The 144,179-nt window shown below is 38.2% G+C and overlaps 3 protein-coding genes across 4 annotated transcripts in view; 1 reads left to right on the top strand and 2 right to left on the bottom strand.

Moving 5' to 3' along the window:
* Window positions 1–16,998, bottom strand: part of RBL1 (RB transcriptional corepressor like 1) — a 68,956-nt gene extending 51,958 nt beyond the window's left edge. Inside the window, exons 1-2 of the mRNA XM_027867116.1 lie at window positions 16,804–16,998; window positions 12,880–13,013 (exon numbers count right to left, since the gene is read on the bottom strand). Of these exons, the coding sequence (XP_027722917.1) occupies window positions 12,880–13,013; window positions 16,804–16,959 (290 nt within the window). The 5' untranslated portion in view covers window positions 16,960–16,998. The remainder of the gene's footprint in view (window positions 1–12,879; window positions 13,014–16,803) is intronic.
* Window positions 16,999–26,330: 9,332 nt separating this feature from the next.
* Window positions 26,331–85,334, bottom strand: MROH8 (maestro heat like repeat family member 8). The gene is made up of 22 exons (XM_027867347.1): window positions 85,271–85,334; window positions 79,454–79,575; window positions 76,214–76,359; window positions 73,658–73,780; window positions 62,653–62,732; window positions 61,912–62,056; window positions 61,549–61,644; window positions 49,529–49,633; window positions 48,159–48,294; window positions 46,351–46,469; window positions 44,435–44,587; window positions 43,769–43,929; window positions 41,167–41,299; window positions 39,842–40,032; window positions 38,734–38,871; window positions 38,321–38,435; window positions 37,896–38,039; window positions 35,523–35,678; window positions 34,609–34,731; window positions 31,750–31,849; window positions 31,084–31,149; window positions 26,331–27,268 (listed from the first exon to the last, which is right to left on the bottom strand). The coding sequence occupies exons 2-22, from the start codon at window positions 79,554–79,556 to the stop codon at window positions 27,120–27,122; spliced, it is 2,682 nt and encodes an 893-aa protein (XP_027723148.1). The 5' UTR covers window positions 79,557–79,575; window positions 85,271–85,334; the 3' UTR covers window positions 26,331–27,119.
* On the top strand, window positions 85,093–140,815 carry RPN2 (ribophorin II). Of its 2 annotated transcripts, XM_027867349.1 has the most exons (18): window positions 85,093–85,359; window positions 91,166–91,356; window positions 102,584–102,679; window positions 103,302–103,477; window positions 107,105–107,180; window positions 109,546–109,680; window positions 112,357–112,533; window positions 114,812–114,930; window positions 117,330–117,435; window positions 121,992–122,083; window positions 125,180–125,294; window positions 128,451–128,645; window positions 130,217–130,303; window positions 131,685–131,780; window positions 134,049–134,124; window positions 135,117–135,246; window positions 137,162–137,209; window positions 138,733–138,964. In XM_027867349.1, the coding sequence occupies exons 1-18, from the start codon at window positions 85,347–85,349 to the stop codon at window positions 138,947–138,949; spliced, it is 2,145 nt and encodes a 714-aa protein (XP_027723150.1). In that variant the 5' UTR covers window positions 85,093–85,346; the 3' UTR covers window positions 138,950–138,964. The 2 variants fall into 2 exon arrangements, with proteins under 2 accessions (XP_027723150.1, XP_027723149.1); XM_027867348.1 differs by lacking the exons at window positions 137,162–137,209; window positions 138,733–138,964 and adding an exon at window positions 140,458–140,815 and having other exon boundaries at window positions 85,099–85,359.
* Window positions 140,816–144,179: the final 3,364 nt, after the last annotated feature.

The raw sequence follows: 144,179 nt of genomic DNA, 5'->3' as shown, positions 1-144,179 counted from the left end.
GATGGGGGTAGACTTTAAGCATGTTTGTCAGAACAAGGAATGCCCCAGTAGACAGGTTGAAGATCATAGATGGGGAATGAGGTTGGGAATCTGCCAAGAGACAGAGGAATGGACTCAGAGTATAAGCAGGATACAAGAATAGACTAACTGGCTTCACTGGCTTGCTATGCTGGTGGTATATTCTTAGTTTGTTTGTACATCCATGCTGTTTGCCTTAGATTGTAGAATATCCAGCACAGAATCATAAATGGATCAAGATATAATTTAACTGTTGTGGTATATTATTCTACAGAATACAATGCTTCTTCCTATATAGCAATACAATTCAATAAGATTCAGAACCTAAAGAGGAAAGAGGCAACACTCCATTTCCCTACAATGAAATGCAGCTCACAGTACACATGGACATCTTAGAGCTGTCTTGGATCACTGTATTGATTAGAGTAGCCTTTCACAGTCGATCATTGTTACAATATTGCTGTGCAATGGTGCACAATGATCTCCTGGTTCTTCTTACTTCACCTTGCATCAATTCATATAGGTCTTGCCATCATGCTTTTTCTGAAACCATACTCTTTGTCATTTTTCATAATACAATAATACTCCATCACAATCATATGCCACAACTTGTTCAGCCATTTCCTAAATAATGGGCATTTTCTCCATTTTCAATTCTTTGCCACCACAAGGAAAGCTGCTATAAATATTTTTGTACATACAGGTCCTTTTTAGAGCATTTTTTTCATTATGACTATAGACAGCTTTGATTTCTTCTTCTGAAAACTGCCTGTTCTTATCTTTTGACCATTTATCAATTGGGGAATGGCTCATATTTTTATAAATTTGACTACGTTTTCTACATATTTGAGAGATAAGGCTGTTATCAGAGAAACTTGCTGTAAAATTTTTTTATATCACTCCCTATGTACTTTATAGCAAAATGTAGTTCCCCTGATTATCTCTTTTATTTAGGCCTATTTTTGCTTTTGCTTTGTCTGAGATCATGATTGCTACCCCAGCCCTCTTTTACTTCAATTGAAGCATATTAGATTCTACTCCAGCCCTTTATTTTAACTCTGTGTGTGTGTTTCTGTTTCAAGTGCATCTCTTATAAACAATATATTGTTGGATTCTGGTTTTTAATCCATTCTGCTATCCATTTCCCATTCACAGTTATGACTACTATGTATTTCCCTCTATCTCATTTTCTTCTGTTTTTCCTTTTCTCTCTCTCTTTTTATCTTGTCCTCCTCAAAAATATGTTTTGCTTCTGACCACTACCTCCCTTAATCCATCCTCTTTTCATCAAGAACGCTTGAAAGTGCTCTGTTTCATTAAATAGCCATTTTCCACTCCAAAGGATTATACAGTACTCAGTTTTTCTGGGTAGGTTATTTATTCTTGGTTGTAATCCTAGCTCTTTTGCTTTCTGGAATATCATATTTCAAACCCTCTGCTCCTTTAACATGAAAGCTACTAAACCTTTTGTGGCTCCACAATATTTGAATGGTTTCTTTCCAGCTGCTTGCAGTCTTTTCTCTTTGACCTGGAAGCTCTGGAATTTGGCTATAATATTCCCAGGAGTTATCATTTTGGAAGCTACCAGTGGATTCTTTCCATTTCTGTTTTACCATCTGGATTTAAGATATTGGAGCAGTTTTCCTTGATAATTTCTTGAGATATGATGCCCAGACTTTTTTTTAATCATGGCTTTCAGGTAATCTAATAATTCTGAAGTTATTTCTCCTCAATCTATTTTCCAGGTCAGTTGTTTTTCTAATAAGATATATAACATTTTCTTCCATTTTTTCACTCTTTTGACTTTGTTTTATTGTTTCTTGATGTCTCATGGAGTTATTATCTTCCACCTGCCGAATTCAAATTTTAAGGAATTCTTTTCTTCAGTGACTTTTTTAAGTTTTAAAATTCAAACATAAGTACAAAATGAGAAAAGAAAAAAATGTCATATACACAGCAGAACATAAGATAGGATTCAATATAAAGCAATAAATTTCCATTTCAAGAAAACCTATATAATAAATACTACACACTGTTTTCAAAGCTTTCTAGCTTTTCTTTGCATCCTTATAGGTTTTCTTTTGTTCTCTACGGTGTACTTTTTACTTTATTTTTTCCTCTCCCCCTCCCAAAAAAGGCTACAATTAAGTGAAGATACACAAATACACATACACACATATATATACACACATAGACATCTATAAACATATACATATATACACATATACACTTGTACCCATATATTTAAGACCATACGATGCTTATTTCTACTTGTCATCTGTTTTTCTAAAGGTGGATAGAATCTTCTTTCATGTGTCCAAATCTTGCCATACTCTCCTAAATCAATCAGCTCATCATTTCCTACACCACAGCAATAATTCAACCCAATCCCGTTTATCTGAGAGAATGTCTACGAAAGTTTCCCCCTCCCCAATTTTCTGCATTCCTTCTATTCTTAGCTGCATACATTTTATTTATACAAGAAAATTTTAATTTGAAATAATCAAAATTATCCATTTTACACTTCAACAATGCTCTCACCTTGTAATATGGTTTAAAGTCTGATATTACTGGATCTGCTTCCTTTAGATCTTTTTTCCCCCTGGTGTCCTTGAAGCTCCTGACCTTTGGTCCTTGTAAATTAACTTTTTTGTTGCTCAGGTTCCTAAGAACCTGGCCAATATCTCAGAAATGTTCACGTTCCTTAACAGTCTGGCCAATATGGCAGATCTTTGATAAACCTTGTCTTTGGTTGAAAGAAGGCTTGGGCTGAATTCATTCGGGCAGAATCCATGTGTCGTGATTTTGGGGTCCCAGTACCCCTGAACCTCTATACCTCAACACTATTATTGTCCCCATTTAAGAGTTGAGAAAACTAAGGCAGACAGAGGTTAAGTGATTGCCCAGGGTTACACAGGTAGTAAGTATCTCAGGCTAGATTTGAATTGAGGTCTCCTGGACCCCAGGCCCAGTGTTCTGCCCTACTTTAGCTCTTATTAAACATACACAAAGTCCCCTGGGCAAGTCACTTAACCCCACTGCCTAACAGGAAAAACAAATAAACAAACAAAACATACACAAAGTCTTTCTAAAAGCTTTCAATTCTTTCCTAGGTTGTTGTTACTGTTTTTAAAATGCATTTTACAGCATTTCTAGGACTGTATCCCAAAGAGATCATAAAAATGGGAGAAGACCCACATGTACAAAAATATTTATAGCACCTCTTTATGCGGTGGTGAAGAACTGGAAATTGAGGGAATGCCTATCAATTGGGGAATGGCTGAACAAGTTGTGGTATATGAATGTAATGGAATACTATTGTGCTATAAGAAATGATGAGCAGGCAGATTTCAGAAAAACCTGGAAAGACTTACATGGACTGATGATGAGTGAAGTGAGCAGAACCAGGAGAACATTGACACAGTAACAGCCATGTTGTATGATGACTAACATTGACACACTTAGACCTTCTCAGCAATGCAAGAATCTAAGACATCTCCAAAGGTCTCATGATGGAAAATGCTATCCACATCCAAAGAAAGAATATGGAATTTGAATGCAGATCGAAGCATACTATTTGCTATTTTTTTTCTTCTGTTTTGTTCTGTTTTCTCTCTCTGGTGGTTCCTCCTATTGGTTCTAATTCTTTCTTACAACATGACTAATGTGAAAATATGTTTAATAGGAATGTATATGTATAGCCTATATCAGATTGCACCCCTCTTGGGGAGGGAGGGGGAGAAAAATTTAAAACTCAAAAGCTTATGGAATTGATTGCTGATAAATCAAAATAAATTTTAAAAATAAATTTTAATGCCCTCCCCCAATAAAAAAAAGAAAAAAATAAACTTTTTGTTTTTTCTAACTCAGTAAGATAATTTTTTAGTAATTTAATTGGATGGAATTACATAAATAGATAAGCTGGGTAAAACTGTCATTTTTTTGTTATATTGGCTTTACCTAACCATGAACAATAAATATTACTTTAGTTATTTAGATCTAATTTTATTTGCATAAAAAGTGTTTTATGTTTATATTCATATAGTCCCATGTCTGTTTTTGGCAGGTATACTCTCATGTATTTTATAATGTCTAGTTATTTTAAATGGTCTAAAACAATACTGAATAATATGGCTGACACATAGTATAGTTTCCCTATTTTTTTCCCTTTTGGGTAAATTTATTTTAGCTTTAACTTTGTCTGACATCATGATTACTACCTCTGCTTTTTTTATATAATAAATTCTACTCCTGACCTGTATTTTATGTTTGTATGTATCTCTCATTTATATTTTTATAGCATTTCCTGAAATCAACATATTGTTGAATTCAAAATTTTAATCTGCTGCTTCCATTTTATGGGTAAATTCATTCCATTCACATTCTAAGCTATAATTACTTGTTGCACATTTTCTTCCTATTTTCCTCACTATCCTTCTCATCCTAGTCCTATCTCTCTTCAGTCCTCTACTTTACTTCTACCCACTACCTTGCCCTCTTATTCCTTAACCTACCCACCCCTCCAATAATTCCTCCCTTATCCTCTCCCCTTACCTTATCCCTTTGCTCTCTTATTTCTTTCTTAATTTAGAAGACTTTTATACCCTTCTAGATATATATGTTGTTCCCTATTTAATGCCTTCCTGATGAGAATAAGGTTTCAGCACTATCTGCCCTCTTCCCCTACTAGCTTCTTCGGTATCAATTTTTCCTTTTTTGCCTCATTTGTATGAGAAAATTGCTCCTTTTTATCTCTCCTTAGTTTTTTTTTAGAAGCACCCCTTCATACTCAGAAGAAGTAAATGATTTGACCTTACTCAGTCCCTTTTAATTGGTCCTTAATGTTTACTTTATATTTCTCCTGGATGTTATATGTTGAATTTTCCCTTAAGTTCTGTTTTTGTCACAAATACCTGAAATTCTTTCAGTTGATTAAATGTCCTTTTATTTTTTTCATTCAGGATGATACTTAACTTTGCTGAGTAAGTTACCCTTGGTTGTAAACCCAGCTCTTTTGCTTCACTAGCCGCTAGGTCTTATGTAATCCTTATTGTAACTCCATGATATTTAAATTTTTTTTTCTTGTTGCTCTTAATATTTTCTCCTTAACCTGGGAGTTTTGAAACTTAGCTATGATATTCCTGGGTTCTCCTTCAGGTGGTAATTGGTGGATTTCTTCTATTTCTGCTTTGCCTTCTTGTTCTCAAACTTCATCAATTTTCCTTGATAATTTCTTGTAATATTATATCAATATTTTTTAATCAGAATTTTCATGCAGTCCAACAATTCTTATATTATTTCTCCTTGATCTGTTCTCCAGATAGGTTGTTTTCCTGATGAGATGTTTCCTATTCTCTTCTATTTTTTTCGTTCTTTTGACTTCTTCAGTGATTTTTGTACCTCCTTTTCCATTGGACCTATTCTGCTTTTAAAGGAGTTCTTTTCTTCATTGAATTTTTATACCTCTTTTACCATTTGGCCAATTCTGTTTTTTAAGGTATTATTTTCTTCAGTATTTTGTGTGTGTGTGTGTGTGTGTGTGTGTGTGGCTCTCTCTCTTTTTTTTTTAAGCTCAAGTTTTATTCAAGATCACATACAAAATATTTCCAGTCCCAAAAGGGTTTAATCCGACTCCTCTTCTTCTTGGTTGATCTGGAAGTACTTTGTAATTTGTAATTCTCCTTGCTATTGGCCACCAGCCAGAGCCAATCCTGAAGATTGTTCTTCTTTAACTATTTCTTTGTCAGATGCTTCAAATACTTTTTAGAAAATGGCACCTCTGACGTCACTGTTATCTTACTCTTGCTTCTCTCAATGGTTACAACTCCGCCACCAAGGTTGCCAGCCTTTCTGTTCACTTTGATTTGTTCTTGGTAAAAACTGCTTGAAATTAGCTGCATCTATAATTCCATCTTCCATAGGATGGGTACAATCCAGGGTAAATTTGAGACTTGCTTCTTTTTTTTACTGCCCTTCATCACAGATTTCTTTACATCATAGCAATCAAAGAGCCAGAAAGGCTTGTGTCTCTTTTACCAGGCTGTTAATTCTCTTTTCATAATTTTCCTGCATCACTCATTTCTTTTCCCAATTTTTCCTCTACTACTCTTATCTCTTTCTTTAACTCTTCCAGGAATTCTTGTTGGGCTTGGATCCATTAGCATTTTTCTCTGAGGCTTTGCTTTTAACTGTTTTCACACTGTTGTCTTCTGAGTTTATGTCTTGTTCTTCCCTGCCACTGTAGTAATTTTTTATGGTCAAATTCTTTTTTTGTTGTTGTCATTCGCAAATTTTTCCAGCCTATTTCTTGACTTTGAACTTTTTATTAAAGTTGGGCTCTGTTCACCAGAGAGTAAGGAGGCACTCTCCCAAGCTTCAGGCTTTTTCATACTGTTTTCACAGCTACTTCTGCAGGTCTGCAAGTTTTTAGTGCTTCCAAGGTGGTGTTGCCCAGGGAGAGGTGTGGTGACTGCTCTCCTAGTCTGTGATCTGGTCTTTACCCAGGAAGGGCCCCTGCTCCCTTGCAGTCACAGGTGCTAGTGCTCCTCTCTACCCTGGAACTGTGACCCAAAACTGCTTATGGTCAATAGAGCTGCCAATCAGTGCCAGCTGTATCCAGTATCAACCAAGGGTCACCTGTAATCTCTTTCCAACCAGTTATCTGACTCCTTTCCTGTCTCTTGGCTAAAAGCTCCCAAAGCAACTGCTGCTGCTGTCACCACTGTTACTGCGCCATGCTCCAGGCCAGCTCCCACCCCAGTGTCACAGACTTCTCCTGCCAACCTCCTAAGTTGTCTTAGGCTGGAAAAACGTCTCACTCTGACCTTTTGTTGTCTCTGCCACTCCAAAATCTGATCTGAGGAGTTATTTTAAAGTTGTTCGGAGGGTAATGTTGGGAGAGTTCAGCTGGGTTGCTGCCTATACACTGCCATCTTGGCTCTGCCCCTAACGGCATCATTTTCACTTACAAATTACAGATGTGTTAAAATGAATACACTATGATAAATTTAATTCCCAGGTATAGGGCCTAGAGAGGAAATTTTGCAAGTAAATTAAAAAACAACTGCAACAAAAGATGAAAAAAAAAAACACAGAAGGAAAAGATCAGAAAAAGAAATGGAAACAAATAATATTATTATTTTGTTAAAGTAAATATAATTTTTTTTTGGTGAGGCAGTTGGGGTTAAGTGACTTGCCCGGAGTCACACAGATAGTAAGTGTTATGTGTCTGAGGGCAAATTTGAACTCGGGTTCTCCTGACTCCAGGGCTGGTGCTCTATCCACTGCGCCACCTAGCTGCCCTTAAAGTGAATATAAAATTTTAAAAATAAATTGTAAATAATTTGTAGTTTAGAGTTTTTTGCTTCATTTTGCTTTATTTGAATGTTTATTTGGTTGAAGATTACTAAGTTTAGAATTTTTAAAAATGCTGGTGGGCTAGAAGACATTTGGCATCGTTGAATTATTCTGAATCTACTATTAGGGGAAGGTGTCATGCACATACCACTTCCACCCCCTTTTTCTAAGTGTCTAGATTTTTTGGCATGGTTTATTTGTTTGATGGGTGTAGTCTAGTTATGTACTTTTACATGGGCTACTTGGAATATCTGTAGTAAGAAACAATGAGAGGAATTCATAGGCTTATAGATTTAGAATTAGAAACGACCTCAGAGATCTTCTGCCCAGATTCCTTATTTTACACATGAGAAAGGTGATACTCAGAAAGGTGAAAAGTCTTGACCAAAATCACAGGTAATAAGTAGTAGAAATGGACTTCATATCCAGTGGTTCAAAAGAGGGAATAATCATTGAAAGCTGAGACATTTGGGGAAGCTTTCAGACTTCAGGTTTGACTTGAAACTGCTCTTAATTGCAAAGAAAGACTGAGATAAATTGAGAGGAAGAAGGAATTCCAGGCAGGAGAATGGCATAAACAAAAACCAGGAATACATAGGCATATCCATAGAGCAATGAGTAGACAGGCTAGTTTGTTTAGAATGAAAGTTTTCTATAGCAGAATATAAAATTGATGAAGTAGGTAGCAGTCAGCCTGCAGAAGCATTTAAATGTTAGGTAAAGGAGCTTGTGTTTTACCCTGTGAGTAGTAGGGAGCCTTACAGGATTTCAAAAAAAAAAAAAAAAGAGTTTTAAGGTGGGCTAGAAAGACTGATATGGCAAAAGTATGTAGGATGAATTGGAGACGGTGAGCTGAAATAGAAATCAATTGGTAGACTATCATAATCATCCAGGTGTGAGGCATTCGAACCTGGCTTAAGGTGGTGGCTAATAGAAGTGGGAATAAGAAGAAATTAATGAATTCAATAGACATTACATGGAAAGAATCAACAAGGCTTGATGACTGCCTAGACATAGATGAAAAAATTTGCAGGGTTGTCTCCTTGAGGTTTCAAGCCTCAGAGAGAAATAAGGAAGTCAGGAGGGATAGCTGATTTAGAGACAGATATTTGATGCAGTCGATTGTGTGCTAGGACTGCAATCTGGAAGGTCAAATCTGACCTCAGACACTTACTAGGTGTGTGAGCCTGAACAAGTCACTTACCCTGTCTGCCTCAGTTTACTTGCACAGGATTATGAGGAAAATGAGATAATATTTATAGAATCTTTAGCACAGTGCCTGGTACATAGTAGGTGCTTAATAAATACTTGTTTCCTTCCTGATTTTCAAAGAAAGATTTTTTCAGTGTTAGCAGAACAAAATTAACTTTGACAAGTTCAGTTAAAGCTTAGCTTTTCTTTTCTCTCCTACTCTATTGTATAACCACTACAAAACAGGTATTTTCCCCTAGAAAGTCAATGTTACATAAAGATCAAAGAGAGAATTAGTTACACATGACTATCATAGGACATTTTTGTAACTAGATCCAACCAACAACATTAAGTTGGTTATCAGTTACAATTTCACATTGCCTTTTTACATAAACTTTTCTTTTTAATGGTATGTCCTGCAATGGGATGTCATCTGTACAAGAAAGAATATCTATCCCTTGGTGTTAAAGAAGCAAACTGTTTGAAAACTCATCCTCTCCAACAGTTCCAAGGGGGGAAAAAACTTAGAACATAAATGAAGTAATAATTATTTTTAATGTTAGTAGTTGTGTGACCCTGGGCAAGTCACTTAACTCCATTGCCTAGCCAGAAAAAAAAAAAGAGTGAAAATTATCTATAAAAGTTTTTACTGGTTCTGGGTTTGACTAAATTTGAATAGGGAAAACTCCTGTCAATATATAGAGAGACAGATTTTGGGAATAGATCATAATATATATAAGTTTAGTTACACATAGTCTCCTTCAACTTTCTCCCTCCACTGGGAAATTTACATATGTTTATCATTTATAGTAATGGAAGAAAGTACTGACACAGATAATTTTTAAAATTTGAACACACATACTTTTAGGTACCTACAAAAAAAAAGTATGAAATTCTTCTAACAGTTAAGACATTGCAATAAGAAAACATTTAGGGCTAGGAAAGGGCTCTGGTCTTCAGTGTTGGGAAAAAAACATGCTTCCCTCCTTCTATCACCAAGTTACATACTTCCCTCTAGCTCCCTCGTCTCTACAAGATTCTATTTGATTGGTAACAGAAATTAAATAGAAGACTTTAATAAGGTTTATTTTTTCTCCTACACCAGAGTCAGGGACAATAAGCATGCACGAATCTAACAATATAACTAAGGTAATTAGGCCATATGGGAAGATATGGGATCAAAAATAAGTTAGAATGATTCTGTTAATCCTCAATAATTGGATAATAATAATCCTCTGGATAACCTCCTAATGGATAAATGGAACTATATAGCACTTTCTCAAATCTTAACTGTTCTTTCTCTTTTTTTATGTTATATTCTTATATTATTCCATGTGTTCATTCATTTATTCAATAAGCATTTGTAAATTGCCAGCAAGGTACAAAGTATTGCACCAGAAGAGATACTAAGACCTATGAAAAAGAGGGTCCTTGTTCTGATGGGGGCTGACAGGAAGAGGGATAATAAGAGATACAAAATAACTACAATACAATGTAGATGAAAGAAGGAACAATCATATATAATTTGGGTACAGAAGAATCAGGAAAGGCTTCATGGAAAGGTGATATTTGAATTGAGTGATGAAGAATAAGTAGGAGTTCAATAGACAGAGATGGGAGTTTTCAGGCCTGGAAAATAGCATGATCAAAAGTACAAAAGGGGGGCGGGGCAGCTAGGTGGCACAGTGGATAGAGCACTAGCCCTGGAGTCAGGAGGACCTGAGTTCAAATCCAGCCTCAGACACTTGACACTTACTAGCTGTGTGAGCCTGGGCAAGTCACTTAACCCCACTGCCTGACAACAACAACAACAACAACAACAAAGTACAAAAATGGAAAGACATATATAGAGGATAGCACATGGTAGGGATGAGCTTTGAAAGAACAGGTGGCTCAGGGTCAGACGGCTTGGCCTCAAATCCTACCTCTGGCACATGCCAGTTGTGTGACCCTGGATAGACTATTTAACCTACCTCTCTGTGCCTCTGTAACCTACCTAACTCTGTAAGATTATAAATTGCAAAGCAAGTGGCAGCCTGCAATGGTACTGGGAGCTGCACACCAGAAGCTTCTTAAACCAACTAAGACCAATCAAAAAAAAAAAAATCAGAAACTTGACACTTACTAACTGTGTGACCCTGGGCAAGTCACTTAACCTGGACTGCCTCAAAAAAACAAAAGGTCAAGCAGCAACAGCTTATGGAAGGTCTTAAATGCTAGGTTCAAGAGTTTGGGTTTTATTTAGGATGTAATAGGGAGTCTCTCCTCTCTTCAATCCATCCTCCACACAGCTACCAGAATCATCTGAGGCAAAAGGCTGACTGCATTGCTTCCTTATTCAAAAGCCTTCAGTGACTTCTTATTACCTCTACAATAAAATACAAAACTCCTTAGCCTGAGCTGTAAAGCCATCTATAACCTGTCTTTTCAGCTTTACTCCATACTACTTCCTCACAGAAGCAACAGAGTCCAGCCTTAATGGTTAGTCAGTTCCCAGACTCAACCCCCTCATCCCTCACCTCCACAAAGGCCACTCCTCCCCTCTCCCAGAATGTACTATCTCACACCCAGAATCCTTTGCTTCCTTCAAGTCTCACCTCACATCTGCTCTACCCTGTCAAGCTGAGCTCATCAATGCCCTACCCACCTCACAGCTGTTAATATGCTTTTGCTCCTCAAATTATCTTTCTATTTGTGGACATGTGTCTTCTAGTAGGACATAAACTGCTTGAGAGCAGGGGCTGGTTTCTTTTTTGTCTTTTTATCTCAGATACCTAGCACACAGTAACTGCTTAATAAATGTTGAATTGAATCCAAGGCTTTTGAGCAGGAGCGATACTAAATTTATGTATAAGAAAAATTAGTCTGGCAACTCTATAAAGTATGGATTGGAGGGAAGAGAGCCAAGCTACTACAACAGCCCAGGCAGGTGAAAATCAGGGCCTGTACTGGGTGGTGGTAAAGGGAATACAGAAAGAATAGATTCAAGAGATATTTCTGAAGTAGAGTCAACACCTGCTTAGGTATGGGAAAGAGAGAAGGAAAAGTCAAATGTTTCAAACATGTGATTACATGAATGATTAACAGAATCCAAAAGTATACATGTCAGGTTTTGGGAAAGGATAGAAAGTGTGATTTTGGATATGTTTGGTTTGAGTTACTAACAAGGTAGTTGGAAATGTCTCCCTGGCAGTTGGAAACGTGGGTTTGGGACTCAGAATAGAAATAAAGGTCAGACACAGAGATTTGTGAGTTGTCCATCCAAGAGGCAGCATGGAGTAATACACAGAATGCTGAAGTTGAAGTCAAGAAGATCTGAGTTCAAATCCTGATTCTAATACATAATAGCTGTGTGACCCTGGGAAAATCACTTAACCTCTCAGGGTCTCATTTTCCTCATATATAAAATGAGATGGTTGGATTAGATGGTCTATATGGTACCTTCCAGGTCAAAACCTGTGCTCCCCTGATACTAAGTAGATGTAATAGTTGATACTATGTGAGTGGATGATACTGATGAGGCAGAGACTTTAGAGACATAAGAAAAGAGGGCTGAGGTCAAAACCTTGGGAATAATACTCACTCTGAACAGTAAGGAAGAGGAACTAACAAAAAACCAAGGAGTCACTAGGAAGAGGGTGTGTGATGTCATGGTAGCCAAGAGAAGACTATCAAAGAGAAACAATTAATAGTATAGAAGTAAAAGAAGATGAAGACTAGAAAAAGCCATTAGTTTTAGAAAATGGGAGGTTACCAATAATCTTTGAGAGCTGTTTCAATAGAAAGATGAGGATGAATGATTGCAAGGAGTTGGAGAGTAGGTGGTGAGAAAATTCAGCAGCTACAGACTAATTTTTTTTCAAGTAGTTAGCAGGGAAGAGGAGGAAAGAGATAGTATGATAGAGATCAAGGGGTTAAAAGAAGTTCAGGTGGAGGACTGGTGAGACCTGAACATGTTCATAGTTAAATGAGAAGGCACCAGGGAAGAGAAAAGCTGAAGATACATGAGAGAAAGAGAAGGATTGATTAAGCAAGGTCCTGGAAGAAGTAGGAAGAAATGGGATCGAAGTTGAAGCTCATTAAACCTAAGGCTAGGAAAGTCTTAAGCTACGGGGCTGTGGGCTAAGTGAGGTCAGGAATCTGAGGACAAGAGAAGATGTGAACGCTGGCAAAAGAGTACAGAAAGTCTAGATTTTGGAGTAGAAACAAAGTTAGCATGTCTTGATTGGAACCAGGTGGTTTAAAGAAAATACAAATTCAATAGTAAGGTTAATACTTTTTTCAAAATGAAAAATCTAAAGGAAAATGTTTTACCTCAGTTTGGCTGAACGTAGTATTCTGGTCAGTGATACACAATTTCCTTCCATGATGCCCTTTCCAACTGTAGGAATAATACTTTTACGGCATGCAACATATAATGCACATGCCAACCAATGTACAACTTCTCCCTGTTAAGCAAGAGGCAAATAGTAAAATAGATATTTTTGCAGCTATGCTATTTTCAAAAGCACCATTCCATTATTTTATAAAAATTAAACCTCACAACCTACATAAATCATCAGTATTTCTATATATTACCCAACAAAACACTGTAGGAAGAGTTAGAAAGAGGAATTCCATTTAAAATAACTGCATATAATATAAAATACTTGAGAGTCTACAAGACAAAACAAACCCAGTAACTCAATGAACACAATTACAAAACACTTCATACAAATAAAGACAAATCTAAACAACTAGAAGAATATTAATTCTCATGGGCAGGCCAAGCCAATATAATAAAAATGACACTTCTACCTAACTTAAATTTATTCAGTGCCATACCAATCAAACTACCAAAGAATTCTTTTTTAGATCTAGAAAAAAATAATACAAAATTAATCTGGAAGAAAAAAAGGTCAAAAATATCAAGGGAACAAAAAAAAAGTGAAGGAAAGAGGCCTAGAAGGACCAGATTTCAAACTATATAAGCAGTAATTTTCAAAATAATCTGGTACTGGATAAGAAGTAGAGAGGTTGATCAAGGAATGGATTAGGTATACAATACATAGCAATAAATAACCGAGGTAATCTAGTGTTCAGTAAAATCAAAGATCCGAGCTTTGGGGGCAACAACTCACTATTTGTCAAAGACTTCTGGGAAAAAGGGAAAGCAGTTTGGCAGAAAATAGGCATAGACTGTTATCTCCCACCACGTACCAAGATAAGCTCAAAATGGATACATGATTTAGACATAAATATGTATATCATAAGCAGATTAGGGGAGCATGGAAAATTTTACCTGTCAAATCTATGGATATAGTAAGAGTTTATAACCAACAAGAGATAAAGTGGATCATAGAATGCAAAATGGATATTGTGATTACATGAAATTAAAAAAGTTTTGTACAGACAAAAACAATGTAGCCAAAATTTTAATTTATAAATTTACTCAAAGAATACAAGTTGCAAATTACAAACTGTTTGCCTCCCTTAAGTTGTGAAAATAAAATTTAATTTAAAAAAAAATAAGACAAAACCAACAACAAAACTATATCCCCTTAGTGATACCTTTATCTAGAAAATCTAGTGATGACAGGTTGGATACAGGCTCTGGGTAACTTTTTTCTCCCCACCTTCCTCCTTACCCAACACACACTCTGGGAAAAATAAGACAAAGGCAGATAGAGATGAGAACTAGAAAAGTCATGTTCCACAAGGAATAGATCTCTTAGTCTTTTTCTGTTTGGCAAAGGAATTATTCTGACAGGTTCAGGGAGAAGGTGGGAGGAGTTCATGTTGCTCACAGAACCACTGAGTGTGTAATAAGACACCTAGGTCATTTGGCTTCTGACGACTTCACAGCAGGCACTTAATAAATATTTGTTGATTGATTGATTAAAGAACATGAAAATATAACTCTCCAAGACATAATGTAGCCATGTACCTTTTTAGAAACATTCATCTAAAGATATATTATTATTGTTCCCTATACATTACAAACAACAACACAGTCTCAGATTTTCACAAGTGCCCTACTGCCACCACCAGCCATGCACATTCTCCCCAAGTTGTGCATAATATACAGACATAAGGGTATGTGGATTGCTGGAAGGAATACAGAGTGGGTGTGTGAATAAGCTAAGTGGCATAATGGATAGAATGCTGGACCTGGAGTCAGAAGACCTGAGTTCAAATCCTGCCTGAGACACTAGGTATGTGACTCTGGGTAGATCACTTAATTTCTATCTGTCTCAGTTTCTTCACATATAAAATGGGAATAAGAATAGCACCTACCTCACCTGATTGTTGTGAAAATCAAAGGAGATATTTGTAAAAGCACTTAATATAGTGCCTGGCATACAGACACTCAATAAACCTTTGTCCCCAAGCTACATATGGAAGAGAGTAGGAGCTGGTTGGGAAAGTTTAAGGATACAAAAAATGGAGAATGGTCTCTAAAAATACAGCCTTGTTATATAAAGTAATTCTCTACATGCTCAATGCTTCTTTCAGAGCATGTGACTTGGATTCCCTTCCAACCCAAGCACTTACTCAACTCCTCTACAGAAAATTGTTAGGCACTTTGAATTCAGAATACTGAGTTTACAGAGAAATTATTTGACATCCTTTCCTTCAGTATTAAGAGGGGAGTGAAAAACTACATCTCCCTTAAATTGTTGGCTAGTGCTTACAGCACCCCTGAGCCTCTACCCATAATAGCAATCAGTAAAGGCTACACCAGGAAATTTTCCTTTCTAATATACCAGGAAATCATCTAGTAACTGTCTAGTCAGCACTGTCCTCTGCTAAATAGAGAACATGGACATAGGGCATTAATATCTTTCATAAGTTCCTCTGTACTGACTTTGCATGTTCTTTCTGAATTAAATGTGCATTCTTGAAACATGTATGTATGTATATAAATTTTCTCTGGACTTAAAATTTTTTAAATGTCTTTGGTCAGTAAACAAATATGTCACTGAATGGGAATAGTATGTACAGTACCACAAACAAGCAGGCATTCAATAAGAGAAAACCACAGGACTTAAAGTCCACAACAAACTGAAACATAAGTTTCCAATAACTCACTCTTGCTTTTTAAAAAGAAGGTATTCACCAGTCCCCCCCAAAAGAATTTCATAAAATCATGGAAACTCATAGCTGAAAGGAACCTCGGGTCATTTGGTCAAACCTCTCACTTTGCAGTGTGATGTGGCAACCAGGAACACTAATGCCATAAGTTATAAACATAGTGATCCGAGTGAGGGAGGTGAGTGAATTCCCCTGTATTCTAATCTGGTCCCATTACTTCTAGAGAACTGGGGATTACAACCTTGGAAAAAAGAGCTACCTGGCATAGTGGATAGAGCGCTAGACTTAGGAGTCAAGAAGACCTAGGTTCGAATCCCACCTCTGACACTCACTCGCTGTGTGGCCCTGGGCTAATCACTATACCTCTTTTGAGACTCGTTTTCTTATCTGTAAAAAGCACAGATGGACTAGATGTATCAGTAAAAATGAAGAGGACTAGATGGTCTTTAAGGACCCTTCCAGCCCTAAATCTATGTTCCTACGAAACTTGAGATAAATCGATTCGCGAGCATACTACTATGTGCCCACTAATATTAAACACCTACAATGTGCCCAGCACTGTGCTAAGCGCTAAGGATATAAAGACAAAAAAAAAACCAAAACCCAGCTCTCAAGGAGTTGGGAGTGGGGTGAGGAGCCGGAGGGAGACAACCCGCAAACAATTATGTACAAACAAGACAGATACGGAATAAACTGAGGGCGGTCTCAGAGGGAAGCCTAGGAAAGGTTTCTTGCAGCAGGTAGGACTTCAACCGAGTCTAGAAGGAAGCGGGGGGGGGGGGGGGGGCGGGGGCGGGGGGAGTCCTGAGCGAGAAACAGCCAGGAAGAGGGTCACTCAGCCAGGGTCACTCAGGAGGAGCTGACAGCACTGCGGAGGTTTGGGAGAAAAGAGGACTGGGCTGGGCGGGCCCTGACGCCCCGACTACAGCATTTAAAGGGCTGTCAATGGGACGGGGGGGGAGGGGGGTAAGGGGAGACAGTGCCCGGCCCCCCGGCAGGACCAAGGGCCCCAGGGCGATGACAGCGGTGGATTTCGACTCTCCAGCCCGAGTCCTTGCAGCCGGGCCAGCAGCTGCGAGCGGGGGCCCGCGGGCCCCGTGAGGGCTTGGGGGAGGGGGCGCGGGCGCCTCCCCCCCCACCCGGCCTCGGAGCCCTGGCTCTCACCTCCAGGCTGTAGGTGCTGCGGATGGCCATGAAGTCGCCCAGGGCTTCGGCCGCGCTGCCCTCGTCTAGGTTCAGCTCCTGACAAAGGGCCTGAAGCGCCTCCCGGGCGGCACCAGCCCCGGCCGCCCCCAGGCCGTAAAGCTCGTCCTGAAACATCGCGCCTGAGGCCCCGGGCTTTGGCTGCAGGCGCTCAGCGCCTACGCCGCCCGCATCTGCCTCGGGCTCTCCGGGGCCACGGCTTCCCACAACCCCCCGCGCCAAAGCGCGCGAAAACTCTGTCCCGGAAAGGGGCGGGGCCTTGCGGAGCAGTAGGGTAGCCCTGCCCTGCGTGGCCCTTCTCTCAGGAGCCAGCCCAGCTCCCGGACCCCTCCTGCCTCCTCGGAACGCGGCAGGGAAGGGGGTTTCGGTTTTGGAGGGATTGACTAGTCTGTCCGAAAAGTTCAGAAGTCTGTCCTAAACTGAGCCTTCTGCCCTAGCGCCTACTGGGAATTGTAGTCCGCATCCTGTCGTGGCGGACGGGAGGGGTAGGGAAGGAGGGGAATGTCCGGGCTGCCAGAGCCGGCTGAGCCAAACTCGGGAACCCGGGCCTTGTTGGCTCAGTTCTTCCCAGCCGCCTGAGTCCCTTCTACAGAGATCCTACTCCAGGGATGGGCTAAATTTAGCTCCAGAAGCTTATTGTTAAAGTCAGCGTGAGCGCTTACGTCGAGAATGGCAAACGCTACAAATATCAGGGCTTGATTTGCTGTTTGGTTGTGTTAGGAAAGTGATGGAGAAAATGTGAATAATGCAGATTAAACTTAAAAGTGAGTAGGTAGCCGGTTGTTAAACATTTGCCTCGCCATCCCTACTGCGTCACCCGTTATCCAGGGCTATCAGGCAGCTTCTTCTGTGCGCCCTGGGGCGAGGATGTCTATGGGCTCGAAAGGCAGAGCTGGCCCGGGGATCTTATCCTCTTCTGTGTCACCGACCCCGCTGGCAGACCCCTTCTCAGAACAGTGTTTTAAAGTAATTGGGAAAAAAAATCGTATTTCAGATTAAGAACTGCAGTCCTCCACTATCTTCCTCTAAGGATGGGAGAGAAGGGAACTGTCCAGAGAAAAATTAAGCACAGGATGACGTGGTAAAACTGAGTGTGGGGGTGGGGGTTGATTTCTCTCTCCCCCCCCCCCAGGGATTCACCGAATCACCTATTATCAGGAGCTGGAAAGGATCAAAGAAGGAATCTGGTCCAACCCTTACTAGAGCAGGAATTCCCTCTACATCATCCATCCTTACATTTAACCTCCACCTGGAGACTTCCAGGGACAGGGAACTCACCATCTCCCAGCGTAGACCATTCTATTGTTGGACAGCTCTAAATGGACATTCTTACTTACATTGAACCAAAATCTGCCTTCCAGCTTCTTTAGGTTGGTCCTGATTTCATTTTCCTTGTCCAAAAAAAAAAAAAAACACTGATCAAGCTCCTAATTTTTATTTTTCAAACTTTACATTATATTCTATATAATCATTATTCATTTTTTAAAATCCAAAGGCTCTGCAGCCAATGAAGGGTTGCTGAATAATAGGTAGCATTTACATAGCGCTTTAAGGTTTGCAAAACCGTAACTCATTTTATAGGTCTGTGTATGTATACATGTATACATATATGTGTATATGTGTGTATACATACATATATGTAAAGTGTGGCATATATCTAAAGGTTAACTCATTTGAGATAGGTGCTATTATCATTCCCATTGTACTGAGTCAGTTAACTAACGTTTATTAAGTGCCTCCTTTGTTCCAGGCGCTGTGCAAGTGCTGGAGAGCAGGAAGAAAAGCAAATAATAGTTCCTGGTCCCAAGAAGTTCACCAGGGAGGGGAACAGGTAACATGTAAACAACCATGTATGAATATAATATATGCAGGGTAAACTGACAATCTCAGAGAGAAGATCCTAAGATTAAGGAAGATTGGGAAAAACTTCTTGAAAAAGGTGGGATTTTAGCTGAGACCAGAAAGAAACTAAGGAAGCCAGGAGGCAAAGATAAATGAGGAAGGAGAGAGGTTCAGGAATGGTGAACAGTCAGTTAAAATGCTCAAGAGTAACAGAGTGTATATGGGGGGATGAGGTGTAAGAAGACTGGACAGGCAGGAAGAGGTGAAGTTATGGAGGCCTTTCATAAGAAAATGAAGAAAATGAGACCAAGAAAGGCTAAGTGACTTGCCCAGAGTCACTCAGCTAGTATCTGAAGCAGGCTTTGAATTCAGGTCAATCCTGTCTCTAAGTCTAGTGCTCTAGCTACTATACCACCTGGCTGCCTCCAAATCAACAATCATAGGATTTAGGGACCAAACCCTTCAGTTTGAGGCCTGGGGACCTGACATCAAAAAGTTTGTAAGCCACAGAGTTAGGGTGTGAAAACAGGACCTCTGATTCCAGGTAAGATTTTTCCCTTATCCCAGACTTTATCTTAGAGGAGTTGTTTAAAATGAGACAGAGCTACTTTAAAGGCTTATGGTAGCTGATTATCTTTACGCAGGATACAGTGAAGGTGGAACTAGGGAAAATCAAGTAGAAGATAAAAAGGAAGTATTTGACCAGCTCTTAGCAACTACTTCCAAATCACTGTCCCTAATTGAAAAACAGTTTGATCTTCCATACTCCATGGCATGTAGCTAGTGGTGAAGTGGATAGAGCACTGGGCTTAGAATCAGTAGGACTCATCCTTATGAGTTCAAATCTGGCATCAGACATTTACTAGCTGGGTGACCCTGGGTGAGTTACTTAACCACATTTACCTCAGTTTCCTCACATCTATAAAATGAGCTGGAGAAGGAAATGGCAAACCACTACAATATCTTTGCCAAGAAAACCCAATATGGGGTCACGGAGAGTTAGACACAACTGAAACAACTCAACAACACTCTGTGGTATAAAATAAAAAAGAAAAGGAACTGAAAAACAAAAAAAAATCAAAGGATACACTGCTAGAGCTGTCAACTAGAGGAATCATGGTATCCATTAGGGAAGAGACTAGCTGGAAGTAGGGAAATTCTTTGGAATTTCCATGGAGGTATCTTTCATGCTTTCATTTCATCTAGACTGCAACTACAGATATGGTTCTTGAAAATGAACCAATTTCAAAAGAAGCATTCCAAGCAAAGATCACAAATGTAACAGAGGAAATTAGAGATTTGTTGTGCTTGTTCTCTTCGGGACTGGGAGATTTATTAAACACATCCTATGTACAGAGAATTATGTTAGTCTTAGGAAAGATGCAACATTAGATAAGACAGTTCTAATGGACTTTAATAGTCTAGTACAGAAATGTGACACATGCACAAATAACCAAAGGACACAAAGCATGCTATAGCAAAAAAAAAAAAAATCCTAGCTGTGACTTAGCTCCCTCCCTAGAAGGAGGGAGGGTCTTACTGAATGGGAAAGTCAGGAAGTGTTTCTCAAAGAAGGTGGCACTCAATTTCGGCATTAAAAGACAGGTAGGGATGCAATAGGTAGAAAGAAAGAGTGAAGACGTCCTAAGCATGGGGGAAGCATGAACAAAAATAGGCAGGAAAGTGCAAAGCCTATACTGGAGGCAATGGTTGATTGAGTTTGATTGTAGCATGGACTATGTAAGTATAGGGAGGAGTATGAAATAAAGTGAAGAGGTCTAGTGGTGCCAGACTGCTGAAGTCTTTGGAACTGGTACATGACTAGGGACAAGTCAATAATAGCATGCTTACTCAATGAAATAGCTCTGTTTTTCTTATATGTTGTCTTAAATGTTACCTTTGACTCTCATTCACCCATTGCCCATTACTATTATCGGTTTGATTCCTTTGCTATGTCTCTGAAGTTTATCTACTCCACTGATCTCTGCTTTGACCATCACACAAGACCAAGAACTGGATATATGCTCTATGGTTTCTCCTACTCCATACTACTCACTAGTCTAGGAAAAAGACCCTCCAGCACTCTAGAGCTAAGCTATTCAGGCTTGGAATGAATACTATGTAGAACTGAGTTGGGCTGAACTAAACTGGCTGAGGGTGAGTACCTAAAATATGCCATATCCCTCTATAGCTAATGTGACCCCAGGTCTACATTTACCTTTGCCTTGACTATCAGGCAGGACCAAGAATCAGACACCTGCTCTACCTCAAGGGTATATACCCCCCCATCTTTTTGTCAAGGACTGATAATCGAATACATTACTACTATTGCCTCATGATTCAATATCTCTGTGTTTTAGTTGGGTGGGTAGGCTGAAGCTCCTTCTCTCACTATAATTCCATGCTTCCTCATATCCATCCATGGTAGTCCCAACCAAAACTCTCTGGGGTCATTAGTCTATTTTTTTCTACTCTTCTATTGTATCCAGGCAACTGTTGGTACAGCAAATACAGCACTGAGCCTGGTGTCTGGAAGATCTGTGTTCAAATCCAGCCTCAGACACTTACTAGCTGGGAAACCCTGGTTAAGTCACTCAACCTGTTTCCTCAATTGCAAAGTGGTGATAATAATGCTTACCTTGCAGAGTTGTTGCGAAGATAAAATGAGATAATAATTTTAAGAACACTTAGCATGGTGCCTGGTATATCATAGGCACCATATAAATACTTATTCATTTCTTCCCATTCCAGAACTCCTGTCTTATTGGTAACATTGTTCTTTATATTAGACCAATACCCCCCAATACCTAAAATTGCTTTGCATACCTTTTGCATTTATATGTGTATATATTATTTCTCTCCAAGAGGCAGGAACGGCTTAATTTTATCTCTGTAGTCCTCTTCCCTATCAGAATGCCTGGCCCGGTATAGGCCCTGTATGGCTTGTTAAATTAAACTGGATCAATCCTTTCTCTCCATTTCTACCCCCATGCCACTTGGTTCAATTCTCGTCATTTTTCCAGATTCTTGCAGCAGTCACCTCATTCACCTTTTTGCCTCTAGTCTTTTCCCTCTTCTAACAAAGTACATATCCTGATTTCAAGGTAATCATTCTCACCCTGCTTTTATCAGCATACTCCCTGTTCAGGAATCCAGCAGCTCCATTGTTAACCTTTCCAGATCAAGCTTAAACTTAGCCTAGCCTGGAGGCTCTTTGCTGTCTGACTTCATTTTTCAGTATTCATGTCATAGTGTCTAGGTTGTAGCCAGGCTGGTTTTTCCCTAAATATTACTCATACTTTTCCTTATGCCTAGAATGGCTTTTATACCACCTTAGTATTGGCTTTTGTCACTTCTTTGACTCACTTTTCAGAATAATTCCTTACCTTGTTTTGAGTTCCTTGATACATACAGGTATATTAAAATCCATTACCTTTATAATCTCTAGTTGATGGAGTTCTATCAGTCTTACCCTAACAGAACATAAGTTCCTTAAAGGCAGGATCTGTTTAACAGTCGCCTTTGTAAACCCAGTTCCCAGCATATACTAGGTACTTAATAAATGACTATGGATTGATTTTGGTTGCTGCCTAAATCTCTACTTGGCAAAGCTGCTTGACAGTAGGGATTCTGTTTTCTACATCATTATTATCCTTCTTTGGGACCCCTCCCCCCCAGCATGGAGTACAAGCCTAAATCTATGACACATATTTTAATAATCACATATAAAATGAAAGGGATTTTTCCATAAACACATCTTGCCTATTACCTTAGAGCTTTGCCCATTTTATCTAATATGAGAAGCCTAGGCTTTCTGAATAGAAAAGAATAGTGAAACGAATCTGCCCTTGCATTGACTCCTGGACCTAAATACAGACACCATTACTCATCATGTATATTGCTATATTTATTTAATCCCTCAAGGAGCATCTACTAGTGGAGTTACATAGTTACTGTTACCATATTTAATATTTCAGTGACACTTTAGAGCAAATGCAGCATTTCCCTTCAGAAAAATCCAAACACCTGACATTCCAGCATTCAAAAACGGGCAGTTGATCGTGGCAGGGGAGGGGCTAGCTCTGGGGACTCACCATTTTTGCTGGGAGGGGAAATCGGCGAGGTAGTTTTTGAGAGGACAAAACAGTGATGGGTTTCTACAATTGGCTTCTTGGCAGTTACAATTCTTGAATTCTGGATCAACTTTTATTTTCATAGTCTTTGAGCAGGAAAAAGATAAACTGAAAAGCACGTAGACTTAAAAACAATACAGTTACATTTTCTTAGGCCACTGCCCAACAAATCAAAGGTCATCTCCAGGGGATTCCTTCTGGCTGCTAAGATCTTGAAGCAGCTTCTAATAAACTTTTCCTCTAATAAATTATCTAGCCACAGAGGGCATAAAGAAGAAGATACTTCCAATTAGCATTTGCTGTGTTTAATTTCAAAATTAAGGAGGTAAACTTCCCTTACCAAAGCCTCAAACCCCAACTTTGCAGCAACAGCAGGAGTCACTTAGAGAATTAGATATCAGTCTGGTGTTTAAGTTCATTTAGGAATCATTCGAAAAGAGCAAAGAAATCAGTGTCTGAGAAGGAATGTCAAGCTTTAGGATACAACAAGCCAAATTATCCAAAAATTTCCCTTCACTTTCGAGTACTTCAAGACACCCCAATTAAGAGGAGCTTTGGAGTGTTTTAGGCTTTTAAAAAGGCTACATATATGTAACCTATTTCTTTCATTCTTTTCCTCCCATACTAGTTTAACAGCCAGCCAGCCAGCCAAGCTGCTTCCCACCCTAAACGATCTAGTTCATCCTCCTTTTTCACCACAGTTCTTTGACCTTTTCCTTTTGTTTTTTGGATGAAAGTGAAAAAAAAAATCTGCTGTATAGAAACTTTGTTAAATTGCTTGACTTTACTGGAATGATTAGAATTAGGCATAAAATTAAAAGTGGGCCATCCTACATAATGTATATGAAGCATTTATGTTTCAAGTATTTTATTGGCAAGCACAGTCAATGTAAAAATAGCACATGGAGCTTCAAATATTGCTATTATTTAATACACGAAGGCAGTCTCTTTTTGGCCCTTTTTAGGTGGTGAAAAATAACATCTTAAAATATAAATGTTCATATCTAAAAGCAAATTCATTTATCACTACATGCTAAGACACACACAAAAGGGATCACTGCCAGTTGGGTCATGGTATTAATATGAATGAGTTCTATTCTGTTCTTCCTTTAATACTGTACTTGAGTATTTTCACATATCTGGCAACTGATTATAGTGAACACTTCACAGTCTTTCAACAAACAAAAGAGTTTCTTCCTTGAGAGACCTTTCTCAGTCAGGTGCAGATATGGGTATTTTGAGGGTTTTTTCTTTTTGTTTTTTTTTAACATAAATTTTATTTTATATTCCACTGACAAATACATGTATACAAATACATGAACAAGAGCATAAAAAAATAGGAAGAACAAACATGAACGCAAAAGGAAATAAGAAAAGATTGTAAATGACTGCATTTGTCTGCAATTTGATCACTTACTGATCATTACCCCCATCCCAAAATGTCTCTATGGACTTTAACACAGTAGTACTAGCCACATAGTCCATCTTTTCTTGATCCTGTTTAATGTTGAGGCAGGGACTGTTGCCTGGCCTTGCAGATAGTAGAAGCTTTCTAAATGTTTATAAGAATAATCTTAAATCTTAAACAATGTTCAGTTAGGCATGATGCATTAGTATTTTGGTCTTGTGCACATGTGGTTTATTAGACTGCAAGCTCCTTGAGGGCAGGGAATTTTTGCCTTTCTTTGAATTTCCAAAGTTTAGCACAGTAGGTAGCTTAAATGCTTGTTGATCTGGTTTTTAGTTTAGACTAATGGACTTTGGAGATGCCTTCTCAGATGCCAGATGTATAATTACTGAGACACAACCATTTTAAAGCCCTTTGGGCTTTGGGAAAATTCTAATGGACACCAGTACCCTGGGATCCAAAGCAAAAAAGATTAAAGTCAAGAATATACCTTTTGTTCTTCCTCTCCTTTTAAAGGTATCTTTAACATAAATATTTATCAGCATCTTTTCTATTCATTCCCTACCTCAACTTTCCCTTTCTCCTCTCCCAATTTTTTCCCTTGTCCCTGTTTTTTTCCTCTCCCCATCTTCATCCCACTCACTATTTCTGTTAAAAAGATGACTGTTTTTATCTGAATGATCTTTAGTTTCCACAGAAACCATTTAAAATCAGGTTTGTCTACGCAGGAAGTCAGAGAATGCATTATAAGGGCTAAGGGAAGTGAAGAGAAAAATGAAGATATTCAATAAATCAATAAATTTAGTAGTAAAGCACTCAGAAGAGAGAGAAAAAAATGAGATGAGATGTCATTCCACCACTGGAAGGGCCTATTTTCACCCCTTTTTTGTTGCCTGAAGCATTCTAAGATGGGACTAAAATCAATCTTTTAATTTCTCTCAAGATAATTTGTTCTTTTCCCTCTCCTCTCCTTTCATCTCTTCTTCCCTTCCCTCTACTGCTTATCAGTATATAGGTGATTTAGGGTGAAAGGAAGTTGGCAAATTCTGGTGATGATTAAGGTTCGTTTCAGACACAGTTGGCTTTAGGAGTAGGCAGAGTAGGTACTTGTATATATGATGTTTCACAGACAGTAGAAAGCCCCCATGCAAAAAAGAATAAAAAACAAAGAAAACCCCAACTCCCGCCCCCCAAACTCTTCTTGGTTCAAGAATACTAGGAAATTCCTCAATTAAAGATTAATTCCTTTTACTTAGGGATTTACCTCTTATTAAAATGCAAATATGCCTTAAAGAGTTAACATATTAAACTCTATAACTATTCATTTTCATCTTAGGGGAAATGAGTTTATAATTCAAAGATTTGAGTTTGTCAATACTTTACCGAGAATAGATTTTTGTAGGAGAAAAGAAGAGAATGAAAAAGGGCACTGGGGTATGGAATGGGAACGAGTAAGGAAACTGAGGCTAGAAGTGCCAAAGACAAACTTTATCTATTTCATGGTTTTGCCTAAAGCCTGCCCTGATTACAGGGCAGGGTGATTGAGAGAGGCAGTCAGGGTAATAATGTTGGTGGGAAGAACAGTGCAGTTTTTGTCCAAGATATCCCAGTTTTTCTCTCTTTTCTCATAACTCTATTTCAACAACCTCCTAATTTGTCTCCCTGCCTTCAATACATCTTCCAGACATGATATTCCTACTGTATGGGTCTGATCATGACAAATACCCTACTCAAGAGCTACTGCCTCTAGGATAAAATACAAACTCTTCTATTGGTCATTTAAAGTCTTTTACAGTCTGGTTCCAAACTATCAATCCAGAAGGATACTACCAACCTGGGCTACTTGGTGTTCCTGTCTTAGGTGGATTTGTATCCATAATGTTTAGCACAATTCCTAGTACATAGTGGGTACTTAATAAATGTTTATTGCTTGCTTGTTTTTATCTTGCAATTATACAAAATAATTACTACTTATATAGAGATTACATTACAAAAGGGAGGGGAAAGCCTCACATAAAAGAAAAAACATGAGTTGACAAAAAGCTTATAAAGATATTTATTGTTTAAATATTTAATGTTGTGTTACAGTAATGGCAATGTGCAACATAATGTTTTAAGTTCAATACACTGAAGTTGAACAAAATGAAAATTCCAGAAATTTTTGTTTAGAGCACAGAGATTTCATAAGGGTTAAAAGCCAATTCTGGGAGAAAAAAACACAATCTATCTATAAAAATAATAAAAATTTTGAAGTGAACAGATCCTTCTGAAATCTCTAATGTAATTTTTATTGAGTACTTCCTCAACCTTTCTAAATAGCTGAAATACAGTAGTCCTAAGTGACATAAGTAAAAGCTTCTCTCAAGTAAACTACACAAAAATCATATATTGAGTTCTTTCCTCCCTGTTGGTGGTATAGCCTATGGAGAAAAAGGCAATAGTAAGTCTTGAGGCTTCAAAAGTGGCACCACACAAATATAAGCAGAGAGGTTCTCCTGTACTACAGAAAGCTACCCAACCCCTCCTCCCTGGACCAGGGCATCCCAAATTAACTAGACTGGAGTCGCTCATTATTGTAACAGTGTTTACCTGCTATGACGTATCTATCTGGATTTTCCAGCAAATCCAGCACAGGTCCAAAATGTAGCACTTTTTTCATTACTTCCTCAAACAGAATCTAAAGTTTGCCCTACCCTATACTACTATTCTAACTCCTCAGAGAATTTGCAAGAAAGATGTCCTATCATTTAAATAAAACAGTGGGTATCCCAGATCATTCACTGCTTTTGTTAAGTATGAAAAAGACAGGGGCGTCAAAGCTTCTATCTGTGGATAGAAGATACATGGATACATGGAGCTGGCTCTCACCTGATGTTTGTGGGTTCCAAGTATTTCTAATTATGGATATAGTTGAAAAGATTCCTGAGCCTACACATTACAGGTCTGGGTTCTGATTCTACACCTGCATTTTGTACTCTGCAAAGGGCCTGGGATGTGATGATACGCACAGAAGGCTCAGAGTCATGCAGCAGAGGTCTCAGAACTAAAGAAAGAGAGAAATGCTGATTAAAGGCTCAGTCAGACTTACATTCTTTGATTCAGACGTGGGACCACTGGTCCCTACATGGTATAGGAGAGAACACAGGACCCCACCAATTCCGAACACTCCATGTGGTTCACCTCCTACCTGGCAGTTTTATATCTTTCTGACTCATGAAACATACAGAGTCTAAAAAAGATTCCACCTTCTGCCAGTTTTATGTCTATATACACATAGATGTCTTGGTCAATCCCAAAGCAATTATTTGTATCCTCCATATGTGTCAAACATTTATTTAACACTTTATTCTGAGTAATAATTACATTTTCAAGTAACAATTATATTGCCAAATTATCTATTCATAGGAATGGTCTATTTATTAAATTATATTCTTAAATTTAGAAACACAATGCAGGTGGGATTGTAAATGAACATATTCATTCACTGTTGGTGGAATTGCCAACTAATAAAATATTTTTGCAGAGCAATCTGTCAACATATGGTAAAAGTTATAAAAATAATCATACACTCTACCTCAATAAAATTCCCAGGAGTTTCTGGGAATATATCTTGAAAGTTTTATAATAACCAAAAAAACCCACCTATCTGTTCCAAGATTTCATAGCAGCATTATATGTAACTGTAGAAACAAAAACAAACAAAAAACAACTGGAAACAACCTAAATGTCCAACAATAGAGGAATAGTTAAATAAATTGTGGTACATTAATATAATTGAATAGTATAGTACAATATTGACAAATATGAGGAATACAAAGAAATCCTCAAAGAACTCTATGAAATAATGCAAAGAAGAAAAAAAAGAACCAGGAGAATGAAATATATGATAATCTCAACCAAATAAGAAAGAAAGTGAATGAGAATGAATGGACAAGGAATCATGATAAAGACTTAGAAGAAGAGACCGAAAAGTTGTTATGATGCATTAATTTAAATGTAAATAAGTTCTAAGGAAATTTGTTGTATTCATATTCATTGTTAAGATTTTCATAAAACTTTTAAAAGACTACATCCTTAATGATTATCTTTGTGTCCCTAGACTAAGGACCTCTCTCAAATCTTAATTTTTTTGTCTATAATTTTTCCAGGTCTCAAGGCTGATAGAAGGAGTCAGTGATTAATGATTAGGGAGAATGATCCCAAGTGGATCTCGATGTTTACTTTTGAAAAGTTTGCTTCACAGAAATTATTTTAAGATGTTTTAATAAAAGAGTTGCATTTTTTATTTGTTCATCCCAAAGAAACGGAATGTTATGGTTCTAATCTGGTTCTCAGATAAGGCTAATAAAGCCAAGTATAGTCTGAACACTGAGATCATGATATCTAGTGGCAGCATATTCTAATTGCAAGAAAGGTACCCAAGATCAAAGGCTCTTGATTGCTGAAACTGCAAAACTATAAAATGACAACAAAACTTCACTCTAACAACTTAAGTGTATGGCTGCCCTTTACAGGTGCAAATTTCCCTATCTCCTTACTGGAAAATTACCATTGATTCACTAGATATAACTAAGTAGTCATTTAGGTTGTGAACCATTCTTTGGAAAGCCTCATCATTTTCGCAATAGGGTTCCTAAGTAATGCCTCACATCTAGCAGGCAGATTCTGGAAAATCTCTGAATCAGACAGCAGAATAGGTTTCCAGATATATTGACCATGCCTAAGTAATGAATGGTACCAAGACTAAGACAGCTTAAATCACTGAAATGGATAGCAGTGGATGATTCTTTGGCGATTTCATCTACTTTCCTGATCTCAATTATCACCTATGCTAATGATGCCCCCCCTCAAATTATATCTCCACTCTCATCTCCAGAGCTCTAGTACCATATTTCTAACTGCCCACTACATATTTTTACCTAGATCCCACCAATACCTCAAATTCAACACATCTAAAACTGAATTTATCTTCCCCTAAAATCTTCCCCTCCTTCTAACATTTGTATTTCTGCTGTTCACTCAGACTGGTAACCTTAATGTCATTTTTGATTCTTAACCTTCATTCGACCTCCCATATCCAACTGATTGCCAACTCCTATCAATTCTACCTTTGTAATCAAATCAGCCCACTCCTCTAACTGTCCAGGCCTCATCTCTTCTCATTTAGACAACTATAACTTCTTAATTGTATTGCTTCCTCCATCATATCCCCTCTACAATTCACTCTTAATATCACTGTCTGAAGAATATTCATATGAGATAATGCTTATAAAATGCTTTTTAAACCTTAAAGTGCTACATAAATGTCAGATGTTGTTATGATTAATGTTATTTTATTCTTCTCATATAGAAATGGTCCTGGGATAATTCATTATCTTGCTATATTAATTCTTGAATGTTCTACAGATGGATAAAATAACTGCATTTTGTAGTTGAATAAAAGTATTAGGATGCTAGCTCATTCTCTGAGGGTTCACTGACAACATCCTTGGTACAACTTGAATAGCAGACATGGCAACAGAGATAATATGTACCTCATTTTGTTTCCATGTGATTTTGATATGTCTGCTAGGTGACTATATTTTGAAAGCTATTGGTTCCATGAACCTTAGAGATTTGGTATGGTAATATGTATTAAAATGGCTCTTCTTAAGTTTTTATGGCTTAATGTTGTGTCGAGGCAACTGTGGGCAACGGGTTAATTTATGATAATGGTCTAGCCAGTCAGTCAATAAACATTTATTTTATGTTCCCATTCCAGTATAATTTACTGGTTGAGTTCTTCAGGATATTTTGAAGTCCGTATTTATTGTATAGGGATTTGTCATCTGTCCATCTGATGTATAATTCTAAGCCATCAGGTCCTTTTTCACTAGGTGTTTAAAAGGTGCTAAATCTTTATAGCTCATAATGAGATATTGCAGTTTCTACCATTCTCTTGAATACTCCAAATTGATTAATAAATCGGGGCTCCTTAAGGATAACACTACTGTAGTTTTGGATGGCAATGACTTACTTCTGAGTTGCCATCATAAGCTGATCCCTCTGTTACTACAAACAAATCTGCTGGACTCAACTTGTTGTGGTCACATTACCCCTCTACTAAAAAAACTTTCAGAGGCTCCCTATTGCCAAAGTATAAACTCCTGAGTCTGGCATCCAAGGTCCTCCATAATCCAGTTTCCACCTTGCCTTCTCAGTATTCTGTCATCCTTCTCCCCTCCACATATACTATGTTCCAGGCAAAATGGATCCTTTTCTATTCCCCATTCTTGTCCTATTCTCTCCTATGTCATGCCTTTACTTTTTCCCATTCCCTATTCCTAGAATGAGTTCCTTCTCTCCCCTACCACACTTTTATCTATTAAAGGTCCTCCCTTCAAGGACCAACTAAGGTACAATCTTCTCCATAAAGCCTTTCCCATGCTCCCAGTTGCATGTGATTTCTCCCTCAGTCCTCAAAACTTCTGACAGAACATTGCCTGGACCTTTCCTTTGTACTGACTACACTATCTTACATGACAGATATTTGTGTATATACTTTTTCTCCTTTATTAGACTCTAAACCCTTGAGAGCAGGGCTTATATCTATCTTTATATTCCCAGCATTTACCATGGTGCCATGCAATAGCAAGTACTTAATAACTGTTTATCGAATTGAATTGGAGGCTATCAAAATGCTGCAAACATGGTAAGACTCATGCTTTGGGGATCAAAGTTTCTCAGCCTTACCTTGCAGAAGATCTTCAGTAAATTAAAACAACTATGTATTTCCATCTAGTCTAGATTTCCCAGACATTGCCCCAGTCAGCTTCAGAAATATATATGAACTTCAAACTCTCAAGGGTTATCACCTACCATCCTCTATCCACTCAGTCCCCTTCATACGGAGTTCACTGTGGTCCATGTACTTAGCTAAGAGCCCTAGATTAGGAGAAAAACAAACAAAAAAAATCACTTATTTGACTTTGTGCTCTTGGAAGTAGATAGTAAAGCATTTCTCTCTTTTAAAAACTAAACAGTTTACAGATAATGAAACTAAGCAGTTTGACATAACTAAGCAGGTTCGTAGAACTGGTGTAAGATGCCAGGATCTGGTAGTTAGTCACAAAAAACCCAGCTTTCTTTCTCCCAGAAGTCTCTTCCATAGTAATTATCTTCAGGGATGGGAATAACAGAAAACACAGGGAAAGTTTAAGAAGATGCACTCTATCCTCATCTCTGCTTCTAAGAATGCCTTAGCTCAAGTGCCACCTCCTACAAGCCTCTCCTGATCCTCAGCATCAGTAGTACTCTCTTCCCTGAAAGCATTTTGTGTATATTTTATATTGACTTATTAGTCAAGTTTCCTTCCCCCCCCCAACAGAATGGAAACTCCTTGAAAGCAGGGGCTACCTCACTTGTCTTTGTATCCCAACACCTACCATAGTGTCACACATATAATGGATACTTAATAAATGCTTGTTGGATGAATGAATGAATGAAATTAACTATAGAAATAAAATAAAATTATTTTCTGGTCACCTGTAAAGAGAACTGCTGCCCTTCTTAAATGGACTTGATGGTTTTGGGTATACTTCATGGTCTGCATCATAATGTTATATTTTCCCCTACATTTTTGTTCCTGGGGGGCAAACGGGAGGGGAAGAAGAGGCATAATAAGCAGTGTCAATACAGATGCAATCTTTATAAACATCATTGCTGCTTCCCAAGGACACAGACTATGTTACATGTGTGGTTATAAAAATAAATAATAACAAATCCCTAAACACAAAATAACAGATCTCCACATCTTTGTTCATGATGCTCTGAAATGCTCTCTCCATTTTTCTCCACCTATCCTTGAAGGTCCAGCTAAAGTCTTTCCTCCTGTATTATAAAACTTTTCTTGATGGCTACAGCAATCTCTCCCTTCTCTGAACCTCTGCGATACTTTTTGTCTATCCCAGTTATTTGGCACTTAATCATTTATTTAACTTGACATTCATATTTAACTTTTTGTGAATATAGGCAGAATCTGTGTCTTGCACTTCTTTGTATCCCTCACAGCTGCCAGCACGGTGCCACTATAGTAAAATGAACTAATGAATGACTATAAATGAATGAACAAATCTCAGACTCTCCATATGCCATCCTGCAGAAGAGATTTAGGTAGGGCCTCTTGCATTTCTTAGCTATAGCTTGAATATAAGTATGAACAAGGCAAATCTTATCTGTACTCTGAGAATCTCAGGGATATCACTGATTAATTTCATTCATTTATTTTCATTTGCATTTATTGAGCAACACCAATTTTTTCTTTTTCTTTTTTCCCCCAAGTCTAGAGCTCTTTATTATTAAAGTATAATAACTAACATTTATATAGGTTTGCAAAGCATTTTACATATATCTCATTTTATCCTCACAACAACCCTGGGGAGGTGGGTGCTATTATAAATGAGACAAGCAGTTTAAGTGACTTTCCCAGAATTACAGAGCTAATAAGTAGAGACTTAATAAATCATTGATTGCTTGATCCTAGTTCTGCCATCCAGGTCCAAACAAAGTAAGGCTGTCTTCTATGTGCCAGCCCTTCAAGTATGTGAAGCCTTTAGGTTGCCTGGTGGATAGAACGCTAGACTTGGAATCACATATGTATAAATTCTTCACCAACATGAATCTTAATAAAGTAGATTATTCCAACAACCACTTGACTTTTAAATTCCATAATCTTAAAAACTGGAAACTTCCTATTTTCTTTCTCTTCAAGTTGTGTCTTTACCTTGTCCACATTCTGCTGCGTTTCAGCCGTGGCCAGTTTGGCAGTCAAAATTCTTCTGCACATCATCCTTGCAAGTTTAATGGTGGACACAGAGTAAGGGATGGAGGGATGGAAGTAGTGAGAACACTACCATTTTTTTCCCTAAACAAAATAATGTTCATTTTCTAATTCTTCCTCTTCTTCTTAGAATACTTTTCTGCTCAAGGTGGTATCCTTGAAAAGTCTTTTGCTTAGGGGCACTTTAAGTTTATGTCATAGACATGGGAGTTTATTAGAGTTTATCTAAGAGTTTACTTTCGAATTCACTTCCAAAGTTGGGATATAATTTAGAAATATATAATGTGTGAAAAGCTACATTCTACTTAAATAGAAAAAAGTACCAACTGACCTACATTAAGGGGTAGGAAATAGATCATACAAAGTAGACATTACATAGAAGACATGTTAACTGTCCTCTTGGAGCTTACAAATCAACCCAGATAAGACATTTAAACCAATTGTCTTGCACTTGCTACTATAAAAGTTGGTTCTCTGCTATATTTAGCATTGATATATTGTCATATTGACTTAGTAACAGGTCAAAAGTACAATATCCAAACAAAGTACCTAAGCCAGTAGACTTCACCCTAGCTTCTTGTGAATTTGTCTTAGGATATGCCCTATGGGGTCCCTCCAGCATTTAACTATGCTAAGTAGACTACACTGGGCCTACTTTAAGCAGTAATCTAGAGGATCCCTGGAGGAGGCTGGCTTAGATGAAGGAACTTCCTAGCAGGGTCAAACTAGCTCCAAGAACAGACCTCCTAGGATAATTCTGGGCAAGGCTGTAACTATCAATTTATGTATCTAGAGCAGAAGAGTTAGGGGGCAGGAAGAGAAAGAATAAAATGTGAAGGTTCTAAGCTGCTTTAAAGGGATACGGAAGCCCAGAGAAGGCCACTGCTACTACCATGTTACAGGTGTTACAGCAAAAAAAGGCACACATTTGGGATAGTGTTGTTAGTACCCTTTAAATTTTCCCAAGGGAACACCCCATATTATCCCACCCTTGTCATGGCTCTGAAGTGGGTTTCCTTAAGGCTATCCTGGGTCCAAACCTAGATCTGACAACAATCCTCAGAAGCTTTTTTAAGTTGGTGGAGAGAAGATAACACATCCCAGAATCAGGGCTGGAGGGATGTCGGCAGCAATAGTGATGTTCGTGTCAGGCTGAATAGGTTGAATGGTCTCACACTACCTTTGTGGCCCACACTGTTACAGCACCTTCTGTCAGCTGGTGAAACAATCCACTTCATTAGATCCAGGGAACAGTTTAGAGATGGTTTCAAAGCTAATATATCACATTTAATTCAAACCAACAAACAAGCACCTGTTGTGTGCTTAACAGTATAACCACTGAGATAAACTAGTAAAGTTAGAAATCTGTTCCATAGTCATTTTCTAAGGACAAGGGTAAATGGAAGGTGGAACTGAATTTAGTCACCCTGAAACTACAGATCAGAGATCTAATGATAACAACCAATGAAATAGAAAGGAGCAGGAAATGTTCAGTTATCCCATTCTCCTCCATTATGAAAAGTCATTACACCAAAGAATTCACCACGGCACTACTATTCACTTACAAAGAATTTGCAGACTACTCCTATTCCAGAAGGATTGCTGTGCCAAGGATCTTTATTGTACACTTCTCGTGGCAGCTTCCATTTTAAGAACTGGCAACATATAGTAAGAACCCTACAGCTCTCCTGTGAAGAGTTGAAATTGGGAACAAACATCTATTATAAAATAAACAGAAACTAAGACTTGGCAGCCCTACTGAAGCTACCATTGGTACCGAGATCAGCGTTCTGGGTGGGAAGGTCCTTTTCCCAAAAGTTGGTGTTCTCAAGAGCTACATCCTAGGTTAGGATGCATACCTTGGGCAGAAAATAAATGCCTAGTTGATCTGTTAATAAGCACACTTCTGACATGCTTATTATTGTGCACAAGTATGTGCTCTGAGTAGTCAATCTGCTCACCATTCTCCATTCCTTCCTGCCCTAAATGGCATATGTTTAAATTACAGTCCCTGCAACAAAACTGGGCAAATGGTCTTCCTCCCTACTAGCCCAATGGACCCAGAAAAGCCTTCATCATGCCTTCTACTCTTAAGGATTTCACCCCAACATCTTATGTCAGCTAGAATTTCTGGCTTCTGTCTCATCACCCATTTTATTCCTCATTTTTACTAATACTTTTTCCCCCAAGTTCCATTTCATCTCTTCTCCCAGTTCTGATGCCCAGATCTCTGCCATAGCCCTCCTCCCACTTTAGCAAATAGCCCTCCCCACCCAAAAAGGCTCATCCTTAATCCTTGATTTTCTGACAAATTAGTGGCAGGAGGTGATAGGACAGAAGCCAGTATAGAAATGGCAGATCTGGCCCCAAGGTTTAAGACAAGTTTCCAAACTGACAGCCTGACCTTAGGAAGAAATCCTCCATAAATCTCTATGATTTGCTTACTACATGGATGGGAGAAAATGGCAATGGCTCTTACCTCAGCAACAGCATCATCTTCATCTTGCAAATGGAGAAGCAGTGGAATCAAGCTCTCTAGAATTTGGCCCTCTATGTCCTTCTTATCCTTGCATTTCACCTTCTTAATGGAGTCTCCAAAGAGGTTCACAGCCAAAAGATGAATATTTGGTCTAGCCTAGGAAGGAGGTGCCCAAAAAGAGACTCAGTTAAACATAATCACTCTTGTATTGTAGCAATAATCTATTACCACTCTCTTGCTCAAACATCTTCAGTGGCTCCCTATTGCCTACTAAGTAAAGCTGAAAATACTCTATCTTATATTCAAGGACCTCCATTACTTGTGTCACTTTAAACTCTTGGACTTATTTTATAACACTTATTGTGTACTCTACACTCCAGCTAAACTAATCTACTTTCTGTCCCTTAAATGTGTCACATTTTCCTGTCTTTATTTCTTTACTCATACAATTCCTTAAATCTAGAATGCACTCCTTCCTATTCCTCTACTGAATTTCTACCCCATCTTTTATAAGCCAACTGAAATGCCACCTCCTCTATGAAGCCTTCCCTAAATTCTGCCCTCCTACACTCATTGGTAATGACCTCTCCCTTCAGACCTCACACAGCACTTTGCTTTGCATTTCTCTAATGTACCTGTCAGTGTTAATTTGTATTATTTATGTGTACGCTTCATTCTCCTACAAGGCAGTAAGCTCCATGACAGCAGGGATCCTATCTTATCTAAACTTTGTGTGTGTGTCTCCCTAGTACATTGCTCTGTACTAGGGACTTGAATTGGACTAAATTAGGTTGGATTAAACTGAACTCAGATAAATTGCTCACCTAGACAAATCATTCAATAATTCTGCATAATCATTATCTTGAAATTACTTGGCAGAAGAAAGCAAGTCTAAGATGTGTAAGGATCAATAAGACACAGGAGTTGAAAATATTTGGCTATCTGCCTGCATATGAGTAATGGAGCCCCTTCTATCTGTCACCTTATAACTGACATGGAATAACACTACACTTATACCCTATTCATGTTATCTTTCTGTAAGCCAAGCACTCAGCTTCAGCACATTCAAATTCACCAATTAGTTTTTGAAAGTAAAATCAATCTTCCTTTCAATATATCCTCCTTCCCCACCCTGTAAGGGAGCCTGTTGTTGAGAAAGAACACCAGACAAACGCCAGAAAAACTAGATTCTAGTCCTGGCTCTGCATACAACTTATTCTGTGACCCTGAGCAAGTCATTTGACCTTGTGGTGCCTCAATTTTCTCACATATAAAATGAAGATAATAATGCTTATCCTAACTAGCTCATATGTACATCTTTAGCATCAAATTAGACATGGATGCGAGAATGCTCTGAAAATGATAAAACATCTTACAAATGTAACAAATTAGCATTACTAACAACTCTAATCACCATATACATATATATGTATGCATACATAATATGTACATGTGTACATATATCCATGTGAGTATATATATATTCATATATGTGTGTGTATATATATGTGTATATATATATATATATATATATATATACACATATATATGTAAGTACTCCATACTTTGTAAAGTTTCCCTTCCCTTCTTTGTCTTACATCACTAAATAGGGAGAATAGGGCCTGCACAGTAGTTTTGAGTGTAGTAAAGTCCATGGAATCAAGGAGATTTCTGAGTATATTGATGGCCAATAAAACAATCCTTTCATCTGTTTCACTTAAACTGCTTAAGATGACTGGTATCATGCCCTTGATAGCTTCCTCCTGTATACCCCAAAAGAATTCAATTAGAACCTTATTTGCAAAAGTCAATATAATACATATTTCATCTCAGATTGCTTTAGCAAAAGTTATTTACCCTAGTCCTTCTTTAGTGCCTGGTGGTTTGATTCCCAACAGGAAACAATGCCAGGTATGGAGAAAGAGACAGAGACCAGGTTCCCAAGGCATCCTTCAAAGCCCCTAAGGCTATTCCTAACTCAATTCATTGTTTATGGCCAGGTCTGATCAGGATGGAATATATTTCTATGTCTCTGTCTCAATGACTTCTCTTAGATTGTAAGCTCCTGGAGGGTAGGAATAGTGTCTGTTTAATTTGTTTTATGAGCTTATAATAATGATATTTATGATGAGGATACTATTAGCACAGGTTTCATGATTTTAGGTATGTGAGACACTTGAGAGTATTCAATGGTTGTTTACTATACCTGGTAATAAGAGGTTGGGATATACTTTATATATGCTTTAAAATCAGTAATTCTATAGTTCTTTTTATTACAAGGGAAGGTTCTCTGGGGAAAATTGGGAAGTGACAGTGATATAAACACAATTTAAAAAAAAAAGGTTATCAGTAGTTCTGGGACCTCTCTCTCACCTTTTCTTGATGATGACAGAGAAGGTTGTCTATTCCTTTCAGGCTAAGAACTCTGAATTGTTGATTTTCATGGTGCAGCCATTCTTCTAATCGAGTGATGGTATATCTGCTAGGAAGCCTCTTGGCCAGTGGACTCTGAAAAAGCTACATGTTGAATGATAATAGCAAAATGATTGGAAAACTTGCTATTCACTGGAGAGAAAATACCACCCCCACCCCCACTCCCAATCATAGGCTTTGAGATTACAAGTCTATATGAAGCTCATGAAGCTTCTATTGGTAAATTACTAATTTTTTTCATCCTACCCCGGAATATCCAAGATAGAATGGAGAACTCACCCAGCATTATTTCTGGGGCACAGCCTGGAAGAGAACTTATTGTCTTATATCCCTTCTGTACCCTACTTCTAAAGAATGATTCTTACCTCAACAAAGAAGGCCGCAGATGTAAGTCTATGTTTCTCATTCCCTCGATTAAGTAAAGGAATTAGCAAGTACAAGACCTTATGAGCAAGGATATCATGTTTTTCCAATAAAGCACTGTAAAGAAGAGGATTGGGATGATAACCCTATGTCAGAATGGGATTTGCCCAGGAGGTAACTGGAGCCATTGCACAGGGGCCCGTCAGGTAATCTGAACTTTCTGCATGGGATAAAGGTCTAAGAAGGGTGTGACAGTGGCTTGAATTCCTGCAAAATCTGCCTGGTGGCCTAGAATTATCAGTATTTGCCCTGCCTGCTTTGTGGAGGTCTTCCCACAGGCCACATACTATTAATTTCTTTAGGAGGCTAGGCTAAGAAAAGTACCATGACTAATAATGAAACACTAATGTCTTACTGGGCAAGAAGAGACACTCCTTCAAGATGAAAATTTTCTCCTTCTAGAAGATTCCATCCTTTTTTCTTTTCCATGGCATCAAATTCGTACCAACATGCTGTTCTTAGGAGGAGGGTCTTGGTAGCTTGTATAGCAAAGCTGAATGAAAGCAATGCCAGAAATGAATGGATCCAATGTTTTCCTCACAGAAAAATCACATTTACACAACCTAAGCTCCATGCTCTGGTCTCACCACTGAGGGATGAGTACAAACCCTAACAATAATTGTGAACCAGAGAATATATAATTGTATTTCTCTTCATTCCAGCTCCATTAAAATTCCTGTAACACGCAAGAAACCCAAATGGGTAATGTTGCCTGGGAAGACCTTACACTCCTACTTCCTAGCATTTAGAAATCCAATTAATTTTCTTTTGGGGAGGTATGGGGAGAAGACGGGATTGGTGACTATAATATGGGTGCTCTGAAGGATGAACAATACCTACTGCTTTCTAAAACTGTTAAACTGTCCCACTTCTTATACTTATAATAAGGACTTAAAATAAAATATCAGATTTGGAAAGGATATGAGAAATCATCTAGTCCAAGAGGAGGTAACTGAGGCCCAGAGAGAAGAACTGGTTAGAGTGAGGTCACATTGCCAATAAGTGGGAAAGTCAGGACTAGAAGTCATGCTGAGTCTTTCTTAGTCAAATGTGAACTTTGCATTACCATGCTGCTTCCTCTCACAGCACCTTTCCTGAAAGAAGGCAAAATGATACACCAAGGATACCCAAAGGAATTCCCACCAGCCCCATATATAAAGGGTTGAAAAGTCATGAGGCAAAAATGAAATAAAGAACAGCACCATGGAAGTAATATTGTCTATGTCTCAGTGTTAACCTTAGGCACTTCTTTTTACCTACTAAGGTTGTCAAGGACAACCTGTTGGACATACTCTGATACTTCTCTTGTTGTCCCACTCTTTTGCAGGGAGTCTGCTTGGTACCTCTGGGTCAGGCCTAGCTACCAACAAAACGCTACAGGAAGCCAATACATGTGTCTAGTGACCCTCTTATTTTCTCTCTGTCTCATTAACTTTAAACGTGAGTATTATAACTAGTAGTACCTCAAAGGGGTAGAGGTGGAAGTCACTTCTTGCTTGGTATACACACCATTTGGGATAGTGATATCTGACATTGTAAGGCCAATGCTGTGATGAACCTGAATGAGGAGGGCCATGAGGAGTTGCGGGAAAAGTCGATACGTTGCTGCTTGGAGCTTATTTCCCACAAATACCTCATAAAGAGCATCAGTTGCCTGAAGGAAACAGAAAGATACACAACTGAGCATAATACCTGCCCACCCCGGTGCTGATTTCCCATTTCACTTTTCTTCATACCAGCATATCTTACCTTAACCCCTTGTCTTACTGGTATAAGAGAACCTCATCAATATAAGCAAAAGAAATGAGAAAATTGCTCTTTGGTGGACATGCCCTTGAACCCATGCTGTACTTTACTTATGATAGAATTTGTTAAACGTCAGAGCCAAGAGGGTCCTGAAATATGCCCTAGTCCAGCTCCTCCTTGCAGATGAGACAAAACCCATGGAGAAGAAGTGAACTGCTTAAGGTCACACAGTTCAATGATGGCAGAGCTGAGTCTAACCCCCAGGTCTCTTCATTTCCAATTCAGTGCTCTTTCTGCATGGCATTACCACAGGGAGCCTCCAAGAATCACTATCTGAGTTTAGTGTTGCTGAGCCTTGAGAGGAAGAGGGAAGAGGGAGAAGGGAAGATAAAGACAGAAATGACATCCCACCTAGCCACCTTTTTTTAAGGGTTGAGATCTATCCCAACACTTTTTAGTAACTTTAAAGCATCCCAGGTTAGTATTTGAATCCAGCTTTTCCTCTTCTCTTTTTCTTTTCCCTCCCATTTACACTGTATGTATCTTGTATATATGTGGTTGTTTACATGGTGTCTTAGAATATCAGCTTCTTAAGGGCAGGAATTCTGCTTTTACCTTTCTTTGTAACCCTGGCACTTAGTATAGTGCCTGTCAAATAATAAGAACTTAATAAATGCTTGTTGACTGACTGACTCACTTCTTCGGATCAGTAGAAATATATGTTAGGAAGCAGATATATTTGGCATGAGAATTAGAGACATAAGTTAGAAATGAAGATAGGACGAGAAGGTAGCTGTACCAAATTGGTGAGTCTTTTCCCAAGCCATTTACCTTCCTCCCTCCACTTCCTTCCCTGTTCCCCTTGTTCCTTTCCCCCACATAGCACTCAGTACAGCACAGTGGGCTCAATCCATGGGATATAAAAGTAGATAAGAGCTATAACAGGGGTACTCCCTCAGTCTTTGTGCCCTGCTTTCCAGACACCCATGTCTATAACAGAGAGAACTCTACTGAAGACGGGAAAGGACAGAAGATGGGTTACCGCCACAGCTACATAGTCCATCTTTTCCTGATGCACAATGTGACACTTCTGAAGCTTCCGCAGCAGTCTCCACAGAATCCAAGTAGTGCTGGGCAAGTCGACATCAAGAGTCCTCCACAACTCAGACAAATGCCTGAAAATATCCCAAAGACCTTAGACAGAGGGAAAACAATGATTCAAGGAGCTAAAAAAAAACCATCATGTTGTCTGCTGGGAAGCCTCATTATGGCAAAAGTCATTGGTCTCAGTTCAGTTCCCCAGGATATGAAAAAACCCACCTTGTTAGTACCTGTGAGCTATCTACCTCATTAGGCATAGAGATTGGAGTTACTCTCTTCATCCTTATATGGATCTCAGCAGATTTTCTTAATAGTAAGTCATATGGGTTGAACTTTCCCACCTCACCTGGACTGATATCTTTTTTTGCTTGTTTCTTTCTTCTTGAGTACCAGCACTGTTGACTCAAAAGTTGTGGAAGGTGGGGGAGGGGGAGGAAATCATGAACAGGGAGACATGGGAAGAGCCAAGGAGGAAATGGAAGAGCCACCTACGCAGTCATCTCGAAATCTCCTCTGTAAATATGTGGATATCTTTGGTTTCCTGGGCCCCCACTGTCCCCAAATTGTATTGTTCACTTGACAAACTTGATTAGTGCTAAAATTATAGTGTATTCCTTGCCTAAAAAAATATTCTAAGACATCTCAGACAGAATACTAAGCTAGACTACTAATGGGAAAATATGGAAGAGATATCTGAAAGTGTACATGGCAGGAAAAAAAATGCCACTTCTAGAATGAAATGAAGAAATCTCTCTGCTTATCATTATTAATTACCTACAATAAGTCAACTTCTCTGAATTCTTGAGTTATTTCTACAGAGAACAGATGAGGTGCTCTTAGAAAATGGATTAATTCGAGCCATAAGTAAGCGCTTTTTTTTTTTAGTCTGTGGCTTGCTTGTCAATTTGCTGAGAATGCTTCAGGAATAGAATGGGGGAATCTACTAAAACAGGGAAGCCTCCAGGGACTTGAGGAGGACAGACCTTTTAAAAAACATGTGGATTGAGAGATAGAATGGAATAAATTATCTCACATAAGACAGACAAGAAAAGGCTTTTACAGTGGAGGGGAAACGAGGGGGGGGGGGAAGGTGAGAGGGAATAAGTGAATCTTATTCTCATCGGATTTGGCTTAAGGAAGGAATAACATACACACTGAATTGGGTATAGAAATCTATCTTACCCTACAGAAAATGGGGGGGGAAGGGGACAAGAGAGCAAGAGGATGATAGAGTGGAGGGCAGATTGGGGGAGAGGGTAATCAGAAGCAAACACTTCTGAGGAGGGACAGGGTCAAAAGAGAGAATAAAATGATGGGGGGCGGGATAGGATGAAGGGAAATATACTTAGTTTTTCACAACATGACTACTATGGAAGTGTTTTGCATGACTACACATGTATAACCTGTATCGAGTTGCTTGCCTTCTCAATGAGGGTGGGTGGGGAAGGAGGAATGGAGAAAATTTGGAACCCCAATTTTAAAAACAAAAGTTAAAAAAATTGTTTTCACATGCAACTGGGAAATAAGATATATAGGAAATGGGGTACAGAAATCTATCCTGCCCTTGAGGAAAATTGAAGGGGAAGGGGATAAGAGAAGGGGGGGAGAGATAGAAGGAAGGGCAGATTAGGGGTATTTAGAATGCATGCCATTTTAGGGGGTGGGGGGAGGGATGAGATGGGGAGAAAATTTGGAACTCAAAATCTTGTGGAAGTGAATGTTGAAAACTAGAAATCAATTAATTAATTAAAAAAAAACCCATGTGAATTGGAGAGAGGACACAACAGATAGAGCTGCAGCTGCCAAAAGGGTTAGAGACAGAGCTTAGAACCAACTGCACTATAAAGAGAAACTGACCATTAGTAGAGGAGAGAAGCGCCCTACCATTCAGCTTACCAGCTGCTACCATAAACTTGAGGTACCTTGTGTAGTGAATGTGTACACATTACACATTACTCTAAGCCCAGACTGGTGAATTAGGCTTTCTGATGGGCTTGACATTGCCAAATAGTGTAGAGTTAGAGATAAAGACTAGACCTATGATTTCATATAAGGAATATAAAGAACTTATGGATGAGGAAACTCCTTCTACTAATAAATTTATAGTCTTAGAGAGTTGCCTAGAGTATTAAAAGATAAAGTGATCTGCTGAGGTCACATGGCCAGTATATATGAAGCAGGGTTTGAGCTAAGATCTTCCTGGTTCCAAAGCCAGTTCTTTATCTAATAACCAATGCTGCCTCTCATAAGAATATAGTATTTCTCCCTCCAAAATATAGCATTCAATACACAGACATGGTCAATACTGAAAACAGTTAAGAATATAGAGGAGCAGAATTCCAGAACTATCAATATACAAATTATTTAACAGTATATGTATATATGTATATTTTATACTATATATATGAATATGTGTATATAAAATTTGCCAAGAACACAGGAATGGCTAAGTTTCTTTACTAAATTGTTTCTACTCTTACCACCCCTCAAAGTCCTTATGTGATCCTAAGGATCAAGTAGAGGTCCTTGGAGAGCTCCTTTACCTGTCAAATGGAATTGGATGAAACAAAAGGTGGTTGAGCACCACATCTGTATACTTGGGCCTGGAGATGAACAGGCTCACAACGCTCAAGGCCTGCTGGCGGGCATTAGGTTGACTGATGACGGGCAGCCGGACGCAAATAGCTCCTATGATGTCCGATACCTGAGATGAAAACAGCAAGCTACTACAACCTTGCCACTGCGTGTGACTGGATTTTAGTGCCATTCTTGTGGCCTCTAGAACTAAGAGAGGAACTCTCTAAGGCAACAGAAGACAGAAAAATGGGATACTCCTCTATCCTATCTTTTATGCAAATATGTGATAACATGTGAGTTAATTTTTTTCTCCCAATGAGACTATAAATTACTGAAGGGTAAGGCCCTTGTCTTAAATCTCTTTTGTATTCCTCTCATTATGCACATAGTAAATACTCAGCTCAACAAATGCCTACTTACTAAATGAAATAAAGAAAGCTTGGACACTGGTACAGCCTGAGTGAAGTTCTGGGCCAGGGTCCCTCTAGCAGCTACACTGTATCCTCTAACATAAGGCTTAATAGCCTAGCTTCAAATGGGACCACAAGCTTTAAAATTGACCTAGGCAACTAAGCGACAGGTTTGTTCCTCACACTTCTGATACAGAAGCTTAGTTCCCATGAATCTCTCACCTTCTCAAATCGTGTTTCAGCACTTTTAACCAATGTCACCAGCAACTCTCCTGCTGATTGTTGAGTACAAGGATGTTTCAGATTTTTCAGTCCATCCAAGGTAGTCACTATAAACTGACCAAGTTCATTTGGACTGAGAAAAACTTCAAAGACCTGAAACACATGGAGAGAAATGAACTCTCAGAAGTAGGGTCTGGTATAAAAGAGCCCCAAACCAAGAGCCTGTATCCTGGGCCTCTAGCTCCATCTGTCTCTGCCATTAACAAGCTCTGCAAAGTTGGGCAAATCACTTATTCTCTCTGAACTTCAGATTCTTCATCTGTAAAAAATTGTTAAAGGTCTCAGTAATGTAGGCTCTAATTAATAAATAACAATAAGGAATTAATAGATGGGTTTAAGCAAAGATTCTTAACTTAGGATCCATGGACTTTTTAGGGATCCATGGATAGAGTAATATCTGCCCCACCTACCGTGCAGGTTTATTGTGAGGATCGAATGAGATGATGCATGTTTAAAGCATCTAAAGAAGCATAAAGTGTGATATAAATGAAGGTGATTCCTTCCTTGATTCCTACACTGCTATATAAGTTGTACAAACTGTTTCCATCACAAGGACCCTGGAGTAGGTGTATAAGCTTTATTATCTGCATTTATAAAGATGAGAAAACTAAGGAACAGAGATGAAGTGACCTGCTCAGGATCACATGTGTTTGACCTGAGACTCAAACTTGGATCTTCTGACTTTAAAACTAGTGGTCTTTACACCACACCCAGTTGTCTAACAAGGTGCAATTATTGATTTCCCAGAGGCTAGAAACATGACTTGAAGAAAAGAAGGCTTAGATTTAGACAAAGTACTTTATCAAATCCTTTTGTACCATCCCTGTGCCTCAAATCATTCAAGTCAAGTCATATTAAGTCAATCCAAAAACTTGAATCTTTGACCTGGGAAAAGATGAGAATATTTACAGGCAAAGTGGTGGAGGTAGGGAGAGAAGAGCTTCTATAATATTCAAATAATTCTTTCTTCAGACCAGGAGTTCCTAACCTTTTTTTGGGTCATGGACCCCTTTGGTTTTTTGGTGAAATCTATGGACCCTTTTCAGAATAATGTTTTCAAATAACTAGAGTAAATAGTAAATTTCAGTTAGATGGTAATGAAAACAAAGACGTAAATTTTTTTTCCCATCCAAGTTCTCAGATCCTCTAAAAAATATCCATGTATCCCTTCAAGGTCCAAGGGTCTTAGGTTAAGAATCTTGCTTTAGACCCATCTGTTAACTCTTTGTTATTAGCTTTTAGGTAAACATTTCCAAGACTTTCAACAATACATACTTTTTTTAGGAGAAGACTAATAGATCATGACTCTATTTAGGGTAATATCTGTAATCCATCATAATTATATAGTATTTATTCTCTAATACATAGCACTGTACAAAGAGAAACTACTGATCTTCATAAGGAAACATGATCTACTTTTGATCTAATTTCAGTACAATCTATTCTTAGGAAATACTTTTTTTCCCAGTAGCAAAGGCTGGATATTTAGGATTGCTTAGGAGGTATTTTTACTTAGGTACAAGTTGGCCTTGATGGCTTGTGAAGTCTCTCAGCTTTGAGACTTGGGGATTTGATGATTCTGTGATTGTACTATATTTTCTACATTCCGTCATCCATTCTAGACAGGGCCATGCTTTTGCCAATACAAATGACACACAATTGCTTGGGGTTAGGGGTGCAATCTGTGAGAGAAGAATTGCATGGTTCATTCCTATGCAGTCTTCCATGAGCAGGGATCCAACCTGCGATCTTGGCCTCTTTCACATCATCTTCTAACTAACCAAGCAGACTAGGCCAGATATATGAGGAGTGTTGAGAGAAACCAAGCACCTGTCTTCCAGAATCATATCAATTACCTGTGCAATTTTGAAGGGGTTGCTGTAGAACTGTTTTATGCTGCAAATTTCTAGGAATTCTTTACATTTTTTCATTGCTTCTTTTAAACTCTGGCGATTCCTTTTATCATTAGTGATACCTGAAAAATACATGGAATATGTTGCATACTTTCCCCTTTGCTTCTTTTCTCAAGATTTTATAAATTAATGTCCAGGGACTGAAAATCTTCATCTAATCCACAACTGAAGATTAGTATCTCCATGCCCACTTTACAGTGTTTTTAAAACTATGATTTTATTTTCGCCTGATAATACATACAATTGTCTGCCAGCTTCTCTGAGGCAGTCACAGATTGGCAACTGTTCACAGACAACTGGGCTACAGATTTTTACTTGTAGACTAAGACACAAACTATCTTAGCAGGTAGTCCTAAAGAGAAAAATATCAATAGGAAAGATGGAGGGATGTGTGTGCATGGGGTAGAAGGAGGTTGGTTTGGGACAAGAGAGGCATAAGATGACAATCTCATGGGAAGAGCAGGGATTCCAGACTGAAGACTAGCTCTAAACAGAACAGAGTGGATACTACCCTTTCTATTTGTTTCTATCCCAAGTTTGGCCAACACAATCATCCAGGTCAGTACCCTGCTGATTAGCAGACAGCCCCAGGATACTGTGGCTCCTGTTGCATTGCTGATGTGCACAGTGCACTGTGACCACATACATTCCAGTGATTTTACTATTGCCTCTCAGATAAAATACAAACTACTCCATTTGGCATTTAAAAACCCTCCATAATCTGGTTCCAAGATGTATGATTACACTGATTTCACATTTTACTCCCTCTCAAATACTCTCCATCCCAACCAAATGGATACACTTTTCTGGTCCCAAAATTCTACTTCCTGCATCTCTTCTTTTGCACAGACTCTCCCCCACGAGTGGTGTGCTCTCTCTTATGCCTCTTGGGTATACTCACTTCCTTCAAGGCACAGCTCAAATGTTACCTTCTACACTGAGCCCTTCTGGATCTCCACCTCCAACTCCACCCCAGGCACCAGTGCTTCTCCCTGCCCACAAAGGACTTTGAATTTCTTTTGTATAGAGTCCCTATTTACTTTTCTGTGTATATGTGGGTCTTCATTTCCTAAAACAAATAAGCTACTTAAGGGTGGGGGCTATTGATATTTGTTTTTTTATCCCCAGTGTCCAGCACAGACCTTGACAATCATTTGACAAATTAGCTTTTATTAAGTATCTACTATGTTTCTTGCAATGTGCTAGATGCTAGCGTACCCAAATATAACGAATGAAATAATCTATTTAAAAAGAGCTTATACACACAGTAGGTGCTTAATAAATACCTGCTGAATTGAATAATAGCAACCCATATTTCTAGAGCCTTCTAAGGTATATAAAACACTTTCCTTACAACAGCCTTGAGAAGCAGGTAAGAAAAATATTATTATAGGTGATTTTTGCCTAGGGTCACAAAGTACCTAGTGTTAAAGCTGGGATTCAAATACAGGTATTCTGACACTGAATCCAGCATTCTTTCTACTGTAGCATATTGTCATATAGATAAGTTTGACCCCTCAAACCATCCTGCTAGCTGGTATGTAGACTCTGGTGGCTTAGACTTTCTCAGCCTATGACTGCATTGCTTAGTCTCTACCCAGGGACTGTTTGACTTGCCTGTCCTCTTTTCTAGTTTTTTTTTTTTTTTTTTAAGCTTTCTGCAGTGGAAAGAATGAGGGTGGGGAGAAGTAGCTTGTTATTGCCTAGAGAAGAAACCACTGAGGTCCTGCTGGGTTTCGGTGTTTTCTTACACTTCAGCCTCAGGGTGATGTGCAGCAGGTAGTGGGTGCCCTCCGCAGCCTCTTGAGCCACTTCCTCCACTGGGTCCCCACAAAGCAGGGCCATCAGAGCCACCAGGTTCCCCAGTTTTTGAAACTGCAGAGGAGGCTAATGAGGAGGGAAAAGAGAAATGAATGAGTTAGCACCACCGGATCTCTTTGGACTTGGTCTCCTGGTACTGTACTTCAAACTTTACATTACAGTTGACATGATTACATCTTAATGAAGGGCGGGTTTTGTTAGCAGCCCGCTGACCTCTCTCTGTTTGACTATAATTAACAACTGTGGACCCAGAGTCACCCACACCCAGCAGGCAGTATGAAAACAAGGAACTCCTAACCTAAGATGAGCATTTCACTCTCTTATTAAAACATCACTCTTGCTAACCGCTTGGGCCTTGCTTGCTCCTTAGCTAAATTGCCTGGGTTTGACTGCCTGCTTTCTTAGAAGGTCAGGATTTTGGTCATGGGAATATTCATAGGATTTAGAGCTAGGAAGGACCTTAGAGATCATTGAGTCCAATCTCCCCACTTTCCAGATGAGGAAACTGAGATCTGGAGGAGCTGAGTAGCTTACACAGGGTCATACATCTAGTAAGCAGCAGATCTGGGATTCGAATGCAGATCCTCAAACTCCCAAGCAAGTGCTCTTTCCATTTCACCATGCTGTTTCTCACATCTGTCAGGTGTGCTTCAGGGGCTGTGACCCTATAGGCCATTCCCATGTCATTGCTTTCCACCCCTCAGAAAGGTAATACCTCACAGGGGCTCACATCCAGGGCCCTTTTTGGGGTGGTCATAGAAAAATGGGAAATATAGCTCTTTGGGGGCCAAGAGTAAAGAATCCAAAGCTTCACACTGAATCTACATTTTAGTCTAGTCCCTATGAGGCAAAGGTACTGAGCTGGGCTTCTAGTCTGTTTCCAAAATACTCCTTTGATAAGAAACTCTGAAGATTCCACTGAATGGAAAGGGATTAAATGGATGGGAAGAGTCTAAAGAAAGATCTGTCTTCCTTAAACTGCAGCCAAGATGAAAGGTAGAGAAGGCAGCTCTATTCAGAACAGTAAAATATCAATTTAGGAAAGGAGCTCAATTATTAGAGTCAGAAGAAATAGACCAGTCACTTGAGTCCAAAGGGTCACTTCTTTTTATGCTCTGGAATAGAAGAAAAAAGGAAGTGATACAGTTTGTGTATCACTTCAGTGGACAAATAAGGATACAGGATAGCTTGTTTATCTTTTCCGTGAGAAAAACAAAGAAGCTTGTACAATCCTGCTACATTTTCTCAGAGGTAGGATGGTTTCTGACCCACTTCACTCCCTAATTCAAGGGTGGCTTACTTGCAGGTTGAGATGTCTAGATAGGCATCCCAGCATTTGAGACATGCTGACTGTAGCTCTTTCACGTTCGTGGTCTTTTGCTGACTGTAACCATGGCTCCATGTGCTGGAGGAAAACGGGACAGCAAAGGCATTAATAAAATTCAATGGGACAGATAAGGGATTCCCCAAATTACCTTTACTCAAATCACATGAGAGTTAGGAGGCAGGACCCCCCCCCATGCTCTTCTGTAACTGTCATATTATTTTTTGAATATAGAAGTTATGCAATAGAGTTGGAACAGGAGATATAGTACAAAGAGCACAGGCCAGACGTCAAGAGGCCTGAATACTGCAGCTAACTAGCAGGATCACTTTGGGCAAATGACTAAATATTTGAGTGCCTCAATTTTATTACATATAAAATGGGGATAACAATAATTTCCTCACCTACTTCAAAGGGTTGTTGTGAGAATCAGCTGAGATAATAGATGTAAAACTTCTTTTTAAAAGTATTAAATGTTACATTAGCATAGCTTAGCATTACTGCTTTTTCTGGGGTGAGATCACCTGTTACACACTTCCTATATGGATAGGAGTCCAAGTATTCATATGATCCTTGGTGCCTAGGACACAGGGCCAAAATTTCTTCCTTTATCTTTCCCCCCCACTAATAATAATTTCATTTTCCACTTCACTGTAACTTCAAATTTAGCAATTTAAACTCACTTTCACCCTAATCACCTTGAGAGAGAAATGAAAGTTGGTTTACAGCTTGAATCATCTAATACTTTCTCTTTCACTTGAGATTTAGTCTCCAAATGTCTAGCAACTCATGGTAGGACTATGTTGTGAGGTTCTTTTGCCTATAACATATTGCATTCCTTGGTTTCCTTTCATTATTCCAGGCATAATTCCATACCATTTAAATAAGAAACCCCTAGTACCTAGGGCATCTTTACTTGGGGCTAAATTCATCTACCTCACAAGGAATGTTGGAAGACTAAGCTATGATGATATATGTAGATGATACAGGTACATTAGCCACATTGACCGATGAGGAACCTAAAGCTAATAACTGAGTAACCTGTCCAATGTCACAGAGCTAGTACACGGCTAAGCCACAAACACAGGTCTTTTGACTTCTTGTCCATTGCTCTTTCCAATATATTTTGTGCTGTACAAAAGCTCATTTTGGAAGGAAGGGCATCTTTGATCTTCTTTCCAGATCCTGGACCTTGATACACTGTAGCTACCGAGCAGCACTAAAACTGTCCCCAGGCTATATGGTTAAGACCTAGATGCTATCTCCTTTACTCTCTCTCTGTGGTAAAGTTCTACTAAGAGTTAAAAGGTGTGATCTGTTTTGTGACCATTATTATATTCATAATATATTGTCAGATTGCACTAGCCTCTGTTCACATCAACAATATATTCAAATATCTGTTTCTGCATAGAAACATAAACATCAAATTTCATAACTGTTTGCTATTTTTTCCCATTCTAGTTGAGTATAAAGTTTCCTTGATTTGAATTTCCCTGATTATTAGGGAATTTGAGCATCTCTCCACATGGTTATGCAGTTTATATTTTCTCCTTTGAAAACTGTCCCTTAATTTCCATTGACCATTGCTCCATTGTGGAATATACACATCACCAATTTTAAAGATATGTAATGATTTCATATGGATTCATATGGTCAGAACTTTAACAAATATTTTGACTGTAAATATCTCTCTAGTTCATTTATTTTCTTTTAATATTAGAGGTATTTCTTTTTGTTGTATGAAATCTTTTTTATTTGTGAATAATCAAACTCACTATGTCTCTTAATAATCCCTTCCCATTGTTTCAGTGATAAAAAATGTTTTTCCACTCCATATTTGGGACTTAATCTATTATTCCTTTTTCTCCTAGCTTTTTAAGTTGGAGAATTTGTTCCATTTACATAGCTTTACAATTGTTAGGGTTTTTTTCTTAATTATTCTATTGGAAGTGAATATACACTTTCTTACTCTTATCCTTTCTGTTATTAACCTAAGTAAACTTGACAAAACCATTCCAAAGGAAGCTCCAGCCAAATGGCTGAGTGTTTGTAACTAAGCAGCTTCTCTGTATCACCTTAAAACATGGGCAAAGATACCAAATAAAATAAAAGAACAGTGAAAAAAGATGGGACAGAAAGAAATTCTAAAAAGAAAAACTTCACAGTAAAACTAACAGAATGACTAAAGAAATGAATAAACAAAAAAGCTCTAATATAACAAATAAACAAATAAATATTATGGGGCAAAAGAAATGCAGGTATAAGCTCTGCAATGAAAGAGTAAGACTACAACAACTCTAGACTCTGGCTGGCGCAGAAATGTTAGAAGGCGGCAAAGCCCAACAACCCATATGGTGGTTTATATAAAGGAAGCTCTGGCATCTGTAAAACTGGCAATAAAACTGCTGAGAGAAGAATTCAGAAGACTGATGTGAGAACTAATGACACAGAAAAGAAAATGGAAAGTTTCAATGAAGCAGTAGACTCTGAGTGGAATGGCACAGGAAGAAAGAAAGAATTCATTGTCAAAAGAACAAATAGCGGAATATTTTTTATAAAAGGCAAAACTGGAAGAGACCTTCCGATCACTACAAGATAAAACAAGTACTAAAGGACAGAGCTCAGCAAGACTATCTGAGAATGATTGGTATTCCAGAAAAAAATTACAAAGTCTGAATACCATATTCTAGAAAACCTTACAAGAAAATTGCTCAGAAGTATTGAAAACACAAGGTAGCATGCAAATCAATATATGCTTTAGGATGTCAACAGAAAGGAATGAGAAATTTAAATCACCTAGAAATAGGGTCATGAAGTTCTAGAGCTTCCATGTGGAAGAACATTACAAGTAGCCAAGATGAAGCAATTCATGTGTAAGAACATACTAATTGCACATGTATAACCCTATATTTGATCACTTACCATCTCAGGGACAGGGGAGGGGAGGGGGGGAAGGAGGAATAGAATTTGGAACTCAAAACTTTAAAATAAAAACGTGAAAAAACTGGGAAAAAAAGAAAATACTATGAATTTCACAAGATGATTCAGCAATGATGAGAATGAAAAGGCTAGAATGTGAACTGTAATGTAATATAATAGATGTATGTATATATGTAATACATATATACTGTAATATATATAATGTATATAATGTAATAATGCAATAGAATGTAAACTGTAATGTAAACTGAAAAGTAAGAAAAACCAGTCTGACTTCCAATATTATAGATTCTTCTAAACTAAGCATATGCCATCCAGAGAAAAGCTGGTTCTGCCCCTCCTCTTCCTTGTTCTCTGGTGTTTCTATCATGAGCTTAGTCACCAGAGGGAATGACTGAAGTTACAAGGCACATGGAAAAGGCAACGAGCATTTTCTTTCAGCCTAAAAAAGCCTCAGTGGAAGATCCTAACTAAAAAGGAGGGGTATGGGGAATACTACGTGTACCCTGTGGTAGAGAAGAGGTAAATGAAATTGAATTTCTCTAAACATGGCAGGGAGTAAGAACTGGGGACCTTTGATTTAGAAGAGCAAGTTGGGTTTTGCTCACTTTAGCTAACCTTTTATGTGCCCATAAACAGTGCTATTGGTATAATTAAAAGTGTTTTAAATGTAGCCCCAAGGTATGTTGGCCTAGATAATTTCATTCTAAAAGAACTATAAGAGATGAAAACAATGTTTATTCTTGGTTTCAGAGAACTGATGATGAAATATGCATCTCGTTTTGATAAAGTAATACAGACGATATAGGTATAGAGTGTTGCAAATATAATTACTACATTGGCTTATTTTGTTTGACAATTCTTTGGCATAAGAGAGGATTCTGTTGGGGGAAGTGGGATTCTGTTATTGGAAAGTGATGGTGGTACAAAAAACAAAAAGCATCCAAAGAACATTTTTCAAAGAACTCCAACACTTGGTCCAGAGAGTGCATGGCAGGTATAGAGGTGGGGGCATAAAAGAGTAGCAGCAAATCATTGCAAGATAGCAAGTGATGCTAAACTTATTACAGGAAAGAAAAACCTTCTGGGGCAACTCAATTCAACTCAACGAGCATTTATTAATTACTCACTTGAGCCAGGCATCATCCTCTAGATTGGGGATACAAAGACAAAAATAAAAGTCACTCTCCTCTAGAGGCCTTTCGAAGACAATGCAGACAGTCTTCAGACAACCACTAAGGGGAAGTAAGAACACTACAAAAATTGCCATGATTGGTCAGGACTGGGTAGAGGCCACAAAGCTTTGAATGTGGGAACTGAGAGAGATCAAGCTATGGAAGTGGTGATGTTAGCAGCAGTGAGGGAAGTGATCAGATTCCAGGGGAAGCAAGAAAACACTCAACACAGAATAAGCCCTTCACTGAGGTCTCTATCAATTCAACGATACTAGGACTTCCCTTAATGCTTCACATATCGTTGCTGTAAACTTCAGCAGAGACTAAGACCAAACCATTCCGAGGGAAGGGTAATAATAAACAGCCCTCATCAGGAAGTTGGACTGTAACTATTCTTATTCCCTTTTTTAATAAAGGCAGTAAGAACTGCCTGATGGACTGGTAACCAGTTCCTTCTCTGCCCTTTACTGTTTTAACTATTTTATGTTGAAATGCCGATTGGAAACATTTTGCTTTCAGGGACTCTCCCTAAAGGTGAGCCAAAACAAAGCCAGACCCTGAGATGCCCAAAGGAATATCTGAGTAAAAGCAGAAGTCACAGATGTTATTAATCATGAATAACTTCTAAAGATGAACTTGAGTCTTGAGTCCAATTTGGGTAGTGGACCATATATTACCTTGAGATTCATGAATCTTAACCTATCTTCCAGGTCCATCACTTAATTCCGCATGTTTTCCAATTCTTTGGATAATTCAGTGATTTCTGCTCCTGTTATTTTCTCCAATTAATCTGCAGTGGCAATACCTCTATTTTCCACTGAAATAATCTGTTTTGGATTCACTCTCTTGATTCATTCAGAATTTACATTATATTCTCCATATTGATAATTTTCTTCATTACTTCGTCCTGAACTTTTTTTTAATTACAGCCTGAGTTTTTTTTTTTGCAAGATTTTAAACTTAATCCAAAGGAATTTTGTTTCATTGTCTCACCCTCTATGGACTTCCCAAAGGCCCAGGCAATTCAGAGAGGGTAAGGTACTAGGTGAGGTTAATTCTGGAACTTCCCTGTGTGGGGAGGTGATAGTGGTCTGTGTAGGAATAATCCATCCCATATCACCTACTACAGAGGATACTCTAAAAAGAGCACGGCTATAATTTACCCCATTTGAGACCTCTTGGTAGATCTGAGATGATAACAAGGTGGCCTCAGGAGAAGAAGATGCCATCATAATCATCTGTTGTCCAGACCTTGCTGAGAACTGAAAATAGCTATGCTGTGTCCTTCCTAGCATTTGGCTAGGCTCTGCATAATCTTCGAGAGGCTTTGCTTCTCTACTCTCCTCTGTCCTTGGGGGATAGTATCCATGTCCTCTCTCCCCCCAATATTCCATGAACTGAGGTACTCCAGCATAGAAAAATGGGGGCGGGGAGCAGGGAGCAGGGTAGTACACCATATCTTACCCTGTATGATAAGGGTAATAAGCTGGAGTGGCTGGTCCCTAGGCAAGGAGTAGCAGAGTGTTTGTTTTACTTTCATTTTTAACTTTACTCATACTAAACTGAAGTTACATATATGTTGCCAGCCTTAATTGACTGGACACAGGGAGGTAAAGAAATTGTGGGAGAGAGATAATTATTCCAAAGAGTGGAATCTGAGCCAAGATAATTGAAGTAATTACTATTTTTGTTTTTTAAGTATTCAAGTATGTAAGTTGTGACACACATAGGAGAAAAAGTCACTTTCAGCAGCCAAAATGAAAGGGGAAATGAACTAGCCATCACTGAAAGGAATTGTTCAAGAAAGTGTCACCTGGTAGCTGACTGAGAGATTGTACAAAATCACTTCAAACCCCCTTGGCTGGATTTTAAACCATTTGACAACTATCTCCCTGTACGTCGAAGGGAAAAATAAATTTGAAGTTCTTTCTAGAAAAAAAAAAAAGGAGGAGCTGTCTACTCTATGGAGGAAATACATTCCAAATAATGATAAGGAGCACAAAAAAAGAGAAAGTGGTGGTTGGTGACTCCCTGCTCAGAGATACCGAGGTAGCTATTTGACAACCTTATAACAACAATAGAGATCTGCTGTCTTCCTGGGATATGTATCCAATTCATAAAAGATAGCCTCCCAAGCCTGGCTGAACCAAGGGACTACTACCCACCTCTGGTGATTCATGTGAACACAAATGATACACACCAGAAGAAACTTAAAATGTATGGACAAAGAATATGATGTCTTGGATAGGAAACTGAAGATCAAAGGGGCATGGACATTGGGGTTTTTTCTAATGCTGCCCACACTCAAGTGACGCAGAAGAGAAAAATTGATTTGAGATGTGAACTGATGGGTAAGATGATGTCTGAGAATCAGATGTGTATAATAGGGATGATAAGACTCTTTTTTTTCTTTTTGCTGAGGCAATCAGGGTTAAGTGACTTGCCCAGGGTCACACAGCTAGTAAGTGTCAATCTGAGGCCAGATTTGAACTCAGGTCCTCCTGACTCTAAGGCCAGAGCGTTATCCACTGCACCACCTAGCTGCCCCAATGATAAGACTCTTAACTAAGAATGCAGTGCATCTAACAAATGTTGGTAAAGATGTGTTAGTTCTATATCTTACAAATCTAATCAAAGTGACTGTAAACTAAAAAAAAATATTTGGGAGGATAAAAATTCCTTAGGTATATACAGCAAACTAGATACCATAGAAAACAGCTATAACGAGTAGAAAAGATTAGAAAATGAAATACCCAAAAATTCATAGGAAACAAAATCCAAGAAAGAGACCAGCGTAAAATCCATGGACTCAAATCTTCATACAAAAATGTAAAAAATTTAGTCAACAAGTAAGAGGCACTAGAAGTCCTAATCCAAAGAGGCAAATTTAATCTCATAGGTATCAATGAGACTTGGCAGAATGAAACTTATTATTGAAATACGGTTCTGGATGGAAAGACTTTATTCAAAAGAAGCAGGTGAGGTAGAAGGAAGTAGTGAAATAGCATCATATATTAAGAAAGTATTTTCATGCGAGGAAATCCAGGACCTGGAAGCAGGGAACATTTGGACAAGGAGAGAGGAACTGGAGTGATTTTTGTCAATACAGTATACTAAGAATACTAAGATCACATGAGCAGAAAGAGGTTGTGTAGTAGTGACAAGAGCCTTTAATCATCTAAGCCATCTACTAGTTCTAATATTCTCTAACAAAGTAGCTAATAACTTCCTGCATTCCTTTAATGATAATTTCATCCTTCTAAAAGTTGAGGAACAAACTAGGAGAAATTCTATCTTGGATCTGATTCTCACTAATATGGATGAACTACCTGTTAGCATATCAATAGTGAGAACATTGTGGAGAAGTGACAACTCCTTCCTAGAGTGTATAACAGAGAAGGTCTGAGCACAGTCTGATATGTAACCTAGATTTCAGAAAGCAAATTTGAATGGTTCAGAGGAAGAGTAGGTAGGATTCCATGAATTAAAACTCTTCAAGGACAGTTAGCCCAGTAGGGATGGAAAACTCTCAAAATGAAATTCTGAAGCCACAAAGGGAAATAATTTCAAAGAGGAGGGAAAATAGGAATTGTCTAAAGAAATGAATGTGGATAAATAGGGAAGCCACCAACCAATTTAGATTTAAAAGAAAAATATAGAGATGATGGAAACAAGGGCAGGTTTCAGAGGATGAACAAAACAGCATCGCACAGTCCTCTATAAATAGTATCAGGAGTGTTAAAATTCAGAATGAACTGAGACTTGCTAAGGACAAAAAAAGGAGTTGTTTTTTAAGTGATATAAAGAGAAAGAGGAAGATCAAAGGATAAGACTGATGCTTGGCAAGTGCCTAATTGAACGAGACACATCTTCAGGCACATTCAACATGTAGATTAGTTGTGCTTTATTTTACACTCATTTGTTATAAGGGCCTTTATTTTGAGGAGTAGAGGAGATATGGGGTAGAGTGGAGAAGTTAGTGATAAATGACACCAAAAAAGGAAGAAAAGTGTCACTGAATTAGAATTATTTAAAAATACACAGAAGAGAATAGAAGAAAGTTCAGAAGGGGACACAGACCACAAAGATCTGTGTTGGAACTAACATGTTAAATTTGAAATATACTTTAAAAAAAAGCTGTATATAGTAGAGATTCACAATTTTATATGTAGTCCCTTTTTCCATTCTTCTTTGTGTACAGAAATATCCATGTTTTGCTAACATTTATTACATTCATAATATATTTTTTATTTATATATATGTAATTTATATGTATAATTATATATAATACATAATTATATATAATATATAATAATTTTAATATATAATTTTAACACTTTTTAAAAAAAGAGCATCTAGTTGTCCTTGATGAGTTTAAGATGATGAACTACACCTTCAGATACTGAAAAAACTGGTGGATATAATAATGATGAGTTATTGTCAATGATATTTAAAAGACTGGAAGAATAGAAGGGGTGAATGTTAGAAGACTAAAGTAGGGCAAATATCACAACTTTCAAAGAGGGAAGAGAACAGAGTCTATCAACTATTGGCCAGTGAACTTCACTTCTTGACTCCTTTCAAAGGAATTCGTCCAATTCTGTGAAAAATTCTAGAATTGATCATTAAAGAAATGTTCACTTATAAAAATACAGCTTGGCTTCATCAGGAACAAGTCAGTTAACAAGCATTTATTATGCGCCCACTATAGGCCAGGCACTGTGCTAGGTGCTGAGGATATAAAGACAAAAAACAGAAACAATTCCCATTCTCAAAGAACTTCTCTTCTATTGGGGAAAATAATGTGTACATATAAACCTCTGTACTAATTAAATATAGAGAGAATATAAAGCAAATACAGGGTAGTTAAATAGAATGTAGGGCGGGAGAGAGAACATTAGAAGTTGTGTATGTTAGGGGGGATCAGGAAAGTGATGCTTGAGCTGTATCTTAAAGGAAATATTCTATGAGGTGATGAGGGAATGAATTCCAGATACAAAATATAACCAGTACAAAGGTAGGGAGATGCGAGATGAGAGATTAGCTTTATTTCATTTTTTGAAAGGGTTACTAAATGAGAAGATCAAGGGAATGAAGTAAATACAGATTTCAGCAAAGCAGTTGATAAAGAATTTTATTCTTGGGGCAGCTAGGTGGCACAGTGGATAGAGCACCAGCCCTGAAGTCAGGAGGACCTGAGTTCAAATCCGGCCCCAGACCAAACACTTGACACTTACTAGCTGTGTGACCCTGGGCAAATCACTTAACCTCAACTGCCTAAGCAAAAAAAAAAAAAAAAAAAAAGAATTTTATTCTTACAGAGAAGATGGAGAGATGCAGACTATAGGATAATACAATTAGAAGGATTCAGAATGAGCTGAATGAGTAAAACTGAAGAATAATCACTTACTGTTCAATGTTAGCATGACTGGAGGTCTACAGCAGAGTACCCTGGGTATCTATGCCTAGCTTTATGCTTAAGACTTTTATCAGTAACTTAAAATCATAAATGGCATATTTGGCAAATGCAAATGACACAAAGCTGGGAGGGATAGCTGAAACACTGGACAGCAATCAGGATTCAAAAAAGATCTTAACAGACTAGATAGAGCATTGGGCTGAATCTAGTAAGATTAAATTAAATTAAAAAATTAAACTAAGATAAAGTTTTACACTTTGGTTCAAAAAATCATCTTCATAAGTATAGAGTGAAAAAGGTATAGTTTAATAGCAGTTTTCCTGGGCAGGGTGGAGAAGATCTAGGGGTTTTAGCAGACTATAAGCTCGAGATAACTCAGCAGAGTGATATAGCAGCCAAAAATCTAATGTGATCTTGGACTTCATTAAGAGAGGCATGGTTTCTAGTAATAAGGATGTGCTAGTCCCTCTGACTTCAGCCTTGGTCGGCTCACATCCAGAGTACGTGGACACCAGGGTTTAAGAAATACACTAATAAGCTGCTCCAAAGGAGGGCAACCAGGATGGTGAAAAGCCTTGAGTACATGTCCTTTCAGGAACAGTTGAAGAAATTGAGAACTGTAAATAGGCCACAGCCTAAGGTTATTAGTAGGGGGAAGTATGATACATGTTTTCAAGTATTTGAAGAGCTGTCCTGTGGAAGAAGGATTCAGCATGCTTTATCTGGTCCCAGGGCAGAAGTAGGAGCACTAGGTGAAAGTTACAAAGAAGCAAATTTAGCATTGAGGTCAGGAAAAAAAAATTCCTGCCAATTAGAGCTATCCAAAAATAGAATGGGAAGGGGGTTCCCACTCATTAGTGGTCTTTAAGAAGCAGCTATATAACCACTTGTCAGATATTGTGAGGATTCCTTTGGGGCGTGAGATAGACCAGATAGCCACTGACATCCTTTCCAACTGTAAATTGTGATGCTGTGACTCTATGAAAGGGAGGTAGCACCAGCATCAAAGAGTACCTCTTTGTGTTCTTCTATTTGGTCTTGTGGATTTTTTTTAACCAGGGTGAATTCCAGCTCAATGTCTTTGAATGTGTTGTTCATCTGTCTGAGGTCATCTATCAGACAATTTTGCCTTGTTTCTTTTCCTCTCTGCATTATATCTGGACTTGAGCTCATAATAAGTTGCTGTGTCATATTTCCTATTGTCAGACTTTTATTCATTCATTTTCCATTTGGATAGATTTTTTGGGTAGATTTTTGAAAGATATTTGCCTTCTTCTTGGTATTTCTCTTGGTTGTTTCTTGAGGGACGTGGGAGGAGCCCAACTCCTTCCACATGTGTCATGCCACCAGCCTGACTCCACAGCCCTGCTGCCCCAAACAAGAAGCATGGGCCTTTTCCCCTCAGTCTTCAATAGGGCTAACAATTCTCTTTGAACAGGGGATTTTTTCCCTACATACTTTTGGTTGCCAGGGTTATGAAAAGGGAACTCATTTGGGGATGAAAAGTGAGTTTGTCTTTGGTGGCTATTCTCTCACCTCCCCTTTCTGTGTTCCTACCTCCCAGTTAACCATCTACCTCCTGCTGCACACTGGCTGTCCAGGGGCACCCAATCAGGTATGTTCTCCTTAGGGAGTTCCCTCATGCTCCAAAATTATCTTTCATTCATTCAGGCAATTGATCAATATTTTTTTCAGCCATATCCTGTGTGTTAAGTGTTGTAGGGAATGCAGATTTGAATAAAATCTGGTTTCTAACCTTCCTAAGTTTATAGTAGAGATAAGATATTGACATAAATACCTATAATAAAGATTATTTTTATATAGATGGCACAGAGTGTTCATTTCTGTCTGGAGTCCTAAGTGTTCATTTCTAGAAAAGGTAGCATTTGATATAGGTATTAAAGGGTGGGTTTAATTTCAAGAAATATGGGAGGGGTGGTGGTGATGAGGGTATTGTTGCTGCAGATTCCAGGTGGAGAGGAGAAGAGTAAGTCATCTAATTTGGTTGCAGTATGTATGGTATGGTAGGGTATGTATATAGGAGAATATAGGAATAAGCTAGTTTGACCCATTTCAAAGGTCCTAGATTGCCAGTGTCTTGCTCTCAACTAGAAGACAACTAGTTAGATGCCTATAGCTTATGTGTAAAATAATCCATAGAGTATTTCCATTTTAAAAGAGAGAATGAGAGGCAAAAGCCTTAACCTAATTAAGCAAATCCCTAAAAATGGAATTTCAGACCTGCATCAAGTAGGTATAAGAAATAGTTTGGACAAGGCAAGTTCTTAGTACTCTAAATCACATTTCTAGAGCTTTTCTGTTTACCCAGAAAGGCAACTTTGCTATTTTACTCCTGATAAAATCCCAACAATCCTAGTGAGAAATAATAAGATCCTTTATCTTTCATTTTTCATCTTCCACTAAAGAACAATTTTCTACCACTCCCCCAAAATCCTTTTTACCTCCAAAATTCGACCAAGATTTTCTAAATGTGGGTCTTGCATCACCATACACTGAAGCATTTCACAGAATGCCTGAAATGTCTGCCTGTAGAGAGACTGAAAAGTCACAAGGTAAGTATTACACCAGACCCAAGAGGTTTTCCAGCTTTCGAACATCCAGTATGCAAGTGTTATTTCATCATTAATTTATAATCACACCTCACTTTTAACCAAGATACATACTCTTCAGCTTAATCACTCATTTTATTTAACAAATTTGGCTCTAAATGACATTTGGTTCTTTCTAAAAGATAAAATACCAGAAATGTCACCACTGATACTCAGAAGAGTTTTATAGGTTATTAAGACAAAACAGATAATTACCTCTGTGTTGTATTGCCCACTTGGCATGACTGTTTGAAGTATATTTAAAGTCTTTATGGAGGGCAGGGTTATTATGCTTTTAATGAGAACATTGAACAAGTCAGATCTATCTTCAGACCCATGCAGTAAATTGACATCCTGGTAACTAGGAAGACAGAAATACCAGCATTGATAAGACAGAGGAATAGGAAAGATGAGAAAATGTACAATTTAAATATAATAAGTGATAAATGTGTAAAAAAGTGGGATAATTTGTTCATTACTCTGAGGGAAGAAATGTAGAAGTGTGATGATTTATCCTAGTCCTTTTAAACACCTATTTAAAGGCTGAAAGGTTTCCAACTCTACCTTTCTGAAAGAAGAGTGGAGTGGTACTCACCTTCATTTCATCCATTTTCTCAGTGTCTAATTGTTACATGTGTTTGTTGGATATGACCAACACTGGTAGTAAACAAGTCAGCACACTGGCTGGGGACATAATGAAAGGATCTATGTTCCCAATTGACTCTGGAGCTCCACAGTATCTGAATGTCCTTTAAAATCCTAAATTCCTTTTGAACTGATTACAGGGATACCTTAAACGGGATCAAAGACCTATTACCAACTAAATGGATGTTTCTTACTCTATCTTTCATAAATTGCATCTAGCCATAGTTCAAGTCAATTGGCTATGGCTTTGATCACAAATGAAAACACACTATGAAGGAGATGTTTTGCTGAGAAAACACACTGCTGAGTCACCTCAGGTCAGTGATAGCTATGAAGACTTCTTGGCGCACAGGACTGAAGAGAGAGTGAAGTGGTTCCTGTTGAATGAGCATCTGAAATGAGAGTGAAACAACCCAAGAGAATCACATCTTCAACTTGTCAGAAGACATACTAAGTGTAAAATCATTGGCTAAAAGAGTGAGAGATATAGAATAGGTATTTAAACAAAACTTTCAAATTTACTGATACATTTTGTTTTGACACAAGAGATACTTCCCAAGGAACACTTAAACCACAATTTCCTCTCTCTCATTGTACCCAAGTACAGGTTGTAAAAAAGTTCGTTTATAAATTGTTAACAGAAAGGGGAATGTGTCCTTTAACTTTGATAATTTGTTTTTCAACAATGACTTTGTATTTGACCAGTGTTATTCTTTCCATGTTGATATTATTTATACTGTAACTACTGCATATGCTGTTCTTTGAGCTCTTGAATTCTTAATATTTATAATTCCTTACAGTGCAATAGTAATATTTCAATATTCATGTACTATAATTTATTAAACCATTTCTCAATTGTGGGTCACAAATATTGTTTCTTGCTTTCTGCTATCACAAATAATTGCATGCTTTAGTATTACAAATTTTTTTGGTACATGTGGGTTGTTTCTTGCTGCCAAAAATGGTATGTAGTCATAGTAGAGGAATCTCTAGGTCAGAAGATATGCAGTAACTTTCCTTGCTTGCATAATTCCAAATTGTTTTCCAAAATTCATAGCTCTACCAACTGTAAATTAGTGTGCCTGTTTCACCACAGCCCTTCCATCAATGTGTTTTCTCATCTTTTCCAATCTTTACTATCCTGATGGAAATGAAGTGATACTTCATGTTTATTATAATTTGCATTTCTTTTGACTACAGTGATTTTGAACATTTTTGAGGTGGTTATTTATAGTCTGTGGTATATAATAGTAATGGAATGCTATTGTGCTATTAAGAAATGAAGAGCAGGAAGATTTCAGAAAAACCTACAGACTTACATGAACTGATGCAAAGTGAAGTAAGCAGAACCAGGAGAATATTGTACACAACAACTGCAATATTGTACGATGATTGACTGTGAATGACTTAGCTACTCTCAGCAAGACAGTGATCCAAGACAATCCCAAAGGACTCATGATGAAACATTCTATCCTCCTTCTGAGAAAGAAGTGATGGAGTTTGAATGCAGATTGAAGCATACTATTTTTCCCTTTATTTAATTCATGGTTTGTTGTTTTTTTTTTTTTCGGTTTGAGTTTTTTCCACAAAATGACTAATACAGAAATATGTTTTACATGATTGCACGTGTATAACCTATATCAGATTGCCTGACTTCTCAAGAAGGGAGTGGGAAAGAAGGAGGGAGGGAGAGAATCTGTAATTCAAAATTTTTTTTAAAATGTTAAAAATTGTTTTTACATGTAACTGGGAAAAAATTAAATAAAAACGAACTCCTGCTCTAGACCATAACCTGAAATTATTTTTCTCCTTTCTCCTTTACTTCTCATACCCAATTAATCACTGAGTCTTTTTTTTTAAAATTCTGAACTTAAGAAATAAAATAAGCATTTCTATAACAAAGGAGAATAGGAAAAAAAAAGGATTGCACATGAAACTGCAAATCTATTATGTACAACTTCCTTTTCCTTTTAAATACATAATAAAATTATCATGTAACTTTCTTTTCTTCTCCCTCTCCCCTACCCTAGAAATAGCTATCATTAGGCACAAATGTGTGTGTGTGTATGTGTGTTTGTGTGTATGTAAAGCCGTATTATACATAATTCTATTTATCAGTTCTTTCTCTGGATGCAGACAGCATCTGTCTTCATAGGTCCTTTGTAGTTAATTTGGGTATTTATAATAGTCGAAATTATTTGGTTGCTCAAAGTTGTTTTTAAACAATATTGCTGTTACTGTTCTCTTTGTTCTGCTCATTTTGCTCTTCATTATATTGTACAGGTTTTCCATGTTTTTCTAAAATCATCAAGCTCAGCATTTCTTTTAGCACAGTAGTATTCCATCATGATTATATACTGCAACTTGTTTAGCCATTCCCCAATTGACGGGTATCCCTGCAATTTCCAGTTCTTTAGAAATAGAATGGTAGATGAGTGGTACAGAGTAAATAATTGATGGGTATCCCTGCAATTTCCATACAAAGAGAGATGCTATAAATATTTTAGAGGATATAGGTTCTTTTCCTTTTTCCCTAATTGTGCCGGCCACGCCGTGCACTCTCCTCCTATAAGGAGCAGGCTGCCAAGGTCATACTACTTACCAGTGTTCGGTGCCCACCCGGATAAACACACAGAGGCGAGACGATCAGGAGGTGCCAACACTTGAGCTTTATTCAGAGGCCATCACAGCAAGGCCAAGCAGGAAGGCCAGAGCAAGAGAGCAGGAGCAAAAGAGAGAGAGAGAGCGAGCTCCGATCCCTACTGTTCCTTAAGTACCTATTTAGCCCCTCCTCCTCAGCCCGCCTACTAGTCATTGATTATAGGATCAGATACCGGAAGGGGATGTCTGGGTTTAGCGCACCAAGGGAGAGGAAGTGACGCAGGAGGCTAGGACCGGATACAGGAAGGAGACGTCTGGGTTTAGTGCACAGACAAGGGGAAAGTACGTGACCCAGGAAGTCAGGCCCAGATACCAGGAGGAGGCGTCTGGGGTCAGTGCTACACAAAGGGAAAGTACATGACCCAGGAAGTCAGGAAGGAGACGTCTGGGGTTAACGTTGCACCTAGGGAAGAGGACTAGACAAAGGAACTCGTTCTCTGCCGTCCCACTCCCACGTGGCACAGCCCCCTGCCTCAGGAGCACGTGCTCCGGCTACTTCCTTGTATCCTGTTCCTTCCCCAGCTTATCACAGCTCCACATAGCACTGCCCACTGCCTCAGGAGCGTGAGCTCTGGTTACTTCTCCGTATCCAGTTCCCATCCCAGTTCACCACAACTCCGCCTAGCACAGCCCCTGCCCCGGGAGCGTGAGCTCCGGTTACTTCCTAATACCCAGTTCCCGCCCCAAGTTGCCACAACCCCCACTTGGCAGTAGCCAACATCAGACAATCCCTCACACCTAATCATCTTGGGAAACAGATCTAATGGTGGTATTGCTGGGTCAAAGGGTATAGAAAATATAACTCTTTGGGCATAGTCCCAAATTGCTCTCCAAAATGGTTGGAGTAGTTCACAGTTCCACCAACAGTGAATAAGTGTCCCAATTTTTGTCACTTTCCCTTTCAAGCATTTTAGCCAATCTGGTAAATGTAAAATGATATCTCAAGGTTGTTTTAATTTGCATTTCTTTAATAATGATTTAGAACATTTTATGTGACTCTAAATTGTTTTGATTTTTTTCATCAGAAAACTGCCTGTTCATATCCTTTGACCATTTATCAATTAGGGAATAACTCGTATTCTTGACTGAATTCTTCATTTGAGACATGAGACCATTATCTGAAAAACTGTCTATAAATTCCCCCCCCAATTTTTGGCTTTCCTTCTGATCATGGCTACATTGGCTTTATTTGTACAAAACCTCTTTAATTTAACATAATTGAAATTATTCATTTTATACATCCTAATGTTCTATATTTTTTGTTTATTCATAAATTATTTGCCTGTCCATAAGTCTAAAAAGAATATGTTTCATATTATTCAAATTTTCTTGTAATATTTCCCTTTATATCTAAGTCATGTATCCATTTTGATCTTAATTTGGTAAATGGTGTAAGATATTGGTCTATGCCCAATATCTGTCAAATTGCTGTCTAGCTTTCCCGACATTTTTTTTTAACCAAATAATGACTTCTTGTCCCCAAAACTTAGGTCTTTACATTTGTCAAACACAAGGTTATTACAGTCATGTAACTGTTTGTTTACTCTGTACCACTCATCTACCTTTCTATTTCTAAGCTAGTACCAGATAATTTTAATAATTACTGCCTTATAATATAGTTTCAGATCTGGTACTGCTAAACTTCCTTTCTTTACATTTTTTTCATTAGTTCCTTTGATATTCTTGACATTTTGTTCTTCCAAATAAATTGTTATTATTTTTTCTACCTTAGTAAAATAATTTTTTGGTAATTTAATTGGGATGGCATGAACATATAAATTAGTTTATATAAAATTGTCATTTTTACTATATTAGCCCTGCCCACCCATGAACAATTAATATTTCTCCAATTATTTAAATTGATTTTATTTGTATAGAAAAAATTTTAAGTGTAATTTTGTTCATATAATTCCTGTGTTTCTTTTGGCAGATGTAATCCCAGGTATTTTATACTGTTTAGAGTTATTTTAAATGGGGTATCTTTTACTGTCTCTTCTTGCAGGGTTTTGTTGCTGATATATAGGAATGTTGATGATTTATGTGGGTTTACTTTGTATCTTGCTACTTTGCTAAAATTATTGTTTCAACTAACTTTTTAGTTGGGTCTTTAGGATTTTCCAAGTATATCATCATATTGTCTGCAAAAAGAGATAGTCTTATTACCTTATTGCCTATTGTGATTCCTTCTATTTCTTTTTTTTCTCTTATTACTACTTCTAGAATTTCCAAAATAATATTGAATAATATTGGTGACAGTGGGCATCCTTGTTTCACACCGGATCTTACTGGGAAAGTTTCTAGCTTATCCCCATTACAAATTATACTTGCTGATGTTTTAGGTAAAGGCTTCTTATCAGTTTAAGGAAAAATCCATTTATACCTATACTTTCAAGTGTTGGTAATAGAAATAAGTATTGTACTTTATCAAAAGCTTTTTCTGCCTCTATTGATATAATCATATGATTTTTGTTGCTTTTATTATTGATATAATCAATTATATTAGTAGTTTTCCTTATGTTAAACCATCCCTGCATTCCTAGTATAAAGCCCACTTGGTCACAATGTACAATCTTTGTAACATATTGTTATGATCTGCTAGCTAGAATTTTATTTAGGATTTTTGTATTCATATTCATGAATGAAACTGGTCTATAAATTTCTTTCTCTGTTTTTACTCTTCCTGATTTAGGTATCAATATAATATTTGTTTCATAAAAGTTGCTTGGCATAACCCCTTCTTTGCCTATTATTTCAAATAATTTATTTAATATTGGAATTAGTTGGTCTTTAAATGTTTGATAGAATCCACTTGTAAATCCATCTAGTCCTGGTGCTTTTTTCTTAGGAATCTCATTTATGGCCTGCTCAATTTCTTTTTCTAAAATAGGTCTATTTATTAATTCTATTTCCTCTTCTGCTAATCTATGCAGTTTACATTTTTGTAAATATTCTCCTATTTCACTTAAATTATTAAATTTATTAGCATATAACTGGACAAAATAAAACCAACTCCTAGTTTTATTTATTAATTCAATGGTTTTCCTGCACTCAATTTTATTAATCTCATCTTTAATTTTTAGGATTTCTAATTTAGAGTTTAGTTGGGGATTTCTAGCTTGTTCTTTTTCCATTTTTTTAAATTGCACATCCAATTCATTGGCCTGCTCTTTTTCTATTTTATTGAATAAGCATTTAGAGATATACATTTTCCTCTGATTACTGCTTTTGCTATATCCCATAGCTTTTGATATGTTGTCTCATTATTGTCATTCTCTTTAATGAAACTGTTTCCATGATTTGTTCTTTAACCCACTCCTCATTCTTTTACAATAGGTTGTTTAGACTCCAATTAGTTCTTATTCTATGTTTCCATGGTCCTTTATTAAGTACAATTTTTATTGCATTGTGATCTGAAAAGGATGCATCTAATATTTCTGCTTTTCACTATAAAATATTTATGCCTCAATATATGGTCAATCTTTTGGTTTTTTTTGGTAAGGCAATCGGGGTGAAGTGACTTGCCCAGGGTCACACAACTAGTAAGTGTCAAGTGTTTGAGGGTAGATTTGAATTCAGGTCCCCCTGACTCCAAGGTTGGAGCTTTATTCTCTTTGCCACCTAGCTGCCCCTATCTGGTCAATCTTTGCAAAGGTATCAAGTACTGCTGAGAAAAGGTATATTCCTTTCTATTCCCATTCAGTTCTCTCCAGTTATCTATCATATCTAGCTTATCTAAACTTCTATTTGCTTTTTTGACTTCTTTCTTATTTATTTCTGGTTAGATTAATCTAGTTCTGAGAGGAGAAAATTAAAGTCACCAACTATTAAAGTACTACTGTCTATTTCCACCTGTAATTTATTTAACCTTTTTTTAAAAAAATTTAGATGCTATAGTATTTGGTGTATATAGGTTTAGTCTTGATACTGCTTCATTGTCTATGGTACCTTTTTTTAAAAATTTTTAGGCAATTGGGGTTAAGTGACTTGCCCAGGGTCACACAGCTAGTAAGTGTCAAATGTTTCATCTGAGGCCAGTTTTGAACTCAGGTCCTCCTGACTTCAGGGCCAGTGCTCTATCCACTGCACCACCTAGCTGCCCCTATGGTAGCTTTTATAATAACGTGGTGTCTCTGTTTACCTCTTTCAATTAAATCTATTTTAGCTTTAACTTTGTCTGAGATCATAAATTGCTACTCCTTGCTTTTTTTTTTTTACATCAGCTGAAGCACAATAAATTCTACTCCAGTCATTTATTTTAACTCTGTGTGTGTCTCTCGTTTTAAAATGTGTTTCCTGTAAAAAGCTTATTGTTGGATTCTGATTTTTAATCCATTCCAGTTTTATGGGTGAGTTCATCCTATTCACATTCAAAGTCATAATTACTATGTGTGTATTTCCCTCCATCCTACCTTTCCTCACTATTGTCCTTCTCAGCCCTATCCCTCCTCACCCATCTAGCTTATTCCTAACCACCCCAGCCCTAACTCGCGCCCTCTGAAAGAGCCCTTTCTCCATCATCTCTCCACACTGCCCTAAATCTTGATCTACACCCTCTACCTCGTCCCCTCCCCTGACCCTCCTTTTATACCCCTCCTAACGCTCACATTGTTCCTGTGCCCCAATTCGATGACAGTGAGGTTCCAACACTGCCAGCCTTCCACTCCCACCTGCTTCCCCTGCATCCATTCTTCCTCTCATGCCTCACTTGTATGAGATAATTACTCCTTTTTACCTTTTTCTACCCAATTTTGTTTTTCAGAATCACCCCATCATACTCAGCGTGGTCCCAACCTTTCTCCAAACTACTCAAGTAATAATGACAGTCTTAAGAATATTAAAAAACATTTTATGTATAAGAAGTAAACAGTTTGACCTTATTGGGTCTCTTGTAATTGGTCTTTAATATTTATTTCATATTTCTCATGAATCTTATATGTTGAATTTTCCATTGAGTTCTGGTCTTTCTGTCACAAATACCTGAAAGTCTTCCAGTTCACTAAATATCCATATTTTTGTCATTCAGGAATATATACAACTTTACCAGGTAAGTTATTTTTGGTCATAACCTCAGCTCTTTTGCTCTCTGAAATATAATGTTCCAAAACCTATGGTCTTTTATGGGGGAAGTTGCTAGGTCTTATCTAATGCTGATTGTAGCTCCACAGTATTTAAAGTGGTTTTTTTTTTCCTTTTCTTATTGCTTGTATTATTTTCTCCTTAACCTGGGAGCTTTGAAACTTGGCTATGATATTCCTGTAAGTTTTCCTCCTGGGATCTCTTTCAGGTGGGGATCAGCAGATTTTTTCTATTTCTATTTTTCTATTTTCTATTTCTAGCTCCTTCTTGCCCACAGCAGCAGCCCAGGACCACATCTGGTCCACATGGCTGTGCCTGGTATCCCAAGATAGCAGAGGGTCTTTCAGTCTTCTGTGCTCAGCTCTTCTACTCCCTCACTTTCTATAAGGTGAAAGCTCCTGAGGACAAATTTCCACCTCTGGAGGTCATCTTTTCTGAGTACCTCTTAAGTTGTCTTAGGAAGACAACTGCTTTATCCCAACTTTTGTTTATTTTTGTCACTCTACACTCACTTTGAGGCAACGTTCTGTCTTATTTGTGGAGGAAATTTGGAGAGCCTGGAATTTTCTGACTTTTTCCACCATCTTCCTTAATTATTGAGTCTTACTAAGTTTTCCTCTGTTATTTTCTTCAGATTTACCTTGCCTATTCCTTTCCATTTCAACAGTTACTATCCTGGTCCTGATTCTTATTACCTTACTATGACATGCCCAATGACTACTGCTATATGCCCCTTCTTCAAGATGGGAAGTTGAAAGTAAACTTAACAAAATACGTAGCTCTAGAATGAATTTGACCTATGTCTTTTAAAGGTAGAGGCTTCTTTGAAGTTATGGCTAGGAAAGGAAGGAAAGGAGGGAAGAATTCCTTTCTAAACATAGGGTAAGAAGAATTATAGGAGATAAAACAGATAATATTAATTGCATAAAATTGAAAAGCTTCTGCATAAACTAAATCAATGCAGACAAAATTAAAAGGAAGTAGTTAATTGGGAAAATTGGGAAAAATCTTTGTAGCAGATTTCTTTGATAAAGATCTGCTATCTATGATATATAGGGAATTCATTCAAATATATAAGATTAAGAGCCATTACATAGTAGATAAATGGTCAAATGATATGAAAAGGCACTTTTCAAGAAAAGAAATTCAAACCAACAATAATCATATGTAAAATGTTACAAATCACTATTAATATGAGAAATACACATTAAAACAATAAATGGTTTTATCTCAATTCCATTAGAATGGTAAAAGTGACCCAAAAAAGAAAAAGAAAATAACAATTATTGGAGAGAAAAGTTGGAGGAAATAGGAGGAAAGTTACGAGTAATGTACTATTAATCAGCTATGAAATGGTCCAGCCATTCTAGAAAGCAAAATTGGAACTTTACACAAAAAGAAACTGAACTATGAATTCACTTTGACTCAGTGATAAAACTAATAGACTTATACCATTTACCCCACCCCCAAATCAAAGACAAAATGAAAAAACCTACATGCACAAAAATCTATAGCAGTACTTTTTGTGGTAACAAAGAACTAGAAAATAAGGGGGTACCCATCAATCAGTGAATGGTTCATCAAATTATTGTATATGAATGTGATGGAATATTATTGTGCCATAAGAAAAAATAAAAAGGAGAAACATGATAAGGCTTATATAAACTTATGCAGCGTGAAGTGAGGGGAACTAGGTGAATAATTTATATAGTGACTATATTGTAAAGAAAAAAACAACCTAGAAAGAATTGAGGCAGCTAGGTGGTGCAGTGGATAGAGCACCGGCCTTGGAGTCAGGAGGACCTGAGTTCAAATCCAGTCTCAGACACATAACATTCACTAGCTGTGTGACTCTGGGCAAGTCACTTAACCCCAATCACCTCACCGCCCCCCCCCAAAAAAAGACTAATTAAGAACTCTAATCAATGCAATGACCAATCACAACCCCAATGAATGAATGATCAAGCATGTTGCTACCCATCTCCTAGCTGAGTGACACACATGGATGTGAGTTTCTTTTTTTCCACTTAATAGTTTTTTTATTTTTTCCAGTTACATGTAAAGATAGTTTTCAACATTCACTTTTTTTTTTTTGGCTTTTCAGTGAGGCAATCGGGTTAAGTGATTTGCCCAGGGTGACACAGCTAGTAAGTGTCAAGTGTCTGAGGCTGGATTTGATCAACATTCACTTTTATAAGATTTTGAGTTCCAAATTTTTTTTTTCTCCTTCCTTCCCTCCCTTCCCCCCTCCCCAAGATGGCAAGCAATCTAATATAGGCTATATATGTATAATCATATTAAACATGATATATATATATATGTATATATATATTTCATACATACAAATATATGGATTTGCTTTGCTTCACAGGACTTATTTGACATGACATGTTTGTGTGTGTGCATGTGTGTGTGTACGTGTTTTAAATTCAAGGGACGGGTTTTTTGGGGCAAGAAGTGAGAGAGACGAAACATTTAAAAAAACACAGAAGAGAAGGAGTTTTAGAGGAGGATGCAAATAAGCAAAATAGCTTTTAAATATGTTAAAAATATTTTGTTTATATATAAATATATAAGCATATAAATAAAATATAAATATATAAATATATTTATATATAAATAAAACACATATAGATATATCATAGTAGAGATTTGAGGTTTCATATGTAATCCTTTTTTCTGTTCCATGTATGCAGAAATTCTTGTGTCAATTGACATCTGTTAAGTTCAAAACAACAAAAATTTTTTTTTAAAGAATGCATCTGATGTCTAGCTTTATCATAAACATTCTCCAATTCTAGTACACATTGTGTATAAAATCTGAAGCAGCATGAGCCTCAGCCCCAGATGGGCACAAAGATCCTCATTCATCATTATGATGAAATAGGGGGAGAAAGACACAGGCTCCAACACTGAAGCTGAGTCATGCTCCTGCACATATTCCATTCCTTTTCACAATCTTTTTGACCACCTCATCTATGCTACCCTGATAAAAAATAAACTAATCCTATTCTTGTTATTTGGCTCACCTAAATCCTCCAGGAGAAGTGCCAGTACAGTTAGCCTCTACTCCATCTGATCTCTGCACTCATAAAGCCTCTACAAGATCCCAGAGGAATATCCCACACATGGCATGGAGGTACTATCAGTGCTCTCTCACACCTCTGGACATCACAGTACCCCATTATCTACACAAGGCTAGCTCAGACCTTGATTGTTGCAAAAGGCTTGTAGCCTATATTATGCAGAGGTAACAGGTAACACTTTTGTTATCAGCTAATACACTGACAGAATTTACAAGAATTCCCATTCCCATTCCAGAAATGAGAATAAAGGAAGTTGGTCTCCTGTTGGAATGGAGGCAAAGAGAGTGTCAAAGACAAACCTGGCTTACTTCTCAGTTTTGCCTGAGGCAGATCCTGATGCCCACATACAGTTATTTTGCCATTAAAAATCTATTTGCAGGTGGGGGAGGAAGGATGAAAGCATCAGTACACACTGGCAAGCCACTGAAAATTTTGCTGGTGAAAAAATGAATCCTAGGTAATTTATGAAAATTTAATAAGGCGGGAATACTCACAGTTATAGCATCCAAGATTTGTGAGATGTGTTCATGAATGAATGATTCAGTGGTTTCATCATAGGATAAAGTTCGGCTGAGAGTGGACAAAGATCGCAAGAATGTCAGCTTTTCGAGATCACCCTGAATTCATGGAGAAAAAAAGAATTGTACTTAAGGTTTTTTTTTTTTTTAAAGCATAGAATATTAGATTTGGAAGGGATCCCAGAGATAAACTAGTCTAACCTGCTTTTTATAGATGTGGAAAACAAGGCCTAGAGAATTTAAGTGTAGCCTCTGTTTTGTGAGGCTCAAATGCCCAGAATGCACATATGTAAGTGATTTGCTTGAGGTCACAAAATTAGGACTAGAAACCTGGAACATAACACACTATCCTTTCCACTATACCAGGCTGTCCTTAATACCTTACATGCATATAATGCTTTTTTTTGTTGTTTTTTTTAAACTTCTGTTTTTAATTTTGAGGTTGAAATTCCCCCATCCACCCCACTTCCATGCATTGAGAAGTCAAGCAATATGATGCCCATCAAACATATGAGGTCATGCAAAACATTTCCATATTAGTCAAGTTGCAAAAATTAAAAAATAAAAAGCAAAATGAATAAAGTGATAAAAAGTATGCTTTGATCTGTACTCGAAGTTCATCAGTTTGCTTCCTGGAGGTGGACAGCATTTTTCATCTTGAGTCCTTTGGAATTGTCTTGGATCACTGCATTGATCAGAGTAATTTAAGTCTTTCACATTTGATCATCTTTACAAAATTTCTGTAACTGTGTGCAGTGTTCTGGTTCTGCTCACCTAACTTTGCATCAGTTCAAATAAGTCTTCCAAGGTTTTCTGAACCCATCCTTCTCATCATTTCTTATAGCACAAGAGTATTTCATCACAGTCATATACCACAACTTGTTCAGCTATTCCCCAATTGATAGGTATCCCCTCCATTTCCAATTCTTTGCTACCACAAAAAGAGCTTCAATAAATACTTCTGTACATAGAGGTCCTTTTGTTTTTTCTTTGATCTCTTTGGGATATAGACCTAGAAGTGGTTTTGCTGGGTGAAAGGATATACAAAGCTTTATATCCCTTGGAGCATAACTCCAAAATGCTCTCCAGAATGGTTGGATCAATTCACAACTCCACCAATAATGCATTAGTGTCCCAATTTGTCCACATGCCTTCCAGTATTTGTCATTTTCCTTTTCTGTAATGTTAGCCAATCTGATAGGTATGAGGTGGTACCTCAAAGTTCTTTTAATTTGCATTTCTCTAATCAATAATGATTTAGACTATTTTTATATGACTATTGATAGCTTTGATTTCTTCTGAAAATTGCCTCTTCATATCCTCTGACCATTTATCAATTGGAGAATGGCTCTTATTTTTATAACCTTGGTTCAGTTCCCTATATTTTGAGAAACGAAGCCTTTATCAAAGAAATCTGTCGTAATCCCTTCCTCCTCCCACCTCCAGTTTCCTTTTAATTTTGGCTGCACTGGTTTTGTTTATGCAAAAACTTTTTAATTTCATGCAATCAAAATTATCAATTTTATCTCCCGTGATCCTCTCTGTCTTTTGTTTGGTCACAAACTCTTGCCTTATCTACAAATAGAACTATGAAGAAACTTTTCTAAATGTTTTAATATTTGTTATTTCATTTGATCCAATATTGTTATGTTAATTACTATTATATATGTATTTTGTTTTGTCCTAAGACTTTTGTGTTGAAATTTATGATTTTACAAGCCAAAGAATAAATAAATATATAACCTTCAGATTTCTCAGAAGATAGAGAATATAATGAGGGGAAATGCTACTACTGACACAATTCAATTTGCCCAGCAAGAAGGATTTAAACTGGAAATAATGATAACCTATATATATATATATAGGTTATAAATTCTAATATGTTAGAATTTATAACAGTCAAGAATGGGGAGTATTAGGACTAGTTTGATGTGGTACCTAGATGTAAGGAAAGCAAATTTTTAAAAATTCAGAGAAAAGACAGGTATAAATAGACACTCTTAAAATGAAAATGGCTCAAGAAGGAGGAGGAGTTTCTAAAACCAAATTCTAATGATACAATTATAAATGATCCCAATTAGGAAGAAACATAGAAGGAAGAACAAGAGAAGGAAATGTGGCTCACAAGGAGCTCTTGGAAACACTCCTGTCTCCCCAAGGCCCTTATACAAAAGGCATGAGGATGAACACACAAAGAACAGTAAACTTAAAGGAGCCCTTCCAGTCAGCCTGTAGAGTAAGCATCAGAAGGGATACACCCAGAATGAGGGCAGGCTTATGCTATGAAAACAGCAGAAAATGCTACGGAGGACAAAAACAGGGAAAGCAGAACTATTTCACTTCTGTTTGTGTTCTCCACCAATTACCTTCAGACTAAAAAGTGAAGAACAAATATAATTAAGGGGGAATTTAAATTAAAGGTAGTAAGTGCTTATGAGCATGGACCAGGTCCTAGAAAATCAAGTATCAACGAAAGAAGACATATGAAAGTGTAGAAGTACCAATCAGAGATGATGTGAAGTCTGCTCATACCTTCCGATCACCATTAAGATAGTTCTGAATGGAATTCATCAACCTTTCTATTATAATCACACCTGGAGGTCCCTCAAGCTCCGACTGTATGATGTTTTCTGTAACAACTTTCAGAGAAGTTCCAGGGGTATCAGAAACGTCTGAGTCTAATAAAAAAAAAAGAAAGGTGAAAGTTAAAACTTCCCATGCTATGGTAAAATAGCAGCGTATGGTAAAAAGAATATTTGCAACAAATACGTATTAAGTTCCCTCTGTGACGAATGGCACTCATGTCCTAGTCCACTAAGATGCATATATGTGGACAGACTAAAATTACAATGAAACAGAGTAGATTAGCACTTCGGGTTGTAGAAACTAAGATAAATAGAGGTTAAGTGACTTGTCCTAGGTCATCTAGCGAGTAAGTATCTGAGGGGGGGTTTGAACTCAGGCTTCCTGACTCCAGGCCCAGGGCTCTATCTACTATGTGACCCAGCCGCTTCTGTTTTAGCAGCATGAACCTACAAAATACCTTGATCCCCATTTTGAAAGTATGTGGGGTATCACCAAAGGGAATGTTACATGATGATAAAATAAGAAGTGGTCCATATGAAGAGACAGAGATAGAGACTGGACCTGTGTTTTCATAAGTTTAAGGAATTCTCAGGTAAAGAATCTCCTTCTGTCAATGCAGATCAGTATCTTCTCTGAAATTTAGAGTCTTGGAGACTAGATGACTGAGCAGTTAAGTAACTTGCCCGGGGTCCCCTGGCTGGCCAGTATATGTCAAAGGCAGGACTTGAACCCAGGTCTTTCTGGATTTGAGGCTGGTTTTCTTCTACTATGCCAGCTGCCTCTCATATACATATAACTCTAATACAAAGACAAATAAAATACGTGCTAAGAGAAATCCAAAGTACAAAATACATTTGAAGAAAGAGATCGCTTCTAACTTGGAGATTCAAAAAGAGGCTTCCTGGATAAAATGGTCCCTGGGGGAGTTTTGAGGCAAGGAAAGGATTTTGACAGATATGGGGGAGGGATGGGGTAGAGGAAGCCATCCTAAGAAGGAAGTACAGAGTAAGTAACAGTAAAGAGATGATAAGGAGAAAAATGATAACAGAAAACTAAGCTGGCTACGACTACAGTTAGCTGGAACGTAAGGGATTGAATAGGAAGGGAAGTAGAGTGAAAAGGGCTGGAAAAATAGGCTGGAGTCCAATTGTAAACAGCTCTGGACACCAGACACAGAAGCATGTACTTCAGTGGCCACTAAAAGTTTCTGATTTAATCAGAGTGATGAATTAACATTACAGGGGTAGTTGTGTGAAGGATGAGTGGAAGAAGGAAGAAACTAGAGGCAGAAATAGTAGGAAGCAGGCTACTAGAGCTTATAGAGGTCTAAACTTAAAGAGTAACAAGAGAAATAGAAAGGAGAGAAAAGATTAAAAACATTGCGGAGGTAGAATCAATAAGCATTGGCTATTAATTGGATGTGGAATATGAGGGGAAAAGAAAATAAAAGGATGACTCCAAAGTTTTGAGTTTGGGTAACTAGAAGAAGGGTGGTACCAGGAGTGGAAACAGAGATTTTGATGGTAAGAAAATGAGCTCAGTTCCAAACATGTTGGGTTTGACATAACAGTAGGATATGTAGAAGGTGGCTAAAAATATGGGAGGGGACTATGGTGCTCTTAGGAAATTCTGCCTTAGGTTGAATTGAAGCCTGCTTTCCTATTTTTTTTTCAGTCACTAATATTTATTCTTCAACTGCCTTTCATGTATCTCGATAGTGATCCTGTCCCCTGTAAATCTTTTTTTTTTTAAAATATAGACTAAACACTCCTAATTCCCTTAACAAATTCTCATATGGCATGATTTTGAGTCCCCTTAACATCTAGCTCTCCCTCTTTGGGATTTGCTTCAGCATGATAATGCCACTCCTAAAACTTGGTGCCTAGAACTCAACAAAATTTTCCAGATGAGGTCTGACTAGTTTGTTATTAGTGATACTGTATACAAATGTGATCTCTTTTTTTTCTGGACACTAAACTTCTATAAGGCAGCCTAATGTACCATCTAGCCCATTTTTAATACCAATTTGTCTCAGGGATGCGCTAAGGCCAAGAATTAGAGGAAACCATAATTCTGCAAGAATTAAAACTGCTGGTCACTAACACAGGGCAATGGAGATGTGGCAGGTGTAAATACGCTAATGCATATTACCAATGATGACATGCATACATGAAGTTAACAAAAGATAATATCCAAGATATGTAACACCAGCAAGGGAGGCAAGTGGATCATACAGTGAGAGCAAGGGTATAAAAGCCCTTGCCCTGCAGTGATATCTACAAAATATTAAAATACCTGGAGGAAGGCCTCCTGTGCACGGGATTACTCAATGGAAGGTTAAAACAAAGACATAGACAAGAAGCATATGCAAAAAAAATGACCCATGGATGGGTCACAATCTGAAGCAGTACAGGAAGACCCTACACCAAAGATACCAGAAATGGATCCAAATCCTGTCGATGGCATTAGACTTTTTTTGTCACTACAGCACATTACTGAATGATTTTGAGTTTGCAGTTGATTGTAGCTACTAGACTGTATACAGTCTACTATGTTTTATTTCACCTTTATCCCTAGTGAAAGAAATCTAGAAAGCAGTAAGTCATTGAATCAGTGTTTTTGGAATTTAATTAAAATCTTCTTCAGACAAACTGCTACCAAGCCACGTCCTATCTAGCTTGTGTTTCTGCAACTGACTTTCTAAAATCTAAGCACAGGAAACTACATTATCACTATCAACTTTCATTTGCTAGATTCAGCCTCTTTCTAGTCTGTAGAGTGATCATCAAGGATATTAAATATAGTGCATAATATTGTTACTTTCTTTTATTTATATTTAGAAACAGGGCCACAAGAGCACTGGATTGGAGCCAAAAGGCCTGAGTTCTAATCCTGTTTCTGCCACTTACTACCTATGTGACATTGAGCAAGTCACTTAACTTTTCTGAGTCTTGGTTTCCTCATCTGGTAAATGCAAAGATTAGCCTAAATGATCTCTAAATTCCCTTCTGGCTCTAAATTTTATAATTCTGAAGGTCATTCTTGTCTTCTTAATTTAGCTGCAAGTTTCCAAAGGATGGGGACCAGATTTGCAGCTTCTAAAGTGGTTAGTATAGTGCTTATACCCAGTCAGTTACTCGACAGATTTCTCAGCTTGACTTAGAGAGGTTCTTTTTTCTCCTTTACCTATGAGATCAAAGTTATTTGGATCCTTCTTAATCCCTTCCAAGTTGCTTAGCTGTAAATCCACACTTCCAGAATCACTGTCAGAACCATAGGGAGACACCATCTCGTCAAGAGTGTTGAACCTAGGAATTAACATAGTATTAAAAGAGAGCAATTTCTTTCCCTTGGGAGGGTAGAATTGTTGAGCTCTTTGTGAAAAATCAATGTTTTGCAAGTCTGAGTTATTCATCTGACCAAATAATGACTCCTGCTCATACGAGCTCAGAGAAAAATGACAATAGAATGTAACAAAACAGGTCGCAGACCTGGGCTTACATCTTAGGTGACACAGTAGAATACTGGACCTGGAGCCTACTGGAGGACCTGAGTTCAAATTTGCCCTTGGGAGCTTACTAGCTGTTTTGACCCTGGGCAAGTCACTTAACTTCTGCCTCAGTTTCTTCATCTATAAAATAGGGATAATAATAGCACCTAACTTACAGAGTTGTTGTGAGGATAAAATGAGAATAATTGGAGCATACTTAGCAAACCCTAAAGGGATATACAAATACTGTCATTACTTGTGTGACTTTGGACAAGTCACAATTTCTCTGGGCTTCAGTTTCCTCATCTGAAAAATAAGAGGGATGAACCTGATCTCTACAAATCTTTTTAAGCTAAGTCTAGAGTTATGATTTTAATTATCAGCTTTTTTTACAAACCCCAGAAGCAGATTCTTATTGTTTCTTAACTTCCTGCGATGCTCCTAAAATAATTTTGTAACCAAGTCACACATAGGAGTGATTTAATAAGCATAATCTTTCCCTTAACTTCTCTCCTTCACTTTCAGAACTTGTACAATTATTTGGCAAATGCAAAGGAAGTCAAATGAGGTAGGAGCTAAATTCTAACAGAGTTCCTGTCTAGTGTTAGTCTCAATAAGGAATGGAATCCTCTACTAAACAGAGGTAATTCAGGGTACAATACTAGTGGTGAGAAATGATCAATTAGTCAGAGTTAGGAAAATTGTTTCACAGGTAAACACACAGGTAACACCGTTTGTTGGGCAAGAGAACACAGAAAGGCTCCAACATCAACAGGTGTTCTAGCACAGGTTTACTTTTGATCCAATCAGACAGGAAGACAGTTTCGGAGGGATTAAATAAGCTTACTTTATTCTAGTCTAGTCTTCTCATAATGGGAGCTCCAACTCCTACAGCATTCCCTAATCACACTTTTCGCAGAGGTGGGCTAGAATGGTAGGAGCTTCAATGGGGGACAGCTGAGGCAAACACAGATTCTCCCCAAGCCTTGCTGGAGGCCAATTAAGGCAGGTACATGCATTACTCTATGCATTACCCAAATCCCAAAATGGTTTCTCCTCTTACTGACCAGGGCCCACTTGATTTATACGGCAACAGACAAAGAAGGCATCTTGCCAACATTAAGCTCACAGGTTAACTTTAGCAATATTGTCATGACCTAGCATAGTGCATGCGTACATTACGTCACCCCTGTATCTCTACTGTGACTGCACAGTAAAAGTTTCTATCGTAATTTGTGGGAAATATTATCTAGGATCCTGGAACTACCATCTAAAACAGAATAACAAAGCCCTCCTTACACACACTAAAATCCACCTTACTTACAAAAATGAAGTACATAATTTTGATAGGTTAAAAAATCCTCTCTGTTTTTTTGGGTCTCTTTTCCGTAAAGTTTGCTAGTAATAAATGACCTCTATTCTAAATTCACTCTCCTCAACCCTTACACCCACTTTTTCTACACTTTTCTAGAAACTTCCAAGCCACAAACCAGTACAGCTGGTGCTTTGTTGGACAATATCTAATCTCCTGATCTCAAACAGGAAAACAATCAAATGAACCTGCCTTCCTCCATATAAAGCCCTTGGTCCTCGTTGCCTGTATTATTGAACATCCATTGAATATCTGTGAATTAAAAACACTGAAATAAAGGCCTATCATTTTAAGTATTAAAATAAAATATTACCAAATTTGACATTTGTAAGGTGATTAGCACAGTGCCCGACACACAGTAGGGGCTTAATTGTCTTTTCTAGTTTATTCTTCCTGCCACAGATCTTATGGCTCAATGACACAGGCAATTCTTCCTGTCTTTCCTTTTCTCTCCCCCTCTCTGTAGTCCTTTTATTTTACTTTTCTTCCTGTGTCCTTTTCTCCCAAAAGTCACGTGGGGACAGAGACTTAGGCAGGTAAATAGAGAACTGCTTGGCATGGGAGGAGGCTGTGAAGCTTTGAGATCCAGCCCTCCAGGGAAACTACCATCAAAGGGGAGGGAATCAGAAAGTGATTAATAGGGGAAAATAAAAGGGAGGGAGCAGAGACTTAAATTACAAAAGATCTTATGAAGAAAATTCAAAGACTTTAAACATAAGCCAATAAATCAACAGGGAAAACATTAAAAGCACAAGCAAAGAAGCCTCCAGATGAATGTTCCTTCTAATTTTTTTTTTTGACAGATGCATTGACCTGCTATCCTGCTATTGTTCTAAACAGAAAAATTTTATACAACCTGATGACCTTGCAGCCCTTTAAAAGTTTTGTTTTTTGTAATATACATTATATGAATATTTCTACTAAAAATGGAAAAATTGTGTAGTTTTGATTATATTTATTATTGAGTAGTACAAAGCTTTTCATATCAGGGGGCTTTGAGTTTATCTTGCATAACTTCAGGTTTCTTAAATTAGCTAATTTAAGTAAAGCAATTACTATAGTCAATCATCACTTCACTATCTGAAAATAGAAAAGCCACATATTTCATTCCTCACAGCCTGCCAGATCACATGACCTAATTGAACCAATCCAGTGGCAGTTGCTAAACCAATTAGAATACAAAGAGCTTCAAGAAAGAAAAGCAAAAACAACCATGTAAATAGTGACTCAGAATCAGCAATGTTTTGAAAAGAAAGTTTCATTTGTGCTGCAACAATTCAGTGTGTGCCAGAGCATCTCAGTCACTGGCTGGATGTACACTCATGTAGTTTATTGGGAACTTTGCTCCAGACTGAGTAAATCAGTCCAGACATCTATGAATAAATATTGCAAAATGAAGTAAAAGATTCAACACTTAAAAAGACAGAGGATCCTGTGGAATTTAAGGAGAACATAGGAGAATACAAAATGCTGTCCCCAAGTGGTTTAAAAGAGACATGAGAATTATTAGAGCAGAATTTATGGACTACATAGCAAAAATAATTGATAGAATAGAAAAATTTGAATCTGGAATGATACGACTCACCAAAGAAATAAAAAAGAGAAAAATCAATTGGGTATGCAAGTACACAGAAGTGAAGGACAATCTAGAAGAAGAGAAGAAAAAACATTAAAATAAATTATACTCTCTATCCAAACAAAACATGCTGACCTAGAAGACAGGCCAACTTAAGAGACAACCTGAGGATTATACATCTACCAAAAGAACATAAATCAAAAAACCTGAACACTAGAATGCAAGAGATAATACAAGAAAACTGCCCAGAACTTCTGCACACAGAAAATGAAATACCCGTTCAAAGAATTCACAGATCACTTCCAGAAAAAACAAATAACAACAACCAAAAAAACCAAAAGTGCAAACTCCAAGACATAAAGTGGTTAAATTTACCAACTCAATTCAAAAACAAGAAGTTCTGCAAGTGACCAGGAGAAAGACCTTCAAATGCAGTGAAAACGAAATCTGAATATTATATATATATAAATATGTTTGTATATAGATAGATAAATAGGAGGTAGTTATGATGGGGTGCTTGAGCCCCAGCCCTAAGATCATGTCTCTGGAAGCCTCCCAATTTCTTAGTGGGCTCCTGTCCTGTGAGAAAATTTTCCCTTGTTGCAGAACACGGTCTTATCAGAACAGACAGAAGGGTGCCTGGTCCAGAGATTTTTGTCCCTGGCTGGCCCAAGGACTCTTCCTCCCACCAGATCCCCAAGGTCCATGTCTCTGGCAGCTAAACAAAAAACTGCCTTTTCTCCTTCCTCGTCTGGTATACTCCCTACACTTTCCCATCCATAGCTCCCAAAGACACCTGGACCTTTAGATTACCTAATTAGCATCCCTGGCATTCTTTTCCTATGCCCCTTTTCCATATAAACCCCAGCACCATCCTAAGTCTCTCAAAGGTTCCCTTAAGGACCCATGCCCAATTTTGCTTAAGCATTAATAATAAACTTTTTGCCACTTCACTAAGCGAAGGCTTGAGTGTGAATTCATTCCAGGCAACCTTGCCTTGGCATTCTTGGGGTGCCAGTACCCCAAAACTTCTTCAGTTAGGTAGTTTAGTGGATAGAGCACTAGACATGGAGTCAGAAAGACCTGAATTCAAATCCAGCCTGACATTTACTAGCTGCATGAGCCTGACAAGTCATTTAACCTCCATTTGCCTTAACCCGATGGAGAAAGAAATGGCAAACCACTCCAGAATCTTTGCCAAAAAAATTCCATGGGCAGTATGGTCCATGGGGTCATGAAGAGTCAACACAACTGAAATGACTGAACAATAATATAGGTAAATATGTATACAACCGACATTTATGTAGCAAAGCACTGTCTATACATGATCTTATTTGAGCTTCAAAATAGCCCTGGGAAATCAATTGTGTCTCCATTTTAGAACTAAAATAGGGAAACTGAGGCTCAAAGAGGTTAAATGATTTGCTCAGTCACACAGCCAAAAAGTGTGAGAGGAATTTGATTAAGAACTTAGTTAAGAATTTAGTTTTTAGCTTAATCTCTGGATAAAGTAATAAAACTTCTATATTTCCTGAACCTCAAATTGGGACACATTATCTGAAAAAGAATATTCCATCAGGAAAGCTTTAGAAAGCACACTTTCTTTACTTGCAATTGGGACTGGTCTGTAAACATGTGAAAAAGAATGGTTACCTTAGATGCAGTTCCAAGCACAAAAAGGAATTGGAAGTAAGAAGTAGTGTAGATGCCTTCTAGGTGACAAAAGAAGGCACCCATTCTGCAATTAAGAATTTCTCTCAACTATCCCACAAAGCACCAAAAGCGCAGTCAAATAATCAAGAGTTAATTTAACCCATTGTCTTCCACAGAATCCCCCTTTTCTCATAGGACCTTTCACTCTCATTTAACAGTGTGGTGCAATGGGAAGAGCCCAGGCCTTGCAACCAGGCATCAACATTTGTTAGGAGTTGACTCCTACATTTCACTAGCTGTGACTTTTAAGACTCAGTTTTCTCATCCATAAAATGGAAAGAACAATCCTTGTACCGACTAGCTCCCAGCGGGTGGAGTCTTAGGGAAAATGCTTATGTATGGAATAAATGATTTCCATTTCTGTACAGCATGAAGATTTGCAAACTGAGAAGCAAGAGAATTGAGGTGCGTCAAGTAATTAAAATAATTAGAATTACATAGCTGCTATCCCAAACAAGGGTGCCAAAATTTCGAGTTTCCTCATTCCTCTCCCCATTTCTTGCCACAGAAAGCCTACTACTATCCCTTTAAAATGAGCTATGCGAAGGCGAATGAATGACAAGCCCACCGGCCAATCAGCAGAAGCCCCGTTTCTGGTTCGGGTCCCCGCCTCTTCTAGCCGGTTTCCTGAACCACCAGGAGCTTAACGGTTGCTACGCGGACTGTTCCATGAAGGCTCGCTCCTAGGGGTGGACGGGCCTCGACGCACAGCTTGTGAGCACATTTTCGGGACCCTTATCGAAAGATTCACACCAGAGCTTTACGAAGGTGGATAAGAGATTCTGATTAGAGATAAACAACCTGTCACTGGAGCCCATTCTCGGGAGAAAATACTCTGGCATAACCTCTCACCTCCGCCGTTTAGTCGGAACCACTTTCTTGGGCGGAAGTCTGCGGCGCGCCAGGACCAGGGCTGGAGCTCGGAGGAATGGCGGTCCTGGGTGAGACATTGGGCATGGCCCTGGTCTGGTCTCGGGGAGGTGACCCAGGTCCGCGTCTCCCAAGAGGGAGACAGTGGAAACTGAATGTGCTCCGCACTTGAGCTGGAAAGGCTTGTTCTCCCTCCCTTGCGGAACAGGGTCATCTGCACGTTCCGGTTTCGCGGGGGAGGGCAGGGAGGAGGGGAGGGCAGGGAGGGATTCGCAGGCACTTTACGGGTCCCCGAGCGGCCCATCCCCAGCGGGATGTCCTCCTTCCGTGGGTGCGCGCGGGGGTGGGGGCGGGGAGGGCTCCGCTGAGAGGCGGGGGCTGGGGCGGGGGGGGGGGGGGAAGGGGGACGCGTTAGCGTTGACTTTGGGGTGGGGGATCGGAGGAAGCGTGATGTGGCAAACGTGTTTGGGGCCTCGGGCAGAATCGAGGAAGGCAGTCCTGTGCTCCTGGCCGGACTCATGTTTCAGCGATGATTTAAGGTTAGCGAAAGGCTAACTCGAAGTAGGAATCAGGGAAGTCGGGAGTGTTCGCGTTATCCCCGAGGCCTGGAGAGGTGAAGTGACTTGCCCAGAAAGAGTAGGAAGGGTAGGAGGCTTAGGTGGTACTCAGGAGGTGATTGGTTAAAAATGTTCATTCATTCCCTCAACAAGTCTTCATTCCATTCATTCCTTCGATCAGTCAACATGTATTAAACAATTACTACCAGGCACCGTGCTAAGTGATAGGACACAGAAAGAGGCAAAAAAAAACAGTCCCTGCCCTCGAGGAACTTAGAGTCTAATGGGGAGAATTCCAGGGCCTGCTGCATTGCCGGGCTCCAGTCTTAGGCCCCAAGAGAGAAGGACCTAGAGGCCATCTAGTCCAACCCTCTCGTTTTGCTGATGAAGGAGCTGAGGTCCACGGAAACTAAATGACTCTCCCCTGGTCACACATGTACTAGGTAGGAGCTTTTGACACTGTTGATCATCCTCTTCTTGATAGCTTATTCTCTTGGGATTTTTGGAACACCTCTTTGTTCTGGTTCTTCTCCTACCCATCTGACCACTCCTCAGTCTCTTTTGTTGGATCTTCATCTTGGCCATGCCCACTCACTAACTAAGGAGAGATGGTGTCCCACAGGGCTCTGACCAGGGCCCTCTTTTCTTCTCCCTCTATACTATTTATTTCTTTTGGTGATCCTATCAGCTCCCGTATATTAAGTTACCCTTTCACATCTCCTTAGGAGCCTTAACCTCTCTGCTGATCTGTAGCTGCTTATTGGACATCTTGAACTTGATGCCCTGTAGACATCTTACACTCAATATGTCTAAAACTGAATCCTCATCTTTCTCTTCAAATCCTCACTCCTTCCAGACTTCTATTTCTGTCAAGAGTACCACCATCTTCCCAGTCACTTAGGCTCACAACCAAGGAATCATCCTCAATACCTCTCTTGTGGCACCCATATCCAATCTGTTGCTGAATCCTATCATTTCTACCTTCATAACATCACTTGTGGATGCCACCTTCTCTCCTTTGACACTGCTACTGCCCTTGTGCAGGCCTTTATCATCTCTCACCTGGACTATTGTAATAGCCTTCTAGTTGATTGGCTTGCCACAAGCCTTCCCATTCCATTCCATACTCCACTCAGCTGTCAAAGTGATTTTCCTAAAGTGCAGATCTAATCATGGCAGACTACTCAATAAATTCTAATGACTCACCGTTGCCTTCAGGACCAAATATAATAATAATAGCTTACATTTATATAGCTCCTGTGTGCCAGCACTGTGCTGAGCAGAAACAACCCTGGAAGTAGGTATTATTATTAATCTCTGTTTTATAATTGAGGAAACTGAGGCTGATAGAGTAAATGACTTTCCTAAAGTTACACAATACTTGAGATCAGATTTGAACTGTAGTCTTTTTGACTCCAGGACCATTATTCTGTCCACTGCTTCATTTAGTTGCCTCTAGCTATATAAAACCACCGGTATTCAAAGCACTTTATAACTGTATCCCACTTTTCCAGTCTTCTTAAACCTTATTCCCCATGATCCTAGGATACTGACTTCTTTACTGTTCCTTGAACAAGACTCTATATCCCATTTGGGAATTTTTACTGACTGTCCCCGAAACTGAAACGTTCTTTCTTAATTCTGCTTCCTGGCTTGTTTTAATTCCTAGCTAAGATCCCACCTTTACAAGAAGTCTCCCAATCTGTCTTAATTCTGGTGCCTTCCCTCTGTTGATTACTTCTGATTTTTCCTGTATATAACTTATTTGTATGTAGCTGTTTGCATGTTCTCAATCATTGCTAGGTGCTATGGGGACTGGAAAGTTGAGTGAGCCTTGGTGCTTGCCCTTTGGGAGCTTATGGTCTAGTAGTGAGGAGAAGATGAGTACACCAATAACTAATCTATAAGATAGAATGCTGTAAGTCATAACAATTACCATTGGTATTAGAAAGGGGAAATTATATTCCCTGGTAGGGAAATAATGGAGAGGTAACATTTAAGCTGGTCCTTGAAGTATCAGTAGAATTTCAAAAGTAATAATAGTTTACAGCTATAAATACTTTACATTTCTGATCTTATTTGACCGCTGCAACAACCATATGGAGTAGGTAGTAATGTAAGTTGTATCTTTGTTTTACAGATGAGGAATGGGCTCAGAGAGGTTGAGTAACTTGCCTAACATTACAAAGCTAGTAAATGATGGGACCAGGACTCCCGCCTCCCAGGAGGAGGTGGGGAGGGAACTGTGGAAGAGAATATTTCAGGTGGAGGAATCCCCATGAACAAAGGAGCAGAGGAAGTCAGAGTCATGTTCAAGGAATGACTCTTGGTGCAGCTTGGATGAACTAGGAATTTTAACAACTGAGGCAGATTGTTTTGGGAGTGGGGTCTAGGACATAATTGCTTTTGGGAGTGGTTGAAGTAGTAGTTTAAGTGGTCTAGAAATAGGTTACAGGAGTTGGGGTTGAAAAATTGGGAAGCCAAGGCTAATAGTAGGGGTCAGTAATTGGGATAAAGAAGGGAGACTGAATCAGGTACTGAATTTATTGGGGAAAACAGGAATCTCCTTCCCTTCTGTTCATGGATAACAAGAATCTGGACAGAATGAAGGGAACTTTAAAGGAGAGGTAGTTGCTGAGTGATGGTAACAGAGGAAGGTTCTCAGAGTGGCACTGGGAAGTGAGGAATATGCCAAGTTTTACCCCTGGCCATATATGTTTGAGTGAGAGTAGAGCAGCCAGCTTTGGACAGGGCACCTAGAGATGTGATATCTTTAGAAGAAGATTAGGTTTAAGGAAAATGATAAATACTGAAGAAGCTGTGGGAAAATTGGAATGCTGATGTATTGTTGGTGAAGTTATGAACTGATCCAACCATTCTGAAGAACAATCTGGAACTATGCCCAAAGGGCTATAAAACTGTGAATATCCTTTGACCTAGCAATACCATTTCTAGGTCTGTATCCCAAAGAGATCATACAAATGGGAAAAGGATCCACATGTACAAAAACATTTATAGCAGCTCTTTTTGTGGTGGCCAAGAATTAGAAATTGAAGGGATGCTTATCAGTAGGAGAATGGCTGAACAAGTTGTGTTATATGAATGTAATGAAATGCTATCTATGAGAAATGGTGAGCAGGCAGATTTCAGAAAAACCTGTAAAGACATATAAACTGATGCTGAGTAAAGTGAGCAGAATCAGGAGAACATTGTACACAGTAACAGCCAGGTTGTGTGATGATTGACTTTGATAGATTTATCTCTTCTTAGCAATGCAAGGATCTAAAACAACTCCGAAAGACTCATGATGGAAAATGTTGTCCATATCCAGAAAGAGAATTGTAGAGTCTGAATGCCCATTGAAGCATACTGTTTGTTTTCTCTCTCTTTTTTTTTTAAATTTCTTCTTTCTCATGACTTCTCCCATTGGTTCTAATTCTTCTTTACAACATGACTAATGTGAAAATAGGTTTAATATGAATGTATATGTTGAGCCTATATCAATTTACATGCCATCTTGGGCTGGGGCGAGGGGAGACATGGGAAGAAAATTTGAAATTCAAAATCTTATGGAAATGAATGTTGAAAACTAAAAATAAATAAATAAATTTATAAAAAGAAAAAAAGAAAACTAGGTTTAAATGAGATAGGAACCAAAGATGGGAAGGTTAGAGAGGGAGAGATCTAGAATGAAAGAAGTTTGGTGACAGTGGAGAAGTGTGCCATGGGGCACAGTGGAAAAGTAGAGCAAAAGCTGAATTGTAAGGGAATGGGTTTAGTACTATGCCTAGGACATATATAGTAGGTGTTTAATTAGTGATTGTTAATCCATTAAGGGGTATCAGGGGAAAGGAGATTTTCTTTTTTTTTTTAACTTATTTAGTATTTTATTTTTCCCCAGTTACATGTAAAAACAATTTTTAACATTCATTTCTAAAACTTTTAGTTCCAAATTCTCTCCTCTCCTCCTTCCCCATCCCCCCACACCCCATTGATAAGGCAAGCAGTTAGATATAGGTTAGACATGTGTAGTCATGCAAAACACTTCCATAATAGTCATGTTGTGAAAGAAAACATAACCAAAAAAAAAAAACCTCAAGAAAAAGTTTTTTTTTTTTAAAAGTATGCTTCAATCTGCATGCCCACACCATCAGTCCTTTGTCTGGGGATGGTTAGCATTTTTCATCATAGGTCCTTGAGAGCCGTCTTGGATCGTTGTATTGCTGAGAATACCTAAGTCATTCACAGCTGATCATCCTATAGTAGTGCTGTTACTTTGTACACAGTACATTTCACTTTTCATCAGCTCATATAAATCTGGAAAAGGAGATTTTTCACCCAGAAAAAAGGTGCTTTGAATTACAGGGATCTGAGAGAAACAGCATGAATTTTATAACTATGGTACATGGGGAAATACCAAGTATAGAGATATTAAAATGGCCCCAAGGCACTAATTAAAATGATGTTTAGATGCCCCTGCAGATCTTGACCGAAGTGATGCTCCTTTAGTTAATTTGATTGGTTCTCTAGATGGCAAGCTATATGTGGATTGTTTGACCAGAGATATATCAGCTATTGCTATAGTCCTTGATAAATAGAGCTTTTTTGTGTGTTCAGTGTGAGAGAGACCAGAGGAAGGTGTAACGCAACTACATCTTGCCTTCCAAGAAGTTTTCAACTGGGGAAGATGATGGATAATACTAATGAGAACCATCTGTGTTGATCTTGGCCATCTTGTATGGCCAGGTTCTCTAGCCAAGATAGTGTTATAGGGTCTGGTTTTCTGCCCCCTTCCCTTTTTTTTTTTTTTTCGAACAGGGACAGTGTTGTTTTTTTTCTCCCCCAGTAGGAAAGCAGCCTAAGAATGAGATGTGATGGCCATAGGATCCTAGATGTTAGCAGCCCCAGGCCAGTAGGGAGGAGAGAGGTGTCTCCGATAAGCTTGGTAGTCTCATGTTGGTTCCGACTCTAAGATATGTGAAAAGGGAGTTTGTGAGAGATGTTGATGATGGAAATCTAAGGTGGAAACAGACTGGAGGGCTCTTAATACCATTCTGGTATTGAGAAGCCATGAAGATTTTTGACCAGAGACTAACATGATCAGAGGGTATTAGGAAAATCTTTGTTATTTGCGAAAAGTTACTTCCCTCCCTACAAAAGTATATACTCTCCACAAAAATTCTCCCATATCTGTCTTGTATAATCATAGCAGTTATAAATGTAAGCAGCCTGTTCTGGGTTATTAGTAACTTTAAATGGCATTAGGATAGGATGTGGCTTATTTAATAGTTGTTATTAAAATAAATGCTTTTTTCCCCAGGTTCCAACACCATCTTACTTGTGGCCCTAACCATCACAGTCATCCAGGCCCTAACACCCAGCCACTACCTCACTCAACGTGATGTTGAACGATTGAAATCCTCTTTGAGTCAGCCATTTTCAGATTTGGAAACTGCGTTCTACTCCATCGTGGGGCTCAGCAAGCTTGGTGCACAAGTGCCTGATGTAAAGGTGAGGTTAAGACTTTGGTTTGCCTCCCAGTTTTTAAAGGCTCCTTCATTCCTATCCTCATTTCTTTTACTGGAGGGTTTTTTTTTAATAAATATATATATATATATATCTCAAGCTTAAATAAATAACAGCAAGAGTTAATTCAGTTCAAACATTTTTCATTTCAATACAGTAAGTATTAAGTGCCTATTTCAAGCTCGGTATTATGTAGTGTGGGACACGAAGAGTATGTGATTTTGTACCTCTAGGAGCTTATAGTCTATTTGGAAGGCAAGATATAAACACTTAAGAGCATTACTAGTAATACAAGGAAATAGAAGATAACTACCAAACGAGCAGGTAGTAAATAAATGCCTTGGATTCAATGTTCTAAGAAGAGAAAGATCACCTTGAGGCTAGTGTGATCTAAGAAGGCATAGAAGAGGTGGTATTTGAGCTGGACTTGGAAGGATCCATAGAATTCAGAGAGGTGGAGGGAGAACATTCCAGGTGAGAGAAATGACGTAAGTAAAGGAAACATCCACAAAACATGTTGAAGGTACGGTAAATAAATAGATTTGACTGGAGTAAAAAGTTTATTCCCAAAGGCTATAGAGAGCCAGTGACAGTTTTGAGAAACTCTAAAAGGAATAATCCGCCAATATTCTGATGATTACAGGATTAAGGCATTTTTCCTTTATTGATAACGTGTAGCTGCATGGGAGAGAAGCACTATAGATTTCAAGTTTTGTCTGGATAGCAAATATCTCTCCTTGGGAAGAAGAAAACAGAACTTTTCTAAATCTTGGGGAAACAACTTAAAATCACAGAGTTTAAAATTTTAGGAGATTAAGGAGTCTAAAGAAATGCTCACAAAATATCATGGATTCATTCAACTACAGACTATTGAGGCGTAGCAAATTCTACGGGAGACTCCAGAGAAAACAGAAAGATAAAATACTAAAATACTAAAAGATAATGGATTATCAAAAATTACACAGACAAGTAGTACAAGTCTTTTGTTCTATCTAGAGGCAACAAATTTCCCCTCAGTTTCTTCAGATTAGCCTTCATAGTAACATCAGGCTTTCAAAAAGCATAGCAGATAAGCTTGGCAGACCTAGAGCCCTATTCCCACATTCTCCACTTTTTGTGCATAAGGGAAATAAATCAACTTCGATATCAGGACCTCTCATGAGCATGAGATGGCAAACATCCCTAGTTATGGATAATGAGCCCCATAGAAATCAAGAACCATGAGGCAGAACTCATGTCTTTGGGAGGGATTAAAATTACTTTGCAAAGGCAAAGGAGAGGTAGCAGTAACTAGGAGCTATGATAATGACGTAGGGTTTTATCTGATACCTAATCCCAAGGGCTAAGATGATAACACAGGTAGAGGATATGAAGATATCTCAAACTCTCCAAGCTTCCCAAAATCTAGCCAGGTACCGAGCTATCCAAATTGATCCTCTCTTTATTTTGGGGTCATAATAATTATCTCTAAGATGCATAGGAGAAGGAGAAATGTAGGTATAGCTTGGCTGTCCTTTCTTTGCTAATTAGAACATCTAATTTGTCTAATCTGTGTATTATTCAGCGATATGAAACAGAGCAGGATTTCTACCATCCCTATGAAAAAGCCCATGCTTACCACAGTGGATATTTATTTTAAGTTTTTCATATGTTGGTGAATGACATTGACAAAGGTATAATCAGTCTCAAGGTTCCAGAGTTCCTTTGTGGCTATAAAGCAACTTTGTGCATTCTCTTTGCTAAAGATTGGCAAATCTTTTTCCTCAGTCAAACTATCTGCATTTGCTTTTTGTTGCTTTGCACCTGAGGCTTCAAAAGATCCAGGCAAAGGTGGCAGATGGCCCCTTAGGAATGGGGACAGAGTTGAAATGGGAAAGCCTTGGCAATTTACTGTAGTGTTGCTAGTAAGAACCTGATATGGACCCTTTTAGCAGGGTTCCAGGGAAGTCTTATATTGATGGGCTTTCACATAGACCTAAGATTCGTCTTGTTCTTTGGGCAAGACATCTTGTTACCTGAATGTGGAAAGCTTTGACTCATTTCATTAGTGTCTTACAGTGATTCAGTGTAATGTTTTAAATTGTAGCTCAGAGAATTGTCTTGCCATTAAATAAGTCCAGTTTTCCTGTTAGTGGTAGACCTTATACTCATGAGAACTGTGGGTAAAATAATCTGGCCACTTAAGACTTAACTTTCAGTATAAATTTTAGCTATCTTATTTAAAATCTATTTTATCATTCAATTATAACTATGGAATCAGGGTAATATGGGCAGGGAAAACATTTTTGGATGTGGAATAGCTTACGGATTTCTTTTATTGTTTGTCCTGATAATATGGACCTCTGCCCTTGTTGATAAGGGCACTAAAATTAGGAGTAAATTCTTTTAAGAGTCTTTTGCTAATTATAACAGTATGTGATTTTATGCAAGTATGGCTTTCGTATATCCTGAATACATATATACATAAAACAACTCATATACCTTCATAGGAGTAGTATTTAGATATTTATTAAATTAATTTGTACATTTCTAAAAAGTCCCTACAGCAAGAATAAGCTGTTCTCTTTGCTCTTACAGAATTTCCCACATCTTGGGCTTGGCAGTGGTGCTTCTCATGAAGTATTGTTGGACTGCACAGGAAAATTTTTAGAGCAAGCCAACTTTGAAAAAAAGTTTCAATAAGCTTCTCCTTTTTACTTATGTGTACCATGTCTTGGTGAATAGGAACAAGGTGCAAGATTAAGTACAGCCATATGCTGTAGGTGCTTGGGTTAGAGTTTGCCAGTCTCTAAACATCTTTCTCAGTTTCTGGGACTTAATCTTGAGGTAGCAGTATCCTCAAGAGTAGATCTTAAGAGACCAGTTCTTAGGGAGGGGAAAAAAAAACAACACAGATGTAGCCTGTGGTTCAAGAAGGGCATATTCGATACTCTTAATTGATGAACTCATCTCATGAGAAAAAATACAGGGGGCTTGGCCATCACTACTCTTAGGATGTGTACAGGAAAGTTATTTTGCCCACCACTGTGAATTAAAAAATATTTATGAAATGAACATATCATCCTTCGTAGGTCAGAGGATTTTATTATAAAAGGGGAAGAAGGAAGGGACATACTTGTTACAGTATTAAACTTCTGTCACATCTGGTTCTGAAAGTAACAGATTGACCTTTTTTAGTTATGTAAGGTCAAGGTTACTTTAACTTTGTTTGATTTTGGTTTTAAAGGTCAGAAATATTTTTAAATAGCTTATTTATACATTATTATTTCATATCATTCAAAGGTTGTAATGTCAGAACTTGTGGTCTGATAGATGGGAAACCTTTGGTTCATTTGTGGGTCAGGTTTACCTTTTCCCAATCTTCACAAGACTGACCTTCTCAACAATCAATATCTACTTGGAACTGGTTTAGGAATGTGCAATTTAGCACTTCCAAATTGGTAACACTTTGGATATTCCTCTTACAGGATGTATTGCTAATTTATCAGTAAGCATTTATTAAGTACTTTGTATGTGCTAAGCACTGTGGAAACTGACAAAAAGCAGAAAAGTTCCTGTACTCAAAGAACTTGGGAGGAGGGGGGCCTGACAACGTATACATATATAGGTATTTATGACATGTATACAAAGTAAATACCAAGATAACCTTGGAAAGGAATGTACTAGCACCTGGGGGTACCAGGAAAGGCTTTATGCAGAAGATGATGCTTGACCTGAGTCTTGAAGGGAGCCAGCAATTTGAAGAGGTGAGGTAGGGAAGGAGATGATACCAGTGATGGGAGACAGCCAGTGAGAAAGGAAATGGGAAGACTGGCAAGTAAGCCAGTATGGCCAGACCACAGTGTTTGTGAACAAAGTAAGATGTCTGATTTCAGAGGTAGGAAGAGGTCAGATTGTGAGGCACTTTACTTAATTATTTTTTTTTTTGTGGTTTTTTGTTTTTAAATTTTGAATTATCAACAATCACTTCCATAAACTTTTGAGTTTTAAATTTTTCTCCCCCTCCCTCCCCACCTCCCTCCCCAGGATGGCCGAAATCTGATATAGGCTATACATATACATTCCTATTAAACATGTTTTCACATTAGTGATGTCATAAGTAAGAATTAGAACCAATAGGAAGAACCACCAGAAAGAGGAAACAAAACACAACAGAAGAAAAAAAATAGCAAATAGTATGCTTCCATCTACATTCAAACTCTGTAGTTCTCTCTTCTTTGTGGATAGCATTTTCCATCACAAGGCCTTTGGAGATGTCTTAGATCCATGTATTGCTGAGAAGGGTTAAGTTTATCAATATTAGTCATCGCACAATGTGGCTATTACTGTGTACAACTTTCTCCTGGTTATTCTCACTTCACTCAGCATCAGACCATACAAGTCTTTCCAGGTTTTTCTGAAGGCAGCCTGTTCATCATTTCTTGTAGCACAATAGTATTTCATTACATTCACATACCACAACTTATTCACCCATTCCCGAGTTGAAGGGCATCCTCTCAATTTCCAATTCTTTGCGACCACAAAAAGAGCTGCTATAAATATTTTTGTACATATAGGTCCTTTTCCCATTTGTATGATCTCTTTTGGATACAGCCCTGGAAGTGCTATTGCTGGGTCATAGGGTATGCACATTTTTATAGCCCTTTGGGCATAGTTCCAAATTGCTCTTCAGAATGATTGAATCATTTGTGAGGCACTTTAAATGCCAAACAAAGGAGTTTTTATTTGATTCTAGAGGTAATAGGGGACCTCCTGGAGCAGGGGTGGGGAACTTCGGTCCTCAAGTACGGCCCTTTGACTGAATCCAAACTTCACAGAACAAATCCCCTTCATAAAAAGATTTGTTATATAAAACTTGGACTCAGTCAAAAGGCCCCACCCAAGGACCTGGAAGACCTCAAAGCCACAGGTTTCCCACCCTTGTGGGCCTGGAGTTTATCAAGTAGGACTGGTAACCTGGTAATTTCTTGTGCTATAGGAAAGTCACTTTAGCATGTTTGTAAAGGGTAGATTGGAATGTTGAGAGACTTGAAGCAGGGTAGCCTGTGGCTGGCAAAAAGCAATGAAGGGGGCAGCTAGGTGGCGCAGTGGATAGAGCACTGGCCTTGCAGTCAGGAAGACCCGAGTTCAAATGCAGCCTCAGACACATGATATTTACCATCTGGGCAAGTCACTTAACCCCAATTGCCTCACCAAAAAAAAAAACATCGAAGGCCTGAATTAGCGTTGTGACTCTGTGAGTAGAGAATGGGAGACTTTTGGAAGAGGTGTTTTGGAGATAGAATTAACATTTGTCATCTTTGGGTATATTTCCACAGTCAAAGTGAGATCATAGCTTTATAATGAGTAAAACAATTTACACTCCCAAGAAATTCCATCTCACACAGTAAGTTCCACTGCTTACAATTAAAGTAAGATGTAATTACACATCTATATAAGGTATTTGTTTAAAGGTGTAGCATAATACATGACAGCCATTAAGATTAATTCAATAGGGTCCAGATTTTTCAGGGAACAAATCCCCACGTTCTTTATCACATTTTAATAACATTCTGTAATGTATTGGTTCTTGTGAACTGTACTCTTTTCAAGCTCTGCTCTGTGTTCTTAGAATTGGCTCTGTCTGCTCTTAAAAGAATCTGATCTGATTTGAATAAATTAAGTATCAAAATAATGCAAATAAATTGTTGTAAAGTACCATTTTCCCATTGGTGGGAGAGGTTGAACAAGACACAGATACCTTTAGTCATTTTGTATAGAAAGGCTAATATACAAAAGTATAAATTGTATAAAATCCATGTATCCTTTGGTTACTATTGTTCTGAAGTTTTCAAGTCCAAACCCAGTTTTCCAGCTCCTGTTGGCGCCCCCCCATCTGTGAAACCTGATGTCAGTGTTACTTAAGTTGCCCAGTTTTAAGGTTACTTCATGATTTTAGCTTTCCTTTCCAGACCTACATCAGAATAGCAGCATTGGTGAAATTAAGCCTGAAAATCATTAGTAGTCTCCCTAACTTCTTGGAAAAGAATTATCTCTTTAGGGACATTCTCTTGATTTAACCAGTTTCTAACAGGGAGCAGCTTATTCAGACTGATTCCCATCAATTGACATTTTTCCACAAAAAAATGAAGCATTAATCTTTCAAAATATTTCCTCTTTCTGCTGGATAGCAAAAATTGAAGATGGTAGTTATTAGGAGGAAAGAGGTAACTTACTAGTATCAAATAATAATAATTCACATTGAACACATTTTGCTTTGAGAGGACAAAACATTAAAATGCCCTTTCCTTTATGGGGTATAGCACCTCATTGGCATTTTTATCTTACGTAAGATAAATGAAATTATTTATAATACAGGGTTTGGGAGAACTCATGTGTCCTGCAGTCTTCATGAGAGAAAATAAAATAATAAGGCTGGTTGCAGACATTTAAATTTCTTAATTTCCAAATTAACAATTTGAAGTAAATCCAGAGTAACTTCAATGTAAAATTCTTTACAAATTCAGGTTTATTCCTTTTGTACTCTGTAAGTTCATATTCAAAATATCAGGCATATATTTTCTATTTCTGTAGAGTCATTAGTTTAGACTCCATAAATCTTAGTAACAAGAGAGTCTTTTCTTAACACAATTTTGTTCTCATAATTGGTATAATTTCTTCCTATGTCCCTTGATTGACCAAATCCTGGAAAGGTAGTGCCTTCTCCTCAAATTTTTATCCTTTGTCACTTATGAGGGTTAATCCTACAGACTTAAAAGAGGTTATAAAAACCCCAGCAAGTTCTTGCCATTATTCAGCCGTATAAACAATACTATCCTTTTCTGGAATCCTTCCTAGCTTTGCTCTGTCAGGCTGTCAATAAAAACCTAACCATTTGGGCTTTTCTTCTTGTTATAGATTAAGCTCTTGTATTTTTTTTTCCCCTTTGAGTCATCCCAAGTATAAAACTTCCACTTTTCTGGAGCTAGCAAGACCTAGGCCTCTACAGTATATTCAGACAACAAGCTAGTGTACTTTTGGAGAAGACAGGACAGGGCAGATTTAAAGTACTTCTATTCTTTTGTACCAGATCCCATTCATCTTCCATTTAGCCTGTATGTACAGTAGAAATGAAGGCAACCAGTGCTGACAAAGGCCCAGTAGCTTGATCATATAGGAAAATATACAAAATAGATACTGTTGGGTTCATGGCTCACAAACAAGAACGACAACCATCAGGACCCTGTGTCTTCTTTCCTATAACTAACCTTACGATAACTTGAATGAATCAGTGGTAAGAAAACAGACAGAGATGGATAAAATTCTGGCAAGCAGGACCTTAGGGGGAGAAAGTCAGCAAACTTGTGCCTATAAAATCAACAAACAATAGAACCTTTTCCTGGGGAAGACCTGTGTTTTCTTGACAGGACTAATAGAACCAGAACCACAAGAGTAGAGGACAACCTTAGTTACTCAACAGTCTGGCAAGGCTTTGGCGGTTATAAAAGCAGCAAAGTCTCCTCGAGCCAGAAATAGAACAGATCAGGTACAGATGACAGAAAGTCATCCACCCAGGGTCATCTCTGAGGCAGGGGTGGGGATCTCCATGAAGGGCCAACCTTCAACCCAGAGCAGCTACCAAAGCTGCAAAGCCACTCATTTTGAACAGCTTCTATTAAGAAAGAAATCAGACAAACACAATCCATCTTGGAGGATTCCTTCTCAGAATTGTGTGTTGGTTAAGCCATTCAGTCTAAGGCGTCTGTGTATTCATTTTCTTGCAGAGATTAAATCTTTCTCACTTAGAGTGGGCCCAAAGAAGAACCATTAAGGTTCGATTCCTGCCACTGCCACCCCCCAAAGCCAGCATGCTGGGATCAGAGAACAGCTACGGCATCTGACTTCAGTCCCAGGACTGTAGGAGAAATATTCTAACAGGCTTCTGCTAACTGGCCAAGACATGTTGTCTTCTTGTGTCTACATGGGAGAGACTCTCATCTAGAGAGTAAGAATCTCTCATTCTTTGTACTAGTAGCCCAAGCACTGGCCTAGTTTCTGGCACATACTAACCGGGCATTTAATGGACATTTGTTTATCGATCAAGACTAGGCGTAGAGCCCAGATTCCACAGGACTAAGCTAAAGAATGTAGAGTTTAAATAAGATAAGTGAGACACCCATATGCAGGGTAGCTTTAGAAAGGGAGCCTGGGAGACTAGTTAGGCTATTTCAGCAGTCCAGAAACAAAGTAATAGTTCGCATTTATAGATAGTTTCAGGGTTTACAAAATACTTTCCTCACCCTGAGCAAGATTGATGGCAACAATGACAATAGAAAAGAAGAATGGAAGCAAGAGACATTAAAAAAGGATTAATTGACAGGACTTTACAGATTTACTTGACAGATACTGGAGGGAGGGGGAAGGTTTCAAGGATGTTTTTAATTTTAATCCTGAGTGACTTAAGGAACAATAGTACTATTTTTTAAAAAAAAATTATTTTTTTTTAGTTTTCAACATTCACTTCCACAAGATTTTGAGTTCCAAATTTTCTCCCCATCTTTCCCCTCCCCCTATCCCATGATGGTGTGAATTCTAAATACCCCTTCCCCCAATCTGCCCTCCCTTCTCTTATCCCCTTCCCCTTCTATTTTCCTTTAGGGCAGGATAGATTTCTATACCCCTTTGCCTGTATATCTTATTTCCCAGTTGCATGTAAAAACAATTTTTAACATTCATTTTTAAAACTTTAAGTTCCAAATTCTCTCCCATCCTCCCTCCCCACCCACCGTCATTGAGAAGGCAAGCAATTCTATATAGATTATACATGTGTAGTCATGCAAAACACTTCCATAATAGTCATGTCATGGAAGACTAACTGTATTTCCCTCCATCCTATCCCTCCCCCTGTTTATTCTATTCTCTCCTTTGACCCTGTCCCTCCTCAAAAGTGTTTGCTTTTGATTACTCCCTCTCCCAATCTGCCCTGCCTTCTATCATCCCCTTCCCCCATCTGTTTCCCCCCTATTTTCTTGTAGGGTAAGATAGATTTCCATATCCAGTTGAGTGTGTATGTTATTTCCTCCTTAAGCCAAATCCAACAAGAGTAAGGAAGAATGATAGTACTATTGACAGAAATAATGAAGTCAAGATTTTTTTTGTTTTGTTTTTTTAAAAGACATGAGTTTGGCTTTAGACATTTTAAGTTAGATTTGATGGCAAAACATCTAAATGGAATTATCCAGCAGGCAGTTGGAGATGTAGGAGTAAGTTGGCTACACAGATATGTGATCATTGTTGAGTTTGGTTCTGGACAAACAGGAATTGCATGTTCTGGTAAGCGTGCTAATATTTTGTAAATGGGTTAGAACTCTTAATTCAGGATCTTGATATTCATAATTTACTAAACATTGCCTTATGGAATTTATAGATTGGTTTAGAAAACAGCCTAAAAATGCTTTGGGGCTATTGATTATAGTAAAATGTTGCTTCCTAAATTATACATTGTCTTTATTTTATGAAATATCTAGAAACTATGGTATTAAAGATATATATGTGATAGCAGCAAATTGTGCCAAGGTCTCAAAGCTGTTGAATTTGCGTTTAGCCAGTTGTTTGGACTGGACCCATCAAATTGAGAGTTATATCCTATTTGCTCCCACTTCATTGCATGGGGATGACATGCCTCATTTTTCATCTCTTTCTCTTTCAAGTGGTGATAGAGATCTCCAGGCAGAGTATTGTTTTGCTTTTTGAAAACAGGTGAAAATACCTACTCCACCAAAAATGCCAGGTACACACAAGAGTTTGACATTTTTAGCAAATGTTGGCAAGTGAATACATGAATTAAAATCGAAAGGAGTTATAGGAGTAAAGAGAAAGCCTTGTAGAATTCACTTGAAATACAGTGTAAGAAGACTGTTCTCACTGCTTGTCTGTCAGTTGACTGGGACTTTTCAAAGTTTAATGCTTTTGTAAAGTCTGATATGTGCCCTTCTTAAAGATTGCTGTTTCTATTATTAACTTAAGAAGCAGCAGTTTAAACTATAGTATCTTACACAGTGGGAAAAGACACAGAGTTACTCAAATTCACTTTAGCACATAACACATAAAAAATGCATTGCATTGCTCTCAAACTTCTAGCTGATGTAATTCACACGGATCAGTTTTAGTATCTTAATAACCAGATGTTATACTACAGCTTTTCCACAAGATGGAGACAAAGCACATGCTTCGTAAACTTTTTACACACAGGAATTTGTATGTTGCAGGAATTTGTTTCTCTTTCTCCCTAAACTTAATTTTCAATTTTCTAAAAGGTTTTCTTGTTTCCTTCCTTTCCACAATTGTCATTTTTTTCTACTTAGTTTACTCAGAATTTTAATGGAAATTCAAAGGTTTTTTTTTTTTTTAGATTCTTGTTAATTGCTAAGCCATTTTTATTTTGTATTTTGGGGTTATTGGTTTTGTTTTGTTTTTGTGGCAATTTTGTAGTAATTGGGGATAAGTGAGTTATCCAGCATTACACAGCTAATAAGTGTCAAGTATCTGAGGCCAGATTTGAATTCAGGTCCTCCTGACTCCAGGGCCGGTGCTCTATCCACTGTGCTACCTAGCTACCCCCTATGCCATTTTTAAAATTTGTTTTGGGAAAAGGCTCGTGATGGAAAATGCTGTCCACATCCAGAGAAAGAACTGTGGAGTCTGAATGCAGATTGAAGTATATTATTTTCTTTTTTTGTTTTTTCTTTCTTGTGGTTTTTCCCTTTTGTTCTGATTTTTCTTTCCCAACATGACTAATGTGGAAATATGTTTAATATGATTGTACATGTATAGCCTGTATTAGATTGCTGTCTTGGAGAGTGGGGAAGGGAGGAGGAGGAAATATTTGGAACTAAAAATCTTATAAAAGTGAATGTTGAAAACTAAAAATAAATAAATTTTTAAAAAATTTGTTTTTGGAATAACTAGAACATATATTATATCTTCACAAACCAAAATATTTAATGATGTTATCTGTGTATGTGAGAGTACCACCTTAGTATTTCTGACTTTTAACTCAGTGTGCATCATGAGGTAAACAACAGTTCTATTTTCTTTCAGTGAAAAATAGATGCTCATAGGATAGAATCATGTGTAAGTCAGTGTAGAGATAATCTATTATACACGATCTTGGAATTTTCCCCATCCCTCTTAAAATCACTACTTAGTCTTGATTTCTTTTTTTTTTCTTCAGCAAGCTTGTACCTTCATCGAGTCCAATCTAGATGCCAACAATCTTGACTCCCTTTTCTATGCTGCACAGTCCAGTCAGGTCCTTTCAGGATGTGAGGTAAGTCAAATCTCTTCAATCTAATATTACAGCCATTGAACTACACAAACCTCTTTTGACATCCTTCATGTTATTGGGGTCTGGGGGAAGAATTGCTTGGGGTTTAAAAAAATAAAAGTATTATTGTTGTTATTTTTTCCTGGAAGTTCTTTTTATAGCATTAATGAAGAGTTCAGTTCTGTTTAGTTTTTGCTTTTTCTTTTTTTGTAATATGAAGCTTTTTTTCCTGAATTTTGACTTTTTACATCCTTATCTGTCTTAGAAAACAAGTGAACAATCCTTCTTGTAACAGTTTTTCCCCTTGCTGTTTAGAGAAACCTTGATTTTCTTTTCTATCCCACCTTTTTTCTTGAAACAAAAAGAAAGAATAATATATACAAAAAATCCCTCCTCACCAAATTTCTAGAATGTTTATATTCCTGAATGTGGGACAGCAATTGTGCAGAGAAAAATGACTGTCCTTGCTAGGGATCCAGAAGCATTAAAACATCGGTGTGGGTGTGCTGGCAAGTTTGATGCCTTTCCGGTGTCACTTTGCTGTGACCAGAGGGGAGAGACCCTAGATTGCCTAGTTGCTTATACTGGATCTGAAATCCTCTGTATTTCTACTATTCTTTCATAGATTTCTATTTCCAATGAGACCAAAGATCTGCTCCATGCTGCTGTGAGTGAAGATTCATCAGTCTCTCAAATCTGCCATGCAGTTGGAGCCCTCAATGGCTTTGGCCTTCCTTTGGCATCTCAAGAAGCACTCAGTGCTCTCACTGCTCGTCTTAGTAAGGAGGAAACCGTGCTGGCGTGAGTCATTGTTAGGAAGCATTTCTTCAGCTCCTAATAACCTGCAATACTATTCTTATCACTGTGCTTAAAAAGTTGAATAGACAAGTTTTGCCCTCTAAGAGGAAGAAAATTACTAAACCAAGACGTGGATGGACAATAAGGTATAGAGTCAGAGACAGAGGTAGGAGGGATAAGTTAATCTCATGGGTAAAGACTAAAAATAAGAGAGAGTATGTAATTGACAATAATATCGATTTACTAATAATCACCAAGTATTTTCCTTACAATAATCCTGTGAGCTCGGTATAATTCAAGTTAATAATTATCATCCACATTTTACAGAAGAAGGTTTGATTGATTTGTCCAAAATCACACAGCTACAAAGTATTAGAACTGAGTTTTGAACCCAGGTTTCCTACTTTAGGACCAAAATTCTCTCTGTGACATCACATTGCTTCTCAGTGATTAGTTATAGGAGTCAGTTCTTTGTCTAGTCTGGCTGTACTGAGGACATTCCAAAAAGAAATAAGGCAAGATTTTAGGAATTCTTTAAATGAGATAAAAGTTGCTGGTGGCAGTTGCGGGGTGGGGGAGGGAGGTGAGAAAGAAAGTAGTGAATGAGGAAGGGGTTCTGTATGGCAAATAGGCTACTGCCTTGAAAAAAGTATCTTCAATAGTAGTGGCTCATATTCTAATTTATTTAATATTTAAAGCAATCTGACTTTTTGAATGGGCTGTTTGTCCCCTTTACAAAGTAGATTTAAGGGAAAAAAGAATTTGAAAGTTGCCAGTGTTGAATATTATAAATAAATTGCCCTAAATTGTCTGTTTTGTGTTAGTTTGCTTAGTACTCTCAAAAAGGAAGGAAATTGATGACTAAGGAATAAGTGTTTAGTAAGGCTCATGACAAAGCTGTTACCCTATAGCCAAGCAGATTTATTTTCATTTTTAAACTTCCTTTGAGAACTTCACAGCGTCACTATGACATATCCCAAAAAAAGAGGAAAGTTGTGTTTTAATTGAAAAATCCTTTTCTCTCACCTTCCTAGCTTTTTTCTGAGCTTTGTATCTATTATTGGAAAACACTGAGATCTTGGTCATGTTTAAAATTCAGTTTCATTCCCCAGCTGCACCATAATAATGATCCTTAAAGACTATATTTCACATTGACTCTCATACTTTCTTTTAGTGAACTACCACTTCCTTGTTTTATAATAAAACATTTCAGTGGAGTACGTTTTCCAGGAAACATGTTAGAATTGTTGTGAAGTTAATGGAGATCATTGAGCACAGGAAAATCTTTCACCTTGCATTCTCTCGATATTGATTTTATAAATGGTGATTGAACTCTAGGCAAGACTCTGCCATTGGTCTGGTACCTAAAAACAGTGAGCTCATTTGATCACCAGATGGCCTCAATTTTCCCTTTTTATCTAGAAGAGCACCATTTACATTTTTTGAGGTACTTTATACCTTCACAGAGAAGATTTAGATGTGGAAGGGAGACTTAGAGAATGTCTAATCCAGACTTCTAATTTTGTGGAAGAGGAAAATGAGGTTTAGAAAGATTAAATGGCCTAGTTGCCCAAATAAATAGCAGAACCAAGATTAAAACCAGTTCTCCTGACTTCTAGTTCATTGTTTTCTCTAATGCATTGTGTTGTTTCACAAAGGCAACATTTGTTATTGAGTTAATACTCTGGGCATAGCATCTTGCTAAGATTTGTGTGGCATTCAAAAATGTAAGTCAGTCAGTTTGCTGTCTGTGAAAAATTAACAATGTAAGAGATATCTTAAGATAGTATGTAATTAAGAGTTAAATTAGAGCCATAGATGAGAAATGCTGTGAATTTAGGGGAAGGAGAAATTACTGTGATTTGGGAGGAATTCACCCTTATCCAGATATTGGGGAAATTTTCCATCTTTTCCATAGGAGATGAAATATGTGAATATTGTTACCAAGAGTAGATGTAGAGCTTGCTTTCTGCCTGTTCACTATTTTGTTCTTGCTAGCACAATCTGAGGATGAAGGAAGAAAGGAAAGAAGTTAAAATACAAGTCATCATATGGTGCTTCTTGTGAGCAACTCTGATAAGATTTGTTAGAGGAAAAATTTGTCTACAAGTTAGGGATTATCCATAGAGTTAACACATACTCAGTCCCTCTATTTACTTGGGTAATTGAAGATCATGTAGGGGGATTGAATATATAACAGTAGACTCATGATCTCATTGATATGACTGCTTTCTACTGCAAATACAGTTTTTTCATGCTTTCTAATCCTATGCAACTTCAGTAAATCATTAAGCATTTGTTGTATCTGCTATGTGCTAGGCACTGGAGTTATGTATACAAAAGTGATAGAGCCCCTACCTTCAAGGGACTTATATTCTGCTAGGTTGGATGTATTATCTTCACAGATAAGTGAATACAAGGTATATACAAAATAAATGCAAAGTGATTTAGAAGGGAGGCTGCTGACATCTAGGGCAGTTGGGAAAGGTCCCAAGAAGGAGATGGCACTCACATAGACCTATGGGGAGCTAGTTCAAGAAGTAGAGGTGAGGAGAGAGAGCATTAGACTCAGGCCTAAGAGTCAACCTGAGCAAGGAGGCAGGCATGGGGTAAGGTATGATCAGCCTACAAAGAGAGATTGGAACCAGGTTGTAATGTACTTTAAATGCCAAATAGAAGAGCTTATATTTTATACTAGAGGTGTTTGAGAGCCCCTAACACTTCCTGAGCAGGGGTGTGGCATCATCAGAGCCACACTTGCCACGTGAGTTATCCATAAGGATCCATCCGCCTAATGGCTTGGAAGGTTTGAATATACTAGTGGAAGTGAAGTGGATGATACAATGCTGTTTAATTTGTGCTCCTCTTCCTAATACCTCCAGATGTTTTGTATTTCCTTTAGCGGCATGTGGCTAATATCTCCTTGGGTGTCACAAAGTACCTGTGAGTTAGGGATCATACAAATGGTGTATTTGTTTGACTGTTGAGGAGGTAAAGGCACCAAAAGGCCAAGTTACCATCACATAAGTCCGTCTAGGATGGTTCTTGGATCTCTTGCTTCCTTCTGGCGCTCTTTCTGCTGTTCTTATGACTTGTTCTACTTTGTCACAGAGTGGAACAGATGGGGGTGGTGCAATAAGAAAGGAAAATAACTGACACTGTTCAGGAAAGGAAAAGAGTGCAGCAGTAGAAGGTGTCAAAAAACAACTTGTTGGTTTGTATTTTGGATGAATGGTTTTGCTAATATCTACCCAGGATAATCTAAGATATAATAGGCATTGAAACTGGGTTTCTCAGATGGGGAAGCAGTATGGTTTACTGGAAAGAGCACTGAACTGGGGTCAAGAGACCTGCGTTCTAGTCTGGCTCTGTCATGAACCAGCTATATGACCTTCCCCTCCCTGAGCCTCAGTTTCCTTATTTGTAAAATTAAGGAATTGTATCATTTGGTCTCTAGGGTCTTCTTTAGCATCTTATGATTGAGTTTGATAATCACTAGATTCTGTTTTTTAATTAGATTAGAAACTATTATTTTGTTTTTTGTTTAAATCAGATTGTTTCGAATAATAGTATGCGTGTATATCTGAATAGACTTGCTCACTCCAGACTTGCCTTTTTCTACTCTTACAGAACTATTCAGGCTTTACAGACGGCATCATACTTATCTCAGCAAGCTGATCTCAGTGGCATCGTAGAGGAGATTGAGGTAGGTACTGAGCATTCCACCTTGGATCACCAGATAATCCGTCTGAAAATTCTCCAAATAGCCAGCCAGAGTAAAGAATGATTTGGTTTAGATATTTGTTTTACTACCCTATACTTCTTGAGAGAGAAAAGGGGATTAATTGAGCTGGCCTATACTTGTTGTGTTTACTTTTAATGCTTGACTGCAAGCAATTATGAAAAAACCTTCAAGTTGGAAGGGACCTCAGATTGGGTCAGCTAGTCTAGTATTTACCTAAAGCATAAATACCTTCTGTAGCATCCTCGATAATGATCAGCTTCTGATTGAAGAGCTAGAGCTGGGGAACTCTTTGGGGCCTTTTCCATTGTTGAACAACTCTCATTGTTTGGAAGTTGTTTCTTATATAGTGAGCTGAATCTTTTTCCCCCTGATTTCTACCCACTGGTCCTAGTTCTTCCCTTCTGGGACCAATTGTATGGTATAGTAGGTCAGAAACTGAATTGAGACTCAGCAAACTTGCATTAAAATCCCAGTTTTGTCATTTATGACCTATCTGTATACCAGGCAAGTCTTTCTACCTCCCTGGGTTGCAGTGGTTTCGTTCTTAGCCTGATGACAATGTTGAAGTAGCTGTTTGCTAAGATCCCTTCCAAGTCTAAATCCTGTGTTCCCAAGTCTAATTCCTTTATCACAGGATGGCTCTTTAAATATTTGAAGACAGTGTCTGTGTGTGTCTGTCTGTCTGTCTGTCTCTCTCTGTGTATATATGTATATACATATACATATGTATATATGTGTATATATATATATATATACACACATATATACATATACATACACATACATCTCTTACATCTTTTTTTTTTTTTAATCTAAACATGCTCAGTTCTTTCCACTAGTTCTCCATCATTGTTGCCATCCTGTGGACAAGCAAAGGACTTGTCATTATCCTTCTCAAAATATGGCATTCAGAAAACATAAGACTCCCTGTGGATTCTGATCCATCCTTAATACAGTGGGATTCGTTACCTTATTTACCCTAGACTGCTATTAATGCAGCCTCAATCTTGTCACTTGTATTTGTATAAGATTAACATGGCACTCAAATAGGCTTTTATATTTGTCTCTTCACTTTCGTTTTCTCAGATTTGGCCCATCATTTCGGTCTTAAATTTGGAGCTCTTTGGATCCCTATTGTAGTGGGATATCTGCAAATGGAACCACCTTCAGATGTTTTTCATCCTTTTATTTCAGTGATCTCTGTGTTTAGGCTATGACTCTAGGTGTTTTTCAGCTTGAAGATTCCATATGTGTATTTCACTTTTACTGTCTTTAATCCCAGCAAGGCAGTTTGTTCTATTTCTCTGATGCCAGGTTGCTGTATGTTGGATAAGGAAAAATTATTTTCCCTATTAATAACAGTACATGGTTACATAACTCTTTACTTTTTTATAAAGTACTCTCCTTAAAACAATTTAGTGAAGGAGGTGGAAGAAGATAATATGATGTTAATTTCCCTATTTTATAAATGAGGAAACTGAAGCTCAGAGAAGTGACTTGTCCAGGTTCCTATGGCTCGCAAGTGGCACAGCCAGATTTTGGGTCTTCTGGTTCCTATGTTTGATATTCTTTCAATTCAAGAAATATTTAATCCAGTACCTCCTATGTATAGGAGGTATATCTATGCACTGCTAGATACAAAGACAAAGATGAAATAATCTTTGCCCACAAGCTTCTATTCTGCTGGGGGGATGCAATAAGTACACATGGTACGGCAAAAAGATCAGTGGCAGAGGATCTGGGTTCAAATTCTGCCTGTCCCACTGTCTCTGTGACAGTCAGCTAATCTCTCTGGTTCTCAATTTCTTCATTTGTAAAGTGAGAGAGTTGGGCTAGATTACCTCTTAAGCTTCTTTCTGAATCTGAATGTATGATCCCAAGGAAATACAATCTGGTTTGAGAAAGAAGGGAATACTAATAGCTGAGGAGATCAGGAGAGACTTTCTGTATGAAGTGACCCAAGTTGAATTTGGGGGGAAGGTAATAATCTTACAAGGCAGAGGAGAAGGCAGAGAATGAATTCCAGGTATGGGGACGCCTCTGCAAAGGTATGGGGATGGATGGAAAAAAAGATTGGCTCTTCCAAATTCCTGGTGCTGCTTTTAAGTTGTGCATGAGGACTGTCTATATTGACAGATAGTTATCAGATGATCTTGTGATTGCTTGCTTTCTTGAGGGACACAGTAAGTTTGCAGGAAACTTCTGAGATTCCTCAGAGCCCAGTATGCTCATATTTGTAGAATAATGATAAGCAGCTTTGTTTTAATTACACATACAGTTTCTTTCTTTGTATTTGACATATTTTGGTTGTGTCTTTCTGTGGTAGGACCTTGTTGCTCGTTTAGATGACCTGGGTGGAGTGTATCTACAGTTTGAAGAAGGCTTAGAACCCACGGCATTATTTGTTGCTGCCACCTACCAGCTCTCAGACCACGTGGGAACAGAGCCACCTTTTAAGGAGGTATTAATTAGACAGTTAACAAAATATAAGACAAAGAACCTTTTATCTACTGATGCCAGATGAACTTTTTTTTTTTTTTACACAGATGAAGGCTAACTGTTAGAAAAACATGATCACTTCAAGTACACATTGGTAACTTAATGCACATGTTAATAGGAGCCCTGGTCAGAATTGTGAAGTAGATGAAATTCATACTTGTTGATCCTTTCCCTTATCCCCTGTCTCTACTTATTTCCTTTGTATTGTTCTGTGACCCTCCTTTTGCTCTTCTGCCTATGGCTCTCCTCCAGGGAATGTTCTCATGCTTCAGAATTACTCTTCTTTCTTACTAGTTAAAATACCCTTTCCCCTGATTTGGATAACCTCAGCTAGCTGTTAGGAAACAATGTGGTTAAAATAATCCCTAATAATCATTGAATCCTTGTTAGATGGAGCTTCAGATGTCATTTAGTCTATTCATTACAAAGAGCATGAATCTCTAATGCAGTGGTCATCCAGCCCCTACTTGGATACATCCAGTGATGAGGAAAACTATATCCCAAGGTTCTTTTCCTACAGCTATAATTTTTACACATTTCTTCCTTATACTGACCTAAAATTTTCATTAGTCCTGGTTGTGACTTCTGGAGCCACTCAGAAGAAGCCTAATTGTTCTTCCATATGACTTCTTTTAAGTACTTGGAGACAAAAACCAAACAAATATGATTTGTATATATGTTTCATGTTGTTTATCCGTTTCACTGTTCTTGGTCTTGCCTCCTCCCCATTCTCACCCCTTGGATTCTGTCTACAGGTATTTTCTCCTTGCTATATAAACCCAGTTCCTTCTATGGATTCTTGTGTGACATAATAATTTTCTTTGTCCTCATGCATTCTAGCTGGCCAGTGTTCCTCTTAAGTTTGTGTAAATAACAGGTGATCTTAATCCTTGAATATGTTTCATTTTTTAAAGAAAGACCATGACAATTCACATGCCTCTGTCATTGGTAGAGTACATGTAGATAACTTTTAAGCTGGGCTGCCTTTGTGCTTTTTGCCTATTTTAGCTCATCCTTACTCAGAAGAACAGGAATCTACAGCCAGCTGCCCCTCTTTTGAAAGTTTGCCAATCTCTGCCCTGGGGTATTTGTAAGAGCAAGCTTTTGTTGTTCAATATTTAGGAGGAGGGATTTGAATTAGATATTGAAACTTCCCCGTTGCTATGCATTGTTAAACACTGTAATCTTCTCTAGAGAATTTTTAGGAAGTAGTAAACAATTAGTTGTCCAGGATGTTTGGATTATAGCCCTGCTTGAAAATCTCTCCACATTTCTTTCCAGTTTGAAGATTCTGCCTTATAGTTATTCATAGTAGTTTCATTTATATAGAGAGCTTTTCTCTTCCACCTGAAAAAATTAACAAGCCAGAGTAGCTCACCTACTTTAAAAGACCTTTTTTAGTTCTTTCTGTGAATGATAATGGAGAAAAATATGCTATAGAGTCATAGAGACGATTCGGAACATCTGTCCTCCAGGGTAGAGAAAAGACTGAATTGATGAAACATATTCAAGGATTAAGATCTTATGACTTGGTTTTTCCAGAACAGGTGTGTGACCAGAGGAATTAATCCTGTTGTTACTTTTTGCAGGGCAACTCTAGTGAGTAGTCACAGACTTTAAGGTGTCAGAGGCCAAGTGATAAAAAAATGTAATTGATAAAATTACAGATCATGGTTTAACGTTGACTGAATTTCACTGTCAGGAACAAAAATTTCTTGTTAGATGGTGAGATACGCGTGTGTTATAGTTTGGTGGAAGGAAGTATTTCTTCTTTATATATGGCAGCTCCATAATTTTTATAAATACCTTTTATTCTTAAATTAATCATTTAAAATCACTTCCTGATTTTTTTTCTTTAATCTAGTACATTATTTCCTAATGGGTAGCAGTTTAAGTTCCTTTCAGATGTAAATCTCTGGTTTTGAAAGTTCTTTTAAATAAAAATATAGCCCTAGTTTGTCTTATAATGATGGAATGGGGAGAAAGAAAGGTAGTGGAAATAGGAAGTGAAGGGATACGGATTTAGTGAACAATATATACACTCCTGTGATTGCTGTCTCATGTCCACAAGCATTAATTAAACATCTACCATACGCCTGATTCTGTACTGAGCACTGGAGATACCAAGAAAGGTATCTGATGAGGGAGATAATATACAAACAAGTACAAGTCAAGCAGTTGGAGAGGAGGACAGGAGGAAGAAAATTTCAGGCCTGCCAGTAAAAATGTATTTTATCATATACTTATGCGTGGATATATTTAATCTTAGGGAGTCGATTTACCTTTATCTATACCTTTGATAAGTAGATCGGTAATGTCACTAGTATAAACTACACAGTAGTGGATTTTTTCTTTTAAAATTTCATGTCATCCTAGTAATAATCTGCAGAAATATTTTAGCTTGCACACATGATAAAAATTGGACCAAAGCCATCATATGTTTCTGCTTATTGTGTTCCATTTATAAATTTCAGTTTATGACCAAAAGACCTTTTATGCCACTACCTAGAAAATGGAGGAGTGACTTTAGAAGGAGTTGACCTAATACCCCTTTGAAGCTGACAAAAAGAGAGGAAGCATATTTCACATATTCTTTCTTACCTACTCATTATCTTGGGATGTTCCCTTTTTCCTTCAGGATCAAGTAATCCAGCTGGTAAATGCCATTTTCAGCAAAAAGAATTTTGACTCTCTCTCTGAAGCCTTCAGTGTTGCTGCTGCCTCTGCTGCATTTTCTCAGAATCGCTATCACCTTCCTGTTGTCATTGTTGCTGAGGGGTCAGCTTCAGTATCTCACCAGCAACCTGTTCTCCGGGTAGGACTTTCACAAGTCTACTTAGAATCCGTATTGAGTCCTATTTCAGTGGCACGTTTTTAGAAGATTGCTTTACTTTATAAGGACCACATTGAATAGGCAGTCATTGGCCTCATGAAGGTGTACATGGTATTTAGGATACCACTTGATTCAGTAAGGAGGGAAACTATGCATGGATTTGCACCCTTGCTCTACAAATGCCTAATCCTTGTATTTAAGGTTAATTTTTCAAAGGATTTTAAAATAATGCTAGCTTCTGTTGTTTGAGTTAACTGCATACATATTTCATTTCTATGCCCATGATAGCTCAAGAGGCCTTCATCTGTAAGAATACACTCTTCAAGAGCGGAAGGAAACTCTAAAGGGGATATAGACTAGCAGGGCAGTTTTGTTACCATTATGTTAAATTTAATGTACACTTTTAAAAAAGTTGTATGTTGTAGAATTTCACAGTTTCATATCTTGCCCTCTTCTGTTGTTTATTGAAATGTTCATGATTGATATTTAACATCATAATTTTTAAATTTTTTCTTAAAAAGTAAACAAAGATGTACTCTCCAACACCAAATTCTTGCAAAATATATTGCTTTGAAATTTAAGATTCCTAGATTAACTCCTGTGTAATCTTAGAATTTATTAAATAGAATTTGCCAAAATAGATAATTGAGTCTTTTTCATTTGAGGTAGTGAGGGTATAGCTGTCTTTCTTCTCCTTAAGTACCCATTGCTATCACCCCAGTTTTCATTCATTAAGAGACCCTGCAGGATTCTATCACTGAATAATCCTAAAGTATAACTTTGTTATGTAGAAGTTGTGGCAGCTAGGTGGTACCATGGCTAGAGCGCTAGACCTGGAGTCAGGAAAACCCAAGTTCAAATATGGCCTCAGACACTTAACTAGCTGTGTGACCCTGGGCAAGTTACTTAACCTTTGTTTGCTTTAGTTTCCTCAACTGTAAAATGGGGATAATAACAGCACCTAGCTCAGGGTTGTTGTGGGAATCAAACAAAATAGTATTTGCAAAGTGCTTAGCTCAGTGCCTAGCACAAAGTAGGTACTACAAAAATACTTATTCTCTTTACCCTTCCCTTTCCTAGAAGTCATATGACATTAAGTATTAGCATCCCTTTGACATCCTTTTGAATATTTATTTATTTATTTATTTTGATTGAGCATTTTCAAACGTCTGTGGTCTCAAGAAGAATGCTTTTGAATATTTCAGGTCCAGCTGGGTGGGTTGACTGCAAACCAGAAATAAGCTAAAACACTCCAAAGAAGTTCCTTTTATGGTATTTTCTAATATATGTTAAACAGTCTAGGACCCATCTATGTATCTGCAGTTGTCCCAATAGCACATCTTCCAAAGGAATTCTGCTGTAGTTTTTAAGCACTCTGGTGTAGCTTCTGTTCAAGTCCTCATACTGGTGCCTCATTACAGTATGGTAGTGACCCTGGAATCTTGAAGGCTTTGCCACTGAAACCCAACCTAAGTCTTGCCACTCTGGAAAAGGTTTAGGTAACAGGTCTCGTAATGGACTGAATACCTTTCATCCGAAGACTAGCTCAGGTCGGTTCTAGAAAACTGGCTACTTGGGGATGAATTTTTTTTTTAGGTGTAGCAGTTGCCAAGTACTGTCATTGGATAGAGAAGGCTTACATTCTATGTTAGTGGAGTTTCTCTTGAAATGAAATAATGAATTCCTGAAGAATAATATGTGTAATACAATGACAGCATGGTGTGGTGGTAGCTGATCTCAGAGGTGAGAAATCCATGTGCTGGTCCTTGCTGTGCCATCCAATCCAGTGTGTGTCCTTTGACATTTATCATTAACTAGGTCTCAGTTCCCACATCTGTATAAATGAAAGGTTTGGACTATGTGATGTCTAAGGTTCCTTCCAGTTCCAAAAGCTTGTGATCCAGTCCATTATTTACTATAAATTTTATCATTCAGGTCAGCTTGATTATATTTGATTTCTGATGTCAACTTATAGTCAAGAATTTTCTTAAGTAAATTCACCTGAGCAGATCTATTCCACAATTGTTTGAAAGGGGAAAAGGGAAAAAGAATAAGTACTTAATAAGTTCCAGGCACTAAACACGGGTGTTTTACAAATATTATCTCATTCAATCTTCGAAACAGCCTTTTGATTTCCATTTTACAATTGAGGAAGCTGAGGCAGACAGATTTAGTGATCTTGCCTAGAGTCACGCAGCCAGTATGAATAAATAAAAAGTAATCAGGTGATGCAAACATATAATTTTATATTTCTTTCCAGCTGCAAGTTACTAATGTTATGTCACAGCCATTGACTCATGCTTCTGTCACACTAGAACGTGCTAAGTCTTCTTCTACTAAGAACACAGTCTTACAGCAGACTGCATTCACTCCTGCAGGGTAAGTCCCTAGACCACTTTGCTGGCCTTTTAGTATATCTTTTAATTAAAAATAAATAAATAACAATTTCTTTCATTCAGCAATCATTTATTATTGAGCATCCATCATGTGCAGAGTGTGGTGATGAGCACTCAGCATACAAAGGTGTAAGATGTAATCCCAGCTTTTAAGAATCCTTTACTGGAAATAAGATATTTGCATAACAATTGTAATACAAGGTACACTGATAGAATATAAGGGAAGTACAGAGAATTACAGACTTTACCATATGAGAAGTCCAGTGTATTAAAGGCTTAGATTCATTTATAACATTACTTCAGAGCATGTAGAGATCATTCCTGGACCGGGTGGGATAGGGGGAGGTAGAGATATGGAGCATCCAATAAAAGTTACATGGAGGAGAGAGCATTTTATATTATTTGGTATGCTTATTTACTTTTAATAGTTAGCAGGAAGTTACAGTTAGCTAAAGGCAGAGGCAGTCACTGATATGGCATACTAAGAAAAAAGGCTATAAAACATTCTCTATGGACCCAGGGTGTTATTCTCCCATAAATACACAAAGTGTCTGGAGTAAGAGTGGTTCTCCACATAAAGTACATTGATAGTAAGGCACATACACAGTAAAAACATGCAGCCAAGGCAGCTCATGAGGGTCTTGACATCTTTTCCCTTCTCCTGGTAGCATCACACTGTCCCCTTTTCCCGGGGTCTGTTTTGTCTCTACTGGTCAGGTAAGTCAACTCAGTTCCCACGGCCTGCTCTTTCCACTCCTGGCTAGCAAAATTAACTTGAGGAAAAGGCATTTTATCAGGGTTTTGAAGAGAGCAAAGGATTTCAACAGCTGGTGTTTTCTTCTGTTACCTGTGTACATTTTACATCTGTCCAACAAATCCTCTGTTCTTGTCTTAGATTCTGAGTTCCTAGGGTTGTGGGACTTGATCATATGGTATGTACCATAACAAAAACACTTAAGTCTGATTATGATAAATATCTGAGTATAGCATTCCATGGAGAGGGAATGGTATAAGCAACAACTTAGAGGTGGGGAATTGTAGTAGTCTCCTGGTTAATGAAAATAGCCATTTATTAGTATCATGATCATAAAACCAAATCTAAGCTTATCTTTGGCTATAGAAATTCTTTGAATAAGCCTTCATTCTTATTTTACTTTCATATTTGGTTTATGGGTACAAAAAATCCTGGGCTTTATATTTTTTTAAAATTGTCTTATAAAATTAAAAACATAGATCGCAGTATCATAGATTTAAAGCTGGGAGGGATCTTCAAGGATATCTAGTCCATGTGTCTCATTTTGCATATGAGGTAAACGAGGCCTGGAGAGGTTAAAAGACTTGCCCAAGATCACACAGGAAGTAAGTGTCAAGAGCTGGGATTTGAATCCAGGTCCTTTAACTCCAAATCCAGATCTTTCTCTACTGCCTCCCTTGCTGGTTCCATCTCTTATTATCTACCTTTTTGGGTAACTGAATGTTTGCAGTCGATCACTTTGTTGTTTTAATAGCTTAACCAGCTTTATCATTATCAGACTTAAGTGTCTTTGTACTATGCTATGTACCTTAAAATCAAGCCCCGTATTTCTAGAAGCTAAGAATCTAAGATGGAAAGGACAGATTCATTGGACAGACATAAAATATGCATAGGTAACAGAAGAAACATTTTTTTTTAAATAACAATTTGAAAAACAAAATAATTAACATAAATAGGAAAAGTATGTAATGTGTACCCAATTGTAAAAGAGGTCCACAGGAGTTACATGTTTTGCTGGTTAGATTCAGGAATTTATCTTCTTTTTTAATTAGTCATGGAAGAAGTGAATTTTTAAGAGCTGTTATGAAAAAAGAAATAGAGTTTCACATGATAGGGGGCATAGGATATCGCAGATAAAGTATAACCTGGAAGACTTGGGCAAAGCAGATTTGTTTGGGAAAAAATAGAGGAGGTGGGATAGAAAGCAATTAAAAGAAGTGAGATCAACTTGGGCAACCTTGAAATCAGAGGGAGACCCTTACTCTAGTTGTTATTGAAGTCAACAGTTAATAGTACCAGACTGTTGTATTAAAGAGGTAATATAATGTGGTAGAAAGAGCTTGGGACTCAAAATCAGAAGATTTGGGTGAATCGCTGGCTCTGCTATTTCCTGTGAGATCAGAAACGAGTCATTTAACCTCTCTCTAAACCTATATTTCATCCTCTGTACAAATGAGGTAAAAATCTGTTCTGCTTATGTTACGGGCTTTTTGAGCGAATCAAGAAATAATGAGTATAAAGCACATTATGAAATATAACTAAGAAAGTTTTATAAAGCATTATTATCGTTGTTGTTATTAATGACCTTCTTGAATAAGGCTTTAACAACTATGCTCCAATTCACATAGAGATGGTTTTGATCTGAACTTCATGAATGTCAAGCCTGCCAGTGGTTACTATGACTTCTCTATCCACGTTGAAGGTGATAGCCGCTACATTGCAAATGTTGTAGAGGTGGGTGCTTTTCTTGTCATTTCTGTTGCTGTGGCAGTGTTGAAAGCAGTGTGTAAACAGGAATAAATCATTTTTCATCTAGAGGATTTTGGCTTCATCCTCTGACCAAGCCAAAGCAAGCCTATTGAAGAAAGTTAAATATTTGAACTGTCATTTGACAGTCTGCCAGTGTTGTATTATATAAAAGAATTGAGTGTATGTGCTTTACAAGTATTGTGGGTGAAGTGGCCTTTTTACATCAGGTTAAATGCTTGTTGATAGCTAAGCATGCATTGAGTGATATGTGATAGACGTTGAGAATTTGCATATAATGTACAGCCTACAGTCTTTTATAATGAGAATATGTTTTAGACTTTCACATATTTAGAGCTGTAAAAGCAAAAATTGGCTCATTTATCTAGTGATAACAGGGAATGAGCTCTCCCCAATATGTGAATTTTGTGTGTGGGGGGGTTGTTTTGTTTTGGATTTTTTTGGCTAACAAATACTTTTAATTTAACATTCCAAAAATGCCAGGACATAAAAATTGAACTTTGTTTTCAAGATTTTTTTTTTTAATTTTAATTTATTTTACCCACTCATTGAGAAGACAAGAAATGATACCCATTATACTTGTGAAGTCATGCAAAACATTTCTACATTTGACATGTTGTGAAGGAAAAAAGCAAGAAAAATTAAGAAAGTGAAAAAAAATATGCTTCAGTCTGCACTCAGAGTTCATCAGTTTTCTCTCTGGAGATGGATAGCATTTTTCATCATGAGTCCTTTGGGATTGTTGTGATCCCAGTTGTTGGGATCGGTTGGGATCATCACATTGATCAGAGTGGCTAAGTCTTTCACAGTTGGTTATTGTTACAATATTGCTGTTATTGTATACAGTGTTCTCCTAGTTCTGTTCACTTCACTTTGCATCAGCTCATATAATTCTTCCCAGGTGCTTCTGAAACCATTCCCCTTGTCTTTTCTTATAGCATAATAGTATTCTGTCGCAGGCACATACCATAGCTTGTTCAGCCATTCCTCAATTGATGGGCTTTCCCTCAGTTTTCAATTCTTTGCTACCACAAAAAGAGCTGCTATAAATATTTTTGTACATATAGGTCCTTTTTCTTTGATTTCTTTGCAGTGATACTGGGTCAAAGGGTATACACAGAGGTACTATGCCTTTGGGCATAGTTCTGTATTGTGCTCCAGAATAGTTGAATTAGTTCACAGTCCTACCAAACAGTGTATCAGTGTATCTATTTTTCCACATTCCCACATCATTTTACTTTTCTGTCATCTTAGCCAATCTTGTAGGTGTGAGGTAGTAGCTCAGAGTTGTTTTAATTTGCATTTCTCTAATTATTAGTGATTTAGAACATTTTTTCATATGATTATTGATATTTTGACTTCTTTCTCTGAGAACTGCTTGTTCATATCCTTTGACCATGTATCAATTGAGAAATGGCTTTTATTTTTATAAATTTGGCTGTTCCTTACTTATTTGAAAAACGAGACCTTGATTAGAAAAACTTACTGTAAAAACTTCTCCTGTTTCCTGCTTTCCTTCTCATTTTGGCTGCGTTATTTTTGTTCAGTGCAGAAACTTTTTAGTTTTATGTAAACAAAGTTACTCATTTTACCTCCTGTGAACTTTAGTATCTCTTGTTTAGCCATAAACTCTTCCCTTATCCATAGATGGGCAACAGGTAATTTTTTTCCATGCTCCCCTAATTTGCTTTTTTTATCACCCTTTATGGCTATATCATTACCCGTTTTGAACTTATCTTGGTATACTGCGTGAGATCATATGTGAATTTTGATGGTAACTGAAATTTATGCCTTTCAAATAAACATCAATACTTTAACTTTTTTGTAAAACTTCTGTATGCACACTTTCTTATTAGAGCGTAGACTCAATGCTATCATTATGGTAAGTTGTAAGAGCTTAATAAATGCTTTATCTAGTTGTGTGCCAGGCACTATGCTAAATGTTGGGAATATTAATACAGTTATCAAATATTTTTAAAAACCAATATCTCTGATTAAAGCTCGTGATAGAATGGGTAATAGGGAAACATGAAGGAATACATACACACACACACACATTTAACTACTCTATGTGTGTGTGTGTGTGTGTGTGTGTGTGTGTGTGTGTGTGTATGCTTTTTGCTTGAGGACCAGCCTTGCTAAGAATGGACAGGGTCAGACCTTACCAGAAAGTTAGCATCCAAATACTGAGGGTTTTTTGGACGCAGCAATATACAAAAATCTTCTATTAAGGTATACAAAGGTCATAATTTGCAATGAAATCTTGAATCTTTGAATTAGTGAATTAAGCAATGGTTTTAAAGGTTGTTTTTCCTCAAAGTAAGGTTGAAAACCAAATGATTTCTTAGAGTCCTTTCTAGCTGATGGAAATGAGAATGGGGAAAGTAGTCAGGATAGCTGTTGATAAATCTCATTTGTGTTTTAAGAAGAATGAGTTTTCCTGATAATCCCTAGGTGCTGTTCCTAGTTTTATGCATGATTTAGGCATGTCATGTTTTCACTGTCCCAGTTTTTCCTCTTTAGTGAGAAACTACCACTTAGAAAGTGGTTTCAAGGACATTCACCTAGTTCTCTGGGCTCTCAAAATTCCACTATAATTGCTAATGGTGAGCATTTATCTCTCCAGAGAATAGTTTATTCATCATTGAATCAAGCCTAGTATTTGTAAAGTGCTTTTGTAGTAGTTAAAAAAAAAAACCTGAGAAATAAATGCACAATAACAATAATTACCAGTAGCTATTATTAATGTAAATACTAATGACTTCCATTTAAGTCATTGCCATCACTTTTTAACCTGATGATGGAGTTGCTATTAGCATCCTGCCTGCTGTATTCATCAAAGTGGGACTAATTCTTATTTATAAGGGCTGACCTCTGCTGCACGTGTCAAATTTGCTTTCTAATTGCAATAATAATCTCACTTAGAGCATCAAAGCCAGCAGCCTGGTCCTGTTTAATCTCTCCCGAGGTGTTCTGAGTTGGCTGGAGTGCATTAAACACTGGCAGCTTTGCATGAAGGCCCATAATAGTACTCATTGTTATTGGGCAGGTTGTCAGGGGAGCCATGGGTTTTGGAAGCTGTCATTAGCATTAATTGCCTCTAATGCACCATCATTTTTGACAGTGATGAACTAAACAGGATGGTTATTACTCCCAGCAGAAAGGTCACATTTCCTGGCATTAAGATATTTTTGTGATGTTTATGCCATATACTATAGTCACAAAAAGGGCCAGTGTGGACCAGCCCCCAAATCACCTATTGAATGAAAAACAAGCTCCCTTTTTTTCTCGTTAAAGCTGTGAAAAGGACATTTTATAGTTTAAAAGAAGCAGCTAACCATCAGGAAACCTTTTAAATCTTCTTAGAAATGAGTCTGCTCAAGGGATGATATTGATGGTTTTTGTTTTTTTGGTGTTTTAAGAGTAGAATTATTGTGACTTTCCTTTAAAATGCATTTTCAATTAACCATTTGTATGTAAGTTTTGGAAACAAAGAGCTAGGAGTCTTCATTTGGTGCTAAAACCCTAATATTATGAATGAGCATTTCTATGTTGGTGATGGGGGAAGCTATAACTAAAAATTTCTTTAAATAAGTGCTGCTAGTGTTTAAAGGTTAACTTAAGTTTGATGTGACTTAACAGTCTGCCCTTTGGTACATTTTTGGGTGTGATTAGGTTATTTAGAATTATTTATTCTGATACCACAAAATGAATGTCTTTGTATTATACTACATTATAATTTATCCATGTTCATAAAAGGCAAAGAGGAGAGATGAAAAGACCTGTCTTTCCACCCCTTCCAAAAGAAGTGGGAGTTCATACATGTGGAACATTGAATATAATGCTAGATTTCTTCAATGTGATGGTTTGTTTTACTGAAAAAAATTTCTCTTAAAAAAACGTCTTTTGTTATAAGGGATGACTGTGGGGGGGTGTTATGGAAATTCTAGGTGATTTGAAATTGAGATAACAATAATAATCTTTTTTAAAAGAATATATGATCAGATTAGATGGAAATCTAGAGAAATGACTTCATCTTCCCCATACCACTTATGCTACCTGTTTGTAGAGCAAGTCATTAAATCTGTGTTTCTTTAATAAAACGGGCTGTAATTTTTAAGAGTATTTTTACAATTCCCGATACTCTGCCATAGAAACAAATATTTTTCTCATCACTGCTACAAGATTTTTACTAAAATGTTTCCCCTAACTCCAGTGCCCTATTCTACTGAGGATTTTCTCCCTTGTGTTCTGATTGAGGTTAAGACATGGGCATTAAAAAGATTCCCTGTTTCTGTCTTTGAGATTTGAGGAATTCTTTGATCAGGAAAGAGTTGCCTCGGTAGAATAGGAGGCCTGGGGAAAGCTGTTTCTATTAGTCATGTCAGATACGATAACTAACCAATGGGACTCCATTTTGTGGCTTTATTTTCAATTAGAAGTGTGGGAATTAAGAAATTAATGTTCTTTTTGATACGACTAACAGTAGACTTTGTTTATTTCTTTCTTATATTTCACTATAGCTCAAAGTCAAGGTCTCCACTGAAGTTGGCATAACAAATGTGGATCTTTCTACTGTGGATAAAGATCAGAGCATTGCACCCAAAACTACAAGGTAAATACAACAGGGATATATACAAGGCCCTTAGAGCTGCCTCCTCATCTTCAGCCAGCTGAACTTGGATGGTAGTGTCCAGAGAGGGGTCCCTGCGAACATCCTACCTCTCATGATTTCACTGCTGTATTAATAGTCTTGTACAATGTAGCTGGCTGCAGTTCCAGTCTGCATCCCAGAACATGCTGTGGCTGTGTGTGGTAGGTCTTGGCTTGCTGGCAGGCTGAGGCTTATTCTAGTCTTGATGCCCCAATATTCCTCACGGGCATTGAGAAAATCCACAGGACGTCCTGAAACTGTTTTCTTTTGAGAATTTTCAAGCTCTGGGTTGAGCATAAGCCGAGATTTTGTTTTCTAGAAGTAGCTCCAGAGACCCAATAGCTATTCTGGTTGCCCTCAAAGCCATTTTGGAGTGTCAGGCTTTGTAATCCAGAAGCCCAACAAAGGTTTTAAGTATAGTGAAATAGGGAACTTTCAAGCATTCTTGGTGAAAAGATCAGAACTAAATAGAAAATTTGACTATCAAATATAAGACTCAAGTGAAGAATGAAAAGGTAAACAGGAAAGAGAAATCATAAGACTTATTAAGGTTGAACTGTTTATATTCCTGCATAGAAAGATGATATTTGTAACTCGTGAGACCTTTGTCAGTATTAGGGTAATTGGAAGGAAAAATTATTTGTATGTATATAGATAGATAGATAGAGGGCGCAGGGTGAGTTGAAGATGAAGGGATGATAATCTGGAGAATAAAATTAAGGGGTGATTGAGGATTATATTGGGAGGAGAAAAGGAGAGGTAGAATGGGGTAAATTACCTCACATAAAACAGACAAGAAAAGGCTTTTACAGTGCAGGGGAAACGGGAAGGTGAGAGGGAATGAGTGAATCTTATTCTCATTGGATTTGGCTTAAGTAGGGAATAACATATACACTCAATTGGGTATGGAAATCTGTCTTACAGGAAAATAGGGAAGGGGACAAGAGAGCAGAAGGATGATAGAGGGGAGGGCAGATTGGGGAAGGGGGTAATCAGAAACAAACACTTCTGAGGAGGGACAGGGTCAAAAGAGAATAGAATAAATGGAGGGCAAGATAGGATGAAGGGAAATAAACTTAGTTTTTCACAACATGACTACTGTGGAAGGTTTTGCATGACAAAAAAAAAGATTTTCTGATTTCTTCAAAATCTTAATTTCTTTTAGTTCAGTAATATTCCAGTAGAGATATGCACCACAATTGGTTAAGCCATTCCTCAATAAATAGGGACATTCTCTTTCCAAAAAGAAAAAAAAAGTTGTAAGTAGTGAAGTTTATCTGTGTGCTTGTCGATTAGCAATTTTTCTGTGACGCTAAAGATATAATTACCTTGAGGATGCAATGAATGTTTGTCATAGCACTTTGAAAAGTAGAATGTGCTATATTAGGGTAAGAGGTTCATATTTTTATAGGGAAACATGATTTAGTCTCCAGTGGCATTTGCCTCATCTGACCCGATTATATTAGCCTGAAATCCACGAACATAACTGTGAGAAGAACAAATTTTCCTGTTTGGCTTCAACTTCTGAGCAAATTATTTAAGTTCAATATTAAGTAGTAAAACAAACTGAGGGTTTTTGCCCTGAAAAAAATAAGAAAAGGAGAAAAATCCACGAAGTACCACATAGCTCTGTAGTTTAAGTCCTTGGGTCATATTTCTAGGAACTTGTAGAAACAACAGTATGACTACTTCTACGTCTATGGCAGAATGCCTCTAAAGCTTGTCTTGAGAGGCAGATGGACAGAAATAAAGTTTTTTCAGTTAGGGCCTGAATTAGTTTGGAATCTAAATATACAGCAGTTCCACTGGCCATAGTCAGGAGACTCTTTAGTGAGACATTTTGTCATCACTCTAGGAAACAGGTAAGGACAGTTTGCCCAAGGACAGCCATGAGCCTCTTTTTTACCAGCCTGTTCTCCTCATCCCTCCTGCTTCACGTAGTACATGCTAAGACATTCTGATGTGATTAATCAATCAGTAAACATTTATCCAGTACCACCTATGTGCCAGACACTGTGCTAAGTTCTGGATTAATTAGGTTGATGATATTTTTTTTTCTTTTAAATTTTTATTTCAGGGCAGCTAGGTAGTGCAGTGAATAAGCTTCTGCCTTGGAGTCAGGAGGACCTGAGTTCAAATTTGACCTCAGACACATGACACTTAACTAGCTGTGTGACCCTGGACAAGTCACTTAACCCTGATTGCCTCACCAAAAAAAATTTTTTTAATTTCTTTTTAACATTCATATTTTATATTTTGAGTTATAAATTCTCTCCCTCCATTGCCTGTCCCACCTATAGAGAAGGCAATCAAGATGATATCAATTACGCATGTAAAGTCTATTGAAACATTTCCATGTTGTATTGGGGGAGGTGGAAGAGTGGGGGGCTGCCTCTTCCAACAAAAAAAAGAAAGAAAAATTAAAAAAGTTAAAAAAAAAAAAGCTTCAGTTTACACTCTGAATTCATCAGTTCTCTCTCTGGAGGTGGATGATAGCATTTTAAGTGATGACATTTTCTGAAACAAAAATGTCTCGACTCCCAGGCTCTGCACTCATTTCTGTCACTTTCTGCTATGGGCCCCAGGTTCCTCCTCTGAGTTGAGCTAGATCAAGGTGAAGGTGTCAGACCCCTGTCAGATAAATGTTTGTATAAAGGCTCAAACTAAAATACATAGGATTACAAAAGAAATATATTGAAACAGTTTTCAAAATATTTTTTAAAAACAAATGCAGGGGCAGCTAGGTGGCACAGTGGATAGAGCACTGGCCCTGAAGTCAGGAGGACCTGAGTTCAAATCTGGCCTCAGACCAAACACTTGACACTTACTAGCTATGTGACCCTGGGCAAGTCACTTAACCCCAATTGCCTAAAAAAAACAAAAACAAATGCATAAATTCCAGGTTAGGGACCCCTGAACTAGATAACCTTATAAGGTCCCCGTTCACAGATTTTTTTTTTACCAGATGAATTAGTATTAGTATCAGTATTAGTACCCACTTTGGATACTTGGTACAGATTGTCTGAAAACTTAACTTGTTGTCTTTTTCTCTTTTAGGGTGGCCTACCCAGCTAAAGGAAAGGGCTCATTCACCGTTGACAGCCACCAGAACTTTGCCTTGTCCTTCCAGCTGGTTGATGTAAACACTGGTGCTGAGCTTACCCCTCACCAGGTCAGAAAAAAGCCACATTGAGCTTCCAATGTCACTTTTCAGCATAAATTCTTTTTTTGGGGGGGGGGGCAAGGCAATTGAGATTAAGTGACTTGCCCAGGGTCACACAGCTAGCGAGTGTTATGTGCCTGAGGCCAGATTTGAACTCAGGTCCTCCTGACTCCAGAGCCAGTGCTCTATCCACTATGCTACCTAGCTGCCCCCCAAATTTTTGAATTTATATTCTAAACTGGTATTGCCCTTAGCTACCATCTCTCTCCACTTGTTAGGTAAGTCAGGTGTTTGCTGACCTGGGTGGTTTTGGGGCTCCCTTGATTACCTTTTTATGGCAATTGATTGACATTGGCTGAACTTCCCTATAAAATTATTATAATTGTTGTCAGGGTCATTTCTCATGATCAGGTTTTCATAATCACTATTACCTATTTGAATATCTAAGAATTGAATTGTTTCTATTTTATGCCATATTTATGCCATTTTATTCTATTTTATGTCTTTTTCTCCTTGTTCATCTTTTTACTTATTCTGGTCTTTGCTCTGAATAGTATTGGTCTATACAGAGGTGATTCAAGGATAATTAAATAAGAAGTCTTTTCCTGTGTGTTAAAATATATTTCAGTTTTGTTTTTTGTGGTGTCATTTGGTATTCCCCAGGTCCAATGTCTACTAATTTATCGAAGAAAGGGTTCGTTATATAAAGGCATAAGTCAAGTAGTCTACATGTCTTTGTCCTTTCTCATTTTTTTGTCCTGGACAAAGTTTTCCCATATATTTCTCACTGTTCTCCCTCTTTTCATCAAAGTCATCAAGTATCAGAGTGTAAGTTGATTTAGTTTGGAGGATTTTATCAAGATCCTAGAATTTCTCTACCTTTTATATTCTGTAACTGAGAGTAGGGCCTAAATTGCAATTATTTTTAAGATGGTCTTTTTGCAAATACTTATAAGTATAAACGATATGAAATGACTCAATCACATGAAGTAAGGTTTCATGCTGTCTTTTGGCATACACAATTTTTTTTTAATTTTATTTTTTTATTTACTTGCCTCTCCTTGTGAGCTATCTTCCATTTAGCTGCAGCTTCTTTTGTTTTGGTTTTGTTTATGGTGGTCATATCTAGATTGAAGAGATTCAACTCCAATGGTAGTTTGTCCTACTCCATGGTCACTAGATAAGGGTCTCGCATATAGAGTGCCAGCATTCACCTGGATAAAAATGAAAGGGCAACAACAGAAGAAAATGGAAAGAGCTTTAAAAATTATCATAGTAAACCATTTTCATCCTTAATAATAGTGGAACTAGGGGCAGCTAGGTGGCGCAGTGGAAAGAGCACTGGCCCTGGAGTCAGGAAGACCTGAGTTTGAATCTGATCTCAGACCAGACACTTGATACTTACTAGCTGTGTGACCCTGGGCAAGTCACTTAACCCCAATTGCCTCATATAAGAAAATAAAAATTAAAAAAATAGTGGAACTACCAGACTTGAACTCTTAACATGAGTCCCAGATGTACTTTCCAGGGGAGGCAGAAATGTTATTAAAGAGAACAGAGACAGGAAAGCAGCCATACTGAATCCTGGGTACATCGATGAGATTTGTGCTGGTGGTGGGCGACACAGATATGGTTGTGAGAGTGTTCAGGGGATCTGTACTCAAGATATCTGAAGGAGGTGCAGATGCCAAAGGCGTAGAAAAAATATAAACCTTGTTAATGTCAAAAAAAAAAAAAAAAAAAGGCAGCTAAGAGAACATCAACAAGTACAAATCTTTTGCCTAATTTTCCACCTATAAAAAATTTCTGTGCGTCATCCCTGCATGAATCAAGATTATCCTTGATGGGGGTATTAGTAGGGAACAAAGCAGGCTTTAGCAATCAATATTCAACAATAGACCACATCTTTACCATTTTGCAATTAACTGAGAAATGTAGAGAAGATGAGTCTTGATAAACATTTACCTCAAGGAGGTAAAAGAGCTAAAGGTTCCAAATACACCAAAATATTTATAGTACTTTTGCAGCAGCAAAGAACTTTAGCAAAGTGGTTGGCCATTAATTGTGAAATGACTAAACAGTTTTGGTGCAGAAAATGAAATGGAATATTACAGGATCATAAGAAATGGCAAGAATTCAGAGTAGCATGGGAGTACTTACATGAATTGATGCAGTAAAATAAACAGAACTGGGAAAATTATATATGTGATAACTGTATTAATGTAAACACAAAGAAGCCAAAAAATGAAATAAAATGCTATGTAATTATAACAACTAAGCTTAGTACTGGGAAGAGTTAAGGAAATGTACTTACCTCCGTTCCCAATGTGAGGGACTATGAATGCATACTATTACATATACTGTCAGGCAGTATAGTTGATGTATTGGTTGGATTTTTAAATTTTTTATGTTTTTCTCTTTCCTTTAAAGTATTTGTAACAAAGGATGGCTTGCTGAGTAGGGAAGGAAAGGCACATGTCTGCAGAAGAATGTGATATGAAAAGTAACATAAGATTAAATTTTTTTTTGAGAGATTCAATTTAAAATGCCTTTAGTCCTAAACAATCATATTTGATATTTTGTGTGAATTGACATTGGTCATGGTGACCTTATGTAGTTCTCCATATTAGGAAATAGGATTAGCCTGGATGAATGGTATTTATGTTTTAAAATAAGTTATATTGACGCTTTTTATTTTTACATCATTATCATTTCCTGATATATCACCTCCTCATGGAGGTCTTCCTTATAACAAAAAAAAAATTTAGTAGAACAGTATGACACTGTGATTGTGTCTAACAGTGAAACTACCACTAAATTTAAATCTAACAAGTCTAGAAAATTGGAAATGAACTGATGAGTCTTGCCTCATTTCCCTTTCTTTTCTTACCCTTCAGTGGAGAAGTTTATTATACAGTGAAGTAACTAGAAGAAGAAAGAAAAAGTTGTAGTAATCAAGAGCTTGAATAATTCTATCTCAAATCTCTGTGAAACTGGTACCAGGATAGTCTGTCTACTTGCTTCACTCTGTTAGGCTTCTCTGTGACAGATCACAGGGCTGTCCTTGTGATGATGGAGCCAACAATTCAGTCTTGTTGACTAGATATCAGACTCAAGGGCATTTTGGAAAATCTCAGTGAAAGGTGGCTTTGTTGTTCCCCCCAGACATTCGTCCGTCTGCACAACCAGAAAACCGGTCAAGAAGTGGTGTTTGTTGCTGAACCAGATAACAAGAATGTGTACAAGTTTGAACTGGACACATCTGAAAGAAAGAGTGAGTTTGACTCTGCCTCTGGCACTTACACCCTCTACTTGATCATTGGAGATGCCACCCTGGAGAATCCAATCCTCTGGAATGTGGTATGTACCTCAGTATCCCCAGATCCAATACTGATGACCCAACAAGGAAATTACAATAAGACCGTTTCTGTACAGTCTGATCTTGACACTCTAGGCAGGATCAGGTTGTCCTTTCCTGGATTATAGGTAAAAGCAGGACCTAAGGGGAAATTTTTATCCTACTGGGTGCCAGAGATAAGGATGACTTTTAGGTAAATAGTCTAATTAATTCAATTGCTCAATTATTGAATGCCAGTTATGTGTAAAGCACTGTGCTAGGCACTTTGGGGAATACAAAGGTGTATAAGAGAAACTTTGTCCTTAAGGAACTTGCTTTAAGGGGTTGGGGTTAGGGGAGGAGGAATAACATGAATAACCAACTGTGTGATATAAGATAATACACATGTTAAGTGCTGCATGAGTGATGCAAAGTACTCAAGGCATTCAGAGGAGGGAGAGATCATTTTTTTTATACTGGGAATTATCAAGCAGAGTTTTGTGTAATAGGAAAATATTGATGAAGGGCTTACTATGTGCTAAGTGCTGGAGGTATAAATACAGAATTGAGGCTGTCCTTGCATTGGGAACCTCCCATTTTAATGAGAAGTGATGGCATCTGTAGGAGGGGTCAGCTGGCAGGCTGTTGGAAATGTCAGGTGGTCTTTAGTTCCTCAGCGGGGGAGATGGCTGGGCCCCTCTAGGGGCTGCTCTTGCTGAGCCCTCCAGATGCCTTTTGATGTGTGAGCAGCTGGAGGCTGAAGTAGGAACAGGGAAATGGCTGTTGAGCTGGGTTTTTGAAGCACAGATAGGCTTTGGAAGGAAGGAAGGAGGTGAAGGAGGGAAGAAGATGAGCAAAGGCGGAAAAGTACAAGGCCCATTTGAGAACAAGACGGTCAGTTTGGCCAGATCACCTAAGTTCAGGTTGGGGAGTAGAGGGAGGAAATACAGCTAGAAAGGTAGATTAGGGCCAGATACTGGGAGGCCTTGGATGGTAATTTGTCCTTTATGACTGATAGCATTTTAAGTGATGACAGTTCTGAAACAAAAATATCTCGACTCCTAGGCTCTGCACTCATTTCTGCCACTTCCTGCTGCCTCTGTGGGCCCCGGTGAGGCCATTGTATTTTCATGCTCCGTCTAGGCCTTTTATCTATATCTTTTCTACAGTGGGTGCTCCTTGAGGCAGAAATTCCAAAGCACTCAGTTTAAAAAAAAATTTTTTTTTCGATTAACAAGCATTTATTTGCTGGCCCTCCTACATTCTCCCCAGGTGAGGGAGGGAAAAAAAAAGAAAACCCTTGTAACTAAAATGCATAGTCAAGCAAAACTAATTCCCACATTGACCATGTCCAAAAATATGTTTTAGTTTGAATCCATCATCTCTCAGTCAAGAGATGGGTAGCGTGCAAAGCACTGTTTTGAAAATGATTTTGTTCTTTAAAAGATATCTTTGATTTGTGGGCTAATCCCCTCATTACTTTTGTGTTTTTGGCTCCAGCACAGAAGAGAATTGATTAGTTAATTCTCTGAAAAATTTGACCTCTCTTTTCCATCCCTATGTCTATTGCAATTCCATACATTTTTTTTTGTAGGCTGATGTGGTAATTAAATTCCCTGAAGAAGATGCTCCCTCCACTATCCTGTCCAAGAACCTTTTCACTCCTAAACAGGAAATTCAGGTATGTGTTAAAAGGGAGAAGACTTGGACTTGTTAAGCAATCACTGGGGAAAGGAGCCAGTTCTAGCCAGTGGGATTGAGGGGCAAAAAGGCAGTGAACCACCAAACTTGCTCTAACCTTGCTGTTGATGCAGTGATGATGCTGCCATAGGGATCTCAGCCCTATCCCTGAGAATACCACGTGGTACCCAAATGTTATTGATCTGCTTAGGATGCTCTCCTTTTACATCCTTATAGTGAAGGTTGGGATGGCTTACAAATGGAGACGGGCATGTGTTAGTGGCATAAATGCAGGGTTGGAAGTCAGGAACCCTCAATTCTAGCCTTGACACTTACTGTCTAGCTATATGACTTTAAGCAAGTCAGGTAACAACTTTAGACCTCATTTTCTCTTCTGTCAGACAGGAGTGAATAATACCATCCTTGTTTACTTTAAATTATCAAATGAGACATTAGATATCAACGTACTTTGAAAAGTTAAAAGCACTTTACAAGTATCAAGTCTCACATTAATGATGAGGCTTAGGGAAGAGAGTAAGTCCATGAGCAGTGGTAACAGCACAAGCACATGATCCTTAGCAGAATGTAGCAGAAGAGAGGCTTGGGGAGGAAATATAGCAGTAGGAGCCTTGGCTGGGTTGCTTTGGGAGGCAGTTAGATTGTCTGGCAAGATAGAAATATAGCAACAAAAAAATTAAGAGGAAGAAAGATGTTTGAACCTGTAAGAAAGATAAGCTGAAAGAGAAATAAAGAACCTGTAATTCCTATAGACGCATAGCAAGGAAATCACCGTGACTAGATACTTTAGTCGTATTAATAATACCATTTAGAACCAGTTTAGTTCAGCGAAAGGCAAAGGGAATAGAGACATTCAGTAGAAATTTGGCCACAGCAGGGTCCAGTACATCTTGGAGATCAAAGAGCTCTCAGGTCACGTATTTGGCCACCTGCTTTGCATAATTTGTGGATGTCCTCTTGATTGATTGCTTCCTCTGGCAGAATCACTCGAGAAAGGATTTACTGAATTGTGCTCTGGGGACCATTTAGTTCCTTAAGGAGGAAGTTTATGGTTAGAAAGAAGTTAGAGGAAGTTTTTATGGTTAGAAATTAAGCCTGAGTAAAGTTAGGGTCTAGTTGTTTTGTCGTTATGGTAACTTGACACCTGAGGCACTTGACTGTGATAACCATCTTTAGCGCCATCTGTAGGGACATTGGAGGGACCTATAGGTCATCCAGTCCAGCCCCCTTAACTGAGCCCTAGAAAAAAGGAAATGTGTCAATATGACACATAATAAAAGGAGTCAAAGTTTATTATGTATGATAGCCACCTCTGTAGGAAAGGACATGTACTAAAGTGTTTTTGCTGTATCTTCTGTTTTCAGCACTTATTTAGGGAGCCAGAGAAGAGACCACCTACTGTAGTGTCCAATACATTCACTGCCTTGATCCTTTCTCCCTTACTTTTGCTCTTCATTTTGGTGAGTAGACACGAGTAATGTAACAATTTGTGTTTAGAGGATGAGTCAAAAGCAGCAATTCTGCCGAAGTGTACTTGATGTTCTTTTATGGCGCATAGTTTAAAGGCAGCAGTGATGACTTAGAAACTGTGAACAATCCAGATTCAGTAAGAAATGATATCCTATAATGTAACGTCTATAGTAGACATTTACTATGTAGGATGCCAGGCATATAAAGGTGAAATATGATGTAATCCCTGCCCTCAAGGAGCTTATAATTTAGTAGGGTAGATATGACATACACAAATAATTGTGACCCAGATTAGGATGTGACAAATGCAAAGAAGGAGGTAGAGTGCTGTAAGGGGGAAATCACTTTTCAGTGAGGGTGATTAGGGAAAAAAATATCTATCTTATGTACAACAAACATGTTTCATGGGAGATATGGTACCTGACCTGGGCCTTGGAGAATGAAAAGGATGTCTTTATGTAGTAACGTAGAGTTTCTGCACATAGACCCTACTATGGTATGTGTGGAGGTGGTTGGTAAGAAATAAAGTTGGGATGATAGATTAGAGTGAGAATTATGAGGGCTTTAAATGTCAGAGTAAGGGATTAAGATTTTATTAAATATAGTAGGCACTGGAAGAGTTAGAGGTTTCTTAGTAAAAGAAGGACATGATTGACATATGGCTTACTCTGGTCACAGTGTGAAGGGTTAAACTAGAGGAGAGCGAGACTGGAGGCTAGACCAGGTAGGTTAATCAAGAAATTACTATGATAATCTAAACAAGAGGTAATGAGGTTGTCAGGGAGAGTGTTGGCAGTAAGAAGGTAGAGGACAAGAGACGTTGCAGAGGTAAAGTCAACAGGACTAGAGAGCTTCTGATATACTAAAGACATGAGAGAGGCCAGAGATGACTGAAGTTTTGAATCTGAGTGATTCTTTTAATAGAAGTAGTGATAGGAGGAGGGGCAGGTTTTATGGGAAAGATTATTTTGTTTGGACATGTTGAATAAGGTGCTTATGAGACATCCAGTTGGACCTAGTCAGTGTACGGTTGGAAATGGAGGACAGGGTAGACATCTGGGAATCATTGCATAGGGCTGCTAATTGAAACAATGTACACTGAACAAAGTCATCAAAGGAAGGAGTGTTAAGAGAGAGGGGGAAGAGAGGCAAGCATAGATAGAGCTTTGGAGATAATACTTAGAAAATGGAGAGGGGAGACATAGAAATAGTTTAAGAGATGTTTGGAAACGAAGGCAGGGTCTAATGTGAAATTGAGGAAAATAAGAAATGAAGAAAGGCATTGAATTTATTGATAAAGATCAGGAGTGAATGGGTAGTAAGAGGAAATGATGAAGGGATAAGATATAACTATGACTTTAGGGGTTAACAAAGTTGAACGAAGGTTTGGGTTGGGTTTTAGTATAGGGCAGGGCTTCTTAAACTTTTTCTACTCGAGTCCTCTTCAGCACTTCTTAAACTGTGGGTCTTGGGTTCTCAACCCACAGTTTAAGAGCTGCTGGATAGGGGATAATTGAACAAATGTTCAGCTGTAGAAGATTGGCTAAGCAAACTAGAAAGTACTATGTAGTTATTAAAATAGCTGGTGGACTATATTGATAAGTTGAATTGCGTATATATAAAGGAAGCGAAAAAAGCAGAACTCAAAGTAATACATAGAAACTGATTGCAGCTATATAAAAATACATCTGTACACTGACAAGGATTAGAAGAGAATTTGAAAAGCAGTAAGTAATGTTCCTTACAATCTTCTACAAATTTACACGATCTAGGTAGTTAAATAAAATCTAAATGACATTACATTTCCAAAAACTTGAATCAGGGTATGAAAAGCTTGCTAGTGGTCCTCATTGTCTTGTATATCCTGTAGAGCAAACAGCACAACTTTGGTTTTATAGCAGATCCTACAACTACGGAGTTTGCCTTTACCCAATATTTGGGCGTTTTTAGGACTGGAAGCAGTTTGTGTGATGCAAGTGACTGTCTAGCTTTTTCGGTTTTGTGATTTTGTAACTTTTTACTCAAGTAACTTTATGTCTGAAAGTTGGGATGCCTTGCCAACAAGCATAGTGAACTAGTGGCATGCCTATGATGGGGTGACTTAGGACTATTTTTTGTCACTGGGAGAAACTCTCATTCTTTCCAGATTTAACACAGGTTTTTAAGCCCATTGGGTTGTGGAATGGATTAGTAATGGCACTGACCATGTGTTACCTGTACGTTAATGTCTTTTTAATGTGTGTTTTCTCATCTTGCAGTGGATTCGGCTTGGGGCCAACATTTCCAACTTCACCTTTGCTCCCAGCACTATTATCTTTCACCTGGGACATGCTGGTAAGTGCCCCAGACAGCTAATTCTGTTTCACCTTTCTGACATTCAAACTGCACAGGCAAAAGCCCTGTTAAGTGAACCCACAACCTATTAACTATAATGACTTAATAGGATAACATTTCTTTCTTCCTCCTGGCCTTTTAGAATGGTTAATATGGTGATAAACCTGTTAGGTCCATCAGCTTATAGCAGGCTTCTCCAGGCAGCCCATTTACCTTCATTTAATAGCCATGTTCATTTCAAGAGATTACTTTATTATATCTTTACACTGAACCATCTTCCTAGATGAAGAGTGTTGATGGAGTTCCCCAGGGCTATCCACACTGCACTGTTATTCACATTTAAGGAGGTAGTATCTGCCCACTTATTCAAAAGAAGCCCACTTCAGAGCCAAATGAACTGATTCTACAGTGGGAATTTAGCATCCAAACCATGTATAAAAACACCATTTTATCATATAGGGATTTATAAACCAATTTTATGACTTTTGTCTGTGCCCCTCATAGAACCTCATGCATACTTCTTTCTTAGCAGCCTTTGTCATCCTCTTCCTTCTGGCCAAGAATGACTAGATTGAGATTCTGATGGGCCTGCTGTGATTAAAAAATAGATATATTTAGTCTTGCCAGATCAGGCTAGAAGGAATCTGAAAATGCTAATGACCCTTCGTCTCCATAAAAGGCTCTTAATTTTCAAAACACTGTCACATACATTTTCTCATTTGATTCTCACAAGTCTTCTGGGAGTTGGATAAGGCTAGGATAATTACTTTCATTTTTCGTCGGAGAGAACCAAGATATAGGTAGGCTAAATGAGTTGTCTAAGTTCACACTGCTAAGTGGGGGTCCTAGGTCTCTGACACTAAGCCACCCTTTGTCCTTTCCACGTATTTTTTCAGTTGTAGTATAGTTAAGGGTGCTATTTTTAAAGGTGTCACTACCATAACAAGTTTTTGATTTCTTTTGGTGTCTGACATTCATATCCCTTCTCTTAGCTATGCTTGGCCTCATGTATGTCTATTGGACTCAACTCAACATGTTCCAGACCCTGAAGTACTTGGCCATCTTGGGGAGCATCACATTCCTGGCAGGCAACAGAATGCTGGCCTATAAAGCAGTAAAGAGGTAAAGTGGGGTGAGGTGGGGGCATTCTGAAGGAAGACAAGAGCCACGAAGGGGATTGGTATCTCTTTATAAAATAATCTTGTTTTATGTTCTTAGTTACATCGGCTCTTTAATGGCCATCCTCACTGGGGGTTTCCACCTGGACCTGTACGATGACTTTTGACATTTCAAGCAGACAGTAGTTTGCCTATTTCCAGTGGGCAAAAGAGAAGCTAGTCAGTCAGCTGTTTTCAGGGTGAATCCCTGTTGGTATCAGTGCAGGTTGGGAGGTGGGGAGCATGAAGAAGGCAGCACATGAAAAAGATGAACTATTCAGTTGCGAAGAAAATGACTAGAGATAATTTGCTTCTTGGATTGGTATAATAGAATTAGCTTTGATCACGTGGCTTGGTGGATAAGGGCTATATATTCTAAAAAGGTATATGTCTTTAAATATATAAGGCAGTACTTGTCACTTGGATCCAACCTAGTAGTAGAGACTATAATCACTTTATGCCAGAAAGGGGCCATTTACTGATCAGCATTAAGTATATCGAAGCCTCAGCAATTTAAGTCTCTAGTGATTAGAATGAGGATGGGGAATAATTACTCTATGATGATTAAAAGGGTTTAGAACATCTGGCATGAGATTTGCTTTAATTCACCACATATAAACATTCTCTTTCCTTCCTCTGCTGAAACTGAGAGGTTCCTTTTATGCATAATGTCAGTTACCCTGCCCTCTGAACTCAGTAGAATTGCCATCCTGCTTACTACAGAATTACAACAGATCATGTCCGTACCCTCACCCCTTTGGTCCAGGGAAATCTTGTAAGATTCTCCTTCAGAACTTGAGACACTTTGCTTTTTCATCAAGTCCCTTTCCCAGAAGCAGCTACCTGTTCCTCCAGCCCCATGTCCTCCCAATGGGAGCCCCAACCTTGAATGTCCTATAAAGAGTCTCCACAGTACTGACTCAAGGTCTTACCTCTTACCATGGAGGTACCACCTCTTTGCCATGAGGAAAACAAGGCATTACAAACTCAAATTCACCTGCTCCTTTAATTGCCAGCCCTTGTGGTAATTCCAGATAGAGGGCAACTTGGATTTCCAAATTGAACTAAAGGCAGACATAACTACAAAGAATTCTTTCTATATGGTTTGTCTCTGTTAGAACTTGCATTTTTCCAGCCAGCTAAAGACTGTCAGATAAGGATAAAAATCATGTTTTGTGGGCACTGCTTTCCCTCTTCGAATTCACTTGGGTGTATGTACGTGTGCGCACGTGCGCGCACACACACACACACACACGCACTAATTTGGCCACCAGTTTAGCAAACCAGAGGCTGACAAACACAGAACAGAAAGTTTTGCCGTTGCCAAAGTTTCTATTGTTAAGTCTTCCAACTGTCTTACTGTGGAGCACTGAGCAAAGAAATATATCTGGACTCCTTATGGTAGTCTGAGCTCCACCAGGGCTTCCCTTAGCTCCAGCACTTGCAGCAACCTCATTTTTTTTTCACCTTCCCAGCTCCTTCAGATACCTTCATTTACCTTTGCAGTGCCTTTTGATGGGAGCTGAGTGCTCCAAGCAATTTTTGAAACAGACTAGCATTCTCTTGTGACTTAGTATGTAGAATCCCAGAGATAGCAGAAATACTTTAATTATGTGAAAATACCACTCTTTTGAAGGTGCTCTGGCAAACCAAGCAGGAATGTGAAGGGAAGTATTTGACTTAGGGTTTGTACTTCTTGACTTTGCTGTTTGATACTGGGAGAAGGCTGCCATACTGACTTGGGAGAGACAATTAGATTCTAACTGGAAAATAAGTGATACTAATGGAAGCCCTGGTGGTGTGTGTGCCTTTTCTTTCTTCTGCTTAATTCTCCTCCTCACTATCCTTTCTTGATTCTCAAACCCTCTTTCCTTTGGCAGGATCGCTGCAGAACAGAGCAGTAGATTGGCAAAATATAGGACACTACGGTAAACCCAAAGGGGGGGTCTTACTAATGACCAGCTCTTCCCAGAAGTAAGGGCCCTTTCTGAATTTACCTGCCTCACGCATGTTGGTTGTTCCATCTAATTCTCACCTCCCTCACTTCCTGGGCCCAAGCAGTATTATTTGAAACTTCTTTCCAACCTGCTGGATAAATCTGGGACTCTGGAACATAACAACCCCACCCCTGCCCCAGATAAGCCTGTTTTTTGGAGGTCTCCACATTACCTGTACCAAAATGGTCCCGTGTCTCATGCCTTATATGAAGGATGCTATGTCTCTCCTACCCTTCATTTTTATGAGGTGTTCTGTGCCTTTAAAGAGGTTCCTTGCTGACCACAGTATAGTAGAATTCAGCTCAATGTAAGTGGGATCAAACTTTGACCACCTTCAAGGGGACCCCACTCAATACCGAAAGGAACTCTTGTGAATCCCAAGGACCATGTTAGGAAGAGATGCCAGAGTATTTGAGGTGACTCTTTTCTGTGATAGGTGTTTGTGAAAAAGAGCAGTCAGTGCTGACAAGGGCCAGATTTAGTTAGTGGGACCCCGCTGTTGTGGGCTTATCCAGGTAGTGTCTTTCATCCTTGTCATAAATTTTTGGCCACTTTGCAGACTTAGATCACGAGTCTCGTTGAACTATATGATAAGATGAAGTGGACACCAGAATAAGGATTGGTGACCACAATAGCAAGGTGACTAGATAGCAAAACTGGAATCAGAAAATAGGTTCCTAGAGTTCAGAAAGTGTCCAGGAGTGGCCTGGTCTGCTTCCTGTGATTCCAAAATAGCCAGTTAAAACCCTTTCTTCATTTTTAGGTCATTGTTAATGAGACCCCTTTCCAGGGATCGGGAGTGATTGTTTGACACTATTTTTGATCAGTTCCAGTAGGCTTGTAACTAGAAGGAAAGTTATAATGATGATTGCATTTAAGAGGCCTACCTATGGTTGTTGCTTGTATTCAAAGCTGTTAGACCCCGCCAGACTGAAGCAGCATGGTTTTTGGTCACTTTTTCCAAAAGTGGAGAAATCAACATAGAATTTGACCTCATGCTATTTTATGAACCTAATCTGCTTTTCCTCAACCCTCAGTGCAGAAAGACAACTCTTGGTTTTGTCATAAAGTCTGCTTCCTCTGTCTGAGGCCTACTTGGGAAAGTATTGGTATTGAAGTCCCTGTTCTTTCTACTACATACTGATTATATTTAATTATAAAATGAGGCATTGGTTTGTTTCTCCCATATTACTTATGTTTAAGCCCACATAGATTTAGGGAAAGAGAAGTTAACTTGATCATTTGGACTTAGGGGATTTTCTGAGGTTGGGATTTTAAGAAAAAGCCCTTGGTCTTTATGTTTGTATCCTTTTGAGTCTGGATTGGCAGAGTATTTCCTGTCCTTACACTCAAAAGGGCAAAAATCTGCTAAATCATTTTGGGAGGGTTACAGTGCTTTGTACATAGTAGGCGATCAATAAATGTTTGTTGGTTAATTAATTGATTGGAGTTAGGGTGGAGAACATCAAAGCAAATCGTCAAGCCAAGGGAACAATCAGGAGTCGAGGTCAGGTAACCAGCCTGGGCTCGGAGATCCGGAGAGCAGGATCTGGAGTGAAGCAGAGGCAGCAAACAGAAAGCGAGGACAGGAGCACAGGAGATCAGGATCAGGTCGCCAATGCAACTTCAGGAACACTGGAGAGCGGAGTCGGGTTGCTAAGCCAAGGTTAGGAACAGAGATCATAGTCAGGAGGGGTAGGGGAAGCATAGAGACAGAATTTTAACTTATAGTTTGGGGCGGGGGGAATGCAGATCATCAGCAAAATAAAGAGTACCTAGAGGCCCTAAATACCTGGCTGAACCTAATGGTGCCTTCTCCACTTCACCCTGGCTTGAAAAGCTAATCTCTATTCTCAGCCTACCTGCTTTCCCCCAGGGCTTTAACATGCACTGAGAGGTGATAGGAGAAAGAAACTTCCTAGGACTCAAGGATATTACCTTTTTGTCCCCTTGTGCTACTCCCTTTCCTCCTCCACTCCCTTCTTCTTCCTTTCTCTCCCCTCCCCCCACCACATTTCTCAGTTATTCAGTGGAAATCAACCTACCACCCTTGATTCTTGGGCAAATATTTGAGTTTGAGGCATCAGCAGACAGTTTCTAGGCAGCATTTCTTAGCTACGAAATCATTTTGTTCACACCTATACTTCTCATTAATCTCCCTCTTTTATTGCTTATCCTCTCCTCTCCCCACTTTCCCACAAACTGGGTAGAAACATTGGGCTTAAAAGAATGCTTGGTTAAATAAGGGTGCTTTCATTGCATGCATATGCTGCTGTCTGCATGTCAATTTCCATGTGAATACATTCCATCTCTTCTAGTACTTAGGAAGGAGGGATGGATTAGAAGCCAAACCAGAAATGGAGAGGCCTCTGGATATGTTGAATTTGGCTGCCCCTTTGGTTGCTTGTGGTTTCCTAAGGAAAGACTGTTAAGTGTTCATGTCTACCCTTGGAGTTTGTTTCTTCATTAGATTCCTAACCCTCTCTGTAACTGAATCTTCACAATGTTGAATCCTCAGTGCTCTGTAGAACTGCAGAGTAGAAGATGGCATTCTTCTGAGCTTCTCTTTGTCCCTGACAGAGCTGAACTGATTTAATCACTTGAACTTCTATACTTCCCTTGTAATGTGGCCATAGCCAGGGTTGGAATTGTTGCCTGTTGTGCTTTTGCAAACTGAGAAAAGGGCCACAGGGAAGGAGGGATCGTGATTACACAGTAAAATCTCGAGTGTTTCTCCCATGAGATTTTGTTCCAGTGAGCCAGCTTCCCTTCCTAAAAGCCAGGCTTTCCTTGGGTTGGAAGCATAGCTGGTCCAGTGGCAACTTGTAGGGGGTTTTGAAGCCCTTAACGCTTCCATGCATAAGACATTGTTTGGCAAGTTGGAGTCAAGATCCAGGCCAAATGTTCTTTAACCTTTTTTCTGTTCCCTTGCTTTTCCTCTGGTTGAGATTCACCCTGTATTTGGGGGCTGTATTGGATGTAGTGTCACTGGCAACATCTTGTCTCTTCATATTTCCACATCTCATTCTCCATATTTGTTCATCTTCTGTGTCTATGACCTTAAGAACCAGGATCTTTCAGTGTCAGAGATGCTTGATCACCTGGTTGTTATTAGGTAGGAGCTGCAACAACAGATTACAACCTGAGATAATTTTGCATTTCTCTCCCTCTTCTTTCAGAACAACACAGTAGTACCAGAAGGAAGAAGGAAAGTCTAAAAACTTAAAAGAATGTTCCATGGAATAGAAGCCAAGGAACAATTTACATCCTGGAGAGTGGAACATTGAACCAATTTTTGTTTAAAACAAACAAACAAAAAAAGTCCAGGATCTTATGGTTGTACTTTTGCTTGTCTTTTGTTTTTTCACTCTCCTATTGAGCAACTCTCTGTGAGCCTGGATGTTCGGTTCCTTTGGAATTGTGGCCATCAGCCATCAAGCAACTGTGACAGATTTCTTAAGAATGCCCAGATGTTGAGTTTTGGAATGTTTGAAGTCTAATTATTGTGATTTGCAATAAAGAGTCTGATGAGAGGAACTGAGACCTCTGAGAGTTTTATTCAAATATTTCTGGGGTGGTGGATTTCTAGTGTGCGTATCACATAGTAGGTATGTAGTTCAGTTTGCTTGGCAAAAAAGCTAAGCAAGTTGACAGGAGCATTACTTTTGGCAATTCTGGTCATGGTCTCATATAACTTCTCACTTGTTCTCGTGTTAGCATTGGGAGTTTCCTTTGTTTTTACCCAATGTGATTCTGTTTCCTAAGTGAACACCAGCTGTATCTTGGGGTCTAGTATCTAACTTTCTTCAGCATCTAGGATTTCTGCTTTAACAAATATAGCATGTAGTTTGGATGAGTGGGCAGATACTGTCCAGGGTCCTGAAACAGGAGAGGCCATATGAATTCTGTAATCAGGCCCACTTCTGATCAATAGAGGTGAGATCATAGACTCATGCATTTAGGGCTTTAATGGACTTTGGAAGTCATCTAATCCAGCCGCCTCACAGATGAAGGAACAAAGGCTCAGAGGGATGTGATGTTACACAGATGGTGAGTAGCAAAGTCAGAATCTGAACTCGAATTCTCTGATTCCAAATCTCAGGCTCTTTGTATTAAACCACAGTAAACCACTTTGCAATTGTAGTCACCTTCCCAAGAACAAGTGTCTTGAAGCTTTGAGCAGGGTTGGCCTTATCTATCTAAGTAGAATAATATGATGTAATTTCAGATGTGTTGGAAAAGCCCCCTTTGCCCAAAAACCCTTTCATAAGACCTCAAATTCTTCACTGTTAACCTTTCCTGAAATTCCAGCATTTAAAAAATTCATAGTTCACCAATCATTTTGAATGGCAGTTTAGAATTATGCTTAAAAAATGACTAAGTGGCAGTGAGGTGGTGCAGTGGATAGAGCACCAGCCTTGGAGGCAGGAGGACCTGAGTTCAAATCTGGCCTCAGACCAAATACTTGACACTTACTAGCTGTGTGACCCTGGGCAAGTCACTTAACCCAATTGCCTTAAAATTAAAAAAAAAATGACTAACATATTAACATCCAGAGAGTCCACTGCTAGGCAGATCAAAGACAGAAGTAAAGAACCGACATATCCCAAAGTACTGATTGATTTTAGTTCTTTGTGGTAGCAAAGAACGGGAAATAAATGACCATTGATAGGACAATGGCTAAACGAACTGCGGCACATCGATAGAAGAGAAAGAAACAATTTGAAAAATTTAGAGAAGTAAAGGAAGCCAGTATAGTGTGATGGATGGGGCACTGGAACCCTTAAGACCTTGAATCCTGCCTCAGACATATAGTAGCTTTGTGATGGTGGGTAAGTCACTTCACCTCAAGTACCTTCTCTGTAAAGTGATGTGGTTGAACTTGATGGCCTCGAAGGTCACTTCTGATCTAAAATCTGATCCTGTGACTTACATGAACTGATAGAAAGGATCAAGTCAAAACCAGTAAAATAACATGTACAATAACTAACAACATAAACAACTAAAAAATAGAAACTGAACACTAATGATTAATGACCAACATAGTCCCTGAGAAGAGTAGAGAAAAATACACCACTCTTCTCTCTTTGCAAAAGTGGGGGATTATGGATGTGGAATATATTGGCATATTCCGTCAGACATAGTTCATGTGTTGGCTTGCTTTGCTTAATTACCTTTTTTAATCTTTGTTTTAAAGGATGACTAGCTGAAGGAAGGAGGAAAGGATATGCTTAGAAAGGTGGCATAAAAATAAGATTTAAGTTTTTGTTTTTTGTTTTTTAAGAAAATGAATCCCTCTCCCCCAAATAAATTTGTGTGAGTTAATGGGTCATTTTTAAAAAAACAAATAACTTTGGATTACTTGGGCTATTAAATCATTCATATTTCAGAGTAAAATTTTTTAATAATCAAATGTATTTTCTCCTAACATCCACTGAGAGCAATTACATTGAGAACAGAAATGTTGATCCAGGGGGTTAAAGAGAGGCATTTTGAAACCTGAGACACTTGGGAAAAGCAGGCCTGGGTAGGATAATGGAGTGTGCAGGTTAAAGCAGCATGGGTATCTCTGGTAGGTTTATTTTTTTGGATCTTGTTTCCCTTACCAGAAAAAGTATCGACCTTTTATTGCTGTGTGTTGTGCCAAATCACCTTATTCCTTTTAATTACAACTTCCTTTGCTCTTCCCTTTAAATTATCTTAGGCTGATAATGAAGCATTCTTCTCCTTCTTGGTAGAAAGGCTTTGGACAAGAGGTGCAGAATTTATAGGTAGCCAAGGTGTTGATTTATTTCCTTGACTATGCCTGTTTACTAAGAGGGAAAGCTTTTTGGGGGGAAGGCAGTTGGTGGGTAGTGAGAGCAGTACAAAAAAGTCTATATGGAAAGGAAAGGAAAAAACATCAACGCAACAATGTAATCTACATAAAAGCAGAAGGAAGTTCAGGAGACCTGGCAAGCTGTATAGTTTTGTTACCACTGTGTTAAGTTTAATGTAGACTAAGAAAAAAGCAAACTGTATAAACAAATTCATGGTTTCATGTATAGCCCTCTTTGTATATTGAAATGTTCATGTTTTTGGATGTTTAAAGTTCATAATAAAAAAAAATGGTTTTTAATCCCAGAAAATGCCTGGACCTTGTTCTCTCTGTTTCTTTGTTCCATCTGCCTAGCCACTGCCTCTTTTTTTGTTTGTTTGTTTTTTGGTGAGGCAATCAAGGTTAAGTGACTTGCCCAGGGTCACACAGCTAATAAGTGTCAAGTGTCTGAGGTCGCATTTGAACTCAGGTTGTCCTGACTCACAAACCAGAACTTTATCCACTGTGCCACCTAGCTGCCCCATTACTACGACTTCTTTAAGGTCCTCAAAGCTTTACCCTCTCTCCTGGCTTCTGGACACCTGATGCTATCATCTGATTTACTGATATGATCTACAGATGCTTATACCATGGCATCTACCCTGTCAACTCAACATTTGGTAAGGCCCTTCTAGGCCTTTCTTTTGACTGCCCTAACTTTCTTTTGTGGGTCATCTCCCCCCAAATCAGAGTGTGAGCTCCTTGAGGCCAGTGACTTTCACTTTTTCTGCTCTTCTTTCTAGTGCTTGCATGTAGTAAACATTTAATAAACCCTTTTCCATTCTTTTATTCATGTCCCTGGAATAGGAAGCAGGCTTTCAGGTAAGCATAGCTGTGCCCAGGGCACTAGCACTGCCTGGGAACAGTATGTAAGTCTTTCTGTATTTAGCCAATTAGAAGGAGCTGTCTCAGTTCAGAGGTATACCCATCTGTGGGACTGTTACTGCATGTTTCCTGAAGGACCAGTTCTCCCCTTGAAAGTTGTATATTCCACAGATTTAAATGTTTGTTTAGAAAAAAATAGAAGATAGATCAAAAACAAAA

This window comes from Vombatus ursinus, unplaced genomic scaffold (genome assembly GCF_900497805.2).
Source record: "Vombatus ursinus unplaced genomic scaffold, bare-nosed wombat genome assembly UNPS02014785.1, whole genome shotgun sequence".
Classification (NCBI taxonomy): Eukaryota; Metazoa; Chordata; class Mammalia; order Diprotodontia; family Vombatidae; genus Vombatus; species Vombatus ursinus.
The sequence above is the reverse complement of the archived record's forward strand: the minus strand, read 5'-3'. Positions and strand labels throughout refer to the sequence as shown.

Bases quoted from the DNA above. Each gene is read 5' to 3' on its own strand.
- MROH8 (XM_027867347.1), bottom strand. From the start codon at position 79,556: ATGGTGTCTCCCTATGGTTCTGACAGTGATTCTGGAAGTGTGGATTTA. The intron at 73,781-76,213 runs GTATGAGCAGAC...CCATGAATTCAG, and splicing joins ATCTTAATGGTGATCGGAAG to GGTGATCTCGAAAAGCTGAC. The intron at 27,269-31,083 runs GTAGGTGATAAC...CTCTTTCTTTAG, and splicing joins GACTGAGTGGATAGAGGATG to TTCTGAGACCTCTGCTGCAT.
- RPN2 (XM_027867349.1), top strand. The intron at 117,436-121,991 runs GTGGGTGCTTTT...ATTTCACTATAG, and splicing joins ACATTGCAAATGTTGTAGAG to CTCAAAGTCAAGGTCTCCAC. The intron at 125,295-128,450 runs GTCAGAAAAAAG...TGTTCCCCCCAG, and splicing joins CTGAGCTTACCCCTCACCAG to ACATTCGTCCGTCTGCACAA.